General features: G+C 40.9%; 3 protein-coding genes across 7 annotated transcripts; 1 reads left to right on the top strand and 2 right to left on the bottom strand.

Moving 5' to 3' along the window:
* Positions 1–34757: 34757 nt before the first annotated feature.
* Positions 34758–48147, bottom strand: immp1l (inner mitochondrial membrane peptidase subunit 1). The gene is made up of 6 exons (XM_031756946.2): positions 48074–48147; positions 40660–40770; positions 40477–40565; positions 40097–40223; positions 36219–36329; positions 34758–35632 (listed from the first exon to the last, which is right to left on the bottom strand). Exons 2-6 carry the CDS (start codon positions 40762–40764, stop codon positions 35546–35548), a joined length of 519 nt encoding a protein of 172 aa, XP_031612806.1. The 5' UTR covers positions 40765–40770; positions 48074–48147; the 3' UTR covers positions 34758–35545.
* Positions 48148–48227: 80 nt separating this feature from the next.
* elp4 (elongator acetyltransferase complex subunit 4) lies at positions 48228–101231 on the top strand. 2 transcript variants are annotated; one of them, XM_031756934.2, is made up of 10 exons: positions 48228–48434; positions 49675–49710; positions 57045–57166; positions 58391–58525; positions 59935–60071; positions 62757–62841; positions 65318–65506; positions 68774–68882; positions 71115–71221; positions 100639–101231. In XM_031756934.2, the coding sequence occupies exons 1-10, from the start codon at positions 48257–48259 to the stop codon at positions 100765–100767; spliced, it is 1227 nt and encodes a 408-aa protein (XP_031612794.2). In that variant the 5' UTR covers positions 48228–48256; the 3' UTR covers positions 100768–101231. The 2 variants fall into 2 exon arrangements, with proteins under 2 accessions (XP_031612794.2, XP_039467376.1); XM_039611442.1 differs by lacking the exon at positions 65318–65506.
* Positions 101232–104097: 2866 nt separating this feature from the next.
* On the bottom strand, positions 104098–125515 carry pax6b (paired box 6b). 4 transcript variants are annotated; one of them, XM_039611431.1, is made up of 14 exons: positions 125399–125515; positions 119447–119633; positions 116691–116764; positions 116357–116410; positions 112880–113010; positions 112542–112577; positions 112242–112457; positions 111708–111873; positions 108276–108434; positions 107886–107968; positions 107647–107797; positions 106960–107072; positions 106569–106710; positions 104098–105871 (listed from the first exon to the last, which is right to left on the bottom strand). In XM_039611431.1, the coding sequence occupies exons 4-14, from the start codon at positions 116367–116369 to the stop codon at positions 105786–105788; spliced, it is 1296 nt and encodes a 431-aa protein (XP_039467365.1). In that variant the 5' UTR covers positions 116370–116410; positions 116691–116764; positions 119447–119633; positions 125399–125515; the 3' UTR covers positions 104098–105785. The 4 variants fall into 4 exon arrangements, with proteins under 4 accessions (XP_039467365.1, XP_031612789.2, XP_039467359.1 ...); XM_031756929.2 differs by lacking the exon at positions 116691–116764; XM_039611425.1 differs by lacking the exons at positions 116691–116764; positions 125399–125515 and adding an exon at positions 119849–119902.
* Positions 125516–126339: the final 824 nt, after the last annotated feature.

Below are 126339 nucleotides of genomic sequence, written 5' to 3'. Positions count from 1 at the left end.
AATGTTTTGTCCCAGTTAACTAGGTCCCAGTCAGACCAAACCTATTTGGCATTGGTCCACTGATGCTGGTGTGTGCATGCATTCAGGCTACAGCAATATATATATATATATATATATATATATATATATATATATATATATATATATATATATATATATATATATATATGGGCATATGTGTGTGTTGTGAACATGGCAGCCAGGGGGATAGCATGCTGCTGCTGCTGCTGCTGACACTGGGCCTGTCTGCCTGGTGTGCCCCTTTCTGCACCAGTAGAGCTGGCACTACCTCCCGCCTCTGCCCAACGCGCCAGCTGGGCGCTACCAGGAGAGGCCCTGCAGAGAGAGGACACAGGTCAGCTGTGACAGAGGGATGCAGAGAGAGGGAGGTGTGGAGTAAAGGGGAAAGGTTTAGATACAGAGCGGGGATAGAGGGATACAGCATAGTCATAGAAAGTTAAGAGAAGACTGAATACAAAGCAAGAAGATATTTAAATTTTAGTAAATATTTTACTATTAAACAATGACATTATGATGAAAATGGGTTGTCATTAGATGACCTTTTGTGTTGGTCCTGTGACATGTGTGCGAGGTGGGATTCACTTCAAAATTTAATGTAAACCACTTATACATTCTGAAGATCAATTTGAATTTTATAACTGAAAAATAGCATTTACTTCCACTTTTTCTTGCGCGATGTCAAAAGGATTCTGAGAAAATCAGATGTGTCAGCATTAACCATCTAACAGTTTGTAACCTTTCTGGTTCTTTTAATGACATATCATTTAGATGCATTTGATATTTGCATAGGGGACTTGGGCGCTCTATTACAGTCTGTTGTTCTGCAGTCATTTTAGTTGGGGTGTCCAGGTTATTATGCCAGGAAAGTCAAGTGAATTTACAATTACTATAATTTAACTATAAAACCTTGATGTTTTATTGTATCAAATTACACCACACATAATTACCATTTAGACATATCTATAAATATTAGTGTCAACTTTTCAAACAGACATTTTCTACAAATCAATTAATAAATGTTAACTACCATTTCATTGTTTGGTAATAGTACATAACTAAAATAAAATTATCTATGAATTAACAAGATTTTTCTCAACATAATAGTGCATACATGCACTTTGGACCAGCTGCCCGAGAGATGTATGTAATTTACTTGAATTTACTAAGGTTAAATTTTATTCTGCAAGGTGAAGAAAAAAAATATATAAAACTTGCCAAGACAATTCACAATCATACCTCATGGCTGTATTGCCTTGTATGGCTTTCTTTATAGTCTCTTTATTCTTTAGAAAAAACAGAGAGAGATAAATAAACGACCTACAGCTTAATTTTTTACCAAAATCTTTTTTTCCTTTCTTTTTTTTTTTCCTTTAACCACTGCAGTTAACTAGGCTGACTGGTTAAGTGAGCTTCACTTGGGATATTTTAATCTAGACACTGTGTTTCTGGGAGATAATGACTCTTTCCCAGCACTATTACTCAATTAGCACAATTTCAAATCATCTTTTTTGTTTGCAGCCTGCAGCGAGGTGCAACAAATGAGGAGTTTTCTCAGTAACAGATGACATAAACTAAGGTTGGCAAAGATATCCAAATTGTAGCTATAAAAAAAAAAAAGTATGTGTCTATTCTATTCTGGCACATTCAAGTTATACACAAGAAATTAAAATAAGACATATGAGTTCATTTGGTTCCTGTGAACACCTTAAGATCAATGAGGCTCTGTGTTTCTTGCTTTGCTCATCCATGTGTAAATGAGACTATTTGCATTGTACAGGGATTAGGGAAATTAGAGACCTGCTGAGGGAAATCACATTGCGTGCTCAGCCACAAGGAAGCAGGGTTATTGCTGTCTACAACTGTCAGACACTGACACTAGGCTGTGGGACTTTTCCATATGGCATGAGATAATATTCCAGGGAGGCAGAAGGTGAAACCCCTTTTAACAGTTGATTCCCCTAAATTTTTATCTTCCTGCCGATAATCTACTGCACTCTTGTCAAAGAACCAAAGTCATGTTTTAAAATTGCATAGGTTTAAAATGAAGAGGAGTTCATTTTCCATTTTTCTTTCAATCAGTGAGGATTCAGTCAGTGTAAGACATCTTTTAAAGTCACTGTCACCTGCCTAACTCTGACCACCTACATTTATTCACAGTGTTTGCCTAGAGGCCCGCACAAGATTTTGGGAAGTCAGCCATATAAACAATGTAATCTGCTATCACAAGGCAATACACAAATTACATCAGTTCTTTTTAAAGATAATCTTGATCAAGGCTGTGATATCGTGGGGGTTAAAAGTTGATTAATGGCAAAGCTAGGCAATTATTAGGACATCCATCCTTTGCAGAATACTTTCAAAGCTGCACATACATATTATCTGCATTTTATAATGTGAAATAGTCTTTGTTTACTTGTGAACTGTACTTACCTGTGATGTATTGCAAAAAATGTGCTGAGAATATATTAAGCATTACCTTAGAAATCAAACTCAAGTAGATTTCCATTGCTATATGTTTCAATGTGCCCAATTACTCCATCAAAAGAAGTAAAGCTTAATGATCCTGACTGGGACTTAGGTGGCAACACCTTTGCTCCCTCAAGTCAAGTCACAAACTAATGAGTTTAACTGGATGGTAAATAACAGCACAGGCATGTCAAAGGTCTCTGACCTTTCTACTCGAGATTTGCAGTCGACTAGACTGAACAAACCCTTTCGAGGTCCTGCAACCTATCATTAAGAAGAGCAGCTTAGACGAAAGCGCCAGAACAACAACAACAACAACAACAATAAAAAAACATTTTCTCTTGTTGTTTGCTTTCTGTGCCATCCTGAGGGAAGTGGATGAGGCAAAACATTTGCTGAGTAAATCATTCACTGAAAATGACAGTAAAGAAAATAAAATGGAAGCTCTTTGTGTAAACTGCGAAAATAATAGAAACGCTAATAAAGAACACCTTGTTTTTGAGAGTTAGGCTTCGAACAAATATAACCCTGGTCGCTTAAAGGACAACATCTGGTCTTATACATGACTTTCGTCACTATGCTATAATGTAGTGTAGCTCAAAGCCCAAATCTACTGGCTTTGACATGAAAGAGCTGCAGGGCTATCCGTTAAGTACCGGAATCAGTGGGATGAAGTCATTACACCAGTATGAGAGAAGGAGCCTTGATACCCTCACCTTCTTTTTCCTTCTACTCCCAACCTCCTGCCCCACCACAGACACTCTCTGAACACCCCGCCCCAAGTCCGCACCTTTTCCAAAGCGTCCTCTCTCCCGCCCCCTTTCTCCATGGGCCCTGGGTCTCTGGCTGGCACAGCTGTGCCGGGAGCCGTGCTGTCACAAGCGGTTAGGGTGACAGCCACTCACACTTCATAATGTCCCTCTCACAGGTCACCGAGCGACAAGCTGGGTCACCTCGCTCCAGCAGGCAGCCCCAGGGGAAGCAGAGTGCCCCCGCCACCTCCACTACCTCCCCAATCCCTCCCTCACCCACCATCTCTCCATCAAATCCCCAAAACTTCCAACCTCCTATTGCCCAGAAAAATAGAGAGACAGGGGGTTGGGGGGGGGGTCAGGTGGAGGGAAGAGGTACTCTATTCTGCAGGGATGGTCCACAAGAAACTCTCCATGCCGGAGACTATGCCAGGCCCGTGATTACAGTGGGCACGCCACTGTTAGTTCCTCTGATAGGGATGAAGCTGGCAGCGTGGGTTAGGGCTAGTATCTGCTGTGTCGATGGTAATTGCAGACCTCAGAGGAACATGATGATGCACTGCCTTTCTGTAGATCTTTACTGTGGAATGAAATAAAATATGGCTGCCACAAAATCGGGTATCAATGCAGCAAAATAAATCATGATCAAATATCTTTCAAGCTTTATTCTTTGAATTATAGAAGCCACAAAATCTTAAATATAAACTTGACTTTCTTGCCATACTCCAGATGGGTGAAAGCATGGTATGAACTTTGTAAATGGCCATAGGAGAGCACCATATGCTCCTCATGTCTGCCATCCAACTGTCATTAATGTGCATTATCTGTGCTCTCAATCTCATTGTCTAACCTAATAGGAATGCAAGTCAGTAGAGACAACATTAAGATTCACATTATTGGGCCCATGCTGACACTCTCTCTAATTGGTTTGCCATTTTTACCTAATGCACAGCTTTCAGGTCATCACAATTAAAACTGTCTGTCTGAATATGTCACGTGAATTAAGTGGCTCTTTCTTAGAGATTCAGAGTATCTAGAATATTCAAATTGCATTTAAATGGCATCTTGGTTTCTTGTCTTTAAAAAGATGTTAAAACAGATTTAAAATATACATTTGACATACATGTACTTTAGATATGAACTGCAAGAGCAACACAAAGAAATTGAGAACAACAACTAAGCGATGTGTTGTTCATAGAAATATTTTCCTACTTTACGCACTAACAAACGACAAGTTAAGCATGTGAATTTAGGGGGCAGATAAGCAAACTGGATGCAGCGCCTAGCGTTGGCTTCAGCTGTGAGCGAGAGGCCTCGTACCTAATTCGCCTTATTCAAACAGTCACACCCAGAGAGCGGTTAATTCACTAAAGGTGCACATACACCCACTGAACAATGTGTAGCAATTAATTTCGCTCTCCCTCCCACATCTGGCGCTTCGGTGTGACCCTGCCTCTGCTGCGCTGTGTCAGTCAGGCTAGGCAAGGCTCTGTAATTTCACACGTAAAGGACCCCAATGAAACGTGAAAAGAATATGTGGCATTGTTAAATTGCATTAAAGAGTTTAAAACAGTTGATCTGTGCCCCCCCCCCCCATCCCCACCTTCTTCCAGAGAAAACAAAGCAGTAAATGTGATCAAATGCTCAATGATGAGATGTGACATAATGCAATATGCACAGAGGATGCATTTTCACAAAGGGGAAAATTTCATTACAGGCCCCTCTGCAAACAGGATAAACACCCTGGAAGAGAGAGAGGGGTACGATGCCACAACAGGGGTCACGCTAAAGGGACCATCAGGCCTCTCCAGATCTTGGACTAATTGTCTGTCAGGTATCGAGTTTCATGGAAAGATTGCAAATACCTCAGAACTTGCTGCAGTAAGGTGTATGGCCTTTTTAGCGAGACACAAATACACAACAGTAGCAGCACAGATTCCAAGTTTTACAGCTTCATTACTGTTTACATTTGCTGCGGCCGTCTTGGATTGTTAACCCGTGGTTGCTGGGGTTGTTCCAACTTTCCGAGTAGGAAATGCAAGTTGAGGAGGTGTTCTAGATTCATATTCCAACTTCACATTTATTCAGGAACCCACTATAATTGTGGGTTATATGACACTGAAAATATTTAAGTTTTGGACTTTGGCAAGCCAAAGGACTTTTAAACTCTACAGAGCAATGGTTTTTTTTAGTGATTTTTCTGCAGTATCACCCTTTTCCACAGTCATGTAACTTTAAGGAAACACTCACGTCATGACAGGCAATACATACATTTTATTTGTTACAAGGAAACTTCACAGCGTGGCCTCAACCACAGCTCTAGGACTCCATGTTTTAAGCCATTTCTACCGTTTACTGGTATTATTTTGAGGAAGATTGTTCAGGCATTCATTTGATACTGGCAGTGCAGACAGGCAGGAAAAATGAGTGAAAACTGAAACCGAAAGCTCACTGCTGAGAGAATGCTACTGAGGTATGTGCTCCAGACATTCAACCACTGGGCCACCCCCTTTTTTCAGGTATTTAATAATGTGAATTGAACAACCTATCTGAATATAAGATGAGATTAACAAATTCACTATTTGGTTACACACAAACTTTAATCATTGGTCATCTCTTTCCCACAGTGTGTCTTTTGTCCCGTCTTCCTCCCCTCACCCCCAACTGTTTGCGGCCTGACTGTGCCCGTTTCTGCTGGAGGTTTCTTCCTGTTAAAACCAAGATCTTCCTTCCCGCTGTCATCAAGTGCTTTGCTTGTTCACAGGGGCTCATCTGATTGTTGGGGTTTTCTCTGAATTATTGTCTTTACCTTACGATCTTTGCCTTGAAGCAACCATTTCTGTGATTTGGAGCTATAAAAATAAAATTAAACTGAATGAATGAACAAGGTCATGCTTCTCTGTTGTGTTGCTGTATTGTACATTTTCAGCTGGCTACATTTTCAAAGATGGCGAAAAGTTCAAAAGCTAAAAGGATCATAAAGATATCCTCCCATTCATGCAAAACTGGAGAATTCTACACCGTTGTTCTTCCTTACTACTTATCCTTAGCCTCGAACACACCAGCCTCTCCTCTACTCCCCGACTGCACCACCTCTCTGTCTCTCCCTCTTTCTCTGTGCCACTGTGCCAGTCACCATGCTCTAGGGCTCTGGAGATATTTCAAACATATCTGAGAAATCAATCTTACAGCAAACTGAAGGAAAACATCGAATGTCATTGAGCAATAAGTATGAAGCCTGTCAGAGGTGGAGCTGAGAGCTGGGCCTCCGGCGAGTAAGGCCTGCCAGTATCCCAGTGAGAGGCCTCGTCAGCTCGGCCCCCCATGCCTCTTCCCATACACACACATTCACACACACACACACACAAGCGTACATGTGCGCACATACTCACACACATCTGACAAAGACAGTTACAATGTCGTTATACTGTTTTTGATTCACACTGCTTCCTCTTACTTATGCCTTACTTCACCTATGTTACTTCTGTCTGTCCAAGATATTTAAAAAATAAAATTAAAAAAGTGTGCATTTATATTGTGTATTAGATACAGACAGAAAACATGGAGAGAGACAGCAGGGGTATGACATGCAGCTAAGGTCAAGCCAGCTTGCTAAATCCAAAAAATCAAAACCATGCAATAATTAGAATTCAAATAAATAATTAGAGCGCTGATTAGCTATTACTTTAATTACCGATCATTATGGCAATAATTTTGTTGTTTTGTCACAACCCATTTCAGTTTCACAGGTGCACGATGGCATCTTGCATCTCATATGATGAAAACCCAAACAAATGATATTCAATTTAGTGTCACAGAAGGATTTTCTTGTTGCTATTTCGCTTTAAAAGAATTACATGATTACTGGATTATCAAAATTGTGTGATAACTTAATCAAGCTTCTTCCACTTTTAAATACTGCTATTTGCTCTAAATTTATCTGTACAACACAATCAAATGTATTAACCGCTAATTTAATACATTTGACTAAATGATTGTATGCCAACTGTGATTTTAAAAAATAAATGAAATAAAATGGGTCTTTGATCCATTCCGCAGAATACGACATGCTCTGAAACTGTACGTCCTCCACTATGTGGTTCAGGGTAATCCTTTACATCTAGCCGAGAGGAGAAGTGGATACAGGCGAACAGAAAATGAAAACACGAGAGAGGAAGACAGATTTCAGTAGGCAGGAGGGGAGAAGGGCAGCAGATAAGGAGAGACCCAGCCCAGATAGACAAGTGAAAGGAAGCAGAAGTTGATGAAACAAGATGTCACCACTGATGGGTCATTACACCCAAGTAAGCATGGGACACTAGCTGAGCTTGCACTGCCCCCACCCCTCATCACCACCCCTTCCTCTTCTTTTTGTCCCTGAGCAGACAGTAACTACTTTATTGCTACTGCCTCCTCACTATTACTTTTCAGGCTCTGTGCTGATTATCCTCTCGGTACAACAAATCACTGCAGCTCAGTGTCGCAGCACTCCAAATTGGCCCGCTTATATTTGCGTACAGATGTGTTTACATCCCCAGGTCAATTGAATTAGGCCTTATAATGAGCCTGGGTGCTGAATAGCTAGCATGCCTGAGCACACTGGGGCATGAACAGGCGCAAATCAGGTGAATCCAGTTAAGAGAGTTTACACTTAACATCACACGCACCCAGTATTTGTCTCGCAGTCCTTCGCTGCACCCATCCTGTTGCTCATTATTATGACTCCAAGCCGGAATGAAGATCAGGGCAACAACATCTATACAACGCCACATCAACGGGTTGAGATGTGGAATCAAAAAGCAACACTAATCTACAAATCCCCAGTGTGAGAGTTTGATAGTAAAGCTCAACCATTACTTGTTTTAAAGCTTACTCATTATTTAGCCTTTTTATCATACAGCCACTGGTCACATCACAAAGATGAGCCAGTTAGGATGCAGAAAGTGAGATGTTAATGTAAGGAAGAACACTGAATTATTCAAAAATATGCCTAAATCTGAGTGCACGAGGGATGAATTAGTGATCTGCCACTGATTTGGAATGATAATGAAATGTTTGTTTCTGGTGATGGACAGGGTAGCCTGGGTAAGTGCTGTGATGTGAATATGACAGTGAGATCTGAGGTCCTTGAGCTGTTTAGTGACAGGGAACAGAGAGGTCATCATTATAGAAAACAGAAAGAGCTGCTTGACCTTGAAATGTAAGGTTTTGTGCGTATTTACTGTCTTGAATCAGCCACATAAATACACATACATATTTTTATTATTGCACCTGAAACAAATACAATGTAAACACGTCATTTAAAAGTTTAATCATAAGCATAATTTGCAATTAGTTGAGTCACGTCTCAAAATATGTTCATGTAGATGGAAATGTATTAGCCTGCAGTATAGATGAGCCAATTATTTTAACTCAGAAATAAACTTGGAAGCTCGTGCAAAGAAAAAAAAAAACCAAAAACAAAATATGTATATATATTCTGAGTCTCAATGGTCGCCATCAATCAAATACAAAATACCAAACTAATGTAGTCAGTATCAGATAAGAGTTTCAGGTTTTTCACACATGAAGTGATGGAAGAGCCCAGAGGGATCTCACATCAGTTTCCATGTGTGCATGTAGACTAGTGAGTGGAACTAAAACCAGGCTTGCGAACCAACGCGTCCTGGCTCCACTGGGACACACATAAGCGACAACAACAGCCGAATTAACCATGCACACTGCAGACGCCAGCGTGCTGAGCTAATACCAGCGAGCTGTGTGCTCAGTCAGCGGCCTCGGGTCCACTCTGGTCCACTGATTCGAGGGACTACAATGAACCGTCATGCAGCTATGGTTCTGCGCTGTGAAATTTGACTGGGGTGTGAAGGTGGAAAAACCAAATAAGCATGAGGCTGAAATACGGCATCACGCTTTCTCACCCCTCTCACGCCCGTCTCTCAACACTGTCAAACAAGATAAAGTGGAAAATTGTACATGATCAGAACTGTCTTGATTCCTTCATTGTGACTAATGTGCCATTGGCTCTGGCTTGTTTGAACTACAGTCTCCTTTATCTCTAGCCTGAAATATGAAGACACGCACAGATGCTCAAAAAAAAAGTAGTTTAAAAAGAATAAAACAGTTTTAAAAATCTGGTTTAATAAATTCCTTCTTACTTTTCCCAGCATTTTCTATTTCAATTAGATACAACAAAAGATTCACATTTTACACAATACCCATTTTGCTTTACTTTCCTCACAAGTGAATCCCTTCCCCATTTCCTTGTGTTTTATTGCTGTGGGTTTTTTACATTTACTTCGACAAACTGCAACCGAGGATCACTTGGCACTTTTTTTTTTTCTGTCCATCAGAAATCTTCTCTTGACCCTGGACATGTTGCTGCTTTCATGCTGGTAACTCTAATAGCATCCGATCCACAGAGAGCAGACCAACACTGCTTGAGCCACACAAACACAGGCACACACAAAGCGCCGTGCACCCTTTCTGCAGCATTCCTGTAACACTGATAACCGAGTTCCTCTCTTCGCTTTCCTCATGTGTACTGCATAAAGGTCATAAATGCATTAAACTAACATTTGCACAGGCAGGAGGACACATACATACACACACAGAGAACTCACAGGGGTATTAAAGGACCCCCCACTCTCTAAAAAAAAAAAATAAATAAATAAAATGCACCATGAAGAGAAGACAGCACAAACAAAGACACTTCTCCCTATTACCTGGACCTTGAGGGGCCTTGGCTGTCTAGATGGTATCTGAAGGTGGAGCCTCCAGTCTTAGTATCCATGACCACAAACACACACAAAGCGGCTGAAACAGTCAACATGGGCTGGCAGAAAGCTGGTCTCAGCCACTCTCACCACACCGGGCCTAGTTATACTCTGTCTGTGTGAGGTACACTGATTACTGATATTACACGCACACACACACACACACACTACCTTCACTGCAGGGTATGTGTAAACTCACCATGCAGAAGCAGGTCGCTGCATTAAACACAAGCATATGCTAGCAAGGAGTCTTACTATGATCTTGCACACAGCACTCCACTAGACTGGGCTTCAACACGCTACACTAGTCCGTATTCCACTGCATTACATTGGGCAGGCTAACGCTAGCTCATGCACTGCCACAGTGTTAACAAGTGCTCGGTCCTTGCTAGCAGGTTGCTAAGCTAGGCTAAAGCAAATCAAGGCCTCCTGCAGTCATTGGTGTGAGAGCCCATTTTCACAGTTCACACCCGACCTGCTAATGGCTGATCATTCATTCACGCTCTCTGTTGATTGCACAGGCAGGGGGTTGGCCAATCGTACAGTTCGCTAATGTACCGTACATAGTGAGGATAATCGGCGAGAGCAATAAGCATGTTAATGTTCTGTTGGCCATGAAAACTGAGGTCTGGTAATCTGGGAATATTTTATGAACAAGATCATCTCAGGAGTTGTGTTTGGTTCGGAGCTACAGGTCGGGGCAGCCGAAGATTCATTCATTCATAAAAGACAAACTTGTTCAGTCCGTGGCGTTTAAGGGAGCACATTCCTTATGATAATGTTACAGTTTAAATGCATGTACCGTGTCGTCCAGCAGTGGTTATATCGGAAATGCTCAGTGCAGATGCAGACCTCTGAAATAAAATGCTTTAATTCTGCATATCCTGAAGGCAAGCAGAAGAACTGTTTGCACTTGAACATGTAGATGTTTTGGATCAACTTTTTGGATCAACTTTATAATATCCGAGTGCAGGTTGATCTTTGATTACTGCTGAAACTGTAACAGCACAATAACACAGTATGTCCTAAAAACGTGACCTTGCCATGACCATCAGGATACTTTGCCAAAGGCACAAACTATGACATTAATGCCTAGCACATTTGTACTTATTGATCCTGATTTTTTTTTTTTTAATGCTTGACACATTGTTATTCTTTAATGCTATTTGTGTCCAAATGTCAGGTTAAGACATCAATGTGTAGGCCTGGGTAAAATCAACGAAACATTGTCCCAGTCTGGCCAGAATAGGAGCTCATGCTGAAGCCACTTTCCCAACTAAACTAGACTAAACATCAGGTTGAGACATGCAATGTTGACTGACACTGTTCACAAATTATTGGTCATTTTTCATAGTGCACTAACTGAACAAGGACATGAAATCAGCTAACATAGTGTAGAGCTGTATCATCTCAGTCGTCCAGGCTCTAATGAAGCATTTCATGTTCAAAACAGATCTCCTTCATATCAAATCTTTTTCTTTTTTTTGCTTTGCAGCAATTTTAATCAAATCTTAAACCAAACAACCTTGTGTCCTTAATTGGACTGTCATTCCCTCTCTTACAGAGACACATTTGTACGAAAATTTTAATGTTTTTTGTCACAATGGAAATTGGTTACTTGCTGAGAAAAACCCTTCTAAAACCATCACCATGTAGCTGAAAGAAGGAATCTTTGTATGACAGCCAGTAATTCTAATTATGTTACTAATTAGTGAGCAAAGGCAGATAAACTAAGTCTGAAGTAAAAAGAAACCTCACAAATAAAACACTTTATATATTAAGGCAGCATGCTTCGGGCAGTATATAGATTTGAACAAGAGAAGCACATTTCACTCCCTGTAATTAATATTAGTGTACACAGAGGATTAATGCACACATTCACTTTTACTGTATTTAGAAATTCTAATTGACGTTAGGCTTGTATCAGTTTAGCATTTTGTGTCAGCAAAGAGCTGTGAGGCATGCTGATGTGAACCATGTTGCATCTGCCTCCCTCACAGGTTTTTCACAGTGCATTAGGAGAACCTTGTAGAATTAGTCTTTGAGATCACACTGCATTTTCTGTGCGACTACACATCCTTACCCTGTGGATGAGCTCAACTCTGCTACTCTGTCCATCTGGATATCCCAACTTATCCCAGAAAGTCCAGTTCTGCCAAACACGACAAACTTCGTCTACAAGATTGGATTAAAGCATGAGAGGGAGCATGCAGCCAAGGCCTTAGACTTAAATGCTCTCCAGGCTAAAAAGAGAGTGATAGAGTTAGTGCCAAGGAAGCATAATTAATGTTCTTAATTTGGTCTTTCCTTACAGTGGCGAATGATAGTGCACTCATAGTTAGCCATGGCTCCGGGGCCACTGCCATGCGCTCTTAGTGACGTGCGTCCTGTGCTTGTCTGATCTCATACAGTTGCTGGCCTCGTCCTGCAAGAATTTAGACAACGCTCAACTGTGGGCAGAGGAGGAGATAAATACTAATGCACATATGTTTCGTGCTTCTCAAGCAGTTATCATTCCCCCTCATCCCTTTATTCCAGCTGCTGAATGATGAAGTGAGTCATAACAAACCCCCTCTGTGTCCCTTCTGATTTGGCCTTTGTCCACTACAAGATTTACTTAACCTCCTAAAGCTGCTCTCCCCCAGAGGTCTTACTTACAAGCACTCTCCTCCTCCCTCTGACCGCTGGCTTAGTGACATCAGATGGCCAACGAGGTGTAAATCCGCTGCCCTTAAAGAAGTTAAGTCAGGTGTGACACACAAGCCTGTTTGGTAGAGGAGAAATTGCCAAATACATTATTTTGTGCTGAGAGAGCATGTGCAAAAAATGTATGCATGTATAATAGATAGATAGATAGATAGAGAGATAGAGAGATAGATAGATAGATAGATAGATAGATAGATAGATAGATAGATAGATAGATAGATAGATAGATAGATGTGTCATGTATTTTTCAGTACATGCCTTTTCAAGTGTGGGTAGGAGCTGGAGAAAATAGTGAAAAAGCAAAAGGTCATTTTAAGTCAAAAGATGAGTATTTTTGTATTGTCCCATTCACTGCACCTGTTTCTTCCAGTGAACAATTCACCAGCAGGGGTCAGTAGTGCACTGTTATCCTAGTTTCTGACTGCCTTTCATTCAAACCAGGGAAATTGTCCATTACTACACTGATGATTTAAATTATATACATTCTTTTTTTCCCCCGGCTTTACATCATATTCTATATTCTGTTGCAATAATGAAAAATAAATAAGCTGCATTAGTTCAAAAATAATAATTTCATGCTTACAGCACCTATTTTATATGTGGATTAGGGTCACTAACTCATGGACAGCTATTGAAAGGAGAGCACAAATTTTTAAATTATAATGAGGATACAAGTAAAAGGTTGAGGCATCACTGCACTCACATGCCTCATGACGTTCATGGCCTAAATTTACATTCACTTTATTAATGCAAATTCCCTGCTATTAATTAGAGTAAATGTCTAACTATCTATTTGTATTGTCCCAAAATAGACCATTAAAAATGAATGGTTAAAAATTAGGAAAGGAACAACTAACTTTAAAACAATCACTTGATATTTTTGTACACAAAGGCCTTGCAATTACATCTGTACCCAAATCATTGTGCTGAAATGCCATTTTTCTTAGCATACATGGACAGAGGAATGCGGTGGCAGCTTAGTGTCCAACACAGGGAGAGACTGACACACTTTCTCTCTGTGTTTTCACCCTCAGGCAGAGAGCTAATTAAGGAGGGACTGTGGTTTTATTTACTGTCAGCTCCTGGCCTCTGGGTGTGTGTGTTGCTGTGCATGTATATGTGTGTATATGGATGGATTGTGCCCTATCTGAGAATGTTTTCAGTCACACCAGTTTAGTTGGGCCTTGCCATTTTGCCCACATTCCGCCAGCGGCACTATGATAGTGGTAGGGCTGACTGTTATCCATTAGCAAAAGCTTCTCTTAGAAGGGTATCTCCTCAGCAATGCAGGGAGGTGCTGGGCACAGCAGCAAGCGCTGCAGGGAGAAAAGTAATTACAACGTCCTCAATATGATATAGCGATCAGAGATATCTTAAAGCTCTGATGTGGGTATCTACTATGGAATGGGTAATCTGATGGGGATCATTCCATCATCCTTAATCCCAATTCACTGAATACATATCATACTTTATTATAGTCATTTAAATATACCAAATACAATATACAATAATAATCTTTGAAATTATCATAAAAAATGACAACACACTGGTTATAATTATAATTATATAATGAACATCCTGACTTCTGCTCACATTGGCCAATATAGCACATTATGACCCCAGTTATTCTATATTTAGAGAAATTAGTGTGTTTTAATGTTTAACATCAATTGATTTCTTAAAGTATGCCTCAGTGTATCATATTGTAAGTACTTTTATCATATCCATTAATAACTTAGATTTGATTTGTCTCCTTTGAGCTGTTTCGACCGTTTAAAACTCGCTGGCCATCTAAAGCAATTGATCTGAAGTATATAAATGTGCATATATTTTGGAAATAAAGTGTTTTACATTTAAACTGAAATCCAGTGAGGAAACATTGGCGCCCAGCAGGAATGAAGTGTAACATAAACAGGTGAAATGGTTTTGCGGAGTAAAAATGTACAAAATCATTTTCGCCTGCAGTCACAAATGCTTATTGTCGCATTTCATGTATGTTTCATCTACATCACGCAAAATTATGTTAGCTGCTATCAAATCCATCTGTTAAAGCCTTTAATTTCTTTCCACTTCTCTTCAGTGTGGAGGTAAGACATGTATGTTCACTCATTTGGAAAACAATGGTTCCAAAATTAAACACACTTACTCCAACTCACTGCAACAAATATTGAGTCGATTCAAAGTCAATTGAAAATTGACTTTGAATTAAAAGTAATAGATATTTTGCACCCAGAAATGAAATTAAAATTGTATCAGTTTCATGTATGCTGGATTTTTGTAATGCCAGAGAAAGACTATGCAGTATATAACATATGATTTTCCCTCTTTTTTTTACATTATGTTCTGTTAAATCTTGAAAAATATACAGTGATAAAAAAATTTACCCACTGTCTCTATTGACTGTGGATGGTCATCTGTAGTTAGGCTGACAGTGGACATCCTCCCAACATCCGCTGATGTTGATCAAACAGAACCTGCAGTCCCCCACTGGCCCCAAGCTGATTCAAACAGTACCTCAGCAGGACTCTCTTTACAGGGTTCCACTAAAGCTCCATTTGTTGGTGACAGCGCTGCTGCAGAGGTGACACACCACAGTGACAGGGGCAGCCCCCCCACTCCACACTCTCCACCACCATCCACTCTAACCCAGCGGTGGTGCCCCAGTGAGCCCTGTACCTCCCTCGTGTCCATCAATAAACCGCAGGCAGCCGTGCACACACACTCGCATCAGCATCGACAACCTGGAAATGTTAAGGGGAGCGACATGACAGGGAAGGGAAGGTGATAGAAAGGAAGTGATGGATTGATGGAGAAGAACGTTTCACTGGTATCTGAACAGCGAGCACAGCAAGGAGAAGTCTCATTATGTGCTGTTGTGTCTGACAGTGACAGTGCTGTAGCTGTTATAGGGAGCCAATGACCCAAGTGACCTGGAAAGCAAGGCATGCCCCACACAGCTGTGGTCACTGTGGTGATCTCACACAGTGTAATTAATGCACACAATCAGAGGTGTCTGCGCACGTGTGTGTGAGAACACACATGCAGGGGTTTGCCTGCTTATTACAACCAAACAGTGAGTTACAATCTGACAACAGAGAGCTCTGGGTAATTTCCCATCATGCCTCATCAGGAACAGCGGGGGGCCAAGAGCCTCACCACATCAGCTCACACTCGGACCTGGGTGGAAAATTACCATCATTAAACTGCGATGTGCAAGAGAGAGAAAGAGGGAGTCAAAAAGCGAGAGCGTGTGATAGACAATGGGGAAGCAGAAAGGAAGACGGGCGGGCACTTCGTATGAAAGAAACCTGATGGAACAAAATGAGGTCTTGTTACAGTCACCTAAATGTGGAAAAACCCTGATGCAGTATTGATCAAGGAAGTTTCCACTATGTGTGGTCGTCAAAGGACAAATCTATAATACAATTCCACTTTGATGAAAACAGAAGCGAACGTCAGTTTTCTTTTCTTTCTTTTCTCCGTCTGTACTTTTCCCTCTCTCATTAGCGAGTGGCTGTGATTGCACGGGATTGAACAGTGGCTCTGTATTGATCCGGGCAGCCCTCTGAGGACTAATGTAATCAGTGCCCTCTGCCGCTGCAAGCTGAAAGGCAGGTGGTGAGCAGCAAGAATAGCAGTGAGACAGGTGGGGAAAAAAGAAGGATGGAGGGAAACGGTGGGGGATCTCTTAAGTATTTAAGATAAATTTGCAGTTAATACAATCTATTATGCATGAGCGGAAACAGACTCAGCACAGATTTAGACATGAATTTCCTTCTTTTTTTGAGGTTACACAGAGTGAAAGCGTTTCTTCAAGCAAATACAGACAATCTCCCACTTGTCAAATTTCAATCTTTGTTTTGTAACAGAAATGCACACAAGATGATAGATGAAGAATCTGCAGCGATGCTCTAAGCTGAATCCTAACCTCTGATGTTGGATCTCAAGTCTGCTTAATGTAATAGTGACATGTTAGAGAAAAAAAAAGGAGTGGGATCTCTGAGCGCATTAAAAACAGTGCTTGTCTACTTAAAGACGTATCTGTGAAATCACAACTGTGCTGTAAGCCGAGACAAGTTCTGGTTGTTCTTGGAGGGACACAATGTTTCCTGACAGTCTGTAGTTTTGCAGCTCCCTGGCCGTCTTGACAGCTCTACTAGGCCCATGGCTCTTCTTAACTCCTTCTGTCTTCCTTTTCCGAAGCCGATGCTGAAAGTGTTTACCCTCCCATCCTCTGCCATTTACTTCAGTGTCCCTGCACATATGTCTGCAGTTCACCGTTACCCACCTTGGCTTGCTTTGCTTCCTCTCTTAGTCTCTTGAGGGGGAGGTTATTTATTTATTTATTTTCTCTCTTTCTCATACTAGGGTTATCTTGTGAAAATAGCAGGAAAAAAGGAAGGAAAGAAAGAAAAAAAACATCCCTTGATCACTTGACTGAATGTTCACCTGGTTTCTCTGCTGGCTAGAGATTAGAGGAAGGAAGAGATTAAAAAAAAAAACAAATGAGATGGAAAACAGACAGAGAAAAGAGAGAAACCGAAAGACCCAGGAGGAGAGATGGACATATGCAGAACAGAAATTATGTTTTGTTTGCCCAGCACCCCCATCCTTTCTATAACCCATAATGTATCCTCACAAGAAGCACACATAAACAAACACACACGCTTGCATTCCCCATGTAAAGGCCTACACAGATGCGCTCTTGGTGAGGAGGCGAGAGAGAGACAATCTTTGCATGGATGACCCACTTGGGCTTGTGCCAGTTCTGGGAGAGCCTGGAGCCAAAGTGTAGACCTGGAGACACACACACACACACACACAGACACACATGCACAAAACACAGGCACACACGCACCATCTGGTCCCGTGCCTTTTAATAACTGAAACAAGGCACAAGATGTAGGCAGCATGGTGCATGGTTTCCCATCAGCCTGGCAGCAAGAGAGCAGTAAGTAACAATAGCAAGTATAGCCCTGAGAACAGTAAATACACAAAGCATTACAGGTGTAGATGGAAACACGCGGCAGTGGATAAGGCCTTTGTTTGCAGAAAATTGGAGAATTTGTTGAAGGAGCGAATAATTCTTTCTGGGTTTCAGCACACAGGATGTTCAAAAAGATGCGGCCGCACTTTCTCGCCGTACCCAGCATAAATTCTTTTTCTTCCTTTGCTCTCTCCCTCTCTTTTCTTCCTCTCTGTCTTTCTCCCCTGCTGCGTACAGGAGTCAGTCTGACTTTTGATCCTGACATCTGCGTCTTGCAGGAATGTCTGTGTGCTCCCTCTGCCCTCTGATGTAGCTCCAGGAACTAATGGAATGTGAAAGAGACAGACGGGCTTCTCCTCTGAAAAACACTGCCCTCTCTCCGTACACGTGTGTATATATGTGTGCGCATGCACGTCAGTGTGTGTGTGAGCAGAGAGGGCACTCTTCCTCCCACACAAATCTACTGTCTGCTTCAATCCAGCCTTTTCCGTAGCTTCACCAAAATAAAACGAAATGAAAAAGGGTGAGACGGGGGAGAAAAGCAGATGATAAATGAGTTGAACACCTCAATTCGTGTTTGTGCACATGGCAATATGGAGCGTGGTTTTGGATCGGCTAACCTTTGAGCTGTGGCGTATGGGTTAATCCCACAACTCTTTCACTTTCTCTCCCTCGCGCTCTCTCCCTCATTCTGTGGAGAGAGTCTGAAGGTCTAAAAGGGTGTTTACAATTCACTAATCTGACTTCAAAACCAGCTTAACTCTGGGAGACATCAAAGGTGTGCGCGTGATGGCCCCACTGATCCCAGTAAGGGGGGGATGTATGATAGACTGGAAACATAGTGAGAAGGGGTAGAGGGAGAAAAAAAGAACAAGAGGAAACTAGATATTTCTGAGATCTTGTGATTATTATCTCACTTGATCCAAAAAAAAATGTTGCAGACTTATAAGGTTTAAATTAAAAGCACTTCATGAGTTTGTTGGATTCTGGATCAATCCTGTCAATAACCTGATCAATAAGGGGACATTTGTTCATTAGATGCTCTTAGAAACTCTGTGACACACATCTCAAAGTCCAGCTCAAAATTGTTTGTACCCCAATAATGAACGCATCCATTTGGATCTATCATCTTTATCAAAACCACTCATGATGAAAGGGCAGCTAATGCACGAGCCTCTGCGTTTTATAAACATATTCATTAAGAACTGATAGGTGGATTTTCAAATCCAGTTCCAGCAAGTGGACAGGCAAGTCTTTGTCCCAGTGAGGCTAACTAATGATGAAAAGCTCATTTAAACAAGACTTGCATGAATATCTGCACAGGAGAAAACGCAGGCAAGGTAAAATTAGCCAGTAATAAATGAATATTGTGGAAATACATCTGGCATTAATTGTCATCCAAAGGTCACGGTTCATTAAATTACCATTAAAGAGTTTGACAAAATATATTTGGTGCTCACTGAGGTATGCTGGCTTTGTGAAGTAAAATGTATAAATAACTGTAATAACTACAGCGGTGTTTCGAAGACCTATTAATATCAGATGGAGAGCCGGAGCCTATTCTGCGGGGACGTTATCAAGGGATTCACGCTATTAACAGATGTATTTTTCCTCCTCCTTGAACACGTAGAAATAATACAAATTATAATAAATTGTCTTGTAATGAATAGTCAGGCCAAAAATGTGGACAGTGCGATTTGATGGAGATGAACTGATTTCACTCCTATTAGTTATTCAGTTTGTATGCCGAATACGTCTTGACGCAAAGTTCTTTTGTGATTTCAAGTTTGTCCCATATTTCTATTGAGCTATCAGGGACAAGCATGCAAGACTGCCTCAAGCGAACATCTGCTCACACATGTACACATATGTATAAGCATACCCAGGCTGACATACATGCCCACGTTGAACCCTTTGGAAACACTTGGTTGGAAAAAAAAATAGAATAATAATTTTTTTTTAAAGACAAAGGGGAAAAAATGCAAATAAGGGTGTACAGTAGGCCCATATTTGATAAGGAGGAAAGGAGGGAGGAGGACAGAAAGAGAGTATGTGTGTGTTTTGTGTATGCGTCTGTGTGTTAGAGAGAAGCAGAGCAACATGAGACTGAGAGACTTGGGTGGACAGACACTGATTCCCCCAGGTGCATGTTGGGTAAGTCTTCAATAATCTGGAGTGACAAGGAACAGAAGGAGCCGATTTCTCCTCATGTCATATCCTCTTTCTCTTCTCGCTTCCTGCTTCTTGTCAACAGGACTTTAAACTGGTGTTTGTTAAATTGGATGTCAGGTTCAACAGAGGACTTTGTTACATTGAATGCTTGTCTGTTTGTGTGCATGTGCCACCCTGCGCGCGCATAAATATGTTCAGTGCTGTCATTTAAATGTGGTAACATGTTGTCTCTTGGTGTTAAGGGTTCGGGTCACAGAAATAATATAAAACGGGTGAAATACCTTCACTTCAGGAATCCTGCAACCCACCTTTGATATGTAATTTCACACATGCAGCTCAAACAGATAAGTATCCATTACGCTGATTCACAACCGCAGCAAAAATCCCCACTGTACTGGATGGTAAAGCCCTGGAGCCCTTACTGTTCAGCCATGTCACTGTAGCAGGTCTATCCTGCCTTTCCAGGAAGCCTCCTATGAGTTGGAAGCCCCTGGACATCTCTGCTAATCACTCATCCCTAAACAAGCGCTTTCTAAATGACCTTAGAGAGCAACGAATAAGACACACACGAGCCACACAGCCAAACAAGGCCCCAGGCCTCTAACCAATTTAAATCCCAATTAGATTTTTCAGTCTCTCAAGAGGTGAGTGTGTGTCCATATTTACTCCTGAATGCTTTAGCGTATGTTCACATGCATGAGCGTGGATTGTAAGAGAACCAGCTCTTCTATAAACAACAAAGGTCATTCCACGTCTGAGTCGTTGGATGTTATTTTTCCGATTAGTGTGTGTGATTTTGTTTTGACTGTTATTGTTACAATTGTAGAAACAGCTGACCTTTGACTGTAAAACATAGAAGATCACATTATTGTCATTGTCAGGCGATTTCATTTTTTATGGCAAGTCAGAACTGATCGTGAAATTATACAGCATACATCAATAAATAAAAGTATATAATTCCAGAAAAAAACACTTAACGTCCAATTATTAGACAAGCAGAATATAGAGGAGTCTTTATATTCAGTCCTTTCCTTTCCTTTGCTTTCCTTTGCTTTCCTTTCCTTTCCCCATTAAAACAGAAAATATTAACATGTGCAACATAACTGGATGATGACAATATTTTGTGTTAAAACAGTTTGTCAGATGGACTCTACATAGAGTAACTTAGGTTTTGTATGCTGTCTGCTCTGTTTCCACATTAGCTGAGTTGCACGCGTCACAAAGAATATATCAAATGTACTCAACGCCCTGGAATAGAGATTTCTTAATTTGATGTATCCATTATGTCATGTGTGACTGAAAGCAAATTCTCACATTGTAGACAACAGCATTTGAAAATGTTTAATATGCTTTCATGTTGTTTATGGTAACAGCTGTTTGAGACATCCACTGGCCTATTAATGCCTTTTGGCACATAAACAAAAGCACACACACATATACACTCACAAACGCACACCAGATGGCCACTCCCCCCTCACCCTTTACATTAGGGTCCCTGTGGCAACAGGTCAAAACAGGTCCCACCTGAACAGGGCATTTCTGGTTCACAGGTGAGCCCTCTCCCTTTCACTGCCTCGTCTTTCCTTTATAGTCCTGCCCCGCATCTCAGTCTCTCTGACAGCAAATGAGAGCAGGTCAGCATGTGCTGGGTTACTTCTGCAGGACAGATGGGATTCAGTGGACATGGGATTCGGTGGATGGCCCATCTGATGTAACCATAATGTATCCAGAATTGCTTTTTCTATTCTTTTGATAGTCACAGACGAGAGGTGAACACATGCTGGTGCACACAAATGCACGCAGGCACATAAAGGCTTTGAATTCGTTTTGGTGATCCAGGATTTATACTGTAAAATGGAATCTGCTCTTATAGTTAGTACTTTGTCATCAACTGTAACTAAGTGAGCTTGGAGTTAACGGTCCTGTCCTTATACCTCGTTCCTCTCCCCCCCACACCTCTAGGTGGCAGTATTGCCATATTCACTTCACCATGTAAACCTCTCTATGCTCCAGCTCTCAAAATCCACAGATATCTGAACACACTGTATACTTGGACAACTGCTGCACTTCCTTGATATGTACATAAAATAATCTCCTTGTGTGTTGTCCCTCCTGCTTAAAATGCAGAATTTGCTTAAGTTATTGAAAAAGGGAATACATAAAACCCACGACTTAACATGTATATAAAAAACACATTAAAGGGATCTTTTTTCCTCCTTGGGTTCCTCCTCTGTTCACCTATCCAGTCTAAAAACATTTTTTTTTTAAATACAAAAACCTTTTCAGTTGGTTCAAGAGGGTTCTTCAGTCATTGTACAAACCACAACAACACAAAGCTGATCACAGAAATGAAGACAATAAAAGGAGAATCATTACAACCAGGAATTCATCTCATTGACGTATTTTGTTCAGGGTCTAGTTTGTGTGCACGGATGTTATATGGAGGTGTGTTGCTCTGGGTGGGTGGGATCTATGCGTGCAGAGCAGCATTCATTCCAACCCTGAGAATAAGCTGGAAAGAGAAGCCATAATAGCCTCATGATTTGTACAAGTGAGCAACACACAATTAGATTCATTATTTTATCCTAGGGATGAGGGAAATGCAATGCAGGCATTCCCCTGCTGTGACTTGGCACCCTTTGGAGACAGTGAATCATGTACACGTGTACACGTTTCCCAGCACAAGACAACAGAAACACTTCAAACACTATCATACATTCTTTAGTCAGCCAAGAACACAGTTTTCATTTATCAGTAACTAGCAAATGGTATTTAGGTATCTGGCCAACTCACCACTTCACACAGGCACAAGTTTCTCAACTGCAGACCCGTTTTCCATGCTGGCTTGAGGACACAGTGATTTCCTGCTTGGGTTGATACAAGTCCTTAAGATACTTGGTTTTATTTCCCAAAAAAGGTGAATCTTCATGTTTAGAGGCCTTAGTACCACATAGCTGGCAGCAGAATAGACAAACAAGATGAGCTCAAACTAATAGTCACCTTTAATACTGTAGTTTGGGTATTTATACACACAAGGTACAAGACACCTCCTTGTGCCTATGCTTTTCCCTCCTTTCTTGGCTGCAGGACCATGGCTGCACCTGAACTCCCTAGCAGAGTGCTGGTCTGACAGCTAACGCTGCACTATGTCACAGTGCGCACTGATTGTCTTATCTGCCCATTTATCACAGTTGAATTGGAACCAGCCTTGCCTGAAACCTGCTTTCAGACTTTGCTCGGGTGACTTGGGATGCATGATGCTGCAATTGTTGAGCTTTTAGAAACAGGAGATCCATTGCAAATGAATTCAGGGTTATTTTAACTTACGCAAATACTCACTGTGAATCATGACTGTGCCTCACTTCATTTCACTGCCTATTGAAATACAGTGCTGCTGCACATATTAGCATGTACATACAATGTCATCCATCCATCCATCTATCCATCTATCCATCTATCTATCTATCTATCTATCTATCTATCTATCTATCTATCTATCTATCTATCTATCTATCTATCTATCTATCTATCTATCTATCTATCTATCTATCTATCTATCTATCTATCTATCTATCTATCTATCAAGACAGAGAAAGAGCTTATATATCATATATATAAGCTATATAAATACTGTCTCAGAAAGCTAATACAACATTGGTTCTTAATGCTCTTCTTATCTGCCTGTCCTACTCTAAACACTTTAAATGGATTATTATTTGATCTTAAGAAAAATGCAGCCGTGTGCTAGACTAGGCAGGCTCCACGAGGCTGTCCAAACAAGCTGTTTGCACACAAACCAGCACTGATGTCTTCTGTCAGCCCTCATTTTGGTAAACACTGATGTCTATGTGAGGAAACGGAGTGACAGGTGCATGATTGAGGTACTTAAAAGCAGACACTCTTAGTGACTGTCCTCCTCTCTCTCCATCTCCAGGGTTGCTGCGTTTTATATCCTGACATTATACTGTATGCATCAGCTCTCTTTCATCTCTGGACCATTTTTATTTATTTAGTTTTTGGCTCTTGTTTAATTGATGTGATGCCTCTTTTCCAAGCACGAGTGTTAATTGTAAAATGGCTTCAACTGATCACAATAATCATCCCGTTATTATTCACAGATGCAGCGTTTCCAGGGTCTTCATTAAAAAAAAGAGCATCACTTGCGTGGATGCAAGACACACTTGTTTGATTCTGTCAGGTAGGAGCAGGCTATGTATGGACTTTGCCACCTTTTCAAAGACTTTGCTTCACAAACAGGTCTGCTTAAATGAGATCTGTAAAAGATAAACATTAAATATGCATCCAGATCTTCTGCTTGGGCGAGTGGACTGAATTTGTATGAATGGCTAATGTGTTGCTGTGACGGCGAGCAACTAGATTGATCACTCATTACGATATCTGCTCCATTGGCCATTAACACCCGCAAGGAGCCTAAACATGGGCCCCATCACACTAAGGTTAAATTGAGAGTGAGGAAGTGATGTGTGATTGTGTTTGTGTGTGTGTGTGTGTGTGGCTGGCTAAGAATAAAGGTTTTTGTGTGAGCCAAATATGGTCAGCTACAGGCTGGCAGCTGGAATGACAGCACAGGTGAGTGAGTTCAGGTGTACTGATATACATAAGGTACACAATACACCTGCAGTTTCTCACCATGGATACTGTCGTCTGTACTTATTACAGTCGCGACTGATAAAAGCATTACTATTTACCCAGATGGCTCCTTAATGGAGGAGAATGATAAGATAATGTTAGACATGGACTTCAAAATGTAGGCATCTACCCTCTCACAGCCTGTTCACGTCTGATCCAAAAGTAAGAAAGAACAATACATGTATATTTAAGTGCAAGTCAAGAGGCTCTCCACGCCCACAGCTGCGGGGATGTTGTCAAAAGAACAAAATTTAATAAAACCTGTCCATGACACCTGCACACACACTTTCTTTCTTTCTGCGTCTCCTGGTGCTTTCTCTTTCTCTCTATCACACACACCTGCCTAAGTGAAGGATTTACTTGCATTACACACAGTACATTGAACATGCCAATCACCTAACATTGCAGCTGTCTGTGTGTTGTCTGTGAGCTGTCTGCATTCCTTTAGAAATTAACTGTGCACCTAAAATACTCTCAGACATGCAGCTTTAAATGCTAAAGTGGGGACAAATGTCACGACAAGCTGTTCCATCAGTTACATGTCAAACTCACTGAGATGGTATTTAATTAACATGAGGGAATGACTAATGCTCAGAATTTTCAAAAAGATGTTAAATTTATACCTCAGTGATTCATCACAGAGTGCGCAAAGGAATATAGAGCAGCTCGGCTGCTAGCTATTGTCATGCAACCTCACCGTATTTTAAACTTAAGATTTATATCAAGATGTTCTAAAAAAAAATTTTTTTAAACAAAATAAAAAATAAATTCGTGGTGAAAGACAGCTGTTTCTGACTGTTTCTGTTAATCCACAGGTGGAGAATCTTTAAACATTAACATCAGTCCAGAAACTCACATTTGTCATATTTGAATAGCCCGATGCATTTAAATCATAGATATTTAAGTGGAAGGCAATAATTTAGATAGGTCTCCCTTTTACAGCAAGAATATCAACAGCATATTTAGGAAAAACAAATGTTTCCCAAATTTGCTATTTTGAAGCCCAAGTACTGAAAGACCATTTTTTTTCTCTGTGTGTGTGTGTGTGTGTGTGTGTGTGTGTAGGTGTGTGTGTGTGTATGTGTGAGTGCATCTGTGTTCAAAGATGTTGAAGATGCTGGTGTTGACATAAAGTCTGTTTACTCCACTGTGCTTCCTCTGTAAAGATTCTGTCCACAGAGACCTCATATGGGGTGAGGGGACCCCTATTCATCTCCTCCCAAATGGGATAGCATCCTCCAGGGGAGAGGGGTGACACAGTCGCTGCCAAGGCGATGGGGAAGTCCTTCTGCTGATAATAGCAGTCGGCGGGGGGAACAACCTCTGCAGGCACCAGGCCAGACAACTGTCAATCAAAGTAACTCTCCTCTTTTTTCCACTTGCGGTGGCAACAGCCCCTCCTCTCTACGTGCCTCTGTTTCGACCATCTTGGTCTCTCTCCTTCGCAGTAGGCCCACTGAAGGAAATTCTGGACTAAATCTCCAGCCTGGATATCATCACAGTGAACATAATGGGCATGATGTTCTGACAAGGAGAGTTTGGGGAAACCAAAGGAAAAACACCAATTACAGATGTGTAATTGTAAATAATCAGGCTTTTAAAGGGGTCAGCTAATTATGTATGAGAAAGTTACGCAAAAACTGAAAACAAACACTGGAATATACTCTGCAAAGATTTGTTTTAATCTCGTCCCTTAGTGCCGTGGATAACAAATAACAATCAACCATTGTGAATCTCTTTTTACCTAATTAGTAATTACCACAACGATAATTACATGACTGTGCTTGTTTGGCATGAAACAAATTGTTGTGAGAATAAAGTGCATTCCCCCTCTCAATTTAATTTGTATCTCTGAGTCTGTATCATCCAGATATTAATGCTTAAAAAAAAGAAAACGAAGAAATGTGTGCGCATTATTCAAGCAGAAAGAAAACGAGTCAGGCCCCCCCAAAAAAACCCCGCCAAAAACAACAACGCAGTCACATTGCCTTGCAGAAAGGGAAAAAGTCTTGTGTTTCATACAAGACTTAATCATAAAAATGTTTTAAGAATTAAATTATTCACTTGGAGGAAAATAGCAAATAGCAAAAAAAAAAAAAGAAAAACAAAGAAAAAAATCAACTGTATGATGAATAAACTGTTTATAAAAACGCCTACCTGCAGACTGCAGTAGATTGCGGAAAACATATACATTACTATTTCCCTTTTCCCAGATTAACTACAATGTATTTCCTTCCTTGGGGAAGTTAGAGTTGTAGGTTTTAGAATATGTGAGCATTACAGAGTCTAGTTACAGGTTTTTATCCACTGCATGTGCAATAAGTGCACCAGAGCATTAACTGCCCGTTGGTAGCTCTTTATCTTATCTCCTAGTGCTACAGGATTTGTTTTCTTTCATCAGACAGCCCTTTTATTGTATCCTGAATGTGCATGTACACTATGGTTCCAGCTATAGCTTTACCTGTTATCATCCTGTCTTTGCTATTTTATGCTGCCTTATTGCAAAAGATGTTGTTGTTGTCTTTTTTAAATTTTGTGTACATAAAAAATCGAAGTGGTGATTAAACAAGAATTTGAGTGAAAATGCATTTGGGTTTTAGTAACAAACCCCTCAATTTGCAGTGGTAATTTCAATTAATTTTCCAAAACATCTTAAATCCAAAGATATCAAGCGAAGTGATGCACTATTCTCTTCTTTATTTAATTTCTTTTTATTAAGGCCAAAGTACAGAAGCTAAATAATTGCAGGGCCAGCAGCTCAATATAATTAGGCTCATTTGTGGAAATGTATCATTTCACAAATGTCCACTTCCCTCAGAGAACTCACTTCATACTGTGCAGCATGTTTCATCCAGCATTGCTTGAAGCCTGCAAATGGGCATATGCTTCTTAAACCGTTTATTTTTCCCTACTGTATGGTTTAATTTTCTAAATGTCCTGGTAATTAGGGTGTGATTTTTGATATAGAAGCTGAAACTAGCTGTTTTCTTTGCAGAATATAACAGATTTATTCTCACTGACTGAAGACAGCTTGCTACAAATACCTTTAACTGCCTACTCTATAAAATCTTTAATAGAAACTTACTGACTCATGTCACATTCATTGGGCTTGTTGATAAAATCACAACTGTCACCATGGCCCTGTAAAAGTGGGAGAGGTAACGCCATGCTGTTGCTGCAAGCTGTCTAGTAATGAGACGTCACTCCATCAGGGGTGGTGTGTTATGACAACTACTAGAGGCATTTTAGTGTTTTTTTTTGTATGTGTGTGGTTGTGTACAACACATGTGTGCATATATTTGGACACTCATGACCCAAAGCCAACACTGAATAATGCAAATTTCTAGGATTTATTTTTTTAAGGCCTGTAGTACATTTGCAGTGATGCACATGAAAATTTTATTGCAAAGAAAGGGAATAGTTAGCACATTAGCATACATTTATTGACAAATGAAACAATCATCAGGAAGAAAAGTGTCACACAAAGAGAAAAAACTCATCAAAATAATGAATCTAATTGTGTGTTGCTCACTTGTACAAATCATGAGTTGCCGTAACCCTGCTACGATTAACCAGTCCCACTGATGTGACTAATCTGCTTCTTTTAAAGGGGAACATTTTACATTTACAAGTCAGCGTGTGCGTGTGTGCGTCTTAACCAGCTGTACATACATAAGGTATTTGCGTGTCTAAGAATGGTATGGTATAAAAAGAAACCCCCAGGTCTCATAAAATATATAACACAACCCATCTTGCAGATTTTCCAATTGGAAACAGTGGTGCACACAAACTCCACGCGCTCTCACATGCTGCTGCGCCATCATGTATTTAAGGACAAGTTTTGTAAATGCAACCGTCTCAGTCTGTTGTTCCATTTTATGTCACATTCCTTAGTTGTGCAACATGAGATGGTTCATTTGATTTAAGTGTTACCTAAAAGACTCATTATTAATTGAAATATAAACCCTGTTTTCTGTACAAGGTATCCCTTGGTTAAATGGATTTTAAAAAGGTGTAATACCCCTTTAGGGATCAGGATTAATGCATCAGATCAAGACGTGAGTTTTATTCCTCACTTTTGCCTATTACAGCTAGCATTAGTACTGACCTTGACTTCCTCTCTAAGTCAATGATTGTGACTGTTTAATCTTTCTGCAAGAATTATTATCACAATAGTAATTTAAATCTTAGCTTATACAATAGAAAATAATCACAATATTGGGAGAGTACATTAAATCACACAAAATCAGTTAACCTGTGTTCAAAGGAAAGGAAAGAGAGGATGTAGTATGTAATTCAGCACTGGAATGATATTGGCCAGCCTGTCCTCTCTCATCCTTTCTAAAAACGTGTCTTATTCACCACAGCCCATCGAAACAGCATTTTTTCATTCAGCTTTTAGCCTTCAATTGCTTGAGTCCCTTCACATCCCCCTCTTTTCAGCTTAGAGGCTCCAGAGATCTGTGGTCCGTTAGCTCTCTCACAGCGTTTCAGCTGACATCACCAAGAACTCATTTTACCAGTCTAGCAAAGTGCCTGGCATCGACAGAACGAACACAGCATTTTCTCGTACACAATGGATTCCCCAAACTCACAGAACTGCCGTAATGACCAAGTCTCTCAACCCATGGCGATGGTTGATGTTTGGCTTGCACTGTTGCTGATATTGCCCCCTCCCCCTGCTCTCTCCTTTCAAGTCCACCCATTTGACAAAGTGAAAACAGCAACAAAAACACAAACAAAAACCTCCCCCAAGCTCAGGCACGCACAGCCAAACCTGACATTCTAATTAGTTTTAAAAGTAATTGCTTGAAATGATTAGTTGAGTTGGGCCACTTTCCCTTGTTACCTCTGAATTGGAAATATAATTGTTGCGGACAGTAATTGGCCAGCAATAGACTGTTGGTTATTGTAGTCTGTTGTGGACGGCTGCATCATTACCAAGGCTTGGATGCAGTTCAGCTTTTGAACTACAGTGACCAAAGAGGAACACAAACACACACGCACGCAATGCTCTGCTTCCCCATGCCAGCTCTCCATCACCACTCGGGCCCATGCCCCGCTCTAAGGATCTAAGTTCCTCTTTCTTTGTCCCCTCCCTTTGTTGCTCCTACCCTCATGTACCTTAGGGGCAAATGGACTCCTTTTCCATCTACCAGCTGACGATTCTCCTCTTCGGAGCTTACAGCCTTTCTTTCTCCCAACAAGGGGTGAAGCAGCAGAGAGCGACTGCAGAGAAACGAGACAGGACTTGAGAGTTTGCTTCTTAGTTTGAAGAATTATCAACACAGAAAGTTGCAAAGCTGCTCTGGTGAATGACATCCGAGCTTTTTATGTGACACCAACGTGACTACACGTGTCCCATCTGTGTGTGTGTTTGTGTGTTTCTTTGTGTATGCTCTCACTGTTATTGCCAGGATCAGCTTCTGTCTGTTTATGTTTGTTGTACAGAGTTTCCTTTGCTAAATTGTGTGGAAGCCAAACAGCTCCCATCAGTAAACCAGGCAGAAAGGGCTGCGTATCCCGCTACGGGATCCAGGACATGCCAGGGGGACCACATACGCAGGCACATACACATACGCACAATGAGAGTACCTTATTCTCTCTGACTCACAAGCACAAGCACACATCAACTCACTAATTAACTGACAATTAGCGAGAAAGACAGACACACACTGTATATATGTGTATGCGGGTGTGTGTGTTTGAGTGCAAAAGGTATATACTGCATCAGATTTCTATGCGTGTGTTACGATTATGTTAGGATTATCACTGAGAAATCAAGATTAGTTTGGGTTGATAGACTTTCAGCAAAAACTGAGCAAATGTGCATCTTCCAATTATGCATTACTTCTCTCTCTTACACTCAAAGCGATATAGGTCATGGCTGTCAGACTAAGGAGTCTGTCATCAGCCCTCACCCTTCCTCCTTTCTGCATCACTCCTTGCCTGAGGGTTGAGTTCCCATACCTCGTCCATTTGGACCCTCAGTGAGTGTACTGTATGTACAGTAGAGACCTCACACCCAATGCACATCTCACCCGCCCGTTCCATTAGAGGAAAGAAGCACTCACTCTGTTCACTGCCTTTGGGAGGGGGGTGGGAACTACGACCAAAGGTAGGCTAATGCCCCATACTGTGTTTCAACACAAGCAAAAACATACAAGTATAACTTTTAGTGTTTACAAGTTCTTATTTCTTTATTGAAACCAAGCTAAAGTTGCATTTTGCCTTCTAAATAGTCTTTGTTGTTAGTTCTTTTTTTTAACTCTTTGATTAGTGGACTGTGAGTATTGACAGCCTGCTGTGTGTGATCATCACAACAAACTGACAGTAGGGAGCTCGATAGCCATCCGACCCAGCCTCCAATACCATCTGTCTACTATGGATCTCTGGAGGTTGACGTCTGTTGGCTTGGGAGATGTACACACCACAAGCCTCAAGGGCTGGGAGAACAGAGTTGAAGGAGGTGTGTATGCCCCAATTGAAGCTGTTCAGTCATCTTCACACACAGAATAGGGACTGGTGGAGTATACCCACTCTTTTTCATGATCTCTTTCACTGTCTTTCTCCCTCCCTCCCCCTCTCTCTCACAGAAAAGCAAGAGTGATCAAACGCTACTGTGATGTCTTAATTAAGAAGTACTAACAGGCTTGATTAAAAGGAGAGAATGAAAGGATCCATCAATGAAAGGAGTAATTCCCTTATCAGCTAACTGCAACACAAGTGGACGGGAGAAGAGGGAGCGTAAAGGGAAAGTGAAGAAAGAAAACAGGATGCATCAATAGAACGGGAAATATGCAAACAGAGAAGGAACTGAGGCATGATTGAATTCATACAGCAGCGTGACTGATATCACTTCAACTCCTCAACTTCAATAAAGTATCGACAAGCAAAAGTTCAGCACAATTAAGACTGGACAGGTTTTCATAAGTGGCCTTCTGCTAGGGAGATATAGCTTGAGAATGAGCATATTTTCGTTTGCATGCAGCACTAACAGAGACATTTGGCTGTCAGAGTAATGCCGCTGCATCTGACCCAAGTTTATTTTTGGGTCACAATCTCCACCGTGGGTATGAAAACAAACAAACCAGGCCATTACCAGTGATGGGTGGTTCTCTTACTCTCTTTACCCACACCTCCCGCTCTCCTCTTTCACGTGTCTTTGCACTTTTAAAGGATTCAATTAACCTGAAATGAACTAAGGAATCAAGCAAAAAGATACCGCCTGTCTTCCCTTCACTGCCCTATATTCAGCTTTTCTCCACTCCAGTTCCCTTTTGTCCCATCTGCTCCTTCCAGCTATTTCTCATCTTCCTTTTTCTTAACGTGCAACAGTTTGAGGAAATACAGCAAGAGCGAGGGAGAGCCCTGTGCTCAGTTAAAGAAAAAGAGAAATAAAGAAAAGCTTACAATGAAGCTAAGAAATTTGTAAGAATTTCATTTAACAGCATCAGATCTTTTCATGAAATCTCCATTGGCCAGAAGAAAAAAAAAAGGCAAATTTAAGAACTTTGGATTTTAGTAAATACATGAAAGGAAAGATAGCTACTACATTTTTGTAAAAGACACTTTATCAAGGTAATTTGCTGCTCTGAGAGCAATAGGAAGGCAAAGGCACCTTAAGGATTAAGGAACATCAGAAATTTGAACACTAAACCAGCTCATAGCCAGAAAAGCACAGGGCAGACACAGGAAATATCCTCAGTACCCCTAAAGGTAAAGTTGTTTTTCTGAAATGTTTAATCATCCATGAGATTTTTAACATAAAATAGCAGGAAACAGCCATTTGTTATGGAAAGATGGTATTCTTTGACAGTAAAGTCACACCCTCGGTGTCTGCCATAATCAAAAAGCTTGTTACAGCTGCGTGTGCACATTACAGCATCTAAGTCCCTTCACACAAGTGACCTCACATAATGCAGTGTAAAAGGGAGATGACATCGCAGACTGCCCCCCAAAATAAATAAGAATTGTAAAAAAAGATAGAGATGTGATTATCCCACTTTAAAAAACAAAGCTTTGGAATTAATGAAATGATTATTATCATTATTTTCACCAAAGGATAAATCAGATGAGAGGTTACTGGAGGTAATGTGTCTACTTAAAGGAACTTGCTAATTGGCTTAACTTGGTGAATACATTTATATTTTATATACAGGCTTTAAAACACAAAGCATGTTATTTATGCATGAAGTATTTTAGCTATGTTATGTATATCTACTCTCTTTAATTTCAGTTCAGTGTCTGCTGCTGTTTCTTGCTGATAATTGTTAGTTTTAGCTCTGTATTGCGTCATTCAATTGGATTTAGATGTAGTATATACTGCCAATGCAATGAGTTTCCACTAAAAACTCTTTTTAAAAATGCAAAAAAAGAGGGAAATTCTTTTACACCTCAGAGGTTGTTTACAGGTCTCGTGACGTACCACTGCAAGGTGCAGATTCCAACTGCACAGAATCTGTGATGTGCCGCTGGGAATGAAGTTTGAAATTGTAAAAGAAAGAAGTCTGCTTGAGGCTGCATTTGTAGCTCCAACCACATTTCTGGCAGATGATTTTTGAACTGCCTAATTTAGGCACCGGATTTTGAGGGAACCATGTAATGTAAAAAAAAAAAAAAAAAAAAAAAAAAAAAAGAAAAGAAAAAAAAATCTCTGATTCTGCTACCTCAAAGTTTTAGACCTTTTAACTACTATTTGGTTTGATAGTGTCATGTAGAAAGTCCCAATGTAATAATTTGAATATACAATTAATGCTCTTTTCCACGAGCTGTCAAATACTGAGCTTATACAGCTTACAGTTCCACTGTATATTAACATTGAGATAATCGACTTTATATGTCTCCATGTCCTCTTACAGAGGCAGCAGACACACCTCCGCCCCACTGACAACCCACAGCCTGACTTTGCAGTGCTGCATACCTCAGCACAGCTGTCTGTTGTCCGTTTCTTCCGATCTCTATCTCTTCCTGCCTCACTCCCTGCTTTGTGCCCACTCAGCATGATAATGATATACACCTCTGCCCAGTCATCTCTTTGTAACTCTGGTACAACTCAAAGTATGACAGCAAAGGCAACATACTGTATATTGCATATCTGTTTACCCTACGTCAAGGAATATGCAGCTTAATGTGCGGTATTAGTATTTTTTACATTAATGGCAAAACATTCACTTCAGAGTGCCTCCATACTTGGTGAAATGTGTGACAGACGTACTTAATCCAGTAGACCTGAGGTGGAGTAAATCCGCTATCTTCATCTTTAACCTTGTTAACATTACTTAAATCATAAACAGCTTTTCGTCCACAGGGCTTTAGCTACACCAGTAAACAGCCATAGCTCCCTCTATGGGCAGTATCTTTAAAGGGACATACTAAGATTACTTGTGTCAGCATTCTAGCTTAGCGGTGGCATTGTGTTGACACACAACAGATGAATATAAAATCTTAGAAAAAACAAAAATGTGCTTGAAGCAAAGCCCTGCAAAAGTATTTTTTATATACACAAATATAGTACACACACACGCACACGCTCACACAATCTTGAGTGTCCCTCCCAGCAGGCACAATCACACTCAGGCAGATAATTCAGTGTCACAGAGAGCCTTGTCTCTGACCCTCTGGCCCCCTCCAGACAGAGGAAGCAGCTGGACAGGGACCCACGGCTGCCTAGAACTCACTTCCCTTGGGGAGCTTTAAGAAGAAGAGTCCCTCTCTGCCTCAGAGAATGACCAGCTGAGCATCCAGGGCTCAGTATGCCACTGTACAGCTATGTCCCTGTGTCCAGAAAGGCCTAAGCAGGATGAAAAGACTTCTGCAGCAGCACAATGCTTTAAGTGAGTTAACACCCTGATGAAAAATATATCACAACTAGCTTGGTTTTGCCATTAGATCCATTCTATTCTGTGAATATTCTTCACCCACAGCTCTTAGGATTGGATTTTTTCTTTGTGATTGTGTTTGAATATTTACCTGCTGTTCAGAGGTGAAAACCACATTGTCCTTGATGTAAATATGTAAAAATTGTGTATGTTTCTGTTCTGTGTCTTGTGTACTGTTTGTTTGTATATGTGTCTTTCTTGCTGCTGTTACACCCAAATTTCCCCTTGTGGGACAATTAAAGGATTATTCTATTCTATTCTATTACTTACAAAAGATTTATTTTACAAAACAAGGACATATAGCTAATGATGTACCCATTTTGCACCCATGACTGGCAATGATTGCACCCATTTTTATTTCTTTCTAAGACACATGCAGTTCTTAAAAACCTAAAATCTATACAGTATATGACAAAGAAATTAAGTTTTTCCAAGTAGAAATCTGCAGTAGCAATTATAACCAGTACATGTAAACATACTGAGACTCGATATTTTTAAATGCACTCATGAACACATGCGCATACACACAGAGCCCCTTACTAAGTGCGTATTAATATTGTATGGTTAAATGGGAAGTGCTAACATTTTTTCAATTGCCTTGGCAGCCTGATGAAATATTAAACATTCAGAGAGTTTTTGTTGTAGCGTAATACCAAGGAAGGGTAAACATGAAATAAATAACAGATTTTAAAGGAAATGTGACACATAATGCTGAAATACTTCTTTTTAGTTCAGACAGATATCACTTTTTCAAGATTTACAAATATTCAACAAAAATTAAATGTACAGTTTTGGTGCATTTCAGCACCACTTAAATAAAGCAACTGAACTCACTCAATCACAACTTATGATTCCTGAATAGTGTTTGAACTCTTTGGTATGATTAGGCTTTTAATACATTGACATAGCTGCTATTATTAAGTCGACACAATCCCCGATTTAAATCTTATGCATATTTGCCCCTGCCAGCTCTGCCATTAGCAGTTCCACAGCGTCACTCACTGCTGCATCTTAATCAAATCTTGAATTTTGATATTAATCAAATGGGCACGATTAACTTTTTAAAAGAATTATCACTTTTATTCAAAAATGAAAAAGTCAAGTACAAGTACAAATATAAACAAAGTCGACGAGTCAATCTGAGTCCGAGTCGCTCTGAGTTTTAATGATCCGTTCTGTTGGACTTTCACTCAGGGTCCCAAAACTATGTGGTGGCCAGAGCTGTATGGGACAAAGGGCGACAAAGAAAGAATGGATTAAAAGAGAGAGGAGACTGGTATAAATACAGAATAAAGGTGCTTCTAACCATATTGCACACTTTATCACACGGTGTGACACATTTGCTAATATGAATTTTAATGACACCATTGACATCATAGCAAATCCTGTGATTTCATCAGCTGTCATAGTAGGGCCTCCAGTGGAGTGCTGCTGTCCAATCAGATGGACAGAAGGTTGGCTGACCCGTTTACAGGGTCGTGGTTGATATGACATCCAGTGACACGACAACATAGCAGAATGGAAAGCTAAACAATATGTTGGCTAGGCTTTGGTCAGTCAGATGCACTTACTTTGAACTTTTAACTGACTCATGGCATTAAATTGTGCTTAAAACAGACATTGTTTGATAATAATAATAATTAAAAAAACAATAAAAGACTAGAAACACAGACATATATATAGGTTGGCCATGATGTCAGTCCCTAAAACTCTTATAGGAAGAAACTCCACAAAAAACCCCCCACACATTTGTTATGCTTTTTTAAATATACATATATGACAATGTAGAGTAGACCTCCCCCATTACCTTTAAGCAAACACGCCCTCGGATGAGGGCATAGGGAATTGGGCCATAGTTCCTTGAGTCAGTAGAATTCCTAAGGTTATCCCCTTCTAGCCACACATGGCCTTTTGGAACCTGGAACATTGGCACACATTGGAAGAAGGCAAAAAAAAGTTTATAATGTAAAGAATTCTAGTCCACAAAAACAGAATGAAATAGAAGAGTCTTAAATTGCACCATTACTCAACTTTAAGAGACACAAGTGATTTGATCTCATTTAGCGAGAACCCCTCCCCATATCCCAGACAACCCTCCCTCCTTAGCCTTAACGTTAACCTGCTTGTCCCTCTTTAACCTCGCACCGTCTTAGGAGAGGGGTCATGGGTAACGGGCAGGGTCGGGCGAGAAGGGATTTAGAAGAACTTCAAACAGGGTCATTAGGCTGTTGGCTGAGATCTGAGCCCCTTTTACCCAAGGAGGGCAAAGCCAGAGAGAGGCCTGAGATAGCTGGGCAGCAAAAAGAAAGGGAGCAAAAGAGGAAGAGAGAGAATGAGGGAGAGCTAAGCTGCGGCTAGCAGCAGTGTCCAAGGGTCTCCACCGCAGTCCGACCTGCCAGTGGGGCGGTCATCCGAGCGGTCTCTAATTCACAGTGACACCAATTATGATTAATCTCATCACTTTAGGAGAGTGGGCTTGTCAAGTCCCTAATTAAGTGCGCTGTCCCCCCTATATGTGCAGACAGGATCAACAACACATTATATTGTCATAATGGGCATCACAATCCGCGAGTCTATTTTTGTGTTGCCTAACTTTTTAACGGCAAAAGTCCTCTGGAGGAAGAGAATAACGTGAATAAAGACAGAATATTATCCGCACTAAGGTGACGTCACATTCCCTCTGTATTCCTTATCACCCGGCTCTCTGATTAGAGTCTTGAGTACTACTGTGGGATGCTGCATTTCATTTCATATTTGATAATTGAGACAGATGATGTGACATAATCACAAGCCAGTGACACGTTGACCTAACACGAGGTAAACAACTCACTGAATAACGACGACACAAATGAATATCATTAAAGGAGTCATCTGAGAACCATATGTCAGCATGCTGGATTCTCACCATTACACCTCATTAACATGGTAACATATGCTGGCTCCCAAGCACAGGAAAAAGAAACACAACCGTTTGTCATCTGCCAAACCAGAACCCCCCGTTTCTCCACATCCTCATCTTTGTTCAAAATATTATCTCTACTGTGCTTATCTTAAACGTTACCTAGTCAGTACCTCCTAAGAATTTGTGTGTAGTAAATCATTGAAAAGCAGAAACTCCTGATGGCATAATTTCTATTTAAAGGCTTAATCAAAAACACTGATTCAGACCAGCAACATCTGACTGATAACAGCACTTTGTTTCAGTGTTTCTGAATCACTTAAATCACCTTGTAGATAAACCAAAACCTGAGCAAAGTCTAACTTTAAAGATCCACTAGGCAGTATTTCACCAAGTAAAAAAAGGGAAGAGGTCTGAAACTTGAACCTGCTGCACTGTGACCAGCATGAGGATGAACGCTTATTCATATCACTTTGTAGGTGTGTGAATAATCCAAAACAAAACAAAAAAATTTAGCAGGTCAAGAGAAAACCTCTTAATTAAAATTAGATGGATGCAAGATGGCCACAAACCAAACAATGCACATTTCAAAGAGTGTTTTTCAAAGAAAACTGCAGTTTCAGGCACAGGTAAAGAGAAGACTATGAGCAACGCTCTATTTCTTTTTGGGTACACATCAAGGTTGTAATTAAGATGTTTCTCTGTCCACAGGGTGTTGACATAAGCCAGTAATTTGTCATTTTACCACATAATAGCACCAACATGTTTGATTTTGACAGAGGAGCCGTTATCAACAAATGTCATTTCTAACCACACGTATTTTCAAAAATCCCGTTAGGCTCAAAACCAGAGCTGTTGCATTTAGAGGCGGAGTCACTTTGATCAGCTCCGCCTGCGACTCTGGTGTGATGGATGGCAATGACTGCACCCATCCTGTGGTTGCAGGTTGGGTTGACGCCAGGCATTGTGTAGCTGTCAGAGACATGTCGAGAAGAGCTGAAACTGGAGCTGTATTCGCTGTGGAGGTGTGTTGTTTAACAGGCACACCATTAAAGCGCTCATTATGTTAACATGATTGGGGTGGGGAATTATGTTATAGCTTAATACAGGAATACTGAGTTCATCTTTCATCATATTGCTCTGTCTATCTTTACTGCAAAGAACAGAAAGCATAGCGTCATTTCATCGCTCTTATTTCTTGTCTCTCCATCTCTGGTATAATATTAGGGATCAAGTGTCATTGTTTTGACACAATAGCTCTGACACAGAAATTATTCCTAAAAGGTGACAGGACAATTAGTGTGCTGTTGGATAGCTGAGGGTGGAGAGGACCTGCCTGTCTGTCAGAACAGAAAATGAGGTGTTGACAGGGTGTAACACTCCCTTCCAAAATTCATCGTTACAGGTCCACCCATAATGCCTCACACTATTGTAATAATCACACAAACAGATCTATCCATCTGCTGGTGGGGGAAAAGACCAAACACACATACTTGTGCAAACTGTAATTAATTATAATGACTTTGATTTAATCCATTAAAGATGTTACAAAGAGACACTGCCCTTTTAAATAAATGCTCTACTTAAAAATGAAAAAACAAAGCAAAAAGCAAAACAAACAAAACTAACTGGTAACTGTAGTGTTGCAAAACCTGCTTACACAAAGAGATATCCTGGTTTCTGAAACCCTCACATACACATTATATCTGTTACCGATCGTCAATGATGACGATAATTGGATCACTAGTTGGCAAGTTGTGATTCAGATGTTCTTAGTAACCTGATATATAATCCATCCAACTGAGATACTAAACCTCTGAATGGACTTAAATGAGTGAATTAAGGTTAAAGGGCATGTAAAGTGAATCTAAGTCATATAATATAATAGTTCTCCACCTAGTGGCAGATTTTTCATAAAAAGACTCAAAACTGAGATGTGTGTTGCTACATTCTGGTAACACAAATCACAACAGAGTGACACCATCTCTTTTAAGTTCAAAGTTCAATCTTCTGTATATATATATATATAGATGCTGTTTGTAAAAGAGAAAATCTATACATTTCCTTTTTCATCCAATGAATGCTGCTTACAGACCTTGTGTCTTAAGTCTTTTAAATACACAACAGATTTAAAAACCATGCAAGATAAAAATCTTTGGTTCACACACACACACACACACACACAGACCCACACACACACAGCCTCCCGCCCATCAGTCTGTCCATTCGGCTGGCACTAACTCTAACAGGCTTCAGAGAGATTGCAGGCCTGAGCTGTGGGTGTTGGGGAGAGTAGTAATAGAAAAGCAATGACAGTGGTTTCAGCAGCAGAACCCCTGTTCACTCTCTGGTTTTATCACTGTTCTGAGGAAATATAGGTGTTGTCAAAACTGATATTTTGACCAATGACACAAAATGGATGTGTGCGGTCTAAAATGTAAACAACAGGATGATAGCCTATAGACTGTGGTACACACACAAAGAATAAGCGAGGGACAGTTTTGCATTATGTATAGAGATTCTGCTTGTCATTTTTAGGGTGAAACAAACTATCAAGTGTTTTGCCGTAAACACCTTCTTCAATCGCTTTCTATTTGCACTGTATCTTTTTAATCTTTTTTTTCCTTTCAAAGACAGTCACTGAGTTGTGGTTGTTTGAAGTAAAACTGCAAACCTTACTTGGTAAATCAGGTAATTGCAATATGTATAAAAAAAGCAGCTAAGAAGCATGACATCTTCAGAAAATGTGGGCGTAATGGTGATGATCGTGATGAAAAGATACTTACATATGTGTGAGTCTTGAACAAATCTGATGGGGAACTTGTGCAGACCTTGTCACCCTCCAATCCAATTACCCTTTTACAAATGTTCATATTTGGGTCAAATGGACTTTTTGCAATGACTATATCACCCCTGAAAGGAAACCATAAACACAATTATTTAATAAGAAAATGCAAAAAATCCCATATCATCTAAGACACCAATGACTAGTAGGATATTAGCATCGTTGTACTTTATTTTTAGGGGGAAAAAAGCAAAGAAATGGTCACAAATCATGCAGTGAATCACAAATGCAGACTGAAATGTTAAAATGTGTGCTATAAATATTCTAAAATGCTTGCTGTCATCTTTTTTTTCCCGACTGCATAAACTAAGTGCAACCTACTTTTGTATTTTGCAAAGATGCCGACTCATCCGTTCAGAGAAGACAATATCCTCGTTGACAATGGTGGGCTCCATGGATGGACCAGAACACTGAATAAAAGCCAAAAAAAATTCTTTCTTAATTATTTCTTGTAAGAATAATAAAAAAAAAAATTCATTAAATCTGTAATCCTTTAATACGAACCACGACTAACTCTCCAATGTATTCAAAAGCACAGTGTGCAATGCAGCCATACTGGATTGTGTAGCCCACAAAACCAAAGGTCTTCCCCAGCACACGGCGGAACATCTCCACCTACAAAAGAAAGCACCCATGGATTATAATGCCATCGAAGTACATGCTTGATCCATTTATGGTAGGCTTATGTTCTTTACGGGATTTCTAAAAACAAAAGCTGTTTTAGGGTTAATGCTTAAAGGTGTGGACAAGGTTGTCACAGTTGGCCTACTGCTAAGATGGCACATTCTATGGTGTTTCATTCACAGAGGCTGAGCGGCCAGTTCACACCAGAAAACTGCCCTGAACTTTGATCCTGCATAGGATGGACCAATCAACACCTTGTGCTCAGGTGATGGACAAACACAGAAGCTGTGACACATCCAGCCAAGCAGCTCTGCACTGTCGGCAGCTAGTCCCTGACACTGTGCTGCCTCCATCACCACCACAGTCATTAGAGTAGTTATCAACTTCTGTCAGCACCATAGAAACAAAAAGACACCAAAAGCACCCAAACAACTGCCCTGCAAACACTGTCACATGAACACACACAATGAGCACCCATGTGTCTTCTAAGCAAACATCCCAGGCACACTTAGGTTATTGACTTTTACTCAAGCTGCAACCTGTGGGGTGGTTGGAGAAAAGAGAGGCAGTATTTACACACTGTTGTACAAAGTGCATATGCAAGCACACACACACACACACCCCTGCGTAAACACAAATGCAAACTTAAGAACAATAGATATAGCTTGGTTTTGATGTTAGCCTGCACCTCAAACATTTTCTTTTAGCTCACGCTGCTGTCTTGCCAGTCCACCACAGGGTAAAGAAATCTTCATCTCCATCTCTTCTTTTCCTCCTGTCTCTTTCCCTCTTTCTCTCTCCATGTCTTCTCTCCCTCCCAGGGTATTATTAACCAAAGCAAGCAGAGCGGAAACCAAAGCCCCAAATCCTCAGAGCTCTGGGAATGACTTCCCAAAGATGGACAAGGATTAGACCCCCAATTTCTCCCTTGCCCCCACCACCTCCATTCCCTTTCTCCCCAGGTTCTCAACAGACCGGGTGTCAGGTGGCTCTCCCAGCCCTGCCAAAGGTGTTACCCCTAATCCCATTACCCTCCTCCACTCCTCTCCACTCTCCACTCTCACAGACACACACAATGCTCTCTCATTCATTCCAACTATACATCACCTATTATACCCTCTATTCTTTCATCCCTAGCATGGTTTGTCTCTGGTCTATTCACCAACCTTTCTGATCCAAAAAAGAGCAACTCCATCCTTTCACCTCCCTCTGTGCTGCTACTCTGTTTCTTTCCCCAATCACCACTGGCAACCCTCTGCTTTTCACTACTACTTCAAATGACAAAGCTTGAGCAGGTGAAGGGAGACATATATACGGTCAGGACAGGGCCCAGATGAAGTGCCCCCTTCCACTTGCAGCTTGCTCCGGTCTTGTTCTGTTCCACAGGAACTATAAACTCAGTCCTCCCCCAGCTGGTACAATAACACCTCTGGCCCTATAATTCCTCTGTTGGGAAGCAAATGGTCTAAAGGTTAATGTGAACCTCAGGTCTGCACGAAAGCAACATGTTCATCTATATTCGTCTAGCTCTCAGCTTACTCCACCAGCATCTCTGCCATTCTGTTACTGTATTGCGGTCTCAGACATGATCTCACATGTGCTCTTCCCTCTGCTAGACCAGGGATCAGGAATCTTTGTTAGCACTTATTCTCAAAGCACAGTGGACAGCCTCCCGTACAGCTGCCCTCATATCTCTGTTTCATCACCCCCCTCCATTCCAGCATGCATTCATCATAGGTAGGGATTAAGGGACTTTGCATAACAAGATCACACGGCCAGTGACTGATATCAAGAGAGTCCATATGCAGCCGGCTGGTTTTCTGAGGCACCCTCTGTCATTGATAGTGTGTGTCTGTGCGTGTGCATGTGGTGTGTTGGTGTGTGAATGTGCACAGACAATAGCATTACTTATGTGTTTCATGGCAAGTGTATATGTTAGCTGCAGAGACTCCACTGGGATTCAGAACAAGGTGGACATCCACAGAGACCTCTGATGTGATCTCTATTAGCTTTAAATCCCCCAGGCAAAGAGTCAGATAACCCACACTATCTCGGTCTTCTAATAACCAGTGCATGGTTATTAGGGGGATATCAACATTAAATGAATGCTGTATTACAGCTGTAAATTCACAAAAAGTCTCACTGTTAATCCAGGATTACATGCCAAACATGTTCATGGGAAAAAAAAAAGCTAGTGCGGCCCTCGCTGCAGAACCATCTGTGGCCATTGGCCTCCTGTTGTCACAGAACAGTGCTACAGTGACAAGAGAGGGGGAGCCCAAATGAATAGCTTTTGATGGAAACATTTCATTGTGTGTTTAACTCTGTGATCTTACTCCTGAAGAAGCCCTGCTCATTCAGAGCAGAAATCATAAGTAGATGAATTAGGCGGGGGTGAATTCTGCAATACCAAATATGAGCATAAAGTGCTGCAGCAGTGGAAAAGCCTATCAGGACATTTAAACCTCTGTCAAAAACATTAGTCCAAAATTTGAGAATGCATACATAAAAAAAGGGTTCCTGAATATTGCAATGACAACAAGGAGAAAGAAATGAAAGCCAATCAAAAAAAAAAAAGTGTTTCCAATGTTTTCTCTTTAATTTCAGCAAAGTAATGCTGCTTCAGTACCATCAGCTTACTAATGGATCAACATAAGATGTTTCGTAAAGGTTGTAATTAAGACACTGAACTACCAACATTATGTATTTGCTTGGAAAAAAAAACATAGGGGGAAAACGCCTCAAAAATGAAGATAATCAGTGAAATTATTCCACTGCAGATTTGTTTAAATTAGAGTCTGCCAATATATGAACAGTAAACAAAAAACCCCAGAGAAAAACAGCCAAAAGCCAATAAAAGCTTATCACAACTGACACCTAATTAAACTCATATTATTGAAGCCATAAGGAAATATTCAGAAAGGAATTACGGCTACTAGTCTCAAGAGATTTGACCCTGCCATGGCTGAATAGTGTTAATTGATATACATGGCCAGTCTATTAGAGCCACAAAGGGAATTTCAATCCAAACAGCACACAAGGGCCTTGCGGTGGACTTCTTACACAACTAAATTAGGAAAACATGGGCTGAGAGAGAACTGGGCAACAGGGGGGCTAAGAGGCTTACGAGCCCCTTGTCAGATATTCTTCTTCTCCCTAAGGATCCCAGATGGAAGGGAGTCTGGAGAAGCAGGCAGAGCAGAGACGGGATGGATCCTACCTCTGATGTCTTCCTCTGGACAGCAGAAGGCAGGGGAGGGTGGGGCATAAGTCCTGTTGCGCAGAGCTTGACTTGATCTTAATGTGAGCTATAAAAAGGAGGAGGCTTGGCAACACAGGGGGTCTGTTTCAACTATCAGTGCAATCACAGATAATCCTGCTGATTTAAACACAGACACCTGGGTTGATGGGGAGTGACAGATGTAAAAGTCCCAGTCACTGAGTACCATGTCTGGTCCCCATCTCTCCTAGGTCTGCCTTCTATCAGAAGCTTAATTGAAGGGACTGATCTCCATATTGCTCTTTTCATTGTTGCTAACGGCAACACAGCCGTGACACAGCTGAGCGAGGTTACTATTTGGGGCCGAGGATTTAAACCTGCAATCAATGGGTCAACCAGAGCAAATAATAGCAAAGTGATATGAATACAACTGCTATGAATTGAAAGGAAGTGTAGGTTGACAGAGTCCCTAGCCAATTATATTGAATGGAAAAAAAAAAGTCACTAAGCCTTATTGTACAGAGCACAAGTGATTGTGTTGTGCTGGCCTTGTGCTGACAGATTTTATCTGGTGTTGTATCACATTCACAAAGCCGTTTGGGTTATGCACTGCCCAGCTAATGAAACGGCCTTTTATATTTTAACACTAACTACTGACAGGAACCTCAACCGTAAAGCAAACCTACAACTTTTAAAAATGCGATTTCCTTTCATGACTCAAGTTTCCATACTTTCTACGTCCCTTTTGTATAGGTCAGCTAAATATGACTCACTGTATTTTAAAACTACATCTGTAGAAAAAAATCCCAGGAAACCAAAATAAAGCTATTCAAAATATGGGATGGTGAATACATGGAAAAAGGCAAATCCTTAGACAAAATTAGTTGTGTACAAGACCTGTCCTATACTGATTGCACTTGTTCCTTTAGAATAATGCTTTTCTTTCAGTGTTAACAAAACAAATATGTGCATGTTGATGATAATCTTGCATCCTCCCAACACAAAAACTGAGCCGCTTCTCGCAGTTCAATGCTGATGGCAGAATTAGACTAAAGAAATCCAAACACTCAAACCAGGAAAGGTCTGACATGTTATGACTGCTGCCATTATATTGCTCAATCAGATACAGATTAAAATGAGAAAAACACCACAGAAAAACACTAGATCACACTTTGAAAGGGGGGAAATTTGTGCCATTTTTTTCTGTAGTTAGACTGCTTTGTGTACACTATCATACACTGAAGAGTGCAACAGAGCCAAAGGCTTAAACTGAGATTTAAGAGAATTAAAAAGGAGATGAAAGGAAATGTACAGAGGACGTAGGGAAAGAGACGCACTCATACATCCTGCAAGTTGCACTGCTGAAGCAGGTTCTCCTCCTTTTGAGACCCAGGCCAGTCAGCGCATCTTATTTGCCTCATATAGGCTTACCACAATGCCCAGCGTTGTCAGTCATGATATATTCCCTTGGTCCCCTGTCAGCACACATAAATCTCACAGTGCTGTCAAAACAGCAGGACTGTCTGCTGAGAGCATTTGTAAAGTGAGCAGTTGGGCAATTGTTTCCTCTGGAGCATCACAGCATCCTGCGATCTTATGCTGCCTCTGGCCTCTCTCTGCCACACAAACCTTTTTGCAGATGTCTTAAGGATCACACCATTCACTCACCAGTCAACTTTTCCTAACACTAGCTTTTCCTAACAAAACAGTAGGAGTTCTTTACGAAATAGTTTTTGTCATGAACAGACCAAATTCACATTTTGAATTCTCTGGAAAAGCACAAATGCTCCTCATATTATTCAATCCCATTCAAATTTCCCATGGTAGTGTGACAATGAACAAGCATGCAGAATATGAGTACCTTGAAATCAAAGGAACTTACTGCAATTTATTTGCTATTTATGTTATTATTTATGTATCTGTCAAAAACCCAAGTGCATTATACTCTACATAAAAGTGTAAATCTACCCTAAAAACTGACTTCTGATCACACTAGAGCAGTCAAAATATACTTAGTTATTGTAAATTCATCCTACTGGCAACAGAGATGCAAACAGCTACTTGAGCATGTTGAATAACGTTTAAAATAAACTAATTAGGTGCAAGGGTTTTTGGAAGAATAACAGTAATAATAACATTTTTGATAATGCTAGCAATTCCACATAAAGGCTAACACAAATGTCTCCCATTCCATTATTTGTCTTCACCTTCAATGGCCACAGTCATAAATAGATTTGACATGAGAAACAGATTACACGTTGGGACAGGGGTATGTGTACTATTATGTTATATCACATTTATCTCAGTTACTGGATATTCTTTTAGGGTTGGGAAACTAAGAAAAACATTTTTCATGCTATTGCTTGATGTAGTTTTTCACTTGCTCCCTGGGGCCTCTTCTATAATCTGCAAATATTTTCCAGTTGTTGTCTGGGCTTGATTGCACAAAGGCCAGTTTAACACTGGGTTTGTGGAGCTATACTTTTATAATCCATCTATCTATTTGACACTACTTGCTGAAAAAAGCAAGGCCTCCCTTGAAAAGGTTGTTGTCTATGGGTTGGCTGTAGCTCAGGTGGCAGAGCGCTTACTAACCAGGTTTGTGGTTTGATCCCAGTCTGCTCCAGTCTGCATGCCAAATATTCTTGGGTGAGATGCTAACCCCAAGTTGCTCTCTGAAGCACTTGTTGTTGATTGATTTGTTGCTAGTTGTTCTTTTGCTTTTTAGCACACAACCTTTTCTTCTTTTGAAGTCCCTGTGTTAATTTCTGGCATAAAATTAAAACATTAATTGGGCTTGAATACTTTGAACATTCTTACATTAAGATGGCCACCCTTTAATGCGAAACAGAATAGAAAAACAACAAATCACTACTACAAATATTGTGATGTACTTTTTACAGCGCAATAGATAACTGTGCAAGTCTTTAGTCACCCCTTATTTCTCTATAATTTAATGGGAAAATGGTAAATAGGTACAGTTTGAGCAAATATGCTCAAACATATAAATATATAGATATATATAGAATACAATATATAAGCCCCCAAAAAAGAGTTTGAAAGTCAACATTTGGTATGACCACCTGTATTCTTCAACACAGACTGAATTCTGTTAGACAAGCTTTCTTTCATTAGTCTCCAGAAATAGTTTTACATCTTCTTAAAAACTCTTTTTTGGATGTTGACTGCCTTTTGTATCATTCTTTGACAAGATGACCCCACACTAATTCAGTGATGTTGTGGTCCAGGCTCTGGGCTGGCCAGTCAATGACTGATATTGCGCATTTTCTGTGTTCATAATTCCATCAATCTTGAAAAGATCCCCTACAGCACTGGCTGTATGCAGCTTCAAACCACAACAGAGCCTTCACCGTATATCTGTACACGCTCACCGGTGTACCCTTCTCTTGACCTCTATACATAATGATAATTTGAACTAAAAATTCAAAATTTGCATTCATCATTTGACAATACCTATTGCCACTGATTTTCAGTCCAGTCTTTGTGTAATTTAAAATACCTCCGCTTTTTATCCCTGTTTCCCTTCATTAGGAATGTCTTCTTGACAGCCACCCTTTCAGTGAGATCATTTTTAAGTAATTTTTTTTAACCATTGCTTATGGACGTGACTTTCAGATACAATAAATCTCCTGTAGATATTGAGGAGTGGCTTAATACCGCGACACATTATCGTAGATTCTCAGGAAATATTCATATTATTTAGAATTTCAACGTAATGCATTATCGTTTAGTAATTTGTGTATTAAATTACAAAACAATTTAAATAGTCTCTTTTAAAAATATTTTAACACTGTATAGTATAAAGGTAAAACAGTTCAGTTTAAGCTGCTTAACATACAAGTATTGTCATTCATTAACATATTTATAAGACACAATATTCAGATTTTGTGTAATGAAGGGACGAGGTCATAATCAGGAGACACGATATACTTTTAGGGACTGAGTGACTTATGAATAACTCCTGGTAATAACAAAAACAGATAAGCTTAGGTTTTTGTAGAAAAATATAAAAACAAGACATTTAAACTATATAATGAGTGGAGTTGTACTCACTTTCTAGCGTGTGACTGAAAGCTCTCACCGGGCACTTACAATAACAGTTGAACTTCCTTTTTACGACTTCCAGGAGCGGCACTGTAACAACAGCGGAAGTCATTGGTTGAGCCTCACCAAACTCCTATTTGATTGGATAACACGTGCCAAAACATCAGCACGCGTCAGCACGTTACTAACAGTATGGCAGCCCCCGTGAGTAGTGTGGGTAAACCCTCAGCCGAACGTCCACCGTTCAATAGTACGAGTTTTCAGAAGAAAACAAGGAGCAAGTTAATATCCATACCTGGTACTAGACCTTCGGTTCAAAATGGACAGCTCCTAGTCTCCACCGGTGTCACGTCACTCGACTATCTGCTCGGTCAGTCTGTCATTAGGATGCTAGCTACAAAGGCTAGCAGTATTTCTCAATCTAACTTTCGCATGCTGGATTTCACGTTACTGCAACGTACTGTATTCACATTATCAGTGCAATGAGAATGAGAAGAAAAGCCATTATATTAAGGACGAATTATGACGTTTGACATTGTCAGGACAAGACAAATATGCTTTTATTGTAAACGCATAATGCATTTTCTAATTAGTACTAGATGGAAAAGCTGTCTGTGAGAAAACAGTTAAAACATCTAGGTAATTTTCACAATAAATGTTGATTATAAAAAAAAATACCTAGAGGACCTTTACTTCCCTATTCATTCCCAGTATAATTCCATTTTCCCCATTACTTTTTATGGACATTATATAATCAGTTACATTCTTATTAGTTGTCTTGCACTGTGGTAAGCTAATTCGATAGTGTGGCAACTGCTGAGTTGTTGCTTTTCTTAATTCAGACTAAATCTATTAAGGCCACTTTAGTCTTAGGGTTAGGTGTGGGTTAAATGGAGCAAAAAAAGGATATCTGCCATTTTAATCAAGGTCTAACTGTTAATGAAGCTCCTGGCATAACGAAATAGGGCAGGTTTATTATTCAAATAGTCATTTGTGTAAAAAGCACGGTTGCCTGAAAGCTTCTAACAGTTGAAAAAAAGTACTACAATTATATTCACATGTTCATGTTGTCTCTGCCAGCTAAACGTGGGAAAAATATATTTCTCCACAACTTCAAAATACTCCTTAGTTATGGCACAACCTTTGTGGCAACTGTACTGTCTGTTAATTGTTTACCTGTCTGTCAGTATGTTGCACCTGTCGTTCTAATTTGTCATTTGGCAAACGTTTTGTCAGATGAGCAGCTGACATAGAGAATGTGGTCATCAAAATAGTTTTTCACAGCTGAAGTACAGTTCATGGTTGAACAGACATAGACAAATGTTTTGATGCGTCTTTACTGAACAGTGATTGGCAGTGCTCGTGAAAACATAATCTCGTCACGACTTGGAGCTTGTAGAGAGTTGCTGTTGTGCTCACTGTCACGTTCATGGGTTCATTTGACATAGTGACAGGTCTAAGTGTCTCTAGTGGAGATCCAAAAGGACAGAGATGTTAGCAGCAGTTGAACAAAGGGAGGGTTCACAATGATTTGGACATATTGTATATATGTGTACTGTAATATGAGACTAACATGTAACCGATATTTTGGTTTTTGTTTCCGCAAACAGGTGGTGGATTAGCAGTTGGAACAGTGCTTCTCATAGGTGAGCATGTCACTTCAAATTTCTAAGTATTGGTTAGTTTATGGTTTCTGTTAATTGGACCAAAGAGCAAGTGTCAGTGCCTCAGGAGGTCCTTTTTTACCAGCTGCTATAAGACTGTTTAACGTACAGTGATGACAGTATGATGTTATCTATGTGTTGCATACTTACTAATTAGTTAGTGGCTGTTATTTATATATGTATTAACTTTATTATGATTAAATATTGGTTTGGTCTTTGAGATATGTGGTAGCAGACATGTGTTGCTACTCTGGCAATAAAGGATCTATCTGGCTATCCTGTTAATTCAGGTTGAATGGGCTCGATATGAAAGCTTGAAATCAGTCTTAGGAAATAATTAAATATTTAGGGGTGGAAGTAACAAATAGTTCTAACCACAAAACAGTCTTTCTTCTTCCTATTATTATTATTATTATTGCTCCAGTGTTTTACTCCACACATCTTCAAAAATGCTAGGGTCTGCTGAGTGAATTGAATTGAATCAATAGAACGTGTGTGTGTGAGGCTTTGTGTGGATGTCTGCATGCACTGCAGTTTGTTGTGATGCAAGGATCTGTCCAGCCACAATGCAACAAATATACAAACTTCACATCCTTCCTCCAATCAGAGTCCAACCCAGTTAAACATATCCCTGCTGTCCACAGCTGTCAGGAAGTTTAATCCTAAAATTTGGGGTCAAAAGTGAAGCTTTAGCAGCCCTAAAATTGTTTTGATTCCTTTTCTTATAAATTATATTTCTCGCATAAAATTGTTTGTGCAACAAAATAATTTCTTGATACAGTCATATAAAAAATAATGTTTTATCAGGACTCTGTAGTTATGTGAAAAATTAAGTATATACCCCATGATTCAGTAGCTTATAGAACCACTTTTAGCAGCAGTAACTTAAAATAATCATTTCCACATTGTTGTGAATGAGTTTGGTCTACTTTTCTTTACAATGTTGCTGCAGTTCATTAAGATTTGTGGGTATGTGTTCATACACTGCTCTCTTACGGCCTTTTAAGGTTCTTTAAAAACAAGCCACACTTGGTCAGTCTTGTTTTTAACTGCACTGTCATGAACTTTTAACATTTAACATGCTAACTAAGGCCTCTGGATTCTGAGATGTAGCTCATGCTATTTTTTTTTGCGGAGTCTCTGAGCATTGGTCTGGCCTTGGGATGAATTTGCTAGGACTTCCACTGTTTTCCAGTTGAGAGTAATGTTTCTCACTGTGGACTCCAAGCTGTTTGATATCTTTGCTGCTGTCTTTCCTCCTTAGTACTATTTACAGAAGTGGTCACACTTGCTGACAGACACTTAAGTGAGTTAAGTTATTCAAGTTCATTTGATTAGCAGCACCCTTTTAATTCCTATGGAAGCAGTAAGGGTGTACTTAGTTTTTCACATGACTGCATAAAGCTATGTGGAAACTTTCATCTTCACCTTACTGTATATTAAGCCTCAATATGTGTGCAAAGGAAGTTTAGGTTTTTATATTTATTTTACTAATTTAAATTAAATAATACAATATATTACAAACATACAAAATATGAGAAATAGCTCTAATATATACAAATATCTCAATTATAAATATCCAGAATATTACAGAGATTAAAGATATATGATTGACATTCTACTCTAAACTGTAAACTTTGAAAACTGTGTTATTTTGTTGTTTTCACTGTAGAGGATGTTCAAAAGGGTGTAACTATTGTACTGTGTAATGTGCATTACATGGAGGAGTCGTACAGGGAGCCACAGGCAGGAGTGTCGTTCAGTGGTGCATTTGGGTAATGCCATTCTCTCACTGAACATGCTCCTGTGACTGGCCAGCACGTCATGGACTGGGTGGAGTGGGTGTTTCCCACATTGCTGTTGTCCAGCATTGTCCTTATCTTGGACAACATCCATCTCTCCAACACTACTTTAAGGGAGCTCCATCCCTACAACGTTACGGGCTTTGCAGATCAGTTTATTGAGTGTGTTGGCATCTGCGACACTCAACATGCTGCCCCAGCATGCAACAGCACAGAGGATGGCATTGGCTACAACATACTCATAGAAAATCCTGAGCATTGTCCGACGAATGTTAAATGACCTCAGCTGCCTCAGAAAATAGAGACGACTCTGGCCCTTCCTGTAGAGTGCAGTGGTGTTTTTAACCCAGTCCAGCTTATTATCAATGTGTACTCCAAGGTTTTTATCCTCTGCAATGTCCAGATCGAACCCCTGGATTGAAACAGGGATCACAGGTTTCCCAGTCCTCCTAAAGTCCACAATCAATTCTTTGGTCTTTGTCACATTGAACTACAGATGATGGTGCTCACACCATGTGACAAAGGAGTCCACCACAGCGCGGTACTCTGTCTCATCACCCTCACTGCTGGATTCAACCATTGTAGAGTCATCAGAAAACTGAAGATGGCAGGTCTCTGTGCAGTGGCTGAAGTCTGTGGTGTAAAGGGTAAACAGGAAAGGGGAGAGGACAGTCCCATGTGGTGCCCGGTGTTGCTGATCACCTTTTCAGACACACAATATTGAAGATGCACATATTGTAGTCTTCCTGTCAGGTGCTCAACAATCCAGGACACAAGAGAGGCATCCACCTGCATCACTTTCAGCTTATTGCCCAGAAGGGTCAGTCTTATGGTATTGAATGCGCTGGAAAATTCGAAAAACATGACTTACAGTGCTCACTTGAATCAACTTTTCTTGAAAATCTTCTCAATGGCATTCCTTTTCTTGTCTCTTGTTCATCTTTTCCTGCCACATTTTCCAGTCAACTTAACATTAATATGCTTTGATACAGCACTCTGAGAACAGCCAGCCTTTTAAGCAGTGACCTTCTTTGCCTTATGGTCCTTGTGGAGTATGTCGGTAATCATCATGTGGACAGCTTTCAAGTCAGCAGTCTTCGTCATGATTGTGATTGTGTACACTGAATGACACCAGATATATGATACTTTTGCAGCACGAGTAGTAATTTACCTGAACACAGAGATAAATCTAATAATTTCAGGTATTCAAAGAAAAAAAGGTTTTAAAATATTCCACTTTATGTGATGAATATAGAAGATGTGAAATTCTGCCTTTTTGAATTCAGTCTGTTGCATAATTAGCTTTTTAGAAACTCTCCGCAGCGCTTTCAATGAAGAGATTTCAAGGCGCATAGTTACTTTATCCTCTATATTCCTTTGGGATCAATAAAGTTATTCTTATTCATATATTCATTCATATAGAGCCAAAAATTAAATGTATTTCAGAAATGAAATCAGCAAGCTACAGCTGACTATATTGTTGGTTGTTCTCTCCATCTTTGTCTTTAACATGTCGCTGTCTAGCAGAATGGCAAATAGACTGATGACCCGTTGGTCTCTAGTTAGAATCCCAGGTGTTCACACTTTTACTGTGATCCTTAATTAATATGCTCATCTGCAGATGTGTTATAGAACTTTTCAGAATTACATTCAAAGCAAGTGGATTTTCTGGGGACATAAATGTCTTCCACTGTATTATTATTGTTATTATTATCATTCATCATAGGCTAGGCTATATGCACTGGTGGACAGTAAGGTTAAGATAGTCATGTTTCCCCTTGAAGCTGTAATTTGTGTGTAGCCAAGGCCTATACCAACTGATGATATTGCTTTGCCCTTTAATTCATCCCCCCAATCGATGCAGGAGTCAGTGATTACACACTAATGCGTTCTTCCCTTCCATTTTGTGAATCAATGTACGGTTGGTTTCATCTGGTAATGAGAGACACAGTAAAGGTGAAATGCGTGTGTGTGCATTCTCTTGTGTTTGTCTCTCAAAGAGTGGTGTGTGTGTGTGAGAGAGAGAGAGATGGTGTGTGTGTGTGCACACTGTGCTGTCTCTGTGTCTGTTTTGTTGTGTGGGTGGGTGGAATGGGGGGAGTTTGGAGTGTGTGTTTGTTTGTGTTTGTTTCAGGCAGTCGTCTCCTACACTCTGCCCCTTTAGCTGTGATGGCCTGTTTGTGAGACACAGACATAAAATTATCAGACTGGTCGTTGTCTGCCTTTGAAGTGTCTTGAGCTGTCCATCCTGATTTGTCATCCAGAGGGGGATCAGTCCAGTATGGCTGCTGTCTGAAGATCTCTCATCTCTTGTGTTTTTGCAAGAGGAGGAACTAAGCCTCCAAGCTTTTATTATTTTGGCCATGTATGGTCTCATTCTTATAGTTTTAGTAAATGTCTCTTTCCTTTAATCAGCCATTACCGTTAAATTTCACTACATTTTATGACACGTGAATAAAGGTGCTCTTTGACTATATACATATGGACTATGTTGAGAATTGACCACAATGTGGATGGGGATTTAGAAGATGACATGTTTAACTGTTATTATTATGGTAGAATTTCCGCTAGGATGCTTAGTGGCATAGGTGGCTTGAATAATATAACTTAAATATGCGATAAAAAGGACAATCCTGAAGTAACTCACAACTCAAACTCAGTTGTAAGAGTTGGTTGGATGCTAGTTGGTTCAGTTTAGTCAGATTTAGATGAAAAACAAAAGATAACTGAAGGGTATACTATGAAGTAAGGAAGTTCAACATAGCTGGGTTTTCTTTGTGTTGGCTGGCTTGACAAAATCTAAATCCCCAGTCAGAGATAACGGGTATCACAACAGTAGTTGTTAACTTCAAGCTATGTGCATGCTCACATAAAAAAAAGGAGGGTTTCACAAGTCATATGACTTTTTTTTTCTGGACAAAATGATCCCTATGAGTGTCACCTACTACAGTCGGAGACATTAACAATTAATGATGATAAAATGGCAATAGAACACAAAAAATCTAATAGCAAAAGACGAGAGATTAATGCTACAGAAAGTGATTAATATTGGGATTTAGCACAAAGCAATAAAATAAACATTTTCACTTGAGTTATTTTTGTTTCTGATGTGACAGCCGTAGATCTGATATTTGAAACTTTAAACTCAATACATTTTAATATTAAACTGTCCCAGAGCCTACTGAAAGAGATGTGAAAATAACTCGTTTTTTTGCCAAATCAAAGCAAAATTATTTTTATTGGTTGAATGGGTATTCCTGGTGATAAATAACTCAGTTTAAGCTTAATATAGCTCACATATACATTGATCTTCCTTCGTAATATATGGTAAACAAAAAACTTTATCAAGTAAAGGTTTCATTGGTCTTTTTAGTAACTTGTAGTAATGTTTATGTATTGCGTGTTTCGTAAGACTTCTGTAATTTACATAAAAGTGGCCTTTTTTATTCTCTGTTAAAACACAATAATAATTACGTATAAATCAAGTGTATGTTATGAGGGAATTGTGAATTTCATAAGTAAACAATAACATGAATCATGTAGATCTTATAAGACTTACATATAAAATACAAGTATCTTCTTTTGGAGGAAATAGAGATGTTTTTTCTATGTATTTTCTGTATGAATAGCTTCTTATCTGAGCTGTAAGGACACAAATATTTTTAATATTTTTTAAAGGTACATTTTTTGGTGTTAAGGTGATCAGTCAGAAAAATCATAACACCACAGGTCCAGCATTAATAAACTGCACAAAGACAAATGGCAGTCGCGAGTTGAACCCTACCATTGGAGATACATTAAGAGACATAAAAGGCTCGCAAATACTGCTAAATTAACCCTTATTTGTAGTAGTGTTTATAGTAGTGATTCACTTTTTGAAAGCTTTTTTAAACAACTGTATTCTTTTGTTTACCTGCTGTGTGTCCTAAATTTAACTCAGCTGCTCAGCAGAAACAATAATAATAGTACTTTATGGGCCAAAGACATACAAGGGGAAACATTGTGACCTAGATATTTTCTCCCCCTGCAGCTTTAGTAGATATGATTCAGGACTCTTTCTCTCCCGCTCCCATGTTTGAAGGCAAATGAAGCAGAGGCATTCCCCTTTATCAAACCTTAGTCAGAATAACCAAAAAAAACAAAGATGGGGGGAAAAATCATCCCATGACTGTCCAGAGTGACTGATCTACCTCAAAGATATGACTGTCCCCCACCCCCTGTTGCTCCTATACCCTGCCACCTCTCGCCTCCTCCTCATACCCCCCGCCTCAACTGCCTAATGACTCCTGGAGGTTCCATTTGTAAGGCTCCCATAGAAACATAACTACAATAGGCCCCATCTTGAGAGGGCCCATCTGGGAGTCTTTGTGGGGCCTGCTGAAAGCCACAAAGGCCTGCTGACCTAGAAACCCATCAATAAGAGAACAGGGAGCCCCACCGACAACAAATTGAAGAGCCATGGAATTTCCTTAGCCATCCTGAGTCCGTAGGTGAGGACCTGGACCAGGAACGTGGGAGGAGAAGGGAATTCTCCGGATGTTCGAGGATGACACGTCAGGATGTCATTCCCAAGCTGTCAGCTGTATGCCCATTACCTTCAACTGTCTATGCTGCCTTTGTCCTTGTGCCCACTGGTTGTCATTGTGAAGAGAGGCCTATGAAATCTTTACAAAATGGTGATTGTGACAGGAAGCAGCAATAGCATGCTGTGAAGGGTTCTGGGCCCTGCTCGGTAGGGTTTCATATTGATGATGCAGGTTTTTCTGCTGGTTTGGGGTGAGGAATGGACGGGTGGCTGCTTTGTACGCAAGAACAAAGACTACTTTTGGGAAAGTGTGTTTGCTGTTTAGAATTATGTGCCGGTCCATTTAATGCCTCCTCTAATGTGGCTCTAATGTCATCCCTCCGAGCAGAGATCTGCCCACTGTACACAACTAACTTTTTACACTGTTAACTACACCTGATGGAAATGACGTGAGAATGATAGTGAAAGGATGCCATTGCCACTTGAATGCACACAAAAATCTGAGAGATTCAAGTGAACCTGTGTCAGGAAGCATTTTGAAAGAAGCTCCTACCTTATCCTACTTCTGCCTTCTCTTGTCACTTGTAGTACCTTTCCATTTAGTGGGAGGGTCCAGGTGAATGCTTAAGGCAGGTGTCTTTGTCTCACATCCAATGCTGTAGGGGGAAATGATAGAAATACTGTTTTAAGACCCTAACAAGAAAGGTGAAGATGTCATCTCCACTTTGATAGTCAGATCACACTACATGTTCCTGTGACATGTCGATTGCCACTTCATGTCCCTCTTAAGGTAACCAGAATGTGGTCCTTACATCAATTACGGTTTGCAGTTGTGATGTGGTCATGAACTGCTGGATCTGTGATGTGTGAATGAATGTTGAAGAAGGAAAGAATATCAACAATGTTTGGCATTAAACAGTGATTTTTTTTTTCACTTTTTATCAAATTCTAATTATTGTTGCCTTTGTTTTATCAATATTTCTTTTTAGAGGAGGACCGATTTGATAGCTACTCTCGCATGATCCTCAAGTACTTCCTGGCAGAAGGAGTGGTGTGTCGGCATGAACTTTTTGTTGCATCAGCTCAAGATAACCCTGATGACATCTTACAGGTATGAGGGAAGGTGTCAGCAATTCTGTAACAACTTGAAATGAAATTGAGGTACTGCAAAGAATGATTTATTTTTCTAAGCTGCGAGTTTTGACAAACCACTTGCAAAGAAGCCAAGGTGGCCTTGTGTTGTTACGTCTGCTTTAACATTTTCCCGTACAACTGTCAAACAAAAAGAACTTTGTTTGAATGTTGGAAAGTACTTGTAGATGGTTGTATAATTTATAAATATATGTATATGTATTTATATATATATATATTTATCTACAGATATATGATAGATTTTTTTCTGCTCATAATATAAACCCCCACCTGCTTTACAGTGCAGGCACACAGCTTTTGCTAACATGTGTCAGGGTCAATGGGGGTATCTGGGAGGTCGAGGGTGGCCTGGTTATAGCATTGTTGAAATGTTTCCCGACGTATCACTTTGTGAAGAGCACCATAGCCCCAGAAGCTGATTGCCACCCCGCATAAGGGAGGGGGGCCTCTCTCCCACTGATTGATAGTGGGAGGGGTCATGGCGTCACCCTCTCTTTACATATCAAAGACTTATTAGGAGAGGGGGGCTCCCAATGGGGATATATCACATGATTTAGTGTTTTCACAGCTACATTTGCAGTATTCTAATTTTCTGATGTTAAGGTTCCTCTTTATGGATTACCATAACATGCAGTTAATTGCTTAGAAGGAGAAATGAAGTTGTGATGCACTGTAGTATTGTTGTTACTTAACTAGAGAGATTTAGTTTTGAGTCTTTTATGAGCATCTCTTTCCATATTGTATTTATGTTAAGCCTTAGAATCTCAGATTAAATTCTGCAATGAGTCAATCTTTAGATTATTTTTTTGTAATGTAATACACGTGATTATATATCCTGCTGTGTTACCACTACAGTTGTTTTTAGTTTAAAATATTTGTCCTGCACATAAACTTTTATAAAAACCATGTTATTAGAACCTCATTGGCACTTCTGATGCCAAATTATTCAGGATCTAGTTTTTGACCCACCACTGGTAATAATGTCAGGTATCTGTTTATTTTAGTTATTTTACATGGATTTCAGAAAATAATTTTATCACAATAAACTGATGCCCAAGTTCAACAACATCTTCTTACACTGGGACTTTCCATAGTCCCCTTATTCTATTCAAAAATTACATAGCAATGGAAATAACTAACCCTTATACCAGTTACATGAAGTGTATTGTACTGTTTTGAACAGGAACTCCCTGCTCCCATCTTGGACGATGTGGCCATTCACAAGCCTGTGGAACAGCCCAGGCTGTCTTGTGAACCCCAGGACAATTTGGATGCTATGAAGATTGCCTGGCGCTATCAGAATCTACCTAAAGTACAGGTAGTCAGATTGATATATACATTATACATGATGTCTCATATTGTGTTGGAATAAAGGTAATGTTTTTTAATTCTCAAAAGTTCAACATGTGTCTCTGTTAATGATGATTTGCTAATGGATTGCACTGGCACTCTGGTCTTTAGTGGTTTGGCAATTGTCTCAACCACTAAATCTATCAGCTTCTAAACTCCTTTGTGGGGTGAATGAGGCCTCAGCTTCTCCTTTCAGAGCTGGGCCAGATTACTCACACTTAACTGGCAATAGGTAGGCTTTTCACTGGTCCCCAACTCGCATATACACACATATACACACGCCTGCACCCCTGCTTAGCCTGGGAAACAAGAGTACTTTGCAGCCTGTGCATTGACATGTCTGCTCGCTCAACCCTATGACCCAGACCTGCGCCTCTGTCTTTCCCCAAATCCCTGCCTTTCCCCCTGCTAGGGTCGGCAGCCCTACACTCTTTCTTCCGCTTTGAGGAGAGGTGACCCTCCCCTTCTACTTCTCTGCAGTCTACCCCCGTCGCTCTATAATCCATATCGCTATGTGGATTAACAGCACACAGTGTGTCCCTGGGGATCCTCTCCCTCTTTCTCTCTCCCTGGAAACTTCTTTATATCTGTGTCCTTTCCTCACCTCTCCCCCTTCCCCTGTAAAATCGTCTTTACAAACCACTAGTAAGCCCAACCAGAGGATTTGCATCCCAAATTCACCCGCAGAGTCAACGCTTACTTTCCCCTTACACACACCTCTCCTGGCATAGCCCACTGAGTTGCTCTCCCGATGAAGACATCAGATCAAAGGTGAGGCCGTCAGGGCGGGGATGGAACGCTAAGCGGGTTGCCTAGCTCACAAAGAGAAGATGAGCTCCTGACCCTCCTGCCCTCCTGACCCCCTCGTCCTGCCAGGAGAGGGACACACCGGGGGCCCTAATCCAGATTAGGAGTAGATTAAGGGCCCCTTTAACAATAGAATCCCTGGTTTCACTCAGAGAGAAGAGCTAAAACTCTCTCTTTCAGCTGCAGGAAAACATCCGCCTTCCCTGCGTCCGTGATACGTTTGCTTTCACAGCCAGAAGTGGACATTTATGTGAAGAAATGATTAAGAGTGTGGTCATAGTGGTTATTTAACTTCTCTGCTGTAGGAATGTGGAGGAATGACCCATAAACAATGCAATTGCTTTACCATGGAGCGGAAAAACAAACTCTTTACAAATTAGGAAAACAAATAAGTTTATTTTCTTATGAACTGTTCTGTTCTTATTTGAAAAACATTAAATACACACCAATTATTTAAAAAAGTTCAAATCAGGTAGAGGTGTCCGATTTTATTGAAAGTGGTTTTTAAATTAATTGGGTTAGATTTTTTATTGTTTCACTTTCCAAAAATTGACCCTTTGACCTTTTCAGAGTGCCCTGGCCTCTTCTTCCCGATTTGGGCATTACTATGACGTTTCCAAGACAATGGAGCCAGAAATTCGCCAGGCAGCCAAGTGCCACCGCTTCTACCTTCCAGAACATCCCACCCAGTCATCAACCACACACAGGTAAAACGACAAGACACTATCAACAGAACACATGGAAACCAATGAGACACGATCCGCAGAACACAGGCACACAAGCACGACACCACCCACAAAACACAGTTATACAAATAAGACATCATCCACAGAACACAGGTAAGCAAACATGGCATTTTTCACAGAATACAGGTACAATGCAAACAGACCAACATCATTTTAAGGTAACATTACTGTATTGTAACTGTCACATGAATTAAAGAAGAGAGTATGAGAGGACTGAGCTTTCTCCCTTTGGTTAAGATTTGTAGGAAATTATTAAACTTTAGGCCTGCGAGGTATAATTGCTTTCCTTGTTATTTGATTAATAATTATATTCTCTTTTCTTCATTAATTTTTTACTGTCTATAATTTTCCCAAATATATATTTTTAAATGGCTTACAAAACATAATTTATCATATATATGTCCCTTTTTGAGTCTAGGATCCACTGCTACATGATTATTGGAACATTTCCTAATTTTCTGTTATTCCCCAAATCAGTCAAGTTTATATGTGTTTTTATTAGTTGTAGCAGCAAAACAAGCATGCATCTTGCAAAATTTTGCATTAATAGTTCATGCTTTTTATTGATTTGCTTCAAAATATGAAAAAGTCATATGTCATATCTTTAAGGCTGAAATCGCTTTTTTCTGCTTTTTGCATACCTGCTCAAAAGTATCCACAGTGTTTTGTACTTTCGAGTCAAATGTCCGCTTTCAACAATATACTGATGCAAATTCATTAAAATCTGGCTGGTTTGTCTTCTGTTCTAAGCAGCTTGCCACTGGCCTGAGTCATTCAGGCTCTTGGAAAGGTTGCGTATGTCTATTCAAATAAGGGCCTTGTTTGCTCAGCGTCTGTTTGATTTCTCCTGCATTGAGTGTACTTAGGGTTCAGAGGTCATGCAGGCTCTTTACTCAAAGAGTGTTGCTGAACACACAAGCGCACACGAAGGCACACTCACACACACACAGGGTAAATATAGCAATCTGGAGCACAGAGGATGTGGAGGAGGCTTTATGGTATCACTCTTCTTTTATGTCAGCAAACAGACTCTTTAGCAGAGCAACTGTGCCAATACACTGAATTTTGTTAACATTCACTTTCAAAAGTGTGGATGGTAAAGTGGACACCACTAGCTGTTATAACTTATAACTCAACATTGCCTAATGGGAAAAACATAAAAGAACAAAAATCTTGTCCACTGATGAATCTGAGTAAGCCTGACATAGTGGTGCTGTTGTAGTGTCTGAATGGGTTATAGATCTCACAGGCATTTTGACAGCGGGAAACTACACCTGCACTGCAGCATTGTGCCCCAAGGCCCGCCCCGGTATTAACACACATGCATGTGCTCACATACACAGTGCATTGCACACGCACATGTACCACACAAACTCCTAAGCAGGCTACTCCCCCTTGCACGTGTCCAAAGCCCCATGTTGATACCCTAGCTGTTAAATTGCTCCGTTTCACTTGAAGGCATAATTGGCACAAATTGCTCTCTAGGTGATACAGATCCTGTTGTTTAAGACCAAGCATCCCCGTTCTCTCCTCTTTTCTTCCCTTGCTGAAATAGGAACGCTGAGATAAAGAAGCTTCCCTGTGCATGATCCTAATTAGCTGACGCACTAGCCCCCGTAGCTAAGCACCTAGACCTTTTTGGTACCTGAATGAGGGCTGCTCAGTAGGGGTAGCTAAAACACAATGCTGCCTCTCACAATGGCTGCCAACCAGTAGCAACCTCCTCAACTACATGTCACACCATCCCAGCCCCCTACCTCAGAGCTGGGGCATGGGCAGAGAGGCCGTGGAGGGTAGGTGTCCCTCTTTCACCAAGCCAGCTCTATCATTAGCCACAGCGGGGTCAGGAGGCACCATTGTTGTGTTGAATAACTGAAATAGAGTACATGGATATACTTGGCCAAGTGTAATCAACACAAGTGTGTATTACTGTTCTTTATACATGGCTATTGGCGTGTGACCAATCTATGTGTATCAGCTTTTGTAGCCTGCAGGTCGAATTGACAACTGACATAGCAGCCCAGTGTGAGTTACCACAGAGTGGTCATTACAATGGTGGGGCGTTCTTAAGTGGAGGGTCTTGTGTAAAAAGATGGGGTTAACATTCCTGTCGGCCATCCTATAGACACACGGAAGTCTCTTGATTGTTGCTAAATATTGCTCTGATAACACTGTATGCCCTTTGACAGTGGTGCACATCTTACCCCTGATTAAACCCAAAATGCTGTTCCCTGTTAATTTTAGATATCAGCCCATTAATTCTCCTCTCCTTCTCACATATCATCTTTGCTGTGTGTATGTTTGTGCATATGCGCGTCTCATCTGTCTATCTGTCTGTCTCGGCACAATCAGATCCTCAGGGAGCTGACAGAGAACCAGTCATGTTGTAATTTAATCAACCAAATAAATTAATTGGATCTCTTGATATGGATCATCTGTCTGCTTCAGTGGCCACAGAAAAGCACAGTCAGGAAGAACATGCTGCAGTCATAGACGATTAAACTACTGTGGTGATAGGCTTGGCCCAGTTTTATCAAAATAGTCTCAGTGACAATTTACATATATTAAATAACCCTTTTGTGTTCTCTTTCTGGGTGTCTGCTTCACTGTTCCCATTCTTTCTGCCCTACCCTGGGCTCTCTCCAGTCGCATGATTGAGTCTTACTCTGCATTGCTGAAGTCCCTTCAAGAGGTCATACACAGAGAAGGCTTTGATTTGTCTACCCCCATGGTAAGAACCAGTATTATTTCTGTTTTGTATCTGTTTGATTTGAGAGTCTAAAAATGGATGATTTTGCAATTACAGTTTGTATTTTCAATTATTGCAGCCCGTCCCTTCAACAAAAACCAGCTGTGCCATATAATCTAATACACATAGCAAGATGTAACTCTATGGGTTTACTTTTTTGGCTAAAACTGTAAACAAAACAACTGAATAAAAATATGATCCACTTCAGGTGACCGATCTCCAACCAGATGCAGCCTTTAAAATGTTCAAGAAACACTGGGTGATCCAAATCTCTGTGATATAACCTAAACCATGTTTCATGTGCATTATTGTTTATGTTCAGTGTATGGCAACGATGCTGAACTCTGAAACTGTACCAGGTTACAAATACCACGTCTTAAGCTCACTTTTAATTACAAGCTATTGTTCATATAAATGTTTGTTACAAGCACTGGAGTAGCACAGAGGGAGATACTAGATCTGCATCTGTGACCCCAAGCTTTTTTGTCACATTTGAACCACTACTTGAGCCTGTTTACCTCTTTCTCACCTGCTCAGGTTGACCTCACCTGTGTGTTCCCAGCTGTGTGTCTTATCTTTGACATAAATCTTCTGAATACTCACCAGTCCTCTGCAGAGTGCCAGAAGCATTTGTGGCCTTATCTACCTCACTTTCCATGCTTGTTTATTAAATGTCCTACTGTTAATTTAAAACAACACTTAATAAATAGTGTTCATACACAACAAAAGCATGTAAACTATTATTTGTGATCCAGTGTGTGCATGTGCATGTATGAACACACACATATGTGCACGCCTTATTCACCTACATTCTGTGACCCCTCTGCTTGTCACCTGGAGCCACCTCTCCCCCCCTGTCACTCACGCACAAGATTTACCTCCCCTACCCCCCACTTTCCCTCCCCAAGCGCTGTCAATCACACACCAGATTAACTGCTGACATCATTAAAGCAGTGTGGCCGCCCGATGTGCAGTTGGCGCAGTCCAGGAATGCAGACTAGCACAGGGCGACATGGGCACACACAGAAAAAAGGCCAGTATGGATGATAGTGTGTATGCATCTTTATGTTGATTTGTTTATCTGCTTTTGGGGGACTGCTTATATTGTGATGGTTTAATATAAATTGTAAATAACAGATTACAATGTTGATTAATCTCCCTGGGCGTGTTTTGGGGGGATTCTGTTGAGTTGTGTGAGCCTCCACAAACACTGGCTGATTAGGTCGGGGTTCCAGGCTTGTTGTAGTCTATATGGCTGGCTTCTGGTCCTTGGCTGGACCTTATTGGCATTGTTCCCTGATTTTTCTATAGGCTAAACTATAGGAGTTAAGTTTGGCCTCCCCTGCTAATGTTGCCACAGCAACACTGATGTTGCCACAGCTCCCCCCTGCTGGGCTGCACATAGAAATAAATTTCTAATTCTGTGTCCCACAAAACCTGTGATTGAAGAGACTGCTCAACAAAGAAAGTGACTTAAGGGAAGCGCACGTAAAACTCATATTTAAGCATAGTAAGGTATAGAAATGAAGCACTGGTGGTGAAGAACATCGGAAAAGTCAAGAGAGTCGTTTGGAAATCTATGAGTTGACTATAAAAAAATCTCCCAGAAACAATGGGGTTTATTTTTCTTAGATCCCTGTGATTCTGCTCCAGACTCAAATGAAGCTTAGGTCATGTTGTTGGGAGAGGAAGCAGGAGGGAGTGGGGCAGAGGAGATTTCAGGAGGGTTGAGATAATAGAGGGGGAGGGATAAAGAAGAGAAGAGGCTGGGGGAAAAAAGCAAAAAGTGAGCAGATTTTAGGCCAGGGCTTTGTTAATCACTTTTGGCTCTCACCTCAGTAATTAGGAGCCATCCTTACGAAACCCCAAATAAAAGGCAATTGTACTAAAGGCTAAAAAACTCTCACACTTTGGACAGGCTCCTCCATTCTTTCAGTTTCAGTGATATATATATCCCACCACTGTTTGGCCACTTTTCTTCTTTGCCCATGAGAGTGGGTTACCGTTGATCTCTTGTAGTGAGGTGGGGGGGTTTCAAGGGAAGGCACTCCACCCTTACCCAGGCCCCCTTGGCTGCAGAGCATCGCTGTGGTGCCAAGAATGTGCTGGAGTTTCTGGGTGGCGGCCATATTGGAAGCCTGTCTGACAGGTCCATTGTGCGTGTGTCAGATGGCTTCTGTGATTGGGCAGTTGTGTCCAGTCACGTTTGGGCACTGTGTTCCGATCGTCTGTGCTGGTGAGCAGACTGTCCATTCGCTCTCTTCCAAAGTTTGGGAATACTACCCAAGGCCACAGCAGCTTTCTGAAATCATTTAAAAGCGGTTCTCAGATAATGTTCAGAAGCAGTGTTATTGCATTTGACTGTACTGTAAAATAAAACGCATTTGCATGACTCCTTCATGAATATTTTCTGTATTTCTGACATGTTTTTCCTCTTGTTTTTTTTCTTTTCTTATAGTCCATGTCTCGTAATATCTTGCGTGTTGGGCTTCACTCTCTTGGTTCAGCTTTGTGGAATGATGACCTGAGTTGCCATGACGACCCCATGCATAGCCACGCCTTGACTACCTTTCTTTATGGACTGCGTGCTTTACTGAGGTCATCACTGTCAGTTGCAGTAGTTACTGTTCCTTCTTATCTTATTCAGGTAAAACACTGGTTGACACGTGTAAACAATTAAACATAGTTGAGAATCTCTTTTTGAAAGAGGTTTGTCAGTAGTTTTATGACGTGCAAAAACATTTATTCTTGTGTCCCTTTCCTACAGGGAGATGTTCTAAACTTGATTTGATTATGTCTTTTTTATTAGTAGAGTGCATAGTATGAAGTCTTTTGCACTGTGTCATCCTCCTGACCCTGTAGTTCAGTGTCACCTTGGTATGACTCAGGCCTAAGAGGGGCCTCTTCCTGGAAGCCATGCTTTTGCAGCAAACGCAGTCAGTTGCATACTTATTTTAAAGGCCTTTGAATCTGTGAGGGGGTTTATGGTGCTGTTTTTAAAATTAGAGTTTTAAGCAGAGTGTGAGCCTGTGCATGCATTTTATTGTCTTACTAATATTACTCCTTGCAGTTGCGATTGTAAGTGTAAATCTTGGGAGGAGGTGGGTGGTGTGGTTAGGCAATTGGGGGGAGTCCACGTGCATGTGCCTGTGTCCAGTCTGGCCTCTCAGTGTGAAGATGGAGTCATCTGCTGAGGCATATGGCAAACCACAGCCCTCCCCCAGACAGTCAACCACAGAAGCACACTCACCAGAAAAGCCATCTGAGACTTTCTACCAAAATGTTTCAACCTGCTCACTCTTTTACTGTAACACCCTACTTTCTTACTCACTCACTCAATCACAAGAGCATGAAAACACTGTTATTTCGGAGCCTTTTATACAAAGATATAGGTCAGTAACTTACAGAACAGCTGTGTTGTCATAACTTGCTCTGGCTCCAGGCCTATATGTGCTCACTGCACAGCGGCCTTGGCCTAGTCAAAAAAAGGTAGAGTGGCTAACTAGCAGATGTCAGCTGTGGTGGGAGCGGTCCCCCTGTCCCACTCTGGCCAGGCTTCCAAACCCTTAATCTGTCCCCTCCCCCTCCTCCACCCTGGGGAGAGAAGTGAATGAGTTGGGGAAGAACAGGAGAGGAGATTTTGGACTGAATCAGGTGTTCAGTAACTAAGCCAACATGGAGGTAATTAGGGGCTATGTGACCTTATTATTAGTTATATAATATACTTATACAATTAATGTGACTTTCATTCACTCAGTAAAGTGATTAATCATTTGAAGGCAGCAGTGTGTAAAATCTACTCACTTAAAACTGATAACAGAAATTAGTTTGACATGTTAGAAGAGTTTCTTTGTGCCAGAGCGTTTCTTAAATAGTTATAATGGAGGAGGTATGGCCTTTGGAAAACTGTCTCGACTAGTAGCAATGGGCTACCTGGCCAAGGCTCTATTGTCTTGGCCAGCTAGCCCACCGCTGCTAGCCTACAATACTCAATCCATTATTGAGCAGCTTGGGAAGCTGAACAACTCACTGAAAGCCTGCTCACAGCAGCCCAGTGCTACAATCCATCTGAAATATTAATTAAGCTTGTCTTAGCCTGGTTCCCCTCAATCTTACTTGGTCCTGCTACCACACCCATCCCACACACAAATGTCAAGTTCACAGTCTTCCCCATAATGCATCTATACTCTCATCTATACTCACCTGCTGCTCAGACTAAAGCGTTGTGGTGATTGACGTAAATATTGCAGCTCGTCCAGAAAGATGTCCACATAGCCTCTACACCATTTATATAAGCTGCAGTCTTACCTATGAATATCACACTTGCCTATTCTTGTAATTCCGAAGAGCAGAGGAGTTTTTTTAATTGCAAAACAACTCCTGTTACTGTTTATTTCATTGCATGTCTTTCATATATTTCATATTTTCATTTTGTTCAACTTTTGATCATCAGAAAGTCATCTTTAATTCACTCAGACTGATTTGGGATCATATTAATAAGATTGTTTACTTGCTATTTCTGCAGTCTAATAGTTGATGACATGTATACCCAGTGGCATTAGTTGTATGCCATTGAGCCAAACAGCCAAATGAAAACAACAATAGCTGTAATGTTGCAGCATAAGGTGAACATTGGGCCCTCTCTGTGACCTGTCAGACAGTGGTCATCAGCTGAAGCTGAGGGTTTCAGGGGATTTGCACTGACGTAATCTGAAGTTATTGAGCTAGCATAGAGTTTAATTACAGGACTCAAACGAGTCTTGTTACAGCCCTTTATTAATTATAAATAGCATATAAAGAATTGTATTCAGCAGAGGGGAGCATTTCTTTTATTGCTTCAAAAACTCAAGGAGCTGAGGCACATGTGCGTGTTTTACTGACCTCATTCTGCCCTGTTGCTATTAAACTGAGCTGCTCTATGTGGAAAGTTTGAAATAAATTACTCCTTGATAAGGAATCTAATCTATGTATTTATGTGCACACAGAAGAGTTATTATGCCCTAAACAGATTTGTACACATAAAGTTTTTCATGGGCTGTCACTCAGTTACTAAGTAATATTGTGCCATTGGTATTTTTAATAATGTGTTGAATAATGCGTATCGAAACTCTCGTATTGGGTGTAATTGCTGCACGAGTGACTTCAGATTCTCTGTAAGTGCTGGTGGTACTGACTGGTAGGATATGCATACTTTAAAAGTAGGACAAAAATGAAAAGGAAGAAGAAAGAGTGGGGAAAAGACATGAAGGCATGAAAACTGCATTAGGCGGTGGCAGCCAACACAGAGAGAAGGATGTGAATGATTCAGGAGGCAAAGGGATTAATAATGCAGGACTCCCTCTCCCCCTATGTCCCAATGTCCCTCTCTCTCCCTCCCTTTCACTCCTTTACCCTCTGCCTCCACCCTTTTGTATATTCCTTCCTCATTCTTTTTCTCTACTGTATTCAACCCTAATTTGTCCACTTTATTGTCAAGTCACTGAGCAAACCAGTAGGGGGAGCTATCCACTCCAAGCCTATGTTACTTCTCAAACTTCTCCCCAGTCCTCCCCTGCTGGGTGCAGGTTTAAGTTTGTGCACCAGCTATCCAGCTGTAAGCTTTTTCGTGAAACATTTGATGAAATAAAATATTTACAGTGTGTCACATTTTCCCATGCTTTTTTTCTCTCTCTCTTTTTTTCAAATCTATGACTTAAGGTTTATCTCCATTTGTTTGCCCCATCACTACTTTCCTTTCTATCCCTCATCACATTCACATAAGCCATGGGCAGAAATGACCTGGTCACAGGAAATGATGACCTAATTTAATTGAAACTCTGATGGCCCGTCAGGAGGCTTTTAATTACCTGTTAATGTTCTGTGTCTCTTTCCCCCTCCCTCCCTTCCTCAATCTTGGTCTCTCTCTGTCCTACAGGACCGGGCTCTAATGGGCAACATTACCAGGCTATGTGACAATGCCATAGCCTTGGAATCATTCAAAGGCTCTGAGAGAGAGACCAACCCTCTCTACAAAGACTACCATGGTAAGAACACACACGCTTATCTTTCTGTCTCTTTTCCATCAAATACACACACATACATACAGGCAGTGCATTAAGGCTGAGGCTGGGCTGTGGATGGAGGCAGGGCAGCCCCCTTGCAGGCCAGACTGTCAGTGCGCGTTACTGTGCTGCTGCTCAATCAGACGTGCTCCTCAGTAGACAGGCCGGGGGGGATTCAGCTGCCACGCTGTACCCCCTCTCCCTCGCACCCACCGCCCCCACCCTCCATCCCTGCCTCCCCCCTCCAGCAGAGCCTCTCTCCCTCTCGCCTCGCCCACTCTCATCCCCAGTCCCATACCCCTGAGGCTCTGGAGCAGAGCAGACCAACACTGGGGAATCGATATTCTCACCATCACTCTCTCTTCCTCTCTGCCTCTATCGCTCTATCCCTCGGTCAATGTCTCCGTGGCCAGCATGCTCTGCTAATAAATGGAGGGCAAGGCTTTCAGTAGGGGAAAGGACACTGGTAAGGGACACTTGGAGAGAAAGAAATAAGGAAACACGAAGGGAGGGCAGGCACCGTAGTTTGTGTTTGCGCTCCTCGTCCTCACCATCACTGTTTCTGTACAGTTTTATCTTTCCTTCTTTCTCCTGCATGTTTTCCTCTTTTCTATCACTCTATCACACCCTCCACGCATAAAGGTCAGTTTAAGCGAGTTGGGTATTTTTAGCAATGCCTCTCGAACTCTCCCACTCACTCTTGCGCTTTTCCTCTCACCCCCCCTCCACCCCCCCTCGTGTTAGACGGCCCTAGTTGTGACAGATGAAGGGATGAGATTGAAAACATTCAATGGCAGATTTTGTTTTCATCCAACAGTATGTTTTATTTAGATCACACATCCCAGCAGTGATCACATTCCTCTGCATTGTGAGGGCAGGTGGCTTTTAAGCTCATGCAACATGAGTGTGAGGATGTATCATTTTTTTTAATGATTTTGTTTTGCAAAAACAAAACAGAATGTTCTTTTTAATTTGCAGTTAATATTGTTTGCACACCTTGTTCAAATATATGTTTGCCCTGTTCAACCAGCCAGAGAATCTCTGGTTGGGTTATGAAATACATTTACGTGTACAATTGTTTTGATGTGTGTTCATGAGTGCAAACGCATCTGGTACGAGTGTGAGAGTGTGCGTGCGGATGCGCGTGCGTGTTTGCGGCAGCAGTTGAGGGCTGCTCAAAGCATGCTGGGAAGCCTGTCACTGCAAATCAGGCAAGGGGAAATCACCCAAGTGCACAGAGGAGAGAACCCACCATCCCCCACTTTTTATGTCTGTCTTCCTTTCTCCATTACTCCCTCGATCATTCCTTTTCTCTCTCACACTTATTTATACCTCCCTACTTCTATAGTATGTAACCAGTTTTAAGAAAACTGGAATGAATGAATTGAGGAGTAAGAGCAGAGGAAAAAAATCCACCAAAACTTTGTAAGAATCCGTAGCTTGCGTTTTTGTCTTGTGTCCTTATTGTTCTAGCATGTCCCAGTGTAATTTGGCAAATTTTCATTCACTCGTACTCCAAATCATAGGAAAAGTCTAACATGCAGATATGTGAACGAAATACTTTTTCATTTCAGTCTGCCAATGAAGTTTACTTAGTATATTCTATTGCAGATTTAGTTGTTAGTAATTTTACAATTAATTTGTGCCTTAAATTTAATCCTCTTGTACAGATGCAAATTTTCAAAACAAACCCCCAAACTTTAAAAAATCCTTCATCTTATAATGATCAGTTAGACCTTTGAAAGCCATCGCAAAACTTTGAAACATTCAAAAATATAATCTGTTACAAAACTACTGATCTGTGAAGACATGAAGACTTCACGAATGGGTTTATCAAACTTAACATCAGTGAACATTCGCTAAGGTCAGCGTGGGGTCACTAGCAATGTTTTATTAGCTCTTCTCACACAGCTACTGCCTACATACTAAAATGTTACCTTGAAAGGTGCAGGGGAACAGCATTCTTCCAAAATAGGGGTATTGAGCATAATAATGAAGGTTAATTTCTTAGTGGTAGTTGGTAGTAACTCAGTAAATTTCATGCTTTTATTAAAAAATGGCACATGTGAGAAACACAATGGGGTTTTTTGTTGGCACAGTCAAACAAAATACACATGCTCTATAATAAATGAAGTAGTAGGGCAGGAAGAAGTAAAGGAAGCTCTTACTTTGTGTTGTATTTCAGGTTTAATCTGCTCCCTCTTCCTTTTACAGGCCTGTTACACGTACGCCAAGTACCTCACCTGAACTGTCTGGCGAGCCAACTCCCTGACCACAAGGACCTGGCTTTTAAGCTCAAGAGAAAACAGTTCAGTATTGAGGTATGTTGTCAAAGGTACTCAGCATAACCAGGATTTATTCATAAAAAAAGACAGTATTCCAAGGGTTACACCCTGAACCCTGTATAATGTGATATCTCATCAGATTTTTTTGTTTTTCTTTCTTTTTTAAAAAATGTTTGGATTTTGTAGTTGCTCTGATGTTACCTCCCTGGTGTATTTTATTTGTAACTTGCCGTGTAGCCATTAACCTAAAACGAAAAAGCGATGTAGATACAAAGTAATTATTTATTAAGAAAGATTACATTTGCTTTGTGCAACTCTCTCACGTAGGCGAAGCTCTGCCAACCTTTGTTTACTTTTGTCTGCTATTGGGTGGCAAAATCAAAGGAGAAGCTATTGATTACACTCTGTTGCTACCACAGTTATTTGAGTGTAATGCCAAGAGGCAACAAAGTGAGAAAAATCCATCTATAATCATAAATAAACAATACTGCTTATGGTGCTTATGACAGTTAATTATGTAGTTTTCTATGTTTTTATGTTGGGATTGCAGTAATTTGTTACCAGCCATGACTCTGATCCAAGGATGTGGCCCTGCATTAGTTTAGCACTGTTTTGGTTTTAGTTTTGCAGACAGAAAGAAAAGCTCTCAGATTACGTGCTTACTCTAATAAGGAGCAGCATTACCTTAATATGTAAGATAGCTTGAAATTTCAGTGTGACATCTAGAGACACATTAGTGCATTTGCATGTATGATTTAAAATACTTTAAATTAGTTAGTATTAGCAAATGTTTCTAACATTTTTTCCAATCTATTATATACACAAGAGAGCAAAATGATGTAATGAAGTGCAGTACACCACCTATACCAACAACCACTGTGGCATCAATAATAGAAGTTAAGTAGAATTTACAGTGGAAATGTTTTCTTGGATTGCACTTTATTTTACAGTGTGTACCTAGGTGATTGTATGGGCTTCCTCTTTCTTCATTCATTTTGATGTATGATTGATCATACTCTTTCTCTTTTGCACGATCACTCTCGGGCAGAGCAATCAGTCTGTCACTGAGCTGCCACTCCAGAGAGAAATTAAGGGGCCCTCCTCTTAGCTCAGCCTCATGATTGGTCCTCATTACATTATCATTACCTTATCACACCCTCTGGTCCATGGCTCTTAGTGAGTCCTATTGTTTCAGCCAGGATTTGTAGGGGAGGAGAGAAATGCCTGTGCCACCCCCAAACTTCCCTCCGTCTTATGGTCAATCCTTCCTCATTTTTTTGCCCGCCTTAACTGCCCTTCCAACCCTTTCTTCTGTCTGACACAATCCCTCCTCCTTTCTCTGATTTCCCCAACATACCACTCCAGTGATTTATTAGGTTTGTAAAAGTCAAGGTAGTTATCCTCAATGGTCTTTTAATTAGGCTCTGTAGTGGGCAGGCCAGGAGTTCAGAGGCCTAGAGAATCCCAGTAGCTCTGTGGGGCCTGGATCCCCTGTCATATATTCCAGCAGCACATTGTTAAGACCAAGCTTTGTCTGCCTTTCTTGTTTAAGGAGCTTTATTGGAGTTTTTTGCTGAGTGGGAGTCATACTCTTGCACTGTCCTTATAACATATGCTTAAAACTTCTGCAATATCCACCTATGATTTTTTTTAAGGATTTTAAAATGGATGCACTTGTTGACACAAGATCGTACTTAATATAAAATGTCAATCACAGTCCTATGAGACATTGCTATATGTCAGGGAATTTCCCAGAGAACATCGTATCACCAGTCATGCATCAAATCAGCCAAAACACATATTAGTCATTGTAATGCCCTATTATGTGCTTTGTGTTGTGTTCTCTGGCATTGTGATTCGCTGTCATTAATTTGTATATCATCTGAGTTAGAAATGTCACAAAGGTATGAATGCACATGCGCGTCCTATACTGTTGCAGAGTATGGGTATATATGTCTACTGGTGTGCATCTCACACATACATTGCTCAGTGCATACTGTGTTTGACCTGTTGGTCAACTGCCTCAGTGGGCCGCTGATTGACACATAAGATGGTGACTGGATTTTAAGCCCGGTGTCTGACGTGTGACAGCCCACACCATCCCTGCTAATCACCTCATTTACTCATGCTACAACTCTTCTGCCTGGGGCCACGTAATACAACATTTTCTCTACTGCTCAGTCTTCAACAGATCCATGTTGCTATGTACCTTTTTCAACGGTTGACTCATTTTCCATATATGAAAAGCACTGAATGCAGCAGCTTTCTATTTATCATCTATCTGGATTAATTTGCGATGCGGTGGTGGAAAGTGACAGATGATTGACAGTGCTACCTTCTCACCAGCTCGGTCAGGCAGCTGCATGTCTCCCCAGCCACACATAGATTTGTCCTGGTAACTAATTTCTTAACTGCTGTTTGACTCATGTTTATATCCCCTAACATTTCTGGAACGCGGAAAGTGTTTGTGTGGAGGAAGTGATCTTGTATTTCTTAGTTTTGAATATACTTTTTAAATGGTGGGTTTTGGTTTTAGCAAATAAATTCCCCCATTCCTCAATCGATATTCTGTTGGTTTTTAAGGTCACCACGATAGCTCATGATGTTTCTCAGAGTTCAAGCTGCGGTTGATGAGCAGTTATTAGCCACGACGCCTGAAGCCAGAATTAACCCGTGGCCCTGTCTGAGCAGGTAGAGGAGTGTTAGGTGTTTAAGAGATTAACACATACTCAGAGAGACATATACAAACAATACTTGCTCTCACACACATACAGATATTGACATTCATGCAATGGCACAAGCAAATATATATAAGATAAGATAAGATAAGATAAGATAAGATAAGATAAGATAACCTTTATTAGTCCCACACGTGGGAAATTTGTTTTGTCACAGCAGGAAGTGGAAGTGGTATTGGGAAATGCGGACACACCTTAATTGTTAGACACTTTCTGAAAACACGCAATGTGTGTGAGAATTTTCCCAGTCACTCAGCTAACACAGGCTTCTGTCAGTGGTTTCACAAGGGAAGATGCTTTAAGGATGAAGCCCTGAAGAATGTAGATAGTACGCAATTACATTCTCTTTACCTTTGTTTGACCCTTTAAACTGACAGGCAGTGTGCCCGTGGGGTACTGGGGTGCCAGAGGTAGGTCACGGGGTCAAGTACGCCATAAGACAGGGATTTATGTCAAATTAGTCTTCTATTAGAGATGTTATGTGGAGATGTCTGTTGCTCTGACAAGTCATTTGCTATGGCTGTGTAGTGTATACATAGGAAAAGTTTCGTGTCATTGAGAACTGGTATATTGTTAGAGTATTTTGCATTATTATAAAGAGAAAGGAGTCAGTGAAAGGAAGCTGGTGAAGAAAGGATGACACATGATGACAAAGGTCATATAAAATATAGGGATTGCATCACAGTTTCTTACGTGTAGTTATATTGCACATCCTGGTTCATTTGAATGACACCACTTTTTTGAGGTGTCAGTCCAGACCAGCCTCAGGGTCAACTAAAAATGGCTTAACCATTTCTGTCACCTATCAAGGTACAGTTAATATTAATTTCTGCTATTTACTTTGAAGGATAAAATGATTGCTTCAGATTTTCTTTGGACATTGGCTGCTTTTTCACTTATTTTCAGCACAAATACTTTTCATTCAGCCTCTTAATGTCGACTTATGACTTATTCAAGCATCAAAAAGGAACCTAACTTGAAGGATGAAACAGTGTTTTGTCCGTACATGACAGACAACTTGGCAAAGAACTAATTTTAAATTGTATTTTTTGTCACGTTGTTACTAGCAGCCTGTCAACATTAATTTGTTTCCATTTTTTTAGCTGAATCAACAAAAAATGGCAAAGATAAAATTGTTTGACACATATAAAATAATGTTTTTTCACAAACAAGGTGAAGTTCTAAGAGCTAGCTGAAAATGACATATCTCAGCATGGTGTGCAGTGTGCCTTTAAATCTGGGGAAACTGGACAAGTGGACAACAATAGAGCTAGAAGACCAAAAAAAAGATCTACAGCAGTCGAAGAGTATCTGAAAGTCGTGTCCTTGAGAAATGGCCAAAAATTCAGCAAAGACTTCTGTGCTCATTATGTGAAAAGGAGTTCAGGATAGAGGTAGAACATGGAGTGTCTACAGCTGTCTGTAAAACATGGTGGAGCCTCATGTTTGGGACTGCCCTTCAGCCACTGTTGGAGGTTAAAATTGTTGGAATTACGAATGCATAAATGTCCAAAGAGAAGTTTTGAATGTCCTTCAAGAAGCCCGAAGAACATTTCGTGAAGACTACTTAAAGAAATTAAGGTTGAAGGATGTGGTCATACCAAATATTGACTTTCAAGCTTGTTAGAACTGCGCTAAATCTGTTTTTGATTTGATTTTTCTATTATTTAAATCTCCTGCTATTAAAAATGCAGAGTCTACCATATTTGAACTTTTTGTTTACACTATATTATATATTTACCTCTCACACTACCAACTCCTCACTCCCAAAAACTTCTCAAGTTGTCCAAAAACCTTCCATCCCACATGACATGAACGTGAGTAGTTAATTTTTACGTGCGTTGGAGGAAAGCCACAAGATAGCAGAAAATAATATTAAGAGGATAATGATAGTGATGAGAAGAATAAGACTTGAGAAGAACGGGAAGACAAACTGAAAGAGTCCGAGGGAGGTGTATAGAGAAGGTTAATGTTTCTTGGCATGTCCTCAAAACGTCTTTAAGACAACGCCTGCGTCTGCCCCCTGTTGAAGCCTGTGGGTGCCAAGGGAAGGGTGTTAATGGACCTATGTGAGGAACAGAGCGAAGACTTGGAGAGGAGGGGGAAGGCATGAGCGGAGAGGAGCAGTTAAGTGATTCTCAGGTCAGGTCTAATTAAAATGAGGGCTTTTCCTCAGAGGCACCAAACCGTCTAAAAGGGACGGAAAGAAAGAATTGCAAAATACATGATGAATTCGACAGAGAACAAGCTCCAGGGCCTTGTTTTTACATTTGTTTATATGGTTGTTTGTATTCGATGCCTAATCATATATAAGCCTCCCCAAGTCTCCAATAATGCCCAGTGTTAAAGATCAGAGAAAAGCCAATGCTGAGAAGAACAGAAATGGAGGAAGAGCTGAACCCAGTCATTTAATATTTACTTTCAATAGCAGATCATGACAGTTCGTCGGCTAAGAAAAGAAATCTGAAACAGTGGGCTTACAGGATTTCCTGAACCTATTAATGGCACTGAAAACTCCATACACCTGCTTGTGATTCCCACATGTGGCTTGGGAATCACGATCAGATGGGAATGGTACCCTTGGAATAATATTTCAGTTGAATTATTTATACTTCCTCCCTTGGTGCACATCAACCTCTGTTGCATTTGGGAATGAGGTGTGCTTATGGTTTGTGCGTGTATGAAAACGAGAGAGACAATTTGGTGCACGCCATCGCACCCCTCAGCTGAACAATATTCTCAACATACATCAGATTGTTATCTATTATTTAGCAGAGTTTTTATCTATTCTGCAAATGTGCATGTGTCTTTGAAAAGCCTAGCTCATAACTTTGCTGTGCTGAGTCTTGGGTGTGTGTGGATTGCAAAAATGTGCAGGTTTTTTTTTCTTCAGAGGTGTGGGGGGTTGTTTGTTTTTGGGCGCACTTGACATCCATGCGATTCAGGTTGTCTGCACAAGTTTATGTATTTATTAAATAGCAACCTTTGATAATTGTGTTAATTAAGACAAGCACAAACCTACAACCAAATCCACTCCACTAATGCCACAACAAATCAGCAGAGTTTTATGTGTTGGAGTGCAAATGTTACTCCCTGTAGTCCTATATGTGGTCTGCTATGAAGTCATTGTAGCCAAGGTATTAAAGATGTGCTTGTGCAAGCAAGGTCAAGGTTCAGAAAATCACTAAGGACACTGGTTAAAACAGTCCAAATGAGCTTTTTTTTCCATTGTCCAGCACCTAGGGAGAAAAAGCAGAAGCAGTTGTGTTTGTTGTAGCCAAGTCAAAGCTCAGTGCGAGAATATTTGGGGCAGCCAAATGTGCTGCCCTCCATACCATATCAACAAAACGCCGAAACTTTTCTTTCAAACAGACAGTATTAAAGCAAAACAAAACAGGGCATATGTGCTCCTCCTGCCAGACTGAGTAAGAGTGTGGTCTGCCTGAACTCATCCTGGAAGTGAAGCTGTTTCATCAGTGAGCAGTGAACCCTTAACATGGTCCATGGACCACTCAGCCCCCATCAGACTAGACTGGCCACATTGGACTCAGACCTGATTAAAGTAGCCCTAGTTGTCTTCAGCTCCCATTAGAGAAAGGGAAAAAGGCTATAACGTGTATGCCACCCCGCATCCATGGGGTCTTGTGGCACTATAGGGTATGTGTAAGCCTGTTCAAAAAGGGCTCCTATTAACATAATGGTAGTGACTGGAGGACTATAGGCCCTCTGGTGCTTATAAACTAAGTCTCACTGTATATTTGGCTTCTTCATTTTTATTTATTTTTTTATTTCCTATCTTTTTAAAGACTGTGTCTAATTTTGCCTTAGGTTTCTGCACTTTCCGTGCAAGTCTTAAAAACTCTTTGCAAGAGTGTCAAGTGTGCCACTGTAAATTCTGATATTCCTTTTCCTCATAGTCAGGCACAATCCTGATTTTAAAAAATACAACAACAAACCCCCCCAAACAAACATACATCCAGCAGCATAAAAAAAGTGGTTAATTTCAGAGACCTCTGAATAAATAACTGCAATGGGTATGTTTTAAAATTTGCATGTAAAATTGAAAAGAGGTACATTTTGGTAATTTGTACTTTCAGAACTTTCAAACACATTAATCCAAATATAAACACTTAATATTACAGATATTCTGCATTCAAAACGTGTTCTTTCTAAACTTGCACAGAAATACTGTTGCCATGATTATCGTAGGAAAAAAATCAATGCAAAAGGCAGTGGCTTTCTCATTTTAAATGAAATGGTGTCCTTCCTGCTGTTGGTCCGCAGAGAACGTTAAAATTGCCATCATGAGCACAAACGGCTCTATGGTCGGTGTGGTTCAAAGGTGGAATGTTGATCCGGAGCAGGAGCATCAAACTCAGGAAGGCAGTCTGCATGGGTCCTAAAAATAACTTTCCCACACTCTCACCGCTCAGTGTCCTGGGGGGTCAGGAGGAGGAGTGTGTGTATGTGTCCACTCAGTGCCGATGTAGTGCTATGCTGTTTTAATACATTTGAAAACCCAGAGACTCACTCCTTTAATTTTCAGGTAATTTGAAGTTTGTTAACAGTTTAGTCTTCCTGTGAAATAGTTTGACAAGCAAACAGTTTACGCATTTATACCATTCAGTGATAACAAATGATGAATTAAAAATGTATTTTACATTGAGGATGTCATTCTTCACTCATTTTCTGGCTTCTTTTTGGTCACACATCTCATTGTGTCGGTAAAATTTTCTCAAAACATCATTACTAATGGTAGTGACGTGACCTTGTGTTAAGATTCCATATTGTTCAGACAGGGGAAATCTCAAAGATTTGCAGTCAGCCTTACTTGTATATCTGTGCTGTTGTGCAATAACTATAGTAATACAGTAGGAGAAACTTGGTCCCTTAATCACGTTGTTCTTCGAACGTCAACATTTTTTAAAAGCTCGTTTTCCCATTCTTACTACAACATGAAACTAAGGACAGTCTTGGTATTAGAAATCCATCATTTCTAGATTCTGGACATAAAGAATGTGCTTACATCATTTATTCATTAATTTGTTTGCATCACAAAGTAGTAGGCTTAGAAATACCAGATCAGTTGGACACTTAGCCTTTTTTTCTAATTACTTTCACTGTCTGCAATCCCTCAATGACAAAAACAAATTGGATCTCTTGATCCTCTTTCTTTTTCCTTCCCCGAGCACACTATACAGGCATTTGTTTCAGCTAATCATGGGAGCTACTTAACCCTTGCTACTGTGAATATGGTTGCATTTAAAAAGGATTCACCCAACAGTCAACACAGAGTTGTTTAAAGTGGTGTTGGCCATTGAGTGAAGTTAGCCGGCTGCTGAATGTAGTGGTGCTCATGAATTTTACGAGGGCAAGTGTCCCTGTCCTTCAGAGTTCACAGGTGGCCATTGAAAGGCTCAGTCAGATGATGGAGGATAGTTAGGGCATGTATAGAGCCCTGAATAGACTTTAATTATACACAGTAGATGAGTCAGAGGGCCATTCGAAGGACAGCTTGCAGTTCAAAAGAAAAGTTAGAGGGCAAGGTGATGATGCTTCACTGAAAAGTTTGCGACCCTATTTGTGAGTTAGACAGCATGTGTGACTCAGAGGTTTTGTATTTATTTTGTAAAAATAAAAATGAAATCTGTGCGCATCTGTGTGTGTGATTGTATGTGTGTTAACACACATACGTGAACGTGTAAGGGTGGGGGGTGGACACTGGGTGGGAGAGCACTCCAGTGTGTGGCTTAACCAAACTTTCCTATTGTCCCTAACAATGATGAGTGATGATGAGTGACAGGGGTGTTAGGAGTGGGATCTGGGGAACAGAATGCACAGAAGCAGCGCTCACCCAAACTTACACAAAAGGCAGCAAAAGGTCAAATCTGAGGCAAGCTACTTGTCCGCTAGCACATAATATTGCACTATTTTATGAACTGCATAATAAACATGAACATTTTGTTTGTTTTATTTGTACTTCAGTTTTATTTTCATGCACTGCATCCCCGATATTTTAAGAAATACAAATTATGTCAGTTACTGATTATCAAATGCATTTCTACTGGGACTCTTATTACACTGAGCCCTTGAATTACTGTTTACATTTAATGAAAGAGAGTTGCTTCATAATGCACAATATTTCTCTGCATCTCTGTTTTTTGGCAAACTGAATAACAGTGTATTCTCTTACTCTGAAGCAATTATGAAAACATGCACAGTTGTCTCCTTTTGTTACGCAAAATCCATACATTCTGCTTACACAGCCCAACTAAGCACACACAAACCCCTCCTTTTGCCCACATGCACACATTATGCCCCACCGCTAGCCAGGGATGAGAAGGACTTGCGTGCAAGTGTTTCCCAGGAGGCAGTTGTAGTCCGAGGGTTCTGAGGCCCAGGGATGGCTCTAGATGGCGGTTAGAGAGGAACCAGTTTTTTTTTCTTTTTCTTTTTTTTGCCTGCTCTCTTCCTAGCCCTCCCCCTTTATGGGCACAGGCAGTGATCATAATGGGGGGTGACAGCTCACCTCTCCCTAGCGTGCCTACAGTCCTTGGAGCGTTAGAGCCCCCCCGCGTAACCATACCACCACCCCTAAGTCCCGGAAGGCCACAAAGGTTACTCCATATGTTAGTCTGAGGATTCTTATGAATCTTTTCTCCCCTCTTCAGACAAGTGTGTTTTCTGTCAAGTCTGCAAACATTTGTCTGAATCTAATCGAATGTTATACACTTCTGCTGAGATCCCTGTGCCACAAGTACATATATATATACATATATATATGTATATATATATATATTTTTTTTTTTTCTGTCTCGAATCTGCTTCATTGTTTTATTTATTTATTATTATTATTAGGGGGTTTTTTTTGTTTTTGTTTTCTTTTTGCACTGCCATCCTGTGCCTGCTGTTCTTCTGTGTGAGTTGCGACTCAGTGGTGTGAAAAGATCCAGGGCCTGAAGTTCCACATCTATTAAAGGCTTCATGTTTGGAGAGTGAAGTGATCTGATGGTCTGATGTTGTATGCTCACTTACACAGAATGTTTGAATGGAGGCGTCATGTACCGTACAATTGCTTCATCACCCTCTGCGAATGGGTGTGAGTGTATATGTGTATCGCTGTGCTTACATTTAGTCTTTCATTAGATTTATGTGTACATGGATTATACAGTTTTTAAAATACTGATTTAGTTTTCGTGAAAACTGTGTTTCAGTACTTGTAATGAAACTTTTTAGATTAAAAGCAAGAAACTCAAGCACCTCAATTTAATTGGAAAGTCCAAAAGGTTTTTTCTCTTTTTGATTGTTTGTACACTAAGATATAATTACCAATATTTTTGGACTTTGTAATAAATAATAAAGTTTTCACCTACTCAGTGACTTCATTTAGTCATATGAGTAATACCTTGTTCCCTTCAACAAGGGGGAAGATCATACACGATGTCCTTATCTATATAAACATCAAAGTCCACAGTCTCCTTTAATGCATATTCTTAAAAACAAAGTCATCGTTTGAGCTTTGTGAATCAACAGAGGACTTGTAAGGAGGCAGGTATGCAATGCAAAATTATAATCAAAATCAGTACATTGAATTTTTTTTACATCTTAGTATGTGTTTGTGTGTGTGGAGGCATGGAGACTTGCACAGATATTAACAGGCAGGGAAATTTTATGATGAAGAGTGTGTGTGTCGAGAGGAGGGTTTGCATGCTCGGATGAGTGAGGAATAGTGCATCAAAGCAAGTGTAGTGGTGAATATTCGAGTAGATAGAGTGTTAGCAGAGTCACTCTGTGTAGAAAAAGAAGTGCTTTTCCTTCTCGTACTCACTCGCTGTCCCTCCTTCTGTGTCCCTCTCATTCACTGTTTCTTTTGTGGGAGGCTTCCGTACTCTAGTCCTCGTTTTAATCATAGTCAGCTTTTTAAGATTGTCGTCTTTCTACATTCATGACCTTGCTTCCAACTTAACAGCGTTCGCATTCACTCGTTTCACCTCGTTTACTTCCAGACACAAAGTCGACCTGGCACCTTATAAGCTGCTGCCTGTTTTAAGAAGTTGTAATCATGGCGAACATTCAAGCTAAACTTAACCGCCGAACCTCATTTCACTTACACACACAGACACACACAGAGTCACACATCCCCCAAAAAAGATGAGACGATCTAATTTGGATGCCTGGACAAAAGTGCTCAGGCAAAGTAGCACTGCTGTGGGAATCAATGTGCAACCCAAAGGGGTTGTGTGCAGCTTACTGGCATCCTTTTTAAACAGCCTGCAGGCTAAAGTGAAATCCCAGCCACGCCCCACATATCACCCCATGTAATGTTTGAGGATGCGTTCAGCACTTACCGTAGACACGCAATATTTTTCAGTAGATTTTTTTCCCCCTTCCACATGGGCCTTTTTCCTTTTTTGAATGCGGCGGACAAGTGCATTACCAATTCACACCTTAATGGCAGCCTACATATCAGAGGAGATGCACTGGCTCAGTGTAATCTGACTTGTCTTAATTACAGGCAGTATTCAGTAATAGGCTGCTTCCATAGATATCAGCCATTAGAGCAATGTCTCTGGCAGGAGGGGTCTGATTGGCTACGAGGTAGGTGATAAAGAAGCCATGCCTCATTTCCCTCCAATTTTTTTGTTCGTACTTCCTTGTATTAAAGTCAAGCGTGAAGCTGGCAAAGGACTGTGTTAAACTGATTTATGTGGTCTTCTATTTGGTGGTAGCTAATCTGTGCTCCCTGACTGCATTGTCAGCAGTCAGCGTTCCTGTACATGATTTCACTGGATTAAAGCATTTTCAGAAAATTTTGGAGTTTAATTTAATCAACCCTTTTCGGATCTTGCTAAATTTGACATCAGAAGTGCAATTTTTGTGCAGAAGTTGAATCTGCAACCTCAAACCAGTGGCTCTTGCCTGCTAATTAAATTAAACCACAAGAAGAGTCCTCAAGTCCTCAAGAAAGTCCTTTTTTTAAAAGAGGATTTTACTGCTTCCCCACTACTATTTTTGCAGGCTGGCCTTCTTCCCCTCATTACAAAGTTATGCATGCTGTTTGAGAACTCATAGTGTCATTTCCTTGAGTTTGTGTGTGTGCTGGATGCTGTGATTTACATTCATGTAAAAGATGACCGAAACGATATTGACTATATATTCGCAATCGTTCCATCTCACCTGTTCACATTGCTTTCATTAGAGCCAAAGCATGTGATCTGATGACATAACACTGTATGTTTGAGTAATTCCACAGATGGCTTCACCATCCATTTCAAATGCCATAAAACAAAGTCAAACCATTAAAGATAATATACCCATTATTAGTATGGAAATTTGAAATGGAATGCCACAGAGTACTGAAAGCTTGTCACTTGAGTGACAGTTAAAGACACTCCTGGTTCAGTGCACTGTATTTAAGATGTGTTTGATGTTTTTCAAACTCCATATTTGGCACATTATGCTCGGGTGGCAGCTCACACCTTGTTGGTATTTAAGACAGATTTCAGCGAATATTACTGGATTGTGGTGGCGGTTACATTTAAGGGTGCAGCTCCCTCATAACAGGGAGGTGTCGTCTGCTGACAGATCACTGTCTGGATGAGAGAGCACAGCAGCATCCCACCTCATTACCGTAGCAACACACTAACCGAGGGACCGACACACTGCTCGCTGTGATTAAGATGTAAATTTCCTCTAATTGGAATGTAAATTCATACATTTATATGAAGACGTCAGCTGTCAGATTGCAATATTGTGTCCTTTTTTCTCCCTCTCCCCTGTTCCCCAAGCAGGGACTAGGTGCCTGTAATCTGTATCATACTCCCGCAGCCCATCCTGGGATTTGCCGTTTGTTTAATGGCGGGCCCATTGTCCTGCATCCAGCCCGTCATTGTAATGCTTCCCATTCATGTTTCTGTGTTTTGTTGCAGTCTGATTTGCTCTCGCTACCTGTGTTTGTTCCTCCATGCATGGCTGAGCCGTCAGGGCTTTGGGGATGGGGAGGGACTTTGAGACGGGGCCGGGGTCATTGGGTGGCCGTATTTTGTGTGTGCATCGATTACTTCTGCTGAATGTTCCTCAATGCAAATAAGTCTGCCACTTTGAGAGGAAGCACATGTATCTGAAGTAATTAATTTTACCCTTGAATGCCAGCTGTGGTGTTGGTGTGATGTGTTCCAAATTGAGCTTTCTCACCAAAAAGGTGTTAATTTAGGGATTTGGCAGATGAAGTAAGTCTGTTTGCCAGTCTGTATGGCCAATGAAACTGGGATGCGCCATTTTTGTCCTGCTAATTCAGAGATTGTGCTCAAAGCACCTTGTCCAAGTTATGTCATTGTCTGCTTACCACAAATCAGTATATGACAAACAGAGTAGCTGTCTAATTTAGGGATTTGTTGAGTGGATGAATGAGCAGGTGCCTCGTGTTTACAAAGGTGTTAACATTTTTATATTGTTTTTATAAGTTATGACTTGTTGACTTTGTAATGTTAGCACATGACATTGTTTCTGCTCTTTGTAAGAGTAGAAAGTTAACATATTATTATAACTGGTACTTGTATTGACAGTGAAATGCAAAAGTCATGAAGTATACCTCATTTCTTTATTTGAGAGTTTGTTGTGATTTTTTAAGTGATCTTGAGGAGTAATTCTCCCAGCTTTCTGAAGCTCTTTCAAAGTTTTTATTTGGACATGGGCTTCTTTTTCCCCTCACTTCCAGTTGGGTCCTTGTAACTAATACAAGGTTAATCAGAGGAAGGTTTTTTGTTTGTTTGTTTAGTCACTGAACATTGACCTATGAATCGTTCAAGCATAAAAAAGAGATACTTAACTCAAAAGATGAACCAGTGTTGTGTCTAGACAACACTGGTTCAACAAATTGGCCAAGAACCAATTTTGAATTGTGTCTTTTGGCACTTTGTGACTAGCAGCCTGTGACAAACACACATTTGTTTGGCATTCTTTATTTGAATCTATGAAAAATGTCAAAGTTAACACAGTTTGACAGGCATAAAATAGTATTTATGTACCAACAAGGTGATCCTCAGAGAGCTATTGTCCAAAATCTCATGGTGTGCAGTGTGTCCTGAACAAAATTGAGGAAACCACACAAGTGGGGGAGAAAAATTAGAAGTGGCAGGCCTAAAAAAAGTATATACAGCAGATGAACAGTAAGCGGAAGTTATGTCCTTAAGAAATAGGAAAAGCTACCCATCAGAACAGGTTTTGTTCTGATGACAAAATATTAGATCTGACAAGTTCACACAGAAGTACACTACACAGTATTTCAATTAGGAAACATACGAGAGCAACGACTTAAATTCAGTTTTTTAAAGGAACTATGTCTTATCTTTTCCTTTCTTCTAAAAAACCACTATACATTATCGCTGGTGATAAAACACTGGACAATTACACAGTCTCACTGTAAAATACACATTGATTTTTAACAGTGTCTGTTATATAATCGTGAAGTTCTGTTTTTTTGTAATGGGGTGATCTGACACAGTAGAAAACAGTTTTTATCTCTACTTGTTATATGTCGCTAAACCTTAACAACTTTATTTGATTGATCCGTAACTCATAAGTCTCAGAGGTACCAATAAGGTACAAACACCCTTCAGCCATTGAGAGTTTGTATTTATAGACCACATACACCTGTAGCTGCGAGTTCATCATTAGTGAATAAATTTAGTGATCAGTTGTGTAAGATACATCGATCATTGGCTTGCGTAATCTTGTCCACTGGACATGTTTTGATGAACACAAACAACAGCAGGCGGGTTTAATTTAGTTTGTTCCTGAATTGTACAGATTGAAAAGCACCTGAGGGTGTGTGTTGGGGATGTTGCATATCTCCTGTACATTCCAATCAGGCACAGGTAGTGTGTGAAATCTCTCCAGTCACGCAAACCTGTCTTGGAAGCTGGTTCAGATACTGTAATTGCTGCAGCATTTTCATGGTTTTTCACACGCTTTCTGAAATTGTGAAGATACTAATTTCTGTGTGTGTGTGTGTGTGTGTGTGTGTGTGTGTACATGTGCCTGAAAGCCTTAATCTAAAAAAAAAAAAAAAAAATTAGAAACCTTTAAGAAAATGTGATATGTTCACAATACGTCAGTGTGCGAAGCGTGCTGCAGGGTTTGACAGCAGCATGTGTTGATGTTGTAGGGTGCAGAAAATTAAAACACTGGAGGTCTCAGGAGAAACCTCTAGGCTATGTCAAGATGGGAAGAAAAGGAGAGAGAGGGTGACACAACAGCTTTCTATTTTTATGTCCAGCGGACAATGCAGTTGGTAAAAAGCAGGTAAGTCCTTGCAGGCCTCTTGTGTGATGTTCTGTGTGGCCGAGCCTGGCATTCTCATGCACTCTGATTCCAGTTAAGGGTTGAGCTGTACGCCAGGAATCCTTACTATGCTGCCACAGCATGTCTGTGCTACTCCACCCACTTGTGGCACCAAACCTGCACAACGTGCCTTCCCTCAATTAGCTCTCCATCAGGAAGGAATCCTAATAAACCTGCTTCTTTCACTTCCACTCTATCCATCATCTTCAATTTATTAAACCGAATCAACAGCTTGGAAATCCGATACGTTCTCAGCCATTGTTTCCGTTAACCAGGAATCTGCCTCTGGTCAGGTGAACCGGTTGGCTTTGGTCATGTGGGTTATTTTCAGTTTCTACATGATCCTGCAGAGTGGAGAGCGCACCATCCTTAGCAACTTAAAGTTACACCCGTCACCTTGCGTGTGCAACTGCATGATCTTTTTTTGCTTTTGGTGCCAAAATAAGGGATTCAGGGGTCTCTAATAAATGTTTATATTGAGGACTATAGTAAACTATTTTCAATACTGGAGTGAGAACTAATATACTATTAGTTTTAACATTGTTTTACCACACAGCACCACACAACTAGCAAAGCTTGGCTTACTATTATCACATCAGACATACAAGAGTAGAGGTAGGAAGAACTGGGGCAGATAGAGAGACAAACAGAGGAAGAGAGAGAGAGAGAGAGACCATTTTGTCCCCCAGGTATGACAGAGTCACTCATGCAGAAAGATCCCACATGGAGGGAGGTGGGAGAGTGGGGTGGTGGGGGTGGGGGGCATGAAGGAACTCTTGGCTTCCTCTCCTCGTTTGTACCTCCCTTCCCTGAAAACACATCTGTCTTCTTTTCTCTGCCACACACCTTTTCTGCATCCTTCGCTCACCTTCTCACTCCAGTAATGGAGTTTTTTTTTTCACTGTTAACAGCTTAAACCGTTTTCTCATATTTAAGGCGTGAGGATTTCTTCTCACAGTTCATGCCACCTGCAATATTTTGTCAAACTTTGTGGGAATTGAGCGGCTGGTTATTGCTGCCTTTCTCTCACTCTCTTTTTTTTTTTTTTTTTTAGCTTTGGGTTTTTTGGCCTTCGGACACGGCGCCGTTACCATTACCCCAAGCAGTCTGTCTTACATGCAAATATGTGTCGGCTCTACAGTGATCACCATTTTAGTCCGCGGCAGAGCTATCTCATGGCTGCATGCATTAAAACAATTAAACTTTGCCCCTCCCCCGCCACAACAATCATTTGCGGATGTGTTGGGTGAAATTTAGCAAGAAATTATCATTTTCTGAATCACTTCACTCTGCTTGCTCTGTGTTTGTTTCATTCTTTCTCTTCCTCCATTTCGTCTTTGAGCTCCTTAAAAGACTTGGAGCCCCCTGCATGTTCTTCTTTTTGCTTCTTTTCTTCGTACTTTTTTTCATCATTATCCAACAGCACTTTTCTTTGCGTGCAAATGCTTTCTGAACGCCGTCCTTTCTTCCCTTTCAGGCTGGATGTCATTGTTGCTGCCTGTGGGCTGGGTGTATTTATTTAGGGGTAATTGGTGTGTGGATGAGTGAGGTAATGAGGTGCATCCACACTTGGCTGCTCCCCTCCCTGAGATCCTGAGACAGACGTAGCCTAGCTGGGCTCCGGTTGGAGCTGTACCACACTGCTGTCTCCGCCACACAGGTCAGAATGGCTCTTTCATACCCAGGTGGACAAATACAATCGCTGGGGCTGATACCTCAATGAGGCGTCTGAAGTGGTGTGTGTATGTGTGCATGAGCGCATTTCCATATGCGTTCATGTGCATGTGTTTGTGGGTGGAGATTGGGGGGGTGGAAAAACAGCGCTAGGCTGTTTGCTTGTCTCTGTCTCGAGTCCTTGTTTGTCTTGCAGCTTGTGTTTGTATAAGTGATTTTCCCTGTGTGTTTGTAAGTGCATGTATATCAGGCTGAGTGGGTGTTCAATGGAGCTCAAGGAGGACCTTTGGCTTTCATAGCCCCCTGCCGACCTCAAACTGCCCCTGATGTCCTGCAGAGTTACCTAATGATTTCACTTACACCTCCCTTATCTGTCTGGCCCGTGTGGCAGGAACCGTCTGACGCTTCAGCCTTTACATGCCATTTGCTGCCTCATATCCTGTGAAATTCAATTGCACAGCTCTAACTGTAGCCAGAGTCGTGGGATCTCCCTCTCTTACTCGCTCTCTTTCTCTTGCTCTCTAGCTCTGTCATCACACGCTCTGTCTCTCCGCCAGTCTAGCGTCTTCCATGTATTTGTAAATACAAACATCTGTACCATAACACATTTTCCCACATTATATCAGAGCAACCTTGCATTTTAGTGCTTTTGCACTCCAAAGTTGACACTTCATTACTCCGCAGTGTGTTGGTGACAGACTTTGAATGAGCGGTAGAAGTTTTAAACAGGAAAGCTTGGATGTTTGTGGGCACCCACAGGTGTTCAGCAGATAATATTATGCATAGATTGTTTTGTTGTTATCAGGGTAATTGGTGTGGACCTGCCAGCCTTTGATAGACACACAATTACTGTATGTGATGCATAAGTGGACTCATTTTACGGCAGGATTTTGAGTTGCTAATGGTGCATTATTCAGCTTTTGGTCTGTCCCCAAAAGTGCCGGGCCAAATCAAACACGCCGCTCCAGGGTAATTGAGGCCCACTCCGCACCCCCTGCAGTGAGCAAGGCAGAACTGTAATCCCCTGACAACTCTGACTTGGCCCCAATCTGGCAGGCCGCCCATTTCCCAGCAAAACGCCTAACTCCACATCAGGGAGAATGAAGAAGCTGATAGTCACATCTGAACTACTTTCCAATTTTGCTATTCTTTTGATATCAACGGTACTCTGTGTCCACCTCTATGCTTTCTTTTTCTTTTAAACTTCACAGAATATAATTGCACACTAATTGCATGGCTTAAACTAATATTCTTACTCATTAGTCTCCTCAAGCGTTTGTGGTTTTGTGATCAAAGGTTTTTGACAATAAACCTCACCACCCTAACCACAGAAAAGCGTTTCCTTAAAGAAAAAAGAAAAACTGCAGTAGTTTTCTAAAGCTCTACCAGCAAAATGAAGCACGCAGTAATTCCAAAAGCATTTTTATGAAATTAGTAAAACTGTGTGTTATTTTGAGTGATTGGTTATTATTTAGATTAGGTAGGTTACAACCTACAAATGCAATATGCTAGTGGTACATACCAGGGGTTCATACATTTCACAATAAACTTTTTTCAGTTGCCCATAACTTCAAAAAATCCACAACTGGAGCTGCAGAGGTACACAGCTTTAAGACATGAAACAGTTTCATTCTGCACACGTCATATTTAATTCTCACGATTCAGTTCTTTTAACATATTGAAGTTAATAGTGCTTCACAATTGGCACAAATGCAACATTATCTAATCCTTGAAAAAAAATCTATGCACTCGTATTGTCATACTTGACATTATAAATTAATTTATTTAAAATAAACCCTCATAAGAGCTTATTTAAGATCCTGTTTAAGATGCTAAAATTATTCCTGTTGAGTTAATGCATCGATTCATCGCTTCCTTCTTCTTCCTTTCTTCCTTCCTGCGTGATAACGACCATTTTCTAGTCACTCATATAACTGTAAATGACACTTTCCATGCAGTATCTTTTTTTTCCAACAAACCTAACATTTTTGCACTTTTAGAGAAAAGAAAAGCATGAAATAATACACCAAATAAAATTTCTCATGCCTAATTGGTCAAGAAGTGAAACAAAAATCTATGATTTTATGAAAAGGTGTTTAAAACACCTGCACTGTTGTGATGAAACATCTACTTTTTTGAAAATGTTGCTCTAAAATCCTTTAATAAATAGAATATTTTGTCTTATTTTGCTTTGGAAGCTTATTACAGTGATCATTGCAATTTAAAGAAGTGCTTTGTAGCTGCACCAACATTTAATGGGTTCTCCCTTAGTCAATACTTTTTGACTAGCCTAGTTTCATGAAAATCATCTTGGTTGTTTTATGCACATTCCTGCTGACAAACAAACAATAGTCACAGCCATCTACCTCAGAACATTTGTTTCTTGTCATTCTTTTAAAATCTCGACATTCTCTGAAGTGTCACCTCTTATAGGGGTCATTTGCAGGGAGGGTATAACATGCATTTAGCGCTGTCTCTCTGATTTTTAACTTTAGCATGTGTTCTCCCCAGGCCTTGGCTCACTGTTTTAATAGCTTTAGTAATGCTTCACAATTAACACTCAGCCAGCGCTCTGGGTTAGGTCATGGCTGGTGTTTTTCAGGCTAAATTAGAAAACACAAAACAAGAATTCCCCATCACCCACAGTGCTTTTAGGACCTAGTGGTTATGGGCAAAATGGAAGGTGGTGAATTTTTTGACAGGGCAGCCGAGGTGATGCCTCATTCCCTTTGACATCTTGAACACCCTAAAGGTGGCTTTGCCAACAGTCTACCCAGGAAGCACCTTACCTAGCTGTGGCTAAATTTACACAACCACCTGCCCACAGGGAGGGAACTAGAGAGGAGAGCAGAGGTGGAGGTGGAGTGGCGATGGAGGGCAAACGGGGGAGAGAGAAGGAGGGGGGAGGGACTGAAGTATGTTGGTGTGCCAGAGAAATTCAATTCAAAATATGTTTACGTAGTTACTTTAAGTGCTATTTGTTGTTTTAATTTACCTCAGATGGGAGATATTTTCCAGTTTATCGTCTGTTGTAAAGGAAAAAACTGATTCCTCCTGTACTGTGTTATTACCCCCCCCTTTTTTTAAACGATCGGCCTGGTGGTGTGCCCGTTTTACAAGCACTCTTTAGCTCCATTAGCTCACCATTTGTGCTAGAGACAAAATTCAAACAGGTTTGGAAAGAAGAGAAGACGCGATTTACGGGAATATTCTGTGATGTTCTGTAGCACAAAGCATTCACGAGGTACTGCTGTCTGAAAGTAGACAGAAATATCAGCTGTGCCTAGATTTTACCATGTGAGCTTTACATTACTTTACATTATGTCCTCAACCATTCTGGGCTTAAAGAGAAACTTCAAATAATTTCTGAAAAAAATTAATATTTTGGAATTTTACAGCCAACATTACAAAATAAATCCAGACAGCCTGTTTGATACTAGGGTGATAAAGAGCTAAGGTTATCCTTAGCACCCTAATAAAGGTGAAAAATTATATTTTCAACCAACATGTCTGTGGTCTGCAGTAACACCAGTTTTTACTTCATACAGATGTATTTTAGTTTCCTTGCCCACAAGTCTTCTAAGGTCACCATAGGTCAGAGTCATTGAGAACGAAGCTCCATGCCAACGTCCATGTGGCCGACTTCAAAAAATTATAATGAGAACGACTACTCGTCTATAATGGCTATATGTGGCGGTAGATGTTAGAGCTGTGTTCTATTGGATATATAGTGTTCAGCTATTACTACCAACACTACAAGAGCTGTTTTGGTTTTGTGCTCAAAGTAGCTACCAAGCAGATTGTTACTGTAAATTCAGTAAATAAATGAGATGTCAGCGTGTGATAAAGTATCTCTCAGCTTATTTACGCATGATTATGATTGTTTTATGAATAGGCAAAAGTCTTAACCACTTAAACCATATTTATGCTTTTTATAAATTTACTGAAAGCCTGCTTATATTGAAGCTCCCAAGATGGACAGTCGAATAGAATGGTAACAATTCTAGATGCTCCCCAATGGCAGAGTTCAGGCTGATTGCCTGTAGGCTGATGTGGAGTGAATGGCCTTAGAGGCTCTAGGCTGGTCGATGTGTGGCCCGGCTGGTCCAAGTCAGCAGTAATGACTGGCTTTGGCCAGCATGCCTGTTAGTGTGAATGGGGTTACTCTGGGCAACACCTTTTCAGCTGGGTCCTATGAAGTCCCCAGTATGGTGGTCTTTGTCCACAGAAGGGCTGTCCTCTCAGCAAAAAGGGCTTCTTTTTTGTGAGGACTATCAACTGGTGATGGATTATACCCACCCTTCTTTATTCATCTGGGCAGAGTAACAGAGACAGATGCGAGTGAGCATGTATGTCTTAGGTATATGCAGATATGTATGTAATGTCACACTCAGCATAAAAAGCATTACATGTGTAGATGTATAGTTTTCTTTGGTTAACCTGACGTGATCCCCACAGTTTGTTTTTCGTCAGATTCTCTTTTCCTGAATTTCTTTCTTCCTCCTTAGCTTCAACCATCTTTTGCTGAATCTTAGCTGTTTAACTGCTGCTTGGCTCCAAAAGATTTAGCAGGTGAACTTCATGGCAGAAACCTGCAATTGGAGAGGCTGTTCGGCTCCGGTGTAAAGAATTGGCCCATAATTCTTATACACAGCTGTGCCTTTGTTTACGAGTGTATATGCTGCCGTTTTCAGTTGCAGACACGCTTAACCAGAGTGCTGGTGTCATGTGCATCTCGTGCCTTACTTTGCATCAATGGTATGTGCAACCTGTTAGTAAGAGAGGTAAGAGCGGGTTAAGTTTGTAAACTTGTAGTTTTAATATCGTCACGTGCAGCACTAAAGACGTTTTAAATGGCCGATGATATATTGTCGTGTTCTCCTTTTATTTTGGTTTTGCCTTCAGTTCTGGTCTTTTACTTGCACACTAGACTTTGTCTGTGAGAGTCATTACCCCACACCCCTCCCGAGGGGTCAGCCACTTACCCAGGCTGACACAGTAACCTCCAGACGACCTTTCGCTTTGCCAAATGTTATGCCTGTAAACTGCGTGAACTCTTATCACAGTAAATGATGAAAGAAAGAACAAGACTTGTTAGTGGGAGCTGAAGCCGGGTTTAGGTAACCCTAGATGTACAATTCTGCTTTGTGCACTCATGTTGTAAGTACCTCTGTGTGACACATGCATAGGAAAGTAGCCGTGCGTGTCTGTCTGTCTGTTTTTGTACACGAGTGTGCGCACTTGTAGACTGAGTGCAGCACCGAAAAATACATGAATAATAGATGACAAAATATCTGTGGAAATGTTCTGGGTTTTATTTTTTTATTTTTTTCAAATTTGTATTTATTTATTTTTTGGGTTACTGAAACAGTGACAGAAGAGTTCGTGAAAGGGTAGTACAATTTTTGAAGTAACGAAAGAGTTCATAGCGCTTTATAAAACATGCAGCTTTAGTGCATATCGAGTCATTAAAATATAGCATACTATTAGTGAGATTTAGCATTGTTAGCAGGATAGTTTTGCTATCTTTGGACAGAGTCTGTTCCCCACTGTTGCTAGTATTTATGCAAAGCTATGATGACTGGTGCTTCCTCCAGACTCACCAGAGATGAGACATATGAATTGTTTCAGTGCTCCAATCACCTCTGCAAGTAAAAAAAAATCTAAATTTCAATTATTTCTTTACATTGTTACTTCTGTTATTCTTCTGATTTAAAATATAAACAGATTTCATATACACTTGCACCCGACTTCATTAGGTAGAAGTCCTCATCTCATCTTTTTGAACACAAATATTTCATCAGTCAATCATATGGCACCAACTCAGTGCATTTACACATAAGAACAGGATCAAAATAACCTAATGAAGTTTAAGGGACATTGAGTGTGGTTTAGTATTTGCTGCCTGACTTGCTGGTCTGAGTTTTTCAGAAACTGCTGATCCACTGGGATTTTTCCACACAACCTCTCTAGAGTTTACAGAAAATGGTCCAAACCACCCCCAAAATATCTAGTGAGTAGCAGTTGTCTGACTCAAAATACCTTATTGATGCCATAGGTCAGAGGACTGACTCCCTTGAGCTGGTAAGAATACAGAAGTAAACCAAATAATCATTCAGAAGAGCATCTCTGAGCACACCACTTATCGAACCCTGAAGCAGATGGGTTACAGCGGCAAGAGACCTCACTGAGTATCACTCCTGGCAGCTAAGAACTGAAACTGAGGCTACAATTTGCATGAGCACACCTCAGAAGAAAATCATCGCCTGGTCTGATGAGTCTTGATTTCTGCTGTGACATTCGGATGAGAATTTGGCCTAAACACAAGATCATGGATCTGTTTTGCCTTGTATCACAATTCATGCTGCTGGAGGAGGTTTAATGGTGTGGGAGATATTTTTTGACTCACTTTGAGCTGCTTAGTACCAATTGCACATCATTTAAATGCATAGCATAACTGAGTATTATTGCTGACCATGTCCGTCCCTGTATCACCACAGTATATCCATCTTCTAGTGTCTGCTTCCAGCAGGTATTTCTTGAATATGACAATTAGTTCACTGTAGTCAAATGGCCTCCACAGTCATCAGATGTCAATCCAACAGAGCACCAGCTGTGTAGTGCTGTCATGTCATTATTTACCAAAATCTCTCAGAAATGTTTCCAGCACCTTGCTGAATCTCTGCCACAAAGAATTAAGGTAGTTGTGATGGTAAACGGGTTCAGCTAGCTAGGTGTACCTAACAAAGTGGCCGGTGTGTGCATATTGGAAGTAAAATTTAAAGTAAACTTGATTTGTACCCCCCCCCCCCCCAAAAAAAAAACAGGGAGAAAAGATGCACTTCACCTGTAAACACCAATAGTTGGTAAATCATTGTCAGCTTAAATCTTGTTGTTATAGCTCTGCTTTTCTTTGTTTTTTCTTTCTAAGTCATTCTAAATTCCCAAAAGTGTGATTGTTAAAGCATTAGCAGACATTAGACAACCTGCTCTTACTAAAGTTGCCAGTGAGGTTTTAGCTTGAGGATGCCAATATCAGAGTCACAGTTTGAGGGGTAAAATGTGTGTTTGAAGGATGGAGGGCACAAGAGGTCCCCCAGATATGCTGTCATAACCCATGCAACCGCACTTTTTGCTATGGGCCTATTGGTAGTGAAAGCAGCACTTAGATATGTTTGTACTCTTCGCCCTCTATCCCTCTCCCTTTCTCCCCAGGCGCCATGTCACTCCAGGGGAAATCCAGCACTCTCTGGCTATGCCCAAGTTCATAACACCAACTAACCCCCCTCTTTTCACTATCCACCATCACAAGGGTCAATGTGCCCTCACCCTACAATGCCCACGGTCTTTACCACTGCCCTCCAAAGAGAAACAAAACTGAACTGAAAAGAGACAAAATGGCCCCACGCCGCTTCTCCTGTCAAAGCTCTTGACAGGCCCAAGCAGAGGACCCCAGAGGAGGGTTTAGTTGAAGATGATGACGACAGATATAACAAGTTGTTGTGTTACAGCACAGTTACACTTTGGCCCTTGTTTGTCCATTTAGTTATTCAGAATCATCACGGAGCTAACTGATTCCCATGCATGTCATGTTTAGTAACATGACAGATACAATCAAATGCTGCTTTTTATCAGTCTGTGGAGCGTGAAGGGTAAGTGAGGAGTTAGCTATTCAAGAGAACAAGAATAAACATTCCATTAGGTATTAAAAAAAACTTGAAATATTGTCAGCTAATCAATTTCCTGTTTGGACATGCTCACTTTTAATGAAATTCAGTCAGTTATTAGTCCCTTCCCCTTTTTCCAGTGTTAGGGAATATAATTACATTCAAAATGCTTACTCATCCTTCTGCCTGCCTGCTGCCTACTCTGTCAGATGCATTAGGCCATGAAGCGGAATAGATGAGGAGCCTGTGTCTGTATCTGTCTATCTGTCAGTCCTCCTGACTGTCTATATGCCTGACTTTTAGATTATCCCGGATCAGGCAGCAGGTGACATGGTGAGCAGGTGACCATCACCCAATTACCAAAGAGAAACTTGAGAAAGCTCCAGTGTAGTTTGCGTTTGTTTCTTTCTTCTCTTGTCTCCTGAAAAAGGAAAAGGAAAAAGCTTTATCAGGTAGCATGCAACTTAACAAGCATGCATCTGGAAAATGCATCCTTCCTTTCATGCGTATTTTTTGCTAGTATTCAAATGACGTTGAAGGTTAAATAAATTACAGTAAACTAAGTTATTACCAAAAAGCCCTAAAAGGGCTGCAGAATAAATTCCAAAATATTCTAAAAGTGATTAATAATGTCAAGTTTATTTTACAAAATGAAAGGATGAGAAAAAATTTTTACTTAAAAATTTCAAAAGTCTAAGGGAGAAAGACTTTGCTAGTCAACAGGTTATTCTTAGGGCAAGGCCAGGGATTGTGTTACGCTCTTTGTTACCACAAAAGAAGAGAAAGGTAGAGCTTCTTCTCAGCTTTTGTTAGGTGCAGGTGGGCTAGAATTTCCAAAGTGATTGGCATGAAGGATTTATGCCGGGTTGTTTCTGCATTTTTTTTCTGGGAAGGTGGCGGAAGTATTCTCCGAAATTGCCAGGGTAAATGTGCTCATAGTTTACTTGTCGAATAGAAAGGTTCATCACCTCATTATGTGGGTTTTTGGTGTGCTAAAGCCAATACTAGTTCCTATAGATACAGCAAATGATTTCCCACACAATGCTGTGAAACTTTAGAGTTGCGAGGGATTACGGTGCTGGCAGGCGATTTACCTTGGTTTAGTCACTGAACAGACCAGCAAGTCTACCAGTTTCAGCCGTGAAACAGTCTGCTGCCATTTTGACCCTTGGCTGGTTGTAGAAATGGGGATGGAAATGGAAGACATTGACCTGGTGTCATGGACAGATGTACACATTAGTTTACAGTGGCTGCACTGCAGCTGTGCCGCTCAAGGAAATGGAATTGGCAAAAGGTATCACCTCTAATGTGACCGGAGTCTATGAATACTGGACCTAGAGCTATATATTAAAAATACATTTTGTTGAATTGTTCTGCATTAATAAAATGACCGAAGCTTATCTTATCGGTAACAGCATGCACCCAGATTTCAGTCACTTTTTCTTCCCTGCGATTGTAATGACTTCAATGTAGAGATGCAATTTTCAGTTTTATGAAATTTCAGTGAAATGACCAAGCTTACAAAATGCTGTCAGCATTATAGCACTGATTGATTAAGTAGGTGTTTATGGTAAATATCTTGTCACTTCCTTAAACATATTCCTGTGCCAGCTAATCTGATTGGAACAGCCAGACCGGTCATCATGTGTTCTAACAAGGTGTTGGGTTTCCCATCGTCCTAAGCTGTACAGTGACACGGGCCATTTGAAAGTGTGGCTAAAACTCTATGGAAGAAATGACTCGTTAAATTAGCACCTAATACTCCAGTCATTAGCAAGCCGTTACCACCACTGGAATGCCTTTGATGGCGCTGCTTTGTGTGAGTAGGTCCCTTGTAAGCTTCACTTGGAAAAATCTCTCCATTTAGATGTTGGAATATTACACAACTACTTTGCATTGTAATGCACACAACCAAAACAAAAGAAGATGCCCAAAACAGTGATTTGGTGTCTTCTCTGACCCTTAAACCACTGATGTCATATCCACAAATAAAACTACAGAGAGCGGAAATGACCGGGCAGCATAAAACGCCGTATTCTCTGAGAAACAGGTCTTTGGGGTCTTTGGTAAGCTGAAGGGAATTGTCCATTGTGGGGTGATATTAGTAACCCTCTTAGGCAAAGCTAGTCTGTGGGCCGACCCCGAGGGCTCATTTCAAGTGCTTAGCGCTCGTTTGGAGCTTTGTCACCCCTCGCCCTGTTGCCAGCATGGCCCCATCCCCTCTGGCTGTGGTGGCGGAGCTGTACCACAGACCTTTACCCCTGTCCGCCACCAGGGAGGGGGAACACTGACATCACAGCTCTAAGACACACACTCATGCACACACACACACACACATAATTGCACTAACATTGTAGCACACATCCATTTTCACATTACCCCCTTCCACCACTGCGCCACAGCCAATGGTCTATTTTCCCGCCGTCCACTCCCTTCCAACACCCACCCCCCACCACTCGCCCCCTTCTTATGTTTTTCCTCTTTCTCCACCCTCGCGAAGGTTGCCAGGCAGCAAAGAAAGACTTCACACACACATACACCCCACTATGCCTCTGAGGGTTATCCGGATGTCCTTGTTTACATCATGGAGTGTGCAGGTCGTAGGGAAGCAGATTCAGAGCCTCCCTGACTATGTCTCTCGAAGTCCTACACTGACCTCCATTCATTTGTTGTCAATGTGAAATGCTCAGGGCAGTAGTGCATTTGCTGCAAACTTTGCTACAATAATGTACTGTACTTACAATGCTTAGTGTCAATTTCAAAGGTAAATTCAAAATTATTGAAAATATTAATCTTTGATTGTCTTCATGCATTTAGCTGCGGTTAGGATTACTTCATTTGGTATAGAAGAAAGTTTTTTGGCCCTGATAACAGTTATCAGCTCTTATATTGGCTGTCAGTGATGTGTGTGGTGGTTGCTGCCTGTTACTAGGCTGTCTTTTCCCTGTGTGTCAAACCAATCGATTGGTTTGTTTGCTCCTCCCTCCAACTTTGATGTTACCATTGATTGTTCTCATCTGCCCCTGAACTCAAAGGTTAGAGGAGCTGAGCTGCACTTCTGAATTGCTTTGACCTTCGCTCTGCACATGCTCAGTGGGTTCACAGAGCCCAGAGCCAAACAGACATGGTGTAGCCAGGCCCGTGGGTGCGTGACAGCCAGACAACGGTGTGATGTCTTTTTTTTTCCCCTTTAACTCACCCACTGAGGATGATGTATATGTGATTGATTTTTCTCCTACCTCTCTCTCTAACATGTTTCCGCTGCAGTGCGCTAAGCAGGACTGAGTCCAGGCTTGATCAATGCATTGTTTTTCTTTTTCAATCACACTCGAGTGAGCTGAAGACACGAAAGGTTACACAGGTGAGGTTTGGCAGGGTATGGAAGCAAAGCAGCGCTTCTGGAGGCCCCCTCAAGGCCGGTGTATGAGTTTGCCTGGGATGTTTGTGTGTGCGTGCGTGCATTTGTATGGGAAAGAAAATGAGTGAAAGAAAGACTAACATGCAGAGAGAAGTTGAACAGATTCATGTTTTTCAAACAACTTCATCTTCTGGTCTCACCAGTCTTAGTTCATGGTTATTATGTGCCTCATGTTTGTTCTTCACTGGGAATCATTTTCCTTGCCTCTATGTAACCTTAGCTTTACCATCTCACATTAAATTACAGGTCCTTCACAAGTGTCTCAGTTCTCACCTTCCCTTAGATAATCTGCAGGAAGACTACTCTTCTTTCCTCTGTTTGCCTCACAAATGGTTTTCTGAAACACACAAAGGCAATATGCTCAACAACTTGAGCTGTCAGCCACAGGAGCAGGAAGAGAAGGCTTCATATCAGACACAAAGATCAGTCATTTAAAACACACTCAGATGTTTCAGCACTCTAAAAAAATAAAGGCTGGAAGTCATCTACCCTGAAGGGGTAAAGAGTGCGGCGTTATTCTGATTATCTCTAAGTAATGACGCTCTTAAACCCCGTACCCAAACACCTAGTCATTAGGAAAAAGATAAGTATCTGTGGGAGTGGAAGGGCTCTGCTAAAGCTGGATGTCTGGAGGGGAAGGACGTGGCGGGCAGGGAAGGTTTACAGGGTTGAGGTGGGCTAGGTGTGGGAGTGCAGGCTTTGGCCAGTGGGTTTCAGATGTCATGGCAGATTCTTTCAGGGGGAAATTATAGGGTTTAACTTTTCTTGTACCCAGAATGGCAGTATTCTGATTTAACTTCCTCAATAGACACTTGGGCAACAAGCCACTCAGCACCATTGTCAGGGCCACACTTGACTCCGGAGATACTTCACCTCCTCTCACGCTCTCAACAGCTCTTCAAGACTTTGTTCATGGAGGGCCGCCGACAGCCTTTCATGGCAGATCTAGAGAAAGCAGAGCAGGCAGTGAAACCCCTCTTAAGCTTTATAGCAGTAAGCATGTTGGTGTTTGGGGGGTTTACACGAGTGGCCCTTATTAACCTCTTAACGTCTTTGTGCTTTGAGTTGACACAGGGCTGCTCTGTAGATAAGCTTTACTGTAAAAGACTTTCTTGTAGACAACTGAGCACAATTTGTGTTACAGTAAAGCAGTCAGCGCTGCTGCACTGATGCAAACGCATCCATCCAGATTTTCCGGGCACAGTTGTGTTGGAACACACACTTTCTCTTACTTCATAAATGAGTGATTTTGTGTCCCATTCACAATTCTCCAAAACAACCCCAACACACACACACACACACACACACACACACACACACACACACACACACACACACACACACACACACACATACATATATTCCCTGTGAGGTGTAACAGACCTAAAGCTCTCTGAAGCATTTAGCAACACGCTGGCAGGTTTACTCCATGCTGCCAGTGCTGAGGGGAGTGCTGAAGCATCTAATGCAATTTCAACCCAACATGGCTCTCTGCGAATAAGCATCACTGAAGAGTAACATCTACTGTATGCTGATCCACTGTAGTGCTTTCTTCTTGCACTGACGCTCTGCCCCCCTCCCTCTGTCCCTCTTCTCTCTCTCTGATTTGTGCAGAGACTGCATTTGCCTCCAGACTTGTCTGAGACAGTGAGTCGTGTGAGCAGGGGGGAGCTGGCAGGAGCAGCCGCGGTGGTGTCAGCCTGTGGCTCCGGCACTTCCGGCAACAAACACCTGGACTTCTAGAGCTCCCACACAGTCGCTATAGGCAACCAACACCTGGAATGCCGCAGCGTTGTCCTCTTCACTGCGGTGACCAGGTTGTTCCCTTGCCCACGTAATGTCAACATCTATAACCCTGCCAGCCATTACCACCTGCCAACTGACACAGCCAGGGGTGAAGATCTAAACATCCGCAGTACCTCTTCTCATAACCGACATATTTCATCCTATATTTCACAGCTCTTCTTTTATTTACACTTAGTCTACATGCTTTTTGTTTTTTGTTTTTTTCCTGACTCTGAAAGCTGATATTCACACATTCCACGCTGTCATTACGGACTCGTTTCACTTTTGTTGCTAGCAAACTTTTTTCTGTTTTTGCTGCAAGTTGCAGAAACATAGAAACACTGTGTTGTTTTGAAATGTAATGTAAAGGTAAATGGCTGGTAAGGTGATGATTACTTAACCTAAATAAAATACAAGCTGGGTGTTTTTTTTTCAGGTTTGGTACATTTTGTAAGTTCTTTGTTGTTTTCTCTGCCTTGAGAGAATTTGTTTACAAGCAAAATGCAACCGTTAATTTTTTCGACAGACAGTCGAAGAAAATATTGAATAATTTAACTAATCCCTGGGCCTCTATCGACTCACTCCAGCATACAAAAGTCTATAAATACAGTTTATTTTGCAGGTTGGTCAAATTTTCTTATGTAAAAGTAAATAATAAACAATAAATATACAGAACATGGCACACACTATATTGTCGGTTTTTACTTTACTGCAGTTCAGCACCAACTCTGAGGAGAAAATAGAGTGTGAGACTCTGTGTCGGGAGTGACTGATCTCTGGTCTGCCTGACTGGTTTCAGGTTTGGATAGGGATGCCTCCATCTGACCCTGAGACTGTGCCTGTGAGTGATGTATACCTCCAGTAAGCAGAGCAGAGCAGGAATGTGGGCAGAGGGTAGGAGAACTGAATTTGGGTGCAGGCTTCACACCTCATCAGGCATGTTTGCTGGATGAGCTGCTTTGCCATGACAAGCCCAAAAGAACAAATTAGGTCAAACGGTGACATGGAGAAACAGAGGAGAACAAAAAATCAACATGAAAAATTAAATGTTTCATTTTTATTTTCCTCAGTCTGCTGTTGATGCCAGTTTGAATATTTTTGCTCGTAAAAACTGGCAGTATTGGTAACCATCTGCAACACTTGTCGGGAGAGGGTAGTGTTATCTGACGGATTCATACATGAGTGGAGCGCTCTTGTATCAGGTGTATTTTATGAGAGAGAACGAGTTTTCATACGCAGGTCACTTACGCATGTGAATGAAAGATAAAAACGCATTTTTTCGCAAGTTATTGTTGCTGATGAGCTGACATATTCAGGGTACAAATTAAAGGTAGATTAAAATAGAACAGACTCGTTTTGGCACGTGTTTATGTTCCCGTTTTACTAGCATGCAAGTTTGTTTTTTGTTGCTTTACATTATTTAGCCCAAGTTTCTATGTCAGCATGCTGATTCACTTTCTGTCTACTCAGTTCAGAAGCACTAGAGCTGATTGTTTTTTTAATTTATAAAATGTTTTGAATCAAATTTAGAATTTAGCATATAACTTATTATAGAGCGGATTTGTCAGCGTCCTCCCACAATGCAGCAGCTTATGATTAGCCAAGTGTTTGCCTGTTTTGTCACCTTTCTTCTGATTGATTCAGTTTTGTTGCTCAAAATGCAATGCAACGTTATTACTAGGTGTGTTACCAGTCTGTAAATGACTCTTATGTGAATAAAATCTGTATTACTGTCACATAAGATGAACAGTCGATGCTGTAGGTACATTATGCAGCTCTTCCCGAAGTAGTGTGGAGGTTGCACATCTATGTGTTTCTTAGCTAAAGCCAACTATTTGAATACAGTTGCTTTTACTTGGGTTTTATGGATTGTATTTTATCACATACTAGTAAAGAAATAAAAAGTAGGGTGTTTTCTTAACCACATTCAGTATCTTTTTTCTGCATTAACTCTTTCTCTGAAAAGTTTAGTTTAAAGGCAGATTCCCCTTCAAATGTGTTGTTGTGTGTTGCTTTAGCGATGAGAACCAATTAAGCCATACTTGTCAAAAAATATTACTCAAAGCTTATACTACTCTTTATTTGTTTTTTTTATAATGATGAGGGAGGCATGACTTCATGTTTGCTTCAAGCACACACTCACGCTGAGACGCTAAGTAGCCGGGCGTCAGCATTTGTTCACTTGCTGTGGGAATTCAGATTCAGATTTCTCCAGGTCAGAATTATTGTGTCTCATTAAAAATCATATCAAAAAGTAAAAAGTTCTCTGCAACTTTTACAGAAACTTCTATTGCCTGACTTTGTTCCACACAAGAATTACATTTAAACCATTTTATCCCGAAGCTGTGTATTATTTAGACTTCCACTAATTGCAGTCTTTCTTGCATTTTGAATCTCTCTGTAATTATTAATGTTCCTCCTCTGTCTCGCCGCAGTCATCGAGTCTGCTCCGTCTTCCCCTCCTCGTGCTCCCGAAACAGACTTCCTCCATTTGTGTGATAAACTGGATTAAATGAACAGAGAAATTGCTTTAGTCCAAGAAAAAAAAAATCCTCTTAAAAATCTGATTAACCTCCAATCCTGCAAACTTCTAACTGAACTATTTAATATTGAGTGAGACATCTAGATGAAGTTGATCAATTTAGCAGGATGTTTCGGAGCTGGTACATGCTGAGTGAATCTTACCTGACCTCACTCTCTCCTGGATAACGTTTCCTTTTAGATGGTTTCTCTCGCTCTCTCTCTCTCCCCCTCCATACCCCTTTAAATCCATACACATACACACACAACCCGCCCCCCCAACCCCTGCTGAGGCAGCAAGTGAAGCAAAATAACTCACTCTGCCACACAATCGCTCCTCCACCTCGCTCTAGGCACTGACTGCTTTATTTCATGACTTTTTTCCCCCCTTTCTCTTCTCTGCTCCCTCCTTTTCCTCATTGGTCCCGTCATTGGTCCTGTATTTTTTTTTCGTTTTCCATACCATCGTAACTCTACTAAAACAAGAGCAAGGGACGTTGAATTGCTTGACCTTTCTCATTGTGTGGTCTGTGTCGACTTGGTTCGGCCCCACACATCAGGAATGTTTTTTTATTTTGGACGCCTTTTTTGGGCAGGAATCGAACGTGTTACGTTCACCACAAGCTGTTGCACTGGCACTGGCCCGTGTTAGAGTTTCATCACTTTTGCAGCAACGTTGCAACAAAACAAAAAAAAGAGTTTCTCCTTCCTCAGTAAAAGCTGACACAGCATTAACCAGGCAAAAAGGCTTTCTTTAAGACACAATTTTACTGTACAAAATGTTTTTTATAGTTTTCACAAAATACATTTAGAAAGCTCCATTTTAAATAAAATTAAATTGAAATATTTAAGAGACAGCGTGTAGACGTTTTATCTCAGAAGCAATGCTCAGACGTAAACCCAGTATGTGTCCATGTTCTACGTACACACTGAAATAAAAATGCAAAACTCAAAAGAGCATGACAGATGATGCTAGAAAAACCCTCCCATGGTCTTCAATTATAAATAAGGACTGCGGGTTTCGACTGCAGTCTTACGAACTCGAAGCCAATATAGTTGAACAGAACGTGTTTACAAAATTTTGCAACACAAGACTAATATCTTTTAAAAAAACATTGTGTACTAGATGAAATACAAAGGCTTTGGTCTGTTTTACAATCAACAATGATTAAATCTGATATGTACTTGTAAACAACTGCCAAACACTTAAGTTTAAAACTCTGTCAAGCAATGTTTAATCATAATTATAGGAATTAAATATTTCTAGTTGCACATGATTTTTTTTTTTGACCATAGGACACTATAATACAACTATACCTAAGAGACAAATTGTACCTGACCCTAAAGAAAATGTATTTTATGATGCATGGAACATTTATAGAATATTCTGGGGGGAGGAGGGGGATAAATGAAATCAACTTTTATTGGTGAAATCTTTCTGGAAGATTTCTAGGGAAGACAAGTACTTTACATTTTGACATAAACAAACTGGATTATATCGAAGATGCAGTCTACCATTTACAGACTACAGGGGTTTTTTGCACCTGTGTTTTCCACATTTAACGTTCTTCGTGGTAATCAAGTGTCAATCCAACCACCGAAGCAAAAGGGTCCGAGTTGGGTTGCGTGTCGCACCTTCTTTGCACACTTGGAGCTGTTCATAGTGATCCGGGTCTAATAAGCCAGCAAATGCAGGCTCACGTCAGAGGGGCCAAGACCACAGCCTCAGTGGGTGGATCGAGTTTGAGTTTCCTCTGCTAAAATATCCATTCGCAAGGAATAAGACCAATAAATAGTTGTTGCTTCTTTTCTTTTTTTTCTTTGACACAGTAAGAGTCTTCCCTCCAGCTTTTCGTCTTTAATGATATGCAACAGCGTCCAGAGACCATGCAAAGGCTGGTAGAAAGTCTCGATATAAGCAGATTAAAAGATAGTCATGGCAGAATCTCTCAGGTTCTCCTCTCTCAAACAAACGCAAGACCAACATGGTTTTCTAGCAGTCCATCTATCAGTACTTGATCTTGGTTTTTCATATTAACATACAAATGGCCATTTACAAACACACCAGAGAACAAAAGGAAACAATGACTGAAGTTGGAAATAGAAAAAAAAAAACATAAGAAGTTTTTGTTCCATATAAATTTAACACCGGGCACTTTACAGAGGTCCATTTCCCCCCCCCCATCTTCCCATCGTTGTTCACTCTTCCAAGTCCTCGTTTGAATGTGCTGAGCTACATAACAGCACACTGTCCCACTGGAAAAACAAAGCCCAGACGTCCCAAAGGCTCTCCCAGAGTCCCTTGCTCTCTCTCTTTTTTTTCCCTCCTCTTCTGTCTGTTGCCTCCTTTCAACCCTCTCTCGCCTTCTTTACTCTCCTGTGCCGTGTATGTGTGAGGAGCACTGCCGGAGGGCGATGGTGGAGTGGGTGGTTACAGGGTGAAGTAGCTCTTCTCTTTACTGTAGTCTTGACCAGTACTGAGACATGTCAGGCTCGCTTCCTGGGACTTGGACTGGGACAGACACTCCAGGAGAGATGAGTCCTGTGAAGACAAAGAGAGAAAGATTGATGTCAGATTAGAAAAACGTAAAGAAGTTAAAAAAGAGGTCTAAATACTAAAATTAGATGAGCAGGTTCACCGTGTACGGTTAGTACAACAGTTAACTAACAGAGCATTGTGCTTTAAACGCTTGCAAATAGGTAGATGAGCATGGGCCTGCAATGAGTCACAAAGCTCTGCACGTGGTGGCTCGGTAAAATGCTTGCAAGCTCGATAAATTGAGGCTTTGGCAATGGCATTTAAACAGAGAGAATACAACAGCAAATGAATCAAATTAATTAGCAATTTAGCACAGAGGAAATGTGGTTATGCATGATTAACTCTTCATGACTATAACCGGTATATATGGCTCTCAGTAACATCCTAATGGGGTGGAACTAAACTATGGACTGGAGTAGTGGGGTTGACATGATGGCCCGGAGTGGCAAAGAAATGAGCCTCGTTCATGCAACTGCGGAGAGAAAAATTATGTGCGATGTAGAGATATTGATCCTCAGACATTTAAACCAAAGGAAAGGGAAACTTGGGATGACAGATCATGAATCAGACATGGCTCTGTAGTACCCCCTGATTACTGGAAAGGTGGCAGATATTTCAAAGAGTGCAGTGTTTGCTTTATTAATTCCCAAGCAGGCTGCTTTAAAAATAAAAAATAAAAAAAGTGAAATTTTCTGCCTACCTGTTGAGGTGGTACCAGAAGTGGTCATAGATTGGCTGTTCATATGTGCCTGCATATGAGGGGGCGTGTATGTTTCGTAGCTCCGCCCGTTCACAGGCGGACTGGTAGGCAGCATGCAGGAATAAGAGGAGGTCTGGCTGGGCTAAAAATAAGGAGAGAATGTTACATTAGCTTAGCCAACCATAATGTGCAGCTCAGTAGTCTGTAATCTAGTTTGTCTGCTTTTAATATTATCAAATTATTTCACGAATCCTTTAGTTACAGTATGCAGGCCTATGTAATTTTGTACTTTTTTGCCACTCTTATAGTCACACCAGTCACTGTAAAAACCCAGCTTTAAATTCATTTTATTTAAGCACTCGTATGTAATGTATGCAGAGATTTTACTTACTTGCATAGGTAGATTGTTTGCCATGGTGAAGCTGGGCATCGGCGGCAGCGCACTGTAGGTGTTTGTGAGTGCGGTGTCAGGTCTACCCAGCATTGACCCCGAGGTGAAAGACACTGTGGATGAAAATGAAAACTCGCTTGAAACCGAAGAAATCTCACACACACCGAGCTCCGGTGAGAGAAGTCATCTCATTAGCGTTAAGCAGTGCATGCGGAAGGTGACGCCTTATTTGACAGGCTGATGGGCCCGGACAGATAGCTCTACAGCGAGAGCCTCAGGTGATTGACTTCACGAGCTTCAGCTCTGCCGGTGTACCCTCGTGCCTGATTCGGTAATTGCTCAGATAGTCAGCTGAGAAGTTTTGCTCAATCATCCATCAAAGGGAAGCAACGGCGCCTCTTCATGCGAACTAGAGCGCACAGCCACCGAGGCCTCCTTTGCCCTTTTTATATGAATCCGCAGGTTGTGGCATGATACTGTTTAGTAAATATTTAATCCACTGAGCCTATGGAACCCATCACAGTATTAATGCATTTTTTTTTTTAAATTGTAATAAAGTAGTGTGTGCTTGTGCAGCATGTGTGAAGTACTGCACTTTAATCATTTCAGTTGAAAAATTAATTTTAAGTATAATTTTACCTTACTGGGCATATGGTTAAAGTAATATCCCTGATTAGGTGGACCTACCCGGTGTGGTGGGCTGTGGAATGGCCTGGTAGACGCTGGTGCCGAAACTGCTGCTGATGGGAATGTGACTTGAGGAGTTGTTGGCCTGCCGGCGCTGATTCCGCAGCTTCTCCTCTCGCCTCCACTTTGCTCTCCTATTTGAGAACCATACCTGCAGATGAAGGAGGGGAAAAGCATAATTTTAGCTTCAAGTTTAAAACCTCTTTAAAGACGTGCTCACAAAAGTTGCGATCACTCACTTGTATTCTTGCCTCGGGCAGGTCGATTTTCGCTGCTAGTCTTTCTCGCGCGAAAACATCTGGATAATGAGTTCTTTCAAATTCTGCAGTGGGAGTAATCACACAGGTACAAGTGTCAGTAAATAAACATAAGATTAGGTCAAGGGCAGTTAATTTTATTCAGAGCTATTAGTGAAACAAATGCGTGTCTGTGGCCCTGGTTCCAAAACATTAGGTTTTTAATTAGGCTTCTTATTTAACGCGGTGTAATAAGGAAATGTAGCCCCTCATGCAGTTTGCATTTTCTTTGAATTTGGTTACGATGACCAAAATATTTTGCATTTTGTTATCGATAAAACATTAGTCAGGATGTTTAAAACTAATTATACATTTAACCACTGCATATTTGACCTTTTTCCAATGCTTCGATTTGCTCCTGTGTGAAGGATGTGCGATTTCTCTGTAGTTTCCTCTTGAGCTGCAGACGCATCTGTGTCTCCTCTGAATCCTCCCCGTTCGAGCTGATGGAGTTTGTGTTTTCTCCTGCACCGTCCTGTTGTTGGCAGCCATCTAAAAAAAAAAAGGAGAGAGAAATTAATGGAAATATACATTCACTTAAGCTTAATTGAATAATTAATTATCGGGCCTCGTGTTGTATCAGCCTAGCGCTAATTGTACAGACCTCGGTGGTACATCATTAATTAAAGCACCCATCATGGTTAATTTGTTTCAAAATTGGAGGAATTATTGCAATTTCTTCTTAATGTTGCCACTTTACAGACGACTGGCTGCGTGAAAAAGGAACAACATCAAACCGGCTTCGTGGTTAAACTGTTGATAAAATATTGTGGGAAAAACAGGCTGGCTAAGGGGAAAGCTTCGCGTACTTATCGTGTCCCAACAATGGCGTGTGTTCTCAAAAGGTTAAGAGAAATGTGACAAGATGTGCTGAGCCTCTTTTCAGAGCCTATGAAATGTATTTAAACCCCAAACTCTCTACACAGCTCCAAAACCCCCTCCTTTTTTTTCCTCCAGGACAGAGCAGTGCCTCAATGGCCGTTCCCATATGGGCGTTGGTATGGCCATTGAGGTGACCACCAACTTTTGAATAGAAGAAGACGCTTTTCAGAATGATACAATGCCTTCAGGAGTAAGGGAAACCATTAAACTATGGACACAGCCAGGGACGAGCAGTGAGCCCTCGGTGGGTGTAATATATGGGATGGGATGGGATGGGGGTGGGTGTGTGTGTGTGGAGGGGAGCTTTTGGAGGAGATGACAAAAGGATCCCCTCTCTCTGGAGGCACACAGGCTATAGTACTTTGGCATTGTGCGCACGAGGATCCCAGTCAACAGAGCTTTGAGTCCAGTGTGTTAACCCTTATCCACTACCATCATTAATCACGTCCCCCGGCCAGCTACACGCCAGTCAGGATTTCTGTCTTCAATTGGAAACAAATGAGTGAGGAGAGAGCATGCAACCCCCTGAACAACCAAAATAAGGCCAATCTATTCACTGCTGCTGTTTGTCCGCGGTGGGCCTGAAGGCCCCTTCACTCGCAGGGCGAGGCTTATCGACTAATGTCTGTCTTGTTGTTGGACATCATTATCACACCAAGAAGTTAATGCGAAATTAAGCAGCGGGTGCGTTGATAGAGGTTTATGTAATATCTCAACGATGGCGCTCTGGGCCCCGTGGGTTCAAGTCATGAAGTGGCATTTCAGCATTTTTTTTTTTCAGAGCAAATTTTGTTTGTGTTCTGAAAAAAAAAAAAAAAAAAAGCAGAGCCGAGCAGCTGGAGTCCTGTACTCCAGGTTGTTGCAAAGTTGGGGGAAAGGTGCAGGAAGGCCTGTTCACCTACGTGGATTATAAGATCAGCCAATTACCTAATGTGTTTATATGAACTATAGAGCGATAGCACAAAATAAAATGCGTGTTTACATCATAAAAAAATAAACCAAGTTACACTTTTCCTCATATCCGCTGCGTGGAAATTCTCCCTGCTTCACGCAGGCCTCCAAACACATTTAGTGTGTCTATATGTGTCCGTTTTTGTTCAGTGAAGGAAACCTGATGCGACACATTTCTTGACAATTTCCCTTGCTGCATAATAGCCAAAGTATTCTTCTATAGGCCAATAGTTTGTATCCACGCTATTTGTTTCTTCACTCCGGATAATCTATAAAAAGGAGTGAATGTGCAGCTATTATCCGTGCGCCAGACCCACTGACGCTAGGATGGGATTTGTTTTCTTTATAAAAGCGCTGGGAAATAAACTCATTCTTTAGTATCACGATGTCTCAGCCAGTGAGGCGGAAAAGCAGCAAAAAAAAAGAGATACCGAACCAATTGCGGCACCTTTCAGCTGCTGAGACTGGATCAAAACACTCTTGAGAAACCGCTTAAAACTGAAAGAGAAAGTGAGAGACTAAATCCTATAGACGGGATTTAGAGCCATATAGCCAGCGACTGAGCATGAGAAAGAGATGAAAGACAGCATCGGTGTGGAGTTTTATTCGTTTCTCTTTGGATAGAGTTGTCTTCTTTTGGGGCCCTGTCACTCTCCATGTAGCCATTATATGTGCTTACTCGGCTGTCTGATTGAAAACATATTTTCGTTCCCCTGAAACAACTGTTTTACCCAAATACTTAATCAAACACAACTTTGTTATTTTTAGATTTTTATATCATTGTTATTATTATTATATTTTTTATTTCTGGATATTTTTTTTTCTAGGCTGCAAAACAATATATACAACAGATGAAAATGATGATCATTATTATAATTAAATACTTAACATTAAATAGTTACTAATAATAATAATAATAATAATAATAATAATTATTATTATTATTATTATTATTATTATTATTATTATTATTATTATTATTATTTAAATTAGCCGTTGTAGCTTCATCATTAAATGAATTATTTTAGCCGTGAATATGATCTTTTCCGCTTTACTGCTCGTTGACAGCCCCACGTGACCAGTTGCCATCACACAAATGCTAATTTGTTTTTGTTTTTTTTAGTTCATTTATTAAAGCTTGTCGGACTCAATTCCAACACTTGCATTTCCGCTTTACACGTGCAAATAAACCGTGATCGTAAACTCCTGCCTGCAAAGTTGTAGCTTCTTATAAGAAAAGCTGCTCAGTGTTTGGCCTGCAGTGGGCCGTCAGGAAACCCTCTGAAGTGGAACATTTCCACAGCAGCCTCACCATCTCCACACTCCTGCATGTTGCCATAATGAGAGACAAAGCCCTCTCTAATGAGCAATTACACGTAGTGAGGACTGTTCCCATAACTAATCATTGCGTGTGAAGGAAAAGCATTCCTTTGTGCTAACATCGCCGCACACAGCTCTCCCCCGGCTCCCTGCCTCCCCATCGGGGAGGAAAATGCAGGCTGTTGGATGGACACCTCTGCTGAAAGGACAAGCCTCTGTCACGCACATCCATGTCTGGGACAGTGGAGACATTCAGAATGCATGCATGGCCTATGGCTTCCTCTGATCGACTAGTTTTACATTTTCAGTCTTCTTCAGAGCATCAAAAGCATGACCATACAATACCTTCCTGCAAACAGCCACGGGCCGGAATCACCGGAAGAGTAGGCCGTAAACCTATTCATATTCATACATGGCAACTTGTGGTGACCTCACGAGGTTCACTTTAAACCTAATGCATTGAATTCAAATCAGATGCTTTTGTGGGTTACCATAAATGTCACTGCGTGTCAGCACACCACCCGGATGTATACTTCTGTTTTTTGTAGAGAACCTCACAACTGTGCGTGCGTCAAGGTGTCTTTATTGCTACTGCATGACAATGAGGCTCACCTTGGTTGGGCTGCCCTGGCACTGATGTTCCGGGGTACCAGCCGGGCCGGGTCCCCCAAGTTCCTGTCTGACCGTTGAGCATTCTCAGCTTGTCATACATGCCATCTGCGCCCATCTGTTGCTTTTCACTAGCCAGGTTGCGGAGGACTCTGTTTATTGATGACACCTGAATGACAAATTACATATGATAAAAGTCTGGATTAGGATTGGATGGAGCGCAGTATCGGCACGTCTCTGCTCGCGCGGGCAAAACACGTGTTCGTACACGCATAACGCGAGCATTATAATCATAATAAATATGTACAGGAAGATGTTTCTGGCAAAGCGCACAAATGAACAACGAGCCCCATCAAAACCGAGCGTATGTTTGGGTGATCACATATGCAGTAATGTGTGCCCCACGCTTTGAATCGCAGTGCACTTAATAAGACTGAATGGTTGGATGCCCTTCTCCTTTTCCTCCAGTGCATGAGAAAAAAGTCATTTCATGTGGCAAATTAAATCATGCACACAACTTACAGTCAATACACTTACACTGGGTATATTGTCGTTGGTGCAGATCCCCTCCGACAGAAGTCTGTCACGGATCTCCCACGCAAAGATAGACGGACACTCCCGCTTGTACTGCGCGATTTTCGCGACCACCTCTGGAGTGGCGACCCTGGGCTTGCTGCCGCCTATTGCTCTCGGTCTTATGGAGCCTGTTTCATAATATCTACCAAGGATCTTGCTCACACAGCCGTTGGATACCTGGACGGGAAACAAAAGACACAATTCACATACATTATTTACGACTATGAACGGAATTGCTAAGATGGCTCAAATAATTATCACCTTTTCACTGTCCAGCACTTGGACTTCATCATGGGTCTATAAATACAGAAAATATGCCTTGAATGATATATTAGGCATTTATTCTTTACAACAGCAGGCAGATTACTTTTCCGTTTGTTGTCCTTAAAACATACCTTTAATTGAAAAGTAATAAGTGGTTTTACTGGCTTAAAGCGGTCGTGAAATGCTACTGGAAACCTGGCTTTAATTGAAAATTCAAATCGGTTTGTTTTCCATATTTTTGCTTTTGGATATTATTATTAATTTCCTTGTATTCACTGAGACCAAAGTCTTTATGAAGGCGTTTTCTGTTCATAAAAAAGGAGTGGGATTGTCACCTGGAGTATCCTGGAGATGTCGCAAGGTCGAGCACCACTGTGAGCAAGTTCAACTATTTTCTGCCTGGTGGAATCCGGCAGCGGTCTGCCATTAACAAACACACCACCAAGCTGGTTTACGCCACTGTGACCTACATGGAGACAAAAGCACCGGAGTTATCAAATCATGTCGCAGCTCCTCTTGAAATATATGATAAAGCTAACAGCTTCCAAATAATGGTGAGCAGAATGATTTAAGCGTTCAGAATAACCGAGTTATATATGCAATATGATATGATGCAGAGCACACAGCAATAGAGAAGTTTCACAATAAACTCTCACACGATTGTATAAAAATATCTTAAACCGGAGTGCACTCCAGAAATCTTTTTGTTAAAGCTGTTGTGAGGTTCGGCGCATCCCCATCAGCTATTTAGTAACACATGCAAAAACATGGATCAAACCACAGCAGCACGACATACACCGAATAAAAAAAAAATATATAGAATTTTTTTCCTCATAGTAATTTTACAGCTCAGTCGATGATCTGGCCAGAGAAAACTCAACCAATCCTCTAGCAAACCGGCAAACTTGGGCGTTAAAACACCCGCGCCGTTATCCACTCCCATCACCAAGACCTGGACCTCTCTCACAAACAGTGTTTTAAAACAATAACCAGCCACACCGACGATCCCATAAACACTCCACTACAATAATGTGTTAAATTAGCATAAATTCAAAAGCATCTTGTAGGGAAAACGATATTAAATCGCTAAAATCCTTCCCATGACAATCCTATAAAAAACATGCCATAATTACGCATCAAAAAGACAACGAAACAATAAGATTTTAGCTTTAAAATATGAGGTTTTATTTTTGCTTATTGTCTAAAAAATAGTGATATTTAGAAATTATCCTTAAATTGTTGTATGGAATCTCTCTAAAGCACAGAAAAAGCCCGCAAACCTGAAGCCAAAAGGGAGAGCTGACTCCCCGGAGTGCCTGAGCTGCTCTCTGTTTCTCCGCTCCCTTCCCCTGCGCTGCCGCCCGGTACATTGACTCCGGGAGCAGAGGCTCCTTAGCAATAAATAAGCTCCAAATATAGAAGAGGGGGAAAATATGATGAGCCTGCCTGACATTTGTCTTTAAAATAAAGCTAGCTGCACGTCAAGTTTGAGCTTAATTTCTGGAAATAGGCGGAAGTCGCCTCGGATCATGCATGGGAGGCTAATTGAAAAGATCAGTTGGAGCACTTGTGGCAGGCATGTCACTTTATGACACCGCTCTGCTTTTGAAAATCGCATCGTCACGACAAATAGTAGCATGATAAAACGACCCTTTCTGTCTGCATTTGGATATCACTCAGACAAAATTGGACGCTACTCGTTTACCCTCCGAGGGAGACTTCGTTTTAAGGTGGCCAGGGGCTACGCGCGGTCACACAAACGAGGGCGCGCCTGGATTCTTAACATATTAAAAGTGACATGCAGTTTTTCCCCCCCTTGTTTGTATTTGACAACAAATGCTCACAGCCACCGCAGTCCTGTTGTGTGGAATCGGTTGGCGTCTTCGTGCTGAAATGTGCCATAGGAGTTGGCTTTAAATGCGAACTTTATTTTATATAGATGACACAAAAGAAATAAATAAATTAAAAATAGGGGGATCGGGCCTGTTTGTAGCTACTTGAGTGAGAATAAACCTGTTTAACTGAGCAACATATCCCTTTTGGCCGCTATGTGTTATAATCTTCCAGCGTGGATCTGATTGATAGTAAATCCATTATCATCCCCTCCTGCTCTTTGGTAATTCCAGGATTAAGTGGAATTAATAGACTTCTTACGCTGAAATTGGCCTACCCACATTAAAGCAGCCCTACTCTGCGGGTTCTCCAGGGTTCCTCCGTCACCTCTGGTTTATAACCATCATATAAATCCTCCGGATCGATAAAACCCGTCAGATAACGACATCACATAAAAATCAAACTCTCCTAAGGTTAAGTCTTAATCATGGCACAATTCCCTCAAGTGCCCGGAGTCGATCTCGCCCGCTGGCGCTGATTATGCGCCTTGTATTCTATTGCAAGTCGACTAATAGGAAAACATATGGTGTCAATTTGGACGCTCCCCACTATATACACCCAGGAGTTATTAGCACAAAAGCCAGCGAGGCCGTCGCGACCTTTAGACAACCCAAAGGGCCGGGCCCAATGATATCTCCTCGGCAATTCGCACCAGACATCACACGCCAAGCCAGGGGAGCATCCTATTAACATCAATCCAGTGGGTATTGTACACAGGTTTGTTAAGGCTCTGTCATCTCTATAATTGACAACTGACATGATTAAAAGAAAGAAATCACATCGCTGTGCCATTTAACTTAAAAAATTCTAACAGCACCACGACCAGTTGGAGAAAAACAAAAGTAAGCCACTCGTGTTTTTTTGTTTTTCTTCCCCGCAGCGCTTTCTTATGAATCACAGCTCTCTACACACAAAACAATCCACCTCTCAAACATACTCGAACTAATGCGCACAGGTTACAGCACAGACACGTCATCAAGGTATATGGAGAATAATATAATAAAATTATTCCACACACCTTCATCACAGATGTCATACACCTCTTGTCCAGCAGCAAGAGAGAAAATGTTTCATGTTTATCCTTTTTGGTTTCAACACACACCAGGAACAAGACAAATCATTCATCTGCAAGAGGCCACTTTAAACACATGAGGCCTATAAGCAACTTCATCTACCATGTTTTTGTTTTTGTTTTTTTGATTGGCACCCACGACAATATGGTTGTTAATATTTATCTTCCTCTGTGAGTTCAGCCTGCACCTAACAGTGAGGCCTGCGGTTATAATATGAGCATTTTCTTTCTAGTTCATGCTGTCTGTCCGTGAAGAATATGGACTAATCTACATAAGACATTATTGCTATTCCCTCATGTTTCATGCAGGGCTCTTCTCTACGCAGCTAATCTTGTATGCAGCCTGGCAGCCAGCTCTAACGCTAATGCAGACGGCTGTGCAATTATTTAATACCAACTCAAGCAGAAACAAAAATCTCCCTCTCAACCCAGCACCCCCCTCTAACCCCCCCTTCTCTCTCTCTCTCTTTCTCTCTCTCCCTGGAGAAGGAAGGACGACGTGTGATTAACTTGTTCAATAATAACTTGCCTACCTATCATTTGGGGGGGGGGGGGAGATAATAATAAATTAACAGCAATGAAAGCGCCATCAAATAACTTTAAAATATTTCCATCCCTGCACTTAAAAAGTCCTGAAAATGTATGGCTGCACATGCATCTGCCCTCTTTTTTTTTTTTTTTTTTTTTTTTTAATGTGTTTCTGAAATGTATGTTAACAAGCTGTGCAATAAATAAATATAAAAAATAAAATTAGAAATAGAAAAATGTCAGTGGGTGTTGCTTCCATGCAACCACATTGCGGCTGTAATCAAAAGTTTCAAAGTAAAATATATAGAAAACAACTTACTGTTCTGCATCATTGAAGCTACGCCAGACTCCCACGTGGCTTGGTTGTGGTATTCTAAGCGTCACAAGGAAATAACAAAAGTGGTTAGCAGCAAATCAGAAAACTAGTGTACAGATCTGTTTTACTATTATTATTATTGTTTTTAAGGTGTCAAATAATTTGCAACATTTCTTTGAACAAAAAAAAAAAAGTTTCTCATGTCGTCCGATTTGAATTTTATTTTTTTAAATTGCGGATCTGGTTCTTAAACATTTACTGATCCATAATTATGATTTTGTTTTGTTTTTTAAATAAAAACATCCTGAGTGTATGTATGTATTTTAATTAAACTTGCCTGGAAACAGAGTTGACTGTCCACGCTATAACAATTTAGTCAATCATCTGCCGTTTTCACTACTTAATGTCTCCCTATAGGACAAAGCAAAACAACACATTAGCACAGCCACAGCTACACTGATGTACTTACTGTATTTTCAGATTTATTTATTTATTTATTTTTTGCCCTACTTTTACAGATAACCTAAATTTTGGTGCCAAACAAATCAATTAAAATCGACGAGGGACAACATTCATCTTCGTTATTTTCACGTCTCTGTTAGGCCTGTTTCCGAAAGCACCTGTCACAATAAATCTCAGCTAACAGCCTAGCCGTGATGTGATATTGGGCCTGTAACTCCTTTACAGCATTGCCTCTTTTAAAAAAAACTAGTCCTGGTGTTTTCCCCCCATTTTTTTCTTGTTAGTTCTTATAAAGAAATCAGCCCCTCATCGTCCCAGCAAGAGGCTTTAGTGTATTTTTAAAACTTGATACCCTTCCTCTTGCGGAGTCTGTCGTGGAAACTGTACAGTGACACACGCTGTCTACCTCGCCTCACTGATCTGCAGAAGTCCACACCAGGAGGGGGTACAAAGCTGGTGTACAAAGCCTGCTGGACTCCCAACAATGCACCCCCTTTTCTGCCTCCGTATACCTCAAACCCGGGGCGAAAACTCGGCCTCCACGACTAGAAACACGCAGCTTCCCCTCTAAACACACCAACAAGTTCAGATTAATACAAAGAGCCGGAGGCATGCATCCACCCCCTCCGGGACCATTCACACATACACACAAACACATGCACTCTCTCTTTTTCACACACGCAGACACACACACACACACGACCGTGACCCCTGCGCCGCTAGTGCGTGAATGTGGGGTTTTGTTTGCCCTGCTTTTATAGAACAAGATTTTTTTTTTTTTTTTTTTTGGAAAAGTAATTTCTTGTTATAAATATTTGGTGGTTATTTTGTGCTGCTGGTGCGGGTTGTAAAGCGGTTTTAAAGACACAACAGCGCAGTAGGGCGCTCAATTGGAAAAGACAAATGCATTAAAGAAGCTTTTGAATGGGGGAACAGATAAAAAGGGGGCCACGGAGGGAGAAGTCTGAAGTTTTCATTTTCTCTCTCCGTGCAAAGTTGTGTTGTGTGCAGAGTAAAATGGCCTGTAATGTCGACGTCTAACAGATTGTGTTTAGTCTCGGGCTAGTCGGTGAAATGCACGTAGGGACGCCGTTGCGTTCAGATTGTGTAGCTTTCTTTCATGTTGTAACAAATAGCCTGCTCGGTCATTAATCAAATTCAGATTCCTTCACACTGGCCCGCATAGGCTGAGTTACCCACTAATCTTAAAGACACAGGAAACTTGTAAATAATCCTACATATTTTTATTAGCCGCGACTTAATGTCACGGCGGTTTTAGCAGGTTTGAATATCTCTGTATGTGTGCGTGAAATAATAATAACAATAAAAATAATAAGAGACCGGCTCCAGCCTGCAAATACACTGCTGCCAGTAGCTTATAGCCCTGTAAGGTCCAAGTGGTTAATCATTTATTTAAGGTCGAAAGCTCAAACGTTGTTGTTCCTGAGGTTAACTGCGATCTAATCTGCATTTCTTTCCCTTTAGTAATCCGCAACAACAATGTGTTAATTCAACATGCTTATTCTGACCGCTGGATCCTGCGCTCACAACATTCATACAAGGAGGGCGAACATGTAGGCCTGAGCTACAGTGGTCCTGCTGTTGGCTAACAGAGAAAATGTGCACATGAAGGTGAATTAAAAAAAAAAAAGTCACATGTCACAGAAAGCATTTATTGCATCAGAGCTTAATCTGATTTAAGAGTAAAGGAGCATGTTAATATAGAAAGCTACAAGGTGATTTATTCTTTCATTGCAGTTTTATTTTAATTATTTTATGCAATTTTTTTCTTTAAAAATTATATTTAAAATTACAATAGAGGCTTTGCACTAAAATATAGGTTTTGCTTATTTACGTGGATCAAAAAATTGTTTCAAAGCATCAACAATTTGTGCTTGTTTTTCAGTTTGTCTTTTATTAATTTAAAAAAAATGTAGAAAGATTTACTTTTAAAATTTGAGGCCAGCCAAGGCCTCTTTATCTGACTATTTTAAAATACCCCACAGCTTGACTGCTAAAATGTAAAAGCAGTTCAGTCGCTGTCATTAAAGACACGCCGAAGAAGATTAGAGACAAGGAGTGAAGTTGTATTATCCCCGGCACACAAACAAACACGCTGAACACGGGCCTCCTCAGCAAGTGCTTCATGAAGGCTTTTTTTTTTTTTTTTGTAAAGAAGGCGCTTGGGTGACTCGCCTGCATGAATCAATCTGACACCTTTCCTCAACGGGTCATTGCGCCCCATTCTCCACGATGATCACTGTCCTGGCCCAACGTGACTTTTTACTCTTTGCTGTCATAAATAAGCAGCAAGCTATCCGTGGGCTTAAACCCAACAACCAAAAGTCGAGCAGATAAAACCGACAGAGACGCTAAAAGGCTGTTCGCACTTTTGAGGGAGTCCAGGCTGCACAGTCCACGATAAAACACCCTCTACCTCACACTGACCCTCATCTTACAGCCGCGAATAAACCGGATATAATAATAATAATAATAATGATAATAACAATAATAATAATAATAATAATAATAATAATAATAATAATAATAATAATAATAATAATTTAGGCTATCACAAATAATAATGCATAATTTAACAGCAACAAGACAAACTTTTAGTCAGGATCTCACCTTTTTGGGGCATCCTGCGTCGTTATCAAAGTCCTGGGTAAACTATGGGCTGCAGCCTAGTTGTCCACGCCAAAGAAAGAGAGAAGGGAGAGAAAAAACGGCGACCAGGATCGCTCTCTCCCGGGAAGTTTCGAAGAGAAAAAAATTTAGTTTCCAGTGGTCTTCGGCGGAGACGAAGGGGATATCCCTGCGAAGGAGACAGAGATTGACAGTGAACTCAGATGTCAGGACGCACGGAGTTTGGCGAGGATGCGCGCTGGCGTGTGAGAGAGCGAATGAGAGAGTCGGGAAGAGAGAGATGAGGAAGAGAAAGAGAGAGAGAGGGAGGGAGGGGAAGGAGGGGAAGAGGGAGGGAGAGTGAGTGAATGGTGGTAGGAGGTGGGGGTAAGAGAATGAACACACCTATGCTGATTGGTGATGGAACAAGTGTATTAATGTATGTGTTCCTGGTCTGCTGTGTGCGCCTCGCCTCGCCTCCCTCCGCCGCTCTTCACTGGCCCATTAGCGCGACCCGACCTCTGTCATCATCCCCCATATAAACACTTCCCCCTGCACCACAGCCAAAGCGGGAAACGGGGCCGAGCCAAAGCGAAAGAGAGAGAGAGAGCGAGAAAGCGGGGAAGAGAGAGAGAGAGAGAGTGTCGCGTCTTCCCAACCCACTAATCAGCCCACGCATGCAAATACTCTGCGCTCACTTGCTGAATATTGCCCTATTGCAAAGGAACTGCCTCGGAAATGCCCATTGGACGGAAGGCTCTATTCTTCCAGGCTGAATTGGGTCCGCACAGGGAATCTCAGGCATGCTCAGCGCCAACCTGAGGCTAGCTGGAGCCGCAAGGGGGGTGGGCGGTGGGTGGTGTGTGTGTGTGTGTTGTAGTGGGGGGGACGGAAACTAGCAGTGGAGCAGCGCACACTTGGAATGCTGGAGCTCGTAACACCAAATTAAAATTACAAAGAGCTGCAGCGTGCCTTTTATGAAGCAGCCGATGCACTACAGATGCGATTAACGTTATAGAGACGCACATCCGCGCTGCGTAAAACTTTCAGCGCACTTTTTTTTCTTCTGGGCTGAATGTAGCGCAATGTTGCACCTGCGCAAGTGCCGTAATTGGGAGTCATCTTTGACGGTTGTTTAAAAACTTTTACTTTGAAAAACCACCGGTTTTAAACTCTTATATCACAGCGATTGAGCTCTAAAGTAAATCATCCAATCACCCCAACCAAAAGAAGAAAAAGAAAGTTGTTTTACTTTGAAAATCATTTTACACTTGTCCGGCCTTCACTCACACTCAAAGCAACCAAAAATGTCCACCACGTGCTTTTGTTGATTCTTTTGAGTATCACCCTGCCCACCCCACCCCACCACCCCCATCGTGTCAACAAGAGCACCGTACATAAAGAGTCCGGCCTTTAGGCAGGCTCGGGTGCTTTTTATGGACACATTTGCGAGGCACGGCGACGTCACTCCTGCGACCTGACAGCAAATAGCACGCGTAAATAAAGTAAAAGCAAATGAGTGCGTAGCCATGGCCACACGCTCCCAAACTGCGCCGGCTGAATGACCGGCTATTAGCGCACACCTCAGCGCACCCAAAATCAACCCCTTCTGCGCCCGTGTTTGAGCGTACACTCGCAGCTTTGGCCAGCACCAGTCTCGGCGCTGAGGAGCCCCGTTGCTTATTCCAAAAAGGAAAACCGAGGGGAAGAGAATGAGGTTTGTGTGGATGCTGAAGCCAAAGTGGAGAAGCAGAAAAGGGGGTGCGTGAAAGGGCAAAGAGGGAGAGAGTGAGCGAGAGAGACGGGAGAGGGACAGACATGAGCAGGGGGAGGGGGAAAGAAATGCGTTTTCTTTTTCCTTTTCTTCTTCTTCTTTTTGGGATGGGAGGCCGTGAAATGAAGTCGTGGAGGCCTACACTTGACTTTCTTTGACATGTGAAAAAGTAGGAGAAGTCAGAGCTCATCAATAAAACACTTCGGAGGTGAAAGAGGGCTCCCTAACAACCATCGCATTCCTGACTACGGGTTCAATGAGTAGACAAACGACGCTGCCAGAGAGAGGGAGAGAGGGTGAGAGAGAGAGCGAGAGAGAGACGAGAGAGAGAGAAGGGACAGGGGGGAGGGGGCGAGGGACTGCCCGGCTTGAATGGGGCCCTCAGTGGGCCGGCGAGATAATGAGCTGAGAGGACCGGCTCAAACTGTCACTGAGGGTCCCGCGGTGAGGAACAACACTTTGGCCAATACTCCTTCATCAAACAACCCGTAAACTAAACGAGCACATTCATCTGTTTCTCCTTCCTGCATTGTTTCTACTCACTTAGACTGGTGGCTCAGCCTATAGGCCTACCGTGAATGGCCGCAGCTTATATCAGTTAAGAGAGGAGGGGGGGTCCCAAACATTTTTACGTCAAGAACCCCTCCATTAGAATGCATCAGACCACAAACACCCCCTCACACACAACCCAACCCTGTCGCCCCTCCTGACAGGGGTTTGTGCAGCGAGAGACCTCGTGTTGGTTATAATTTACTGTAAAAAATAAAAAAATACAACAGCGACACAGCGAAGTTGGAACTTTCAATTATACGTTATTATGAAACATCAATGCAATTCAAGTTCACAAGTTTATGGATTATGTTGTGGCTAATTTGAGAAAAGATATGTGAAAGGAATTAAACTAAAAGTCGACGTGTAATACAAAAAAACCTATGGTAGGTTGTTGAGTCTTTAACGCAAGAAGAAACTTTTTGCGTCTTCGTGAACGTCAACCGCGCGTGCACGGGAGGTGTGCCACTTTTAGCAGCTGCTGGTTTCTAGTAATAATACAGGGAAGTTGTCAAAAGTAGAATGTAATTTTCTCATAATCAGTGTAACAGTACTGAGAGAGAAAACACATTCAGCATTTTGTCTAAATGTTAAATTCTTTCTGGTGAGACGCTTGAATAAGTGTATTTGTGAGGCACCTTTGTAGTGCAAATGTTATTGCTACTCACTTGTCACAGATTGCAGCTGTCAAAAATTCACACCACTAACCTGCCTTCATAGAAAGACGGATTCCCCGATGAGTGTGTCAAGTAGTTTTCTTTGGAAACAATACCTCCAGCATGTTATTGATTTCTTTGGTTAAGCTGTAAATCCGCTCCAAGAGCTAATTCGTTGTCTCCATTCTCAAGAGATTTCTTTTTTGTTTTTCATCTATTTATTTATTTTTTATTTATTTATTCGGAAACCTAACTGATATGCCAAGTAGGTCAACAGCACCTCTCTATGAATATATACATTTCTTATATATACATTTATCTTTTTTATAAGGTAGATTGCATCGCTGTAAAAGTCTTTAAGGGTGATGTTGGGAAAGCAATTAGCCCAATTCGGATTAGCAGCAACTAATGTCACAGGCCTTGAAAGGAAAGCCTAATCTGGTCGCTATTTTCCCCTGAGGCAGTGTGGTATTTGCACCCCTGCAGAAACTTTTAAATACAATAAAAGAAAGAAAAGACAAAGAGAGAGCAAGCTGAAAAAACAAAACCTTGTTTTGGTGAAGGAAAGAGTATTTTCACTCATTTTCACTTCACAACTTGACACTATATTTTCTGGACACCACCCCACACCTAAAAACCTGCTTTGATTTATTATTTATTTAAAATTGACAACTGTTTACATTTGTGATGACCTCCACTGGAGGTCACAGTTTACTCACCTTAGGAAAAAATAAATAAATAAATAAAAAAATCAGGACCTTTGAGCTTTCTATTAGAAATATTGTTGCAGTATTGATTCGAGTTAATAATCGCTTGGTAAACACGGTGATTCACGCAGACAATAAAAAGCCTGGTGTGATGTGCATCTTCATTTTCTGTATTTAAATTGTATCTAATATGGGAGGGGAATTCTTTTTTCTTAGACAATTACATACATATTAAGTGGTGTACACATACAAGCCTCAGAACTGTATTACACCTCACTGGTGAGCAAATAATTATATAAATATGAGTTTTCTATATGCAATATATTTTTTATTTATTATAAATAAATATAAATGAAATATTTATGAGTATAACAAATGTACTTTTATTTACTTTTTATTATAAATGTTCTACTATTCTTTTTTTAAATAAACTTATAGAAATTCTCAATTAAATGATTTTCATTTTGTGTTTTTTAGCAGTATTGTAAATGTTGATGGACATGTGAAAAAAATTCAGGTAGCAAATATTATTATTATTATTATTATTATTATTATTGCTGTTGTTGTTGTTGTTGTTGTTACTGATGTATAAAATTTCGACTTTTACGTGTAGCTACAATCTTGCAGCTCTGAGCTGTCAGTCATCAGACAGAGCCGACCGGTCACATTTCTCCTCCACAGATTCAAGAGCACGTCGCCGGTTTATTTGCATAAATCATCCGGACGTTTACGATTGTATTATTCTGTTTTCATGAGCCATAATCAAAGAGTCACTTGCTTGTTCGACTTCTGCGCCGATATTTATCCATCTGCTGTTTTGAAAGCGTGGTGGGCGCACGTGGAGAGCGACCCGCAACAGAAGCTCCATTAGTGGCAACTCATTTTTCATCAGACTGAGTAAACATAAAGAAACGCAACTCCATCACGGAGTGGGCAGCCGTAGCTTCCTAAGGTGGCCCCCGTCTTGCTCTGTCGGGATGTTGTTACAGTTAACGTCCTCGTGGCTCATCTAATAGATGGCTTCATTTTCTAGTTACATTCACCTCCACAGTGTGGAGTGCTTTGTACATCGTTTCAGGTAAATTTTGTTTTTATTTAGTTAATCCTGTATAGTTTAACCCCACCCAACAATCTGAAAAGTTTGTGGGGACACAGTGAAGACTTCGGTGTGTTCTTGTGTAGTCCACAGAAGGTGTGCAGTCCACAAAAGCCCTCTCCTGGCAAAAGGCTGAGGGCTGTGATAAACACCGGGGCTAATGGTGTCACAGCGCTGATCGGCCAGCGTGACAGGAAGACACGCTGCAGCCAAACATACAAGAACCTTGACCGGAGGCTTCCAAAGACTTCCAGATACTGTGTGGAAATGAGTACATGTGTGAGGGGTGTAAATAATAATGCAAATGGAAGCTCGTAATTAGGGGAGGGGGTGAGATAAGTGTGAAGAAATAAAATGGTAATAACATGGGAAACATAAACAGCAGGTCCGGGCCCTCCGAACAAAATCAATCTGAAAACCATCAAGGCGCGCGTGTCACTTCACTTCGTTGTTTTTGAAGATTTGAAGCACGTGTTTGCAAGGTGCTTTCACAACTTTTTTTAAAAAAGTGTTTTATTTCTTTAACAGTACCTCTGACTTTAAACGTTAACTCAGCATTTCAGTGAAAATATCGCGCTGTTTCTCCAAAATGTCACAGACGTGTCATGTTGATGAAAAAGCCCACAGAATGAAATCTTCCGGTGACGGACATCGACGTTTCTATTGCGCTTATAGGTCGTGCATAGATGAATGGATCTCACTGTACACATTCCTGCTGTCCAGGTTGAATTCCCCTCCAGGCGTAACTCGCACAATAATAGCCGCTTTTTAAAAGAAATGACGAGCGTTTAATTCCTGTGTGAAGATCGCTAATTACACGTTGTGTGCGTGTGTGTGATAGATGACAAAAAAAAACAAAAAAACAAACAAAACAAAAACGAACTGGGCTCGTTCTTTTCCACTTTGTTTTGGTGTTTTCCTGCTCTGTAATACACGAAGCAACGTGCAAACACTTAACCAATAATTTCCCTAACTTTTCCAGTGCGCCCGGCTTGAAATCAGTCTGCATGCTTTTAAATGCTTTTTTCAGGATTTAAAAAAATGAAATAAAATACAAAAATACAGAAAGGATACCCTTTAAATATTCCCAGAGGGTTATCGTGTAAGTTACAGTGGATTTAAATTTTAAAAGGAGACTATTTTTAAAGTAGGCTATAGTCCAGTCAAACTCACCGGACGAAAGGCAGCAGAGGCGTCTGACCGATATCCTGTGCATATAAACTCGCTTCTTCCCTCCCCGGATCTCTCCTCCGTGTCACAGAAACAGAAACTTATAGGTCCCGATCAAAATCTATCTACCTTTGAATCCGTCGTGAAGTTGAAATGTCAGTGAGAGGGGGGAAAAAAATCTGCGACTCTTACCAGCAACTTTCCCTTCAGCATCAGCCTCGAGTTGGCAGTGATTGGTTGGAGCGACGACTCGACGTCACGCCTTGGACAGGACGCTGAGCGCAGAATGGGGAAGTGCGCAAGGTAACCAACATGTGGAGCACACCGGCCTGTTTACTTTCCCGGTGTGTCGGCTGTGTGCAGGGGCGGACAGCTAACAATTCACTCTGCGGGCTCGCTTCCCGATTGATCATTTATTTTATTTTATTTTATTTGTATTTACATCATCACCTTAGTAAATGTTATCCACTTTTACTTCAATCCAAAGTTTGATTTATATCTTTCTGTTCGTGTTTTATTTATTAATGGAACTTGTAGCCTAAAACTTGCTCGAGAGCACTTCAGCAAGAAGCATTCCATATGGTTAAAAAGGTTTGAGCTGTTTGCGCTCAAAATCACCCGATTGAAGCGCTGTATGTTTTTTAATTATCATTATTAGTATTATTTTTATGACTCGGATGTGTTCCCATTGATTTTAAGAATAAAGAGGATTGGCTGAGATTGAGCGAGCCTCCGATCTTACACTGAAACTGTGAAGAGTCTTGGCGCTATTTATATATTTGTGCCAGCTTTCGAATTTACAAGCTATAAGTAACGAAAAATGCATCTTCCTAACAATGAGTTTTGAAATTTCCCATTAACAGTTACTGCTTGTAACTGGGGTTAGATTGGTCATATGAATATTAATAGATTAGCAAGTACACTGTTGTGTTCTTAAATCTGAG

This window comes from Oreochromis aureus, linkage group 1, assembly GCF_013358895.1.
Source record: "Oreochromis aureus strain Israel breed Guangdong linkage group 1, ZZ_aureus, whole genome shotgun sequence".
Classification (NCBI taxonomy): Eukaryota; Metazoa; Chordata; class Actinopteri; order Cichliformes; family Cichlidae; genus Oreochromis; species Oreochromis aureus.
Note: the sequence above shows the minus strand (reverse complement) of the source record. Positions and strands in the feature narration are given on the sequence as shown.

Bases quoted from the DNA above. Each gene is read 5' to 3' on its own strand.
- immp1l (XM_031756946.2), bottom strand. From the start codon at position 40,764: ATGTTCCGCCGTGTGCTGGGGAAGACCTTTGGTTTTGTGGGCTACACA. The intron at 40,566-40,659 runs GTTCGTATTAAA...GCTTTTATTCAG, and splicing joins ACATTGGAGAGTTAGTCGTG to TGTTCTGGTCCATCCATGGA. The intron at 40,224-40,476 runs GTAGGTTGCACT...GTTTCCTTTCAG, and splicing joins CATCTTTGCAAAATACAAAA to GGGTGATATAGTCATTGCAA.
- elp4 (XM_031756934.2), top strand. From the start codon at position 48,257: ATGGCAGCCCCCGTGAGTAGTGTGGGTAAACCCTCAGCCGAACGTCCA. The intron at 48,435-49,674 runs GTCAGTCTGTCA...TTCCGCAAACAG, and splicing joins GTCACTCGACTATCTGCTCG to GTGGTGGATTAGCAGTTGGA. The intron at 62,842-65,317 runs GTAAGAACCAGT...CTTTTCTTATAG, and splicing joins TTGATTTGTCTACCCCCATG to TCCATGTCTCGTAATATCTT.
- pax6b (XM_031756929.2), bottom strand. The intron at 107,798-107,885 runs GTGAGTGATCGC...CTTCATCTGCAG, and splicing joins TGCCCGAGGCAAGAATACAA to GTATGGTTCTCAAATAGGAG. The intron at 106,711-106,959 runs GTAAGTAAAATC...CCTTATTTTTAG, and splicing joins CAAACAATCTACCTATGCAA to CCCAGCCAGACCTCCTCTTA.